The sequence below is a fragment of the Stegostoma tigrinum genome, chromosome 37, assembly GCF_030684315.1.
Source record: "Stegostoma tigrinum isolate sSteTig4 chromosome 37, sSteTig4.hap1, whole genome shotgun sequence".
Taxonomy (NCBI): domain Eukaryota; kingdom Metazoa; phylum Chordata; class Chondrichthyes; order Orectolobiformes; family Stegostomatidae; genus Stegostoma; species Stegostoma tigrinum.
In genome coordinates, this window is record NC_081390.1 from 25,022,649 (window position 1) to 25,166,827 (window position 144,179).

The window sequence follows — 144,179 nt, forward strand, 5'->3', positions numbered from 1 at the left end:
CCTCTCCTCGGCATCACTTGTCACCCGGTCCTCAATTTCACCCCTCGTTTCATTCACATTTTGACAGAAAAACGCTCTTCCCAACCATTCAGGGAACTGGGACCATCAGTTTTGACAACTTTTAGATGCCAATGTTTGTCCCTTTTCTTCTCCCTCTTCATTTGCTTTAAGTGCCTGCACAGTGTTAACCCTTTGAAGTCAACTTAGTAAATATACTAAGTCTGGTCTCTGGGTTGTGACAACTAGTATTGAACTTTGTTGTATACATTTGAAAACTATGCCCACTGCATGAACCTGTATTGATAGAAATAAGATTCATATGTAAATTCCACTCCTTGTGTGTTTGAAATTTAACTGCTTCGTGCACGAGACAAGGTCCAAAGAAAAAGGTTTAATGCCTCCTGCAGAATACAGAGTTTGGCTCAGTTAGAAGATCTCCTGATTTGCCCGGGGTGTTCAAGCCCACTGTTGGAGCTTTGAATCTAAGCCCAGAGAGAAGAGTTTTAATCAGGTCTTGTAAGGAAATACAACAGCTCATTTCATGATACACAGGGATTAACTCTTAAGCTTAAATGGTATTGAAGACAAGATGACAATCAGAAAATGGGAATGCAGAATGGGGTTCCTACCGAACGTTCCTGGAGAGACTCAGTGAAAAAAGTGGGACCTCTTGCAGAAGGGAGAAGGAGGAGACAGAGAGAAAGAAAGAGTTAGTGTGAGAGAGTGGGGGGTGTGGGGAGAAAAAGCCAAACTTAATATCAGGAACACTTTACTAGTACTGATATCTTTAAACTGTTCCAAAGACAAGGGACGTAGCTCATGTCTTTTTCCTGCAGGATGGTTAATTGAAGAAGAGGGGGCATAGTGCTAATGTCACTGGACTAGTGATCTAAAACCCCAGGCTAATGTTCTGGGGGCCTGGATTTGAATCACTGCATTGCAGATGGTGAAACCAAAATTCAGTTAAAAAATTGGGAATTAAAAGCTCATCCAATGGTAACGATGTAACTGCTGTCAAATGTAAAAACTTATCTGGTTCCTTAATATCATTTAAGGAAGGAGACCTGCTGTTTTTATTTTGTGTTAACCTTTATGTGACCTCTGGGCAATAAATGCTAGCCAAGCCAGCGACTCCCACATTCCATGGATGCATTGTTCCAGGAAGTACTTGAGAATAATCAGAAAGACAACGCCATCATTCTTAAAAATAAATATTCTAAAGAAGCAAAAAAGTCAATTGCATTCTTTTGATTTGTTTTAAACAGCCCCAAAACACAACCTCGGCAGATCACATCTCTACTAGGGGACACCTCCCATTAACACAGCATCTTGTGCAACAGATTTCCAGGCTTTGGAATGTTTCTTTCTGTCAGGGTGTCAAAGTCTCATTTGCAGTTTGCACCCAATCTGACAGTTCAAACCAAGATTTCAATTTCGCTTTAGATTTATTATCACATACATAAAAATACAGCAAAAAGTGTTTTTTCACGAAGTATTGTCATGCGCTAGACCATCTTCAAACATTGAATATAATGCAAGATTTTACTGCAGTAGAGTTCATTTTCCCCTCTTGTTATTCATCTGTTTGCTGCTTGCCATTGGCCAGGGTGTCTGTAATGGGCTCCAGGGGGTCTGTAATGGGCTCCACGATGTCTGTAATGGGCTCCAGGGTCTCGGTAATGGGACTGCCTCTGCTGTCTCCCATAACCGCTGTGTCTGAGCTGGAGCCCATGGTTCTAGTCTCATAACGCGTGCTCCCCCTTTGACGCTACTCCAGACGCTGTTGCTGATCATCAGTTGGCAGAGACCTGGCTCCGGGCTCCTCCATTGCCAACACTGAAGCTTCTGTGACTGGGCCAGAGCTGGCCATGGATCCAGGGCTGTGCGGAGCCCAACAGATGAAACAAATTCTCTGTTAAACTCACAAACACTCACTGGCAGAGATATTCTTGGGTAATTCTAGGCTTGAGGGAAGGAGCTCAGTTCTTTCTCCCACAGGAAAGTCAATTGAAAACTGAATGTTTTTGAATGTTGTCAGGAATCAATGATCCCAAATCTTCCAGCAACCACTGGCCACACTGCCAGGTACAGCATGAGAGAACCTAGAGGATTTTTATGACAATGATTATAATTTCTTGGTCACCATGACCGAGATTAGATTTCAAAGTCCAGATTTTTTAAAAATAATTGATCTAAAATCTACCAGCTGCTGTGATAGGGTTTGAACCCTTTACCCAGAACTTCCACTTGGCCCTCTGGGTTATAGGGGCTGTGACCTCACCATTATGAGAAAAGTGCTTCTAAACTAAGAATATTGTAGAAAAACAGAAAGTAACTGAAACAGGACTTGGGTTAAGATTGGGAATGTGAGTGTTGTACAAGTTCTCTTGATGCAATTTGATTGACAATGCGTACTCAACCCTTACCTATGGAACTGAGTAAAAATATCCCAACTTTGTTCCTGAAATTGGTCACTTGGTTTTTTTTCTGTTTTCTCCAACCCTGGATAGTCGGCAATAAACATAGCTGCCTGGCAGATGCAACAGCGGCGTATTTGAATGCAGAGCAGGCAGTGATTCTTTTGATGTTTGCTGCTCCTCCATTTTTCAAACATTATTTGTTTGAATATGAGATATGAGTTCTCAATTTGCATGACTTTTGCAAGAAGTATGCCCCATTGTGATTGTTGGTGCTAGCGGAAGTGTTGTGAGCCATTAGCAAACATTAGCACCATCCGAGCAAGGAAAAGACAAGAAATAACTACTTTGACCGAATGGTTCCAATGAGTATATCCACTTCTTAGAATGATACAACACAAAAGGAGGCCATTTGGCCCCTTGTGCTGGTGCTAGCGCTTTGAAAGAATTATCCAATCAGTCTCACTCCCCTGTTCTGTTCTATTAGATCTGAAATAACTTTCCCTTTTGAAGTACACGTCTAGTTCTCTTCTGAGAGAGACACGGATTAAAGGTTTTAGGCATTTACTTGAATGGATGAATCAGGCAGTTCACATGGAGAGGCTGGAGGGAAATGTTTGTCCAGGGAGGAATGGTTACCAATCCTCTAGCCTTGTCCAGGAGACTCCAGGAATTATAAACTAATCATCTGGATGCTGTTACGGATAAACTCAGGAGAATTATCAAAAAGAGGAATTAGACAAACTTATGTATTTTTTTAACATTCATTCAGAGGATGTGGGCATTAATGGCCAGCCCAGCATATATTGCACATGCCTAATTAAGAGTCAACCACATTGCTGTGGGTCTGGAGTCACATGTGAGCCCGGCCTGATTAGGATGACAGTTTCCTTCCGTAAAGGACATTAGCGAACCAGATGGGTTTGTCTCAACAATCAACAACCATGATTATCATTAGACTTATAATTCCAGGTGTTTATTGAATTCAAATTCCACCTTCTGCCAAGGTGGGAATCAAACCCAGGTCACCAGAACGTTGCCTGGCTCTATGGATTAAGAGTCCAGCAATAAAGTCACCAGACCATCACCTCCCATCAAGGGAGAGGTGACTCATTTTATTTGACGAATACTGGAGAAAGGAGGACTTTAGATTGGGAGGAGGTGGAGGCATATGATGAAATCTCTCTGATTGCATTCAACTACAGTTTGCAATCTAGTTGGATGAGAAATCCTACAGAGAGGTGATCAATAATAATGGTCTTTTTAGGAGACGTCTGGACAGGCATATGTTGAGAGAATCAATTGAGATGTGCGTATTACGTATTATAAACTCCAGAGCTTGCCAGTCAGATCAAAATAGATTTTTCCGGCTTGTATGTTCTTGTGCAATGACGGGAAACACGGCTTTGTTTAGACAAGAAACTTAATTTGTGAATTGTTGACATTTCAGTGAATATTTTCAGCTGTCAGATGTCAGACAATTAATGACACTATCAGGTGTGTGTGTGTCAGGCGTCTTGAATTGAAAGCTATTCCTACAACGGCTGGTTTGGTCATGTTTGTTAAATGTTTACAAAGGGAATGTTAGAATAAAATTGTTGAAGAGAATTTTTTTTTAATGATTGGCCTACAACTGGAACCTGAGATTACAATCACTGCCCTCTGCCACCATCCATTACGTTAGCTGTGTTGTTTCTCTATGTCCTTGTTTCAGGAGGGAGTTCTGTCATTCCGACTGGCTCTGACCGACACGTGACTCCAACACGTGGAGAGGTTGTTGACTTCTATCTGCCTAAGACACCATTCAGCACAAGGGCTATTGTAGACTGACAATAAATGCTTGCCTCACCCAATGAGGCCCACATCTCAGAACAGAAAAAAACACTCCAGTCAACATAAGATAACAAAGTGTGAAGCTGGATGAACACAGCAGGCCAAGCAGCATCTCAGGAGCACAAAAGCTGACGTTTCGGGCCTAGACCATTCATCAGAGAGGGGGATGGGGAGAGGGAACTGGAATAAATAGGGAGCGAGGGGGAGGTGGACCGAAGATGGAGAGAAAAGAAGATAGGTAGAGAGGAGAGTATAGGTGAGGAGGTAGGGAGGGGATAGGTCAGTCCAGGGAAGACGGACAGGTCAAGGAGGCAGGATGAGGTTAGTAGGTAGGAAATGGAGGTGTAGCTTGAGGTGGGAGCAAAGGATAGGTGAGAGGAAGAACAGGTTAGGGAGGCGGGGACAAGCTGGGCTGGTTTTTGGAATTACTGGATAAGAATGGAGCTCAGTTTGTCCAATCTATTGAAATGCTCACATACGCATAATCCAGAGAAGGTAAATTCAAGTCCCACCATTGGCTCTCTAAGACTTCAGTTAAAGTCAAACCAGAGATCTTATATCAGGAAGACAGGCTCTGAAACTGTCAGAAATATTCTGAGTCTCCTCCTGGGAAAAAAATCCACTATTCATACCTAGTCTGGGTTTATAGGTAGTCCAATCGCACACAAACAAATACAGTTGAATATTCTTGTATGCTCTGAAATTGAGCAATTCGTAGGGGGGGGGGGTGATCTCACTAAAATTTAAGACGCTTGCATTGCCTACCTCTCAGTGTAGAGTTCATGTTGGAGAGGCTGGGACACAACCTTTGTCTCAGGATAAGGTGCCAAACATTTAGGGCCCAGATGAGCAAAGATTAATGACGCAGTGGTATTACTGCTGGGCTATTAATCAAGAGACCAGTTAACATTCCGCGGACCTGGGTTCAAATCCTCCAAGGCAGATAATGGAATTTGAGTTTAATTTTTAAAAACTTTTGCAATGCAGAGTTTAACGATGACTATGAAACTCTTGTCAGCAAAATAGTCTGGTTCACTCATTTCTTTGGGGAAGAAAACTGCAATCTGGTAACACGGGACTGCAGACCCACAGCAATGTGGCTGGCTCTTAACTGCCCTCTGAGCAATTAGGGATGGTCAATAAATGCACATCACTTAGAGCACAGGTTCCACTCTCTTTCATGATCTTAGAGGGAGCTCAGATTGTAGAAATCTATAAACAGCTTGTCCATAGACTGGGGTTGCAATGGCCACTCAGCTCACTGGTGATAATCCTGCAGTTTCTGATGTCATAACCACCCTCCAACCATTGGGGTGAACTCGCCACTCATTCCAAATAGCTATTCATGTGCATTCCAAATATAAGGATGCTTGCTAATGTGCAATTTGGATTATTTTAATATGTACTGACTGCATTATATCCTAGCAATCGGGTTTAATTAATCATAGGAAAAACCTGCACAGATCATGGCAGAATGAGAAGTATTTCGGTGTAGATGTCAACATGCATCACGCACAGTCCACAAGCACAGGAGGGTGGGAGGAGAATGTGCCAACAGGCAGATGCTCACAAAACTATTCTCTTTGCAAAATTCTTTTTCAGGTTTCTGATGCCAGCTGTAGCTCAGAGGGATGGCATTCCAAGCCTTGCGGTCAGGAGGGTGTGTGTTTTCATGTCCTAACATAGGTCTGAGCAGACAGAATCAGCCTGAACTGGTGAATGCAACGGAAGTCATTTTGAAGAGGCATAGTGCAGCTTTCCCTCCTGCCCCGGGCCAATATTTAAATTCATCACAAAAACTGTCAATCTGAACACAATCGTGTTTTGGAATCTTGTTTGTGAGATCTTGCTGTGCATGGATTTGCTGCTCTGTTTCCTCATAAGACGTTCCAGGAATCAGCCTGCTGAACCTCCTCAAGCTGAACTTGAAAGGAAACTGTTTCTAACATTTAAAAAAAAATCAAAACCAGACCCTGACTTTGGATTCACCAATGTCCTGTATAACAGTAACAAGACTTCCCTACACTGATACCTCATCCCTCTTGCAATGTATTGCTTGCGGTTTACTCTAGGTCTTGCAGCTCCTGATCTCTGAGTGTATACCAGTCCATGATGCCAGCTCATCTCCTTGCTACACAACTGCCCAGCAATCAACCCCAACAAAATAGGCAACAAACAGAATGTCAGTCTTGAAGTTATATGTCACAGTGACTCAGATGAAACTGCAAAGGATCCAATGGTTGGCAGATGTTTCCAAATGGCAATGAAATCAAGAGAAGGAAATATCATCAGAGAAGGGAGGACATCAATCACAAGAACTGCAAGAACACAACTTCAGCAAAAGGTCAGAGTCACAGAACAGTACAGCAGGCCATTCAGCCCATCAGTCCCTCTTAGTACAACCCAGTCAGTCCTATTCCTGTCTCTGCCATTGTTTCTTCTTCAATCTTTATCCAGTTCCTGTTTGGAGATTTATCTTTGGTATTCAACACACTCTCAGGCACAGCATGCAAATTCTAGACACTCACTGCACCAAAACACTTGTTCTCTTTTCCCAATCCTTAATTCTGCAACCCCTACCCACCAAAATCTACCCGTTACCCATTGGAAGGATGGTTTCTTTCATTACCCTTCCTAAACTTTAATTATGCTAAACACCTTCGCAGTTCAAAGGAGATACTGAGCAGTCTGTGTCCATATACAGCAAGACCTGGTAATCTCCAGGCTTGGACTGACAAGTGGCAAGAAATATTTGTAGCACACAGGCACTAGGTAATAACCAACTCCAACAAGAGAGAATCTAACCATTGTCCCTTGACATTCAATGGCATTACCATCACTGAATCCAAGATAACAAAGTGTGGAGCTGGATGAACACAGCAGGCCAAGCAGCATCTCAGGAGCACAAAAGCTGACGTTTCAGGCCTAGACCCTTAATTTTTCTGATGAAGGGTCTAGGCCCAAAACGTCAGCTTTTGTGCTCCTGAGATGCTGCTTGGCCTGCTGTGTTCATCCAGCTCCACACCTTGTTATCTTGGATTCTCCAGCATCTGCAGTTCCCATTATCTCCTACCATCACCGAATCCCCCACTTTCAACATCCTCAGGCTTACCATTGACTAGAGATTGAACTGGATTAGCTTTACAAATACAGAGCAGGTTCAGAGGCTAAGACTTCTACCCACTATCGACAGTGCACAAGTCAGGAGTGTAATGGAATACTCCTCACTTTAATGGATGAGTGTGGCTCCAAAAGTATTCAAGACGATTGATACAGTCCAGGAAAAAGCATTCTCAAAAGTCCGAAAACATCCACTCTCCCTACCACCAATGCTCAGTGGCAGCAGTTCATACTGTCTACAGTTCACACTGCAGAAATTCAACAAGGGTCCTTACTTAGTGCACCTTAGAACACCAACACCTGCAAGTTTCCCTCCAAGCCACACACCAATCCAACTTGGAAATATATTGTCGTTCCTTCACTGTTGCTGGGTCAGTTCCTAGAATTCCTTCCCTAATTGCATTGGGGTCAACCCACAGCACATGGTCTGCAGGTTCAAGAAGGCAACTCACCCCCACCTTCTCAAGGGGAACAAATACTGGCCTAGCCAGCGATGCCTACTTCCCCATGAATGAATAAAATAATTTCTCGCTTCTGTTACTTTTGCAAATTGTTAAATCTGTGCTCTCTGGATATTGAGCTTTCCTCTATTTAAGGCAGCTACTTCTGTTACCCTATCAAGATCCCTATCGATTTTACACCTTTCAAACCTCCACTTCACCTTCCTGTCTCTCAGTAGAACAGCCCCATTTCTCCAGCTGCTTCAAGTTATCATAATCCCTGAAGGTATTTCCAATAAACTTTCCAGAGTACCCTCCTCTAAAGCATTCCTTATTGTGAAGCCGGAATCAGACTCTAATAGCATGGCCGCTGGTGCTGAACTAATGTTTTGATATTAGAGTTGGAATAACTTCCTGGTTTGTGTTCTCAACACTTCCATTTGGCTCAGAACTTCATTAACTTGTCAACACCTTCGCCACAGGTTTGTGCACAAGCTCTTGTCTCTTTATCATTGGGTCAAATTCTCCCGCATCTTTCATTTCACGAAATGCATCACTCCATAATTCTCTGCATTATATGTAATTTTGCCAGTTCGCTGACTATTCCAACAGCCTAGCCCCTCCTGGAGCCCATTACACTCCCAAGGTTTCATGACATGGTAGGTTTTCTTATTATGCCCTGTACGTCAAAATCCAAGCCATTGATGTAAATCTAAAACAGCAATTATGATTCATTCAAAAGCAAAATGCCGCAGTTGCTAGAGATCTGAAATAAAACCAGAAAGTGCTGGAGAAACTCAGCAGGTTCAAAGAGGCTTCTAATTGGACTCAAAACTCGTTTTGCTTCTCACTCCAAAGATGCTGTGAGACCTGCTGAGCTCATGCTAGTTTGCAGCCACATAGTGTAAATTAAGGACAGATTTGTGTTTACACTGACACTTTCACAAACTTAGAATGAATCCCAACATGCTTTCCAGCAGTTTTTGAATGTATTCACTGTGGTAAGGCCAGGAAAGAATGTTAATTCACTGACACAACTTGTCCTTTAAGCAGAAAAGGAATGCATTTAATTCTTGTTCAGTCAATCGATTGTCAGACTATCCTTTCACCTCTAAGTTAAAATTTGTCTCCAACAAACTGTATGCCTCCAACACACAGCTCATTTCCCACTCAGTAGGTTGACAATGACAGAACCGCTAGGGGCAATCTTGCTAAGAAAAGCCAAGCCAATAGTTGGCTTGGGAAATAGAATACATTTCCTCAATGCTATGGTTTCAAGGTTAACATATTGTTGGACAGATTGGAGAGAATAGAAGTCATGTTAATGACAATCTCCACATTGCTCTGGGAACAATGCTGGGGTTGCTATTAAATCACAGACCGTTATTGCTTTCAGCTATGGCTCTAGTACTGCATTGTGAATAATTCCTTGCCTTGTCTGGCATTCACTTGTATAATATTTAGCATTTGTTTTAATGTCAAGGCACCATGTCAAGGAATTGTCTGTTTTCCAGTGGTAATATTAAAGATCTTATAGTGCAACTTGCAGGGCAGTTCAGTCTCCTTGCTGTGAAAGTAAATATTAAACAGTGCCAGGAGTCATCTGTCTTTTTACTGTTTGTGAAGTCTTGCCCATGGAGCATTATCCTCTTCTACAGATCAGTTTGGGCTCTGTCAGTACCACTCAGGTCCTGACCTCATCGCAATATTGGTACAAACATGGACAATGAGGTGAGGTAAGAATCACAGCCCATGACGTTGAGGCATCCTCTTACTCAGTGCACCATTAAGGAGCCCAAGTAAGACTGGAGTCAATGGGAAAATTCTCCAATGGTTGGTGTCACCTCCAGCACATGGAAAAATGGCTGTGATTATTAGCTGTCAGTCATCTCAGCTCCAGGACATCCCTGTAAGAGTTCTTCAGGCTAATGTCCTCAGCCCAACTAGAAACAATGATTAGATTTTCTGTTGTTAAAGATGATCATTGCCCCTGCTGCAGTTTCATCTTTCAACTATGAAATGAATCACAACTTTCAGCTGCCTCATCAATTGCCTTCTCTATATCATCAGGTCAGAAGTGGGGATGTTCACTGATGATTGCACAATGTTCAGCACCATTCACCACTCCTCAGATACTGAATGCAAATGTGTCCAAACGCAGCATTATCAGGACAATATGCAGGTTTAGGCTGACAAGTGGTAAGAAACATGCACCACACAAGTGCAGCACAGCCAATGATCATCTCTAACAAGACAGATTCACAACATCATTCCTTGTCATTTACCATCACTGAATCCACCATTGTCAACATCCCGGAGTTACCACTGACCAGAAACTGACTCCCCACATATAATTACTGCAGAGTTACTCCTGACTCCCTAAAGCAGGTCCACCATCAACAAGGCATATGTCAGAAGTGTGATGGAATATCCCCTACATTTGTCTGGCTCCAACGACACTAAAAATGTTTGACACGATCCAAGACAAAGCATTCTCAAAAGTCCTAAAACAGCCACTTCTTCCACCGCTGACGCTCAGTAGCAGCAGTGTGTACCGTCTACAAGAATTCACCAAATATCCTCAGACAGCACCCTCCAAACCCACAACCACTTCCATCTAGAAGGACAAGGGCAGCAGATATATGGGAGCACCATCACCTTCAAGTTCCCCTCCAAGCCACTCACCATTCTGACTTAGGAATGTATTGCCATTCCTTCATCGTCACTGAGTCAAAGTCCTAGAGTTCTCTCCCTAATGGCTTTGCGAGGGTCAATCCACGGCAGGTGAACTGATGTGGTTCAAGAAGGCAACTCATCACCACCTTCTTCAGAGGCAATTAGGGATGGGTAGTAAATGTTGACCCAGCCAGCAATGCCCACAACCCCAGCATGAATGAAAGGTAATATACATCAGTGAAAGCCTTCAATAATTTTTGTATTTGAGAGAGTTGTTTGTTCAGAATGTCATCTCAAATAAATATCAGCAAGAACAATAGCAAAGCTTAAAAGTGCATTTCAAAATACTAGAAGTCACCTTCATGATTACAGTTGTGTTGCTAAGATACAGGCTCTGTCTTCTATTTTGCATAGTCTAGAGAAAACAGTGAGATAGCAGCTGATATCATTGCTCAGTTACCAATGTTCTCAGTAGAGATGTCATCTCTGACAGCAATAGTTTTTAATGTAATTTCATCTTTAAACTATGAAATGACTCAGAAGCAGCTGAATTTGGACAGGGACTGGATTGAAGAGACACGATTGTACAACACCAGCCCCCATCACTTTTCATTGAAAATTCTCCACTTCCTCTCTCCTTACCGCTCCACGCCTCCTGATGTCTGTAACTCCCTCCAGCACACAGACTGCCCCAAAACCCTTATTTCTTTAATGAAACTAAGAATTGCGGATGCTGGAAATCCAAAGCAAAAACAGAACTTGCTGCAGAAACTCAGCAGGTCTGGCAGCATCTGTGGAGAGAGAGAAAAACAGGATAAGCGTTTCATTTTTGAAGAAGGGTCACTGGCTCCGAAATGTTAAGGCAGTTCCTTTCTGTTTCTGCCTCTCATCTCTTTGTTTATTTGTTGTGTTTGATGTGCAACCATTGGGAGCTGTGTTTTTAGCCACCTGGAGCCTGAAGTCAAGAACTGTCTCCCTAAATCTTGACACTTTTAAGGCCCAACTTCAAACCCATCCATTTGACAAAATCTTTATTCACTCTTTGTGATAAATGATCATCGGCCACTACTTTTTTCCCATGGACCAGGTGTCATTGTTTGTTTTATGATGTCCCTGTAGCCCCTTCTGATGTTTCATTACTTCAAGCAACGCTACAGAAATACAGAGATAAGAAGGTGTAGAGCTGGATGACCACAGCAGGCCAAGCAGCATCAGAGGAGCAGGAAGGCTGGCGTTTCAGGCCTGGACCCAAACGTCAGCCTACCTGCTCCTCTGATGCTGCTTGGCCTGCTGTGTTCATCCAGCTCTACACCTTGTTATCTCAGATTCTCCAGCATCGACAGTTCCTACTATCTCTGCTACAGAAATACAAGTTATTGTTGTTGTTTAGAGTGATATCCATTACAAGTTGACCATGTCTCCCTGCATATGCTCCAAAGTTGTCACTTTGACTGTCACATGTGCCAACTTATACTTCAAAACTACATTGTTGGTTTGTAGATCATTTTTGGGGCTAACATGTTGAGACAGGGTCGGTACAGGAATGACCAGGGAGTGCAGAACCAGAGGTTACAACCTAATGATACAGGTTTGCTCGTCTAGGATTGAGATGAGGAGAAATTCCTACATCCACACAGCCATGAGCCTGTGGAATTCTCTGCCATATAAAGCAGTCGAGGCTAAAGCATTGAAGGTTTTCAAAGAATTACACATAGTTCCCAGGGCTAAAGAGATCAGAGGTTATGGGGAGAAAATGGGAACCGGGAACGGATTTGGATAATGAAGCAGGCTTGAAGAGCTGAATAGCCTACTTCTGCTCCTGTTTTCCATCTATCTATGGGATTGCAAAGGCAGCTAAAGAAATGCAGCCCCTTTGGTTTATGACCCGAAGCTTTGTGAAATGAATCCATGTCCACAGTCCGACTGGATTTAAACAGGGTCCACCACAGCTCACTCAGCCAACTTCAGCAGCACCAAGCCAGTTGTCACCAGAGCAACAGGGTAGTCCTGCAGGGGCCCTGCCCGCTCCCTCAGGCACCTCAGGGTTCCTGTCAAGGGCAATAGCTCAGAGTGGGGGCTGCTACAGCTTGGCACTCAGACACAGGAAGAAGGCCTGCTTTTGAGAAAGGTGAAAATAAAAGGAAACAGTTTGCACAGAGAAATAAAGAGGGATATAGGGATCACTTCTGAATTGCTGCATCAAGTGTTTCTTGCAGAGAGAGGGGGTGAACACTTCAGAGCTGTGATTGTCAATGCTTTCTGAGGACAGCTTTGAGAGCACATTGTTAAATATTTGTTCATTATTACTTCAATAAGACATTTTCAGATTACTTTTTGAATGTTGTGTCTATTTCATGTTGTAGATAAGTATTTCTAAAGAGAAAGATGTGGCTTGGAATTGACTGCATTGTGACAGGACAGTTTCTGATCACAGTCATAGTCAGTGGCCACACCATTTGAAAGGAAGCCACTGTTCAAATCCTCAATCCTTCCCCACCTCAACCTCCAGTCAGCTTTCCTACATCCCCCGAATTCCCAGCACTCCACCCTCGGCCCGAGACCCCACTCCCTCCTTTTAAATACTTCTACAAAACTTACCTTCGAGTCCACGTTTTGGAATCACTTGCCCCGTTTCTCTTTTAGGCAAGGTGACGGTCGAGTAGTATTATTGCTGTGCTGTTAATCCAGAGATTCAGGTAATGTTCTGAGGACCTAGGTTCGAATCCTGCCAAGGCAGATGGTGGAAACTGAATTCAATAAAAAGTCTGGAATTAAGAATTTAATGAGGTCCATGAAACAATCACCAATTGTTAGGAAAAACCCCATTTGCTTCACTAATGTCCTCTGGGGAAGGAAATCAGTCATCCTTACCTTACCTTGCCTGACCTCCAAACCCACAGCACCATGGTTAACGATTAACTGCCCTCTGGGCAATTAGGGATGGGGAGTAAATGCTGCTCCAGCCAGTGACATCCTGATCCCACAAATGAATTTGATAAGGAAAGGTCAAATATTTGGCTGGGAGCACCCTACAAAGCTTCATAGGAAATAGGAACAGCAGTAGGCCATTTGGCCTCTCAAGCCTGCTATGCTGTTCAATAGGAATGTAGCTGATCCAACACTCATCGTGTTCACATTCCTGCCCTTTCCCTGATTCCCCTAATGATCAAGAATCTATTAATCTCAGCCTTAAATTTACACAAGGACTCTGTCCCCCACAGCGGTCTGTAGTATGGGGTTCCAAAGACTCACAACCCTCTGAGAGAAGAAATTCCTCCTCATTTCAGTCTTAAATTGGTGCCTCTTTATTCTGAGACTATGCCTCCGGACGCAGAGTCTCCCACGTGGGGAAATATCCTCTCAGCATTTACCTTGTCAAGTCCCTACATGTCAATGAGAGCATCTTAGGGGATATTTTACAACATGGAAATAATTGGTATCCCATCATTGTTTTACTGATGCTTAGCATACCTGTGTGAAATTCTCTTGCCTAACCTGTTAATGTCTTTATTAATGTGTGGCTTTGTCTTTCATAGATTCATAATGAGACAGAAAGTGCTCCACTAGTTCACGCCTGCTCTCAAAAGCATTTAGCTGATCCCCATTCCCCTGCTGGGCTTCGGCCATTTGACTGCTTCATAAATATTGCGGTGCAGAAAACAGAGAAAATTACAACTTTCCCCCTCTAGTCCCTTTTGAACCACATTTTCTACCTTCTCTTTTTGACTTCCTACCTCCTTCTCTTGTCTGCAGACAGCGGACAGTGGGAAATGCAGTCAATAGCCATTGCATTATCACCAGGCTGAGGTACAGTTAGGAAAAGCAACTGATCATTCATCTACATTTGCTCTGCAAAAGCTAAAAGATCAGTTAACTTAAAATAACACAGGACTTCCATTCAGCAAGAGTTAGTTATTAAATAAAGCTAAACGATGCAATGGAAAATTATTTCAAGCAAGTTATTGTGTGTACGTTTCACCACCTTTTCATTAGACTGCAGTTTTTCTTCTAATAAATGGAAAAACGCAAAGGTTGATAACAAATGCACATTAAATCATAAAAATATTAGTGCTATTAAAATGGTTTAAGTCTCCATGGTTCAGTGCTTTGCATCAATGTGGGCTTCTCCTGCCACCTGCAGGTCAGAGGTAAGAACAACAGAGTTGGGCAAAGTCAAACTGATGCCCTTTTCAATTCACCATGGACACCAACACAGTTTGAAAGTGATGATCTAAGGCTACATGAAACAGTCAACTTTACAAGTCATTGACCCAACACAGAGAAGGCTTACATCCTCATTTTCATTCAGCCAAAGCAAAAAGGTACCACAAAAAGCATCTAAGTCGATTTTCAAAAGAGTAAGATCTCAAAGTAGACAAATAGAAGTAAAAAAGAAAGATGGCTTGCTTTTGGAGGTAAGAAATAAGTGTCAAAAAATTAAAAAAACAACACTAGTAAAGCTGTGAGATGAATGTGTTCTGTATTTCTTTGTTGGAATAACTCCAGTCTGTGTTACAACTCAGTATATCATGTGAGACTGGTTCACAGTAACACTGTATTACACAATCATACACTGAGTTATTTCTGACAGCACAATCCCTGACTAAATACTCACATTAATTACAGCACTCACTGCTCCTCTTTTTTGTTGTTCCTACTCCATACTTATTCCCTTTGTTATTAATCAGAATTTGTCTCACTTATTGTAAAAGGAATGGTTACCCTGAAGGAATCTCTGTCTTTGCCTTTCCTCTCATTTGAGGTTTGGGGACCCTCAGGTTAAACCACCCCCAGTCATCTCTCTCTAATAAGAGAGCCGTGCTAATGGTCTGGTAGGACTGTAGCCACTTTATGTTATAAGGAAATTATTCTAGAATTATTATTCCATTCTGAGGGTCACCGGACCCGAAACTTTAACTCTGTTTTCTCCTCCACAGATGCTGCCAGGTCTGCTGAGCTTTTCCAAGCAACTTTGTTTTTATTCTGGAAGGGTTAGTATTGGAGACTGCACTCAGCTTCGCCCAGTCGGATGAAGTGATGTAGTTTTGGGTGGGGCAAAGGGTCATCAAACTCAAGATCCCAATGGAGATAGAGGTGTCAACCCTGGTTCGACATCTTCTTTGTAAGACTCACTGGTAGTTACTTCTCTGCTGTTATTAACCACACACCCTTAAACCCGAAATGGAAAAGAAGATCAGTGGCAGCACTCAGCCCGAACTATTAGCTGGTTGTGGTTAGCTTCACAAAACACCTACCATCACTGACTCCTATCACACCTAAAGGTTGTAGCCAGAAACAACGGCCTCAGGAAACTGACCAGCTGGAAATGGGGAGCCTACAGAGAACATTACCAAGGGCTATCCTTGCCCAATGCCATTGAGTGAGTAGCTGAGCCTGCCCAGTCTGGGAATGTTTTCCTGTAGCAAGAGAGGTTCTCAATATAGCTACCAGAGCCATCTCAATGAAATTTACTAAAGTCGATGAAATGGACCTGCTAGCTGCAAAATCACTCCATCTACCATAAGGATGTACAGAGATATTAGTACCAATCTTTGACATGGATGGGACTTGAAGACGGGCCTCCTGGCTTAAAGATAGAGACACTACCAATGCAAAACAAAAGCCCGGGCACTATCCTTTAAATTTCCTACTTGCTTATTTAACTTTTTTTTTCCAATCAACCTGTTTAGAAGTGTCCTTACATAACTCAGGAGCAGATGGGGACTTGAGCCCAGGTGTCCCAGACCAGGGGTAGGACACTTGCAACACACACAAGAGCCCTGGCACTGTCCTTTATCGCATGTTCTCAAATGAGGTCCAAGTGTGATTATTCTAACATTCTTGTCTATTTAGTTAACATGTTGCAAAACTGGGTGGAAAAGTGGTTTCTGTATGATAGTGAATTTAAATTCCTTGGTTACCATAAGTGGGGCCAGCTACATCAACAGTAAGGCAGATCATTGAACCTCATTTACAAACGGCTGGAAGGTTCAGGTTGAGGGACAACTTCTGTAGCAGCTGGTCAAACTGGATGGGTTACATCTGAACAGAGCTGGGACTGAGTTCCCTGCAAGCTGTTCTGTTCGTGCTGTTGGTGAGGATTTAGATGAAGTCAGCAGTGGTATAGAAACCAGGAGTGAAAATCAGAATAAATGGCTGTGAGAGGCAGATAGCACCACACAGGGAGAACACTAAGTTATTTGGTGGTTTCATAGTAAGGGAAAAAGGAATGGAGCCTTAATCAGGGGTACAATACAATATGTGAATAAATGAATAGAGTGTAGAAATTGAAATGAATGAACACTATCTCTTAGATATTTTACAATCAACTTGTTCAGGGATCGTAGTATTCACAGCCAAACTGACTCAGGTCAGTCTCCGTCACCTCAAGACTAGTATCAGTCTCCTAAAAGCTTTTACGAAGCAACAGGCAATTCTGCCCTCTGGCCTGGACGGTGTGGAGCTTTGAGTGTTTGTGGATGTCTCACAGTGGGCTATGAGGCCGTACGGCCCATTGTGCCTGCACCATGAGTGCCATGGCTTAGCACAAACTGTTTCTTTTGCCGGGGGTAGCAGGAGCTGCGGATGCTGGAGAATCTGAGATAACAAGGTGCAGAGCTGGATGAACACAGCAGAAGGGTTTTCTGAAGAAGGGTCTAGGCCCAAAACATCAGCTTTCCTGCTCCTCTGATGCTGCTTGGTCTGCTGTGTTCATCCAGCTCTACACCCTGTTAGGCTTCACAGTGGGGGTAAAATTGTATCAGAGATAGTAGGAACTGCAGATGCTGGAAAATATGAGATAACAAGATGTAGAGCTGGATGGACACAGCACATTGATACCTTTGGGCTGCAGGGTTCCCAGGCGGAATATGAGTTGCTGTTCCTGCAACCTTCGGGTGGCATCATGGTGGCACTGCAGGAGGCCCAGGATGGACATGTCGTCTAAGGAATGGGAGGGGGAGTTGAAATGATTTGTGGGACCCGGGCCTCCTCCTCCTCTCCTCTCCACCTATCTTCACCTCTATCCATCTTCTATCTGCCTCCCCCTCTCTCCCTATTTATTTCAGAACCTCCTTCCCCTCCCCCATTTCTGAAGAAGGGTCTCGGCCCGAAACGTCAGCCTTCCTGCTCCTCTGATGCTGCTTGGCCTGCTGTGTTCATCCAGCTCGACACCTTGTTATCTCCACACCTTGTTAGCTCAGATTCTTTTGCTCTAGTGTTGTTGGGAGTTTTGCTTATCCAGACAAGTGAGGAACATTCCATCAGACTCCTGACTTGTATTTTATAAATGGTGTTTGTAACAATACTGAATAAAGTCCACCACATGGATATCAGATGAACGGTTAAAGAGCCATCTCTAACGCCTACATTAAAAATGTGATTTCCGACAGCCCCCACCAATATCACAGGCAACACTGCCCTCGTGTGGCCACAATCAGCACATTACAGTGGGCTGAGCCACGATCTCACTGCAGCGTTGTCTCGGACTGCACTCAGTCCAACAGTCCCCAGTATGCAAACAAACCACCTCTCAGATGCAAGGTCACTGACCCAAACTTCTACAACCAGTGCAGAGATTCTACCTACATCAACTCCAAATTGCAGAACACTGTCCCTCAAATCAAAGCGTCAACCAATAAATTGAAACGAATGAGCACCTTCCTTTAGATATTTTACAATCAACTTTTTCAGGGATTGTATTATTCACCACAGGTACAGATGAGACTTAAATTCAGATCTCCTGGCTCAAAGGTAGGGACACTAACAATGTGCCAAAATAGTCCAGATACTGTTCTTTATCATGTATTCTCAATTGAGGTGCGTATGTGATTATCTGAACTTTCTTATCCATTTAGCCAAACAACTGAGAAACAGGAGGCAAATGGTTCATAACAAAAACAGCAATTACTGTGCAGCACCTGTGGAGAGAAAACACAGTTTACATTTCAAGTCCAGTGACCATTCTTCAGAAATATTTTGTCTTGTTTCGCAAATGCTTTGAATGTGCATTTAAATTCCTCAATATTGAAGAATTGTCAGGTTCAGTCCTTTAAGTATAGAGGTTTGGAAGTCATGTTGAGATTGTACAGGACATTGGTGAAGCCTCTTCTGGCGTAGTATCCAGTTCTGGTTGCCAGGTTATAGGAAGGACATTATTAAGGTGGAGAGGGTTCAGAACAGATTTACCGGGATGTTGCCAGGTGTGGAAGGTTTGAGTTATAAAGAAAGGCTGGATAGGCTGGGACTTTTCTTTAACTGGAGGTTGAGAGGTGACATTATAGAGGTTGATAAAATAGTGAGGAGTATAGATAGGGTTAATGGTAGGTGACTTTCCCCCAGGATGAGGGGTTTCGAGTCTAGGGGGCACAGTTTTAAGGTGAAAGAAGAGAGATTTAAAAAAGACGAGGCAATTTTTTTTTACACAGAAGATGGTTTGCGTGTGGAATGAACTTCCTGGGGAAGTGGTGGATTCGGGCATGATTACAATGTTTAAAAGGCATCCAGATGGATAAATGAATAGGAAAGGTTCAGAGGGATATGGGCCAAATGTTGGCAAATTGGGATAAATTAATTTAGGATATTTGGATGGCATGAACAAGTTGGGCTGAAGGGTCTGTTTCCATGCTGCACATTTCTATGCCTCTAAAGTTTTCATTCATTAAGTGTGGTAACTTTAACAGTTCCACTTTCATCATTCTTTGCATCTGCATGGCATACGTAGTTAAATTGTGCATTCCCCTCCTGGTATTTATCTGTGTTGGCACTGGCTGTTCCTCGGGTATCCGCTGATTCCAAGGGTAGTGTGCCTTCTCCAGTAGGTGTTATTGCCGTAGTAACTGCTGTTGCTGATCTATTTCTGCTGCAAGGGACATCTGAAACCGGGAGACCCTACAAATGGTGAGACCATTTCTTCCTGATCTGCTCCCTACACTGAAGCCACAGTTTCTCTCATTGTACACGTACCTATTGTTGCAATGGGGGATCTGGTCAGTAATGTTCACCACACATAGTCAAGCTGATGGCTTGTTCTAGCCATGTTGGCCAACTTTTTTTGAGCACATTCAACATTTGCACTCTGACGGGTTTCCAATGCTCAGCTGTAGCAATGACACAGCAGTTTTACTAAAATGAAATCTAGTTTTCTGTTATTTAACCATGGCTGCCTTGAGAACATCAGTTTCCTTGTTGACACACCTGGAATATGCCACAGTCTCACCAGTTCTCCTAATGGTACAGTCTTGCTAATGATTAACAAAGAGAGGTCATGGCATACTGATAAGGTCGCTAGCCGAGTGATTCAGAGATCCAACGAATACTTGGAGGACCCAGGTACAAATTCCATCATGGTGCAGTTTAAAGATAATAAAGTGTGCAGCTGGATGAACACAGCAGGCCAAGCAGCATCTCAGGAGCACAAAAGCTGACGTTTCGGGCCTAGCTTCAAAATCTCCCCTCCCCCCACTGCATTCCAAAACCAGCCCAGCTCGTCCCAGCCTCCCTAACCTGTACTTCCTCTCACCTATCCCCTCCTCCCACCTCAAGCTGCACCTCCATTTCATACCTACTAACCCCATCCCGCCCCCTTGGCCTGACCGTCCTCCCCGGACTGACCTATCCCCTCCCTACCTCCCCACCCATACTGACCTCTACAGGCTCCATCCCCGCCCCTTTAACTTGTCTGTCTCTTCTCCACCTATCTTCTCCTCCATCCATTTTCGATCCGCCTCTCCCTCTCTCCCTATTTGTTTCAGAACCCTCTCCCCCTCCCCCTTTTCTGATGAAGGGTCTAGGCCCGAAATGTCAGCTTTTGTGCTCCTAAGGTGCTGCTTGGCCTGCTGTGTTCATCCAGCTCTACACTTTGTTATCTCCTATTATCTATGGTGTAGTTTAAACTTCTGTAAAAAAAATCTGTTGATGACCATGAAACCACTCTCTCAAAAACCGATCTGGTTTGCAGATGTCCTTTAGGGGAGGAAATCCAACATCCTTACCTGGTCTGGCCTACATGTAACTCCTGCCCACAGAAGTGTGGTTGACTCTGAACTGTCCTCTGAAATGGCAAGTGAAACATTCAGTTGCATCAAATGGCTAAAAAGGCTCAACAAGTAATGAAACCTGATGGATACTCTTGGCATCTGAAATGCCGATGGCAAAGTCATCCCCGTCAACACTGCAAAATGTCCTCCTCACTGACATCTGGGGTCCTGTGCAACCAAGGGGAGAGCTGTCTCACATGACAGACTGACACAGTCTGTAATATATGATTCCATGACTATGCTACTGTTCCACCGGCAGGACAGACCCAGGACAGTGGTATTCATTCAGGAGGGAGCAAGTCTTCAACACTGACTCCAGACCTCATGAAGCCTCATGGCATCAAGTCAAACCTGAGCATGGCAACCTCCTGCTGATTACCACCTACCATATCCCCTATGAATCAGTACCTACCATGTTGAACATCACTTGAAGGAAGCACTGCGGGTGACAAGGGTATAAAATGTACTCTGAGTGGGGAATTTCAAGGTCCATCACCAAGACTGGCTCAGCAGCTGTTATACCGATCGAGCTGCTAGTCTACGGCAGGTGGTGAGGGAGCCAACAAGTGGGAAAAACTTATTTGACCTCATCCTCACCAATCTGCCAGCTGCAGCTGCATCAGTCCATGACAGGAGTGGTAAGCGTGACCAAGGTGCAGCCCTTGTGGAGACAATGTCTACCTTCAAATTGAAGATATTCATAGAATCCCCAAAGGGTGGGAACAGGCCCATCATGAAGAACATCCCACCCAGACCCACACCTCTAACCCTGCATTTCCCATGGCTAGCCCACCCAGCCGGCACATCCCTGGACACTATGGGCAATTTCCCAGGGCCAATCCATCTAACCTGCACATCTTTGGATTGTGGGAGAAAACAGACACAGGGAGAATGTGCAAACTCCACACTCACTGTTGCCCAAGGTTGGAATCAAACCCTGGTGCTCTGAGGCAGCAGTTACAATCACAGAGCCACTATGCTGCCCTATTGCAGGTTGTGGGCGGCTTGGTTAGTTCAGTTGGTGGGAGAGTGATGCCAGTAACATAGATTCAATTCCTGCGCTGGCTGAAGTTACATGAAGGAGTCTGCTTCTCTCCTCCCCTGAGTCTCAGGTTAAACCGTCACTGGTTCTCTCTATCTCTCTAGTGGGACAATAGTGACTTTACTGTTATGTTTCTGTTGTGGGTTTGCCACTGTGGTGAAGGGACTAGACTTCAAGAAGATTGACTAACTGACAACTGGATACTCACTCTCCATAGACACTGCCAAATCAGTTGAGTTTCTTCTGCATTCCCTGTTGGTGTCATAAACTCTTTCATATTAGCCTGCCTATCCTTCCCTAAAACCCAGGACTCAAACACAGACACAACTTTGGACACCTCCCCCTGGACGTCGCTGTGCAAATTGTGAGGATTGACTCGAAGCAATTCACAGCGTTACTGGCCAAATCGTTTGCAGAAGTTTTTGGCAAAATGATAGTTGCAACGAGCAGGATGTGAACAGAGCAAAGCATCGCAGATACTGTGAACTGCGAAAACAAACGACAGCAAACAAAATGCTGGCAAAACACACCCAGCTTAGCAGCCTGTTACATCTTATTGACAGAAGGTTCATTGCACTGAGACCTGCCTCCTCTACAGCAAGGACCCGACTTTAGGTAGCCTTAAATAGTGCTTAAAAACAAAAGCAAAACAGCCAAAATGCAGCCCGGCAGGTAAATCTCACGGGTGTAGTTCAGCGCCTGTAATTAAATGTTGTAATGGGTCGTTTCCCCCTGCCTCTTGTTATTTTTTAAATTATCACTGTGCTGTCTTACCTATTGCTGCTTTAACACTGGCTTTCATTCCTGCCACCTTGCACAGGTCTTGGGTTTTAGAGAGCGTGTTTACAGAGACTAGCACTGCGTGGTTTGCTGTCATAGTCTACAGACTCTGTAATCAGGGTGGTGTGTTCAGTACCCGGTCTAGCGTCATCATTGTCAAATGGTACGTTATTTCAGTGCAATTAATTCTCTGCCTTATTTAGATCTTTGAAAATTGTTTGGGGTTGGATTTACGTCTCCGAACAAAAGCAATTTTTTTCAAGAAATGTGACGATTAAATGTAAAATTGGTCATTTATTTTTAAAACCCTTTTTTTGCTAGTTGGCTCCGTGATTAATTCAGTGTTTTGGAAAGGAATTAATGTGTGGCGTTAGTGTTCGTTGCAGAGCTGAGCTGTAATTTGAGATTGGGCTTGGAATGAACATTGTTCAGTGTTTTGTATGTGTGTGTGTGGAGCTGCACTGTATTTATTGATTTGTTTGTGCTGGATGTTCATTGAACATGGGAGTAGCATTGAGGGTGTTGGGTTGCTTGTCAGTGTCTCTGTGATTTTCCAGGAGCCATTCTCTCTGGTCATTACAGACATTGCTGGTTTCTTCCTGCAGCAGAAGAGGGCAATGACCAGGGAAACGGGACCTGCCTCTTGTTTGCTTTAGTCAACGGTTAATGAGACTCAAATGTTCGCCTTCCTTGGTTGCCCCAAAGTTTCAGACCCCACAGAATAAGGGCAATGTATTTGGGGCATATTTGCAAACTAACTAATTCAATAAAACTACTTCGACAGCTGGAGGCTGGGGTGCTTGATTGCGGCGGGGTCCACACTGTTTGAGAGGTGTGTACTCAAATGATAGAATATTGCTTGGGCCAGACTGTGGTGCAGTGGTAGTGACACTATCTCGGAGCTAGGAGGTCTAGCTTGAAGACCCACCTGCTCAAGTTGTGTCACAACATACCTGAACGAGTTGATTAGGAAAAATATAGAATGATACTTGGACTTCAGGAATTGTTATAATAACTGATTAAACAAGTTTATGCCTGTTTTTCTCCAAAATTTAGAAAGTTATGGTTGATCTGATCAAGGTCTTCAAGATATTAAAAGGAAAAGACTAGATAGATAAAGCTAAGCTATTTTAATGAGTTGGAGATTTCGAACTAGGGCATGGTCTGAGAATTAGGGCCAGAGCGTTCAGGAGAAATGTCAGGAAGCACTTCTACACACATAGAGTGGTAAATGTTTTGAACTGTTCTAAAACTAATCTAAGGTTTGGAGGGATATGGGCTAATGGCAGCTATGTGGAGTTAGACCACAAATCAATGGCAGAACAGGCTCGAGAGGCTGAATGGTCTGCTCTTGTTCACTGTTTAATCCCAGCTGGATCAATCCCCTTCCACATGTTGGCCAGAGACACAATGAAGCCTTTACTTTCAAGAATTCTCAAAAACTCGGCACATAACAGACATAGGATGGCCTATTTACAGACAGAAAGCTACTAAGGCAATAATGCGATAACAAAGTCACGTTATTTGGTCAGTCCCATTTGAACAGCACTCACAAACCCCACAAATAAATTTCGTATAGTTTTATACTCAGCACTGATGGTTTGTAATCTATTTCTCATTAACACACTGGTCCTCAGCCTTTAGCTCACCATTCTCTCTCTCTCTCATCACCTCCTCTCCCTGTTCGGTTTCAGTCTGACCTCAGCACAGGACGAGCAGAAATTTAGATCTTTGTCAAAGTTTTCAAGATTGTGAAAAGTCTCGAGAGAATAGATAGGGAGAACCCACTCCCATTCTCAAAAGCATCAGGAACAAGAGGACAAAGATTTAAAGTAATTTGCACATGTGGCACATGTTGTGAGAACAAAAATTTCAAAGGAGGCACTGCCTAATGGTATTATCGCTGGGGCTTAATCCAGAGGCTCCATGTGATGTTTGGGGGACCCAGGTTCAAATCCTGCCATGGCAGATGGTGAAGAATCCAAGAAAGCAAAGTGTGGAGCTGGCTGAACACAGCAGGCCAAGCAGCATCTCAGGAGCACAAAAGCTGACATTTCAGGCCTAGACTTCTGATGAAGGGTGTAGGCCTGAAATGTCAGCTTTTCTGCTCCCAAGATGCTGCTTGCCCTGCTGTGTTCATCTTGCTCTACACTATTATCTATAGCAGATGGTGGAATTTGAATTCAGTAAAAATATGGAATTAAGAGTCTAATGATGACCATGAATCTGTTGCCAAAACCCAGCTGTTTCACTCATGTCCTTCTGGGAAGGGAATCTGCTATCCTTACCTGGTCTGGCCTACATGTGACTCCAAACCCATATGTAACTGTTAACTGCCCTCTGGGCAATTACTTAGGCAGCAGATGTTAGTACTGCCAGCAACATTTCTGAAGAAGGATCCTGACACGAAACATCAGCTTTCCTGCTCCTCTGGTGCTGCCTGGCCTGCTGTGTTCCTCGACCTCCACACTGTGTTATCTCAGACTCCAGCATCGGCAGTTCTTACTATCTCTTAAAATAATAAGTTTGTTGTATTTGCACCTCAAAAAACAGATCATTCAGCCAATATGTGCTCGTACCCGTGTTGTTCCTTCACATCACTGTGTATAAACGTTTTTGAAAGTGTAGAATATTTCAAAGTTAAGAAATTGACATTCTGCAAGCATACAGTTAATCTTCTAAGGGTTTGTAAAGGTGTTTACAGTGTGAATGATTTTATTGTCACGTTTTTAGCAAAATACAGTGAAATGTGTTTTGTCCCTGCAGTCCATCACCATTTCTGATTACGAAATGAAAAATTATTTAACTCGAGCTTCATCTGTTCAATTCACAGAAAAATGTAAGGGCAGAAAAATAAGAATTAATGTTCAAATTACGGTCGTTTTTTTGTCAAGTACAGCTCTGGGTTTTTGTTTTAAAGGTTTCCAGGGTTTCAATAATGTGTCCATTATTCCCTGGGCCGTAATGAGACCCTGCTCGGGGTCCAGCCGATAACCCAGAGGACAAGTCCCGCTGCCGCTGACTCAAGTCCCGGTCCGGGTCTACCGTAGTAACCTCGAGCCACCTCTATAGCTGCCGCTTCGCCACTTTCACCATGAATCCCACTCCATTAATTATTGTTCAAAAAATACCCTGGTTATACCTAATGCAGCAAGGTGTCACTGTTTAAAGGTTTTCCTTTATAGTTAAAGTTCTTGTCAATTCAACTGATTCTGAGCCTCAGCAGAACATCGTCTGAAGAAGCGCGGCAGATTTCGCTGGAGATGCCTGCCTTATTCTGCAGATTCCTCAAGTTGTTGTCGGCTTTAGTGGAGAAATTACAATGCATTTGGACACTGTTTCTGTCATTTCAGGCTGGCATGTTCAGCCACACCGCAGACTCCAATGGCAACAGTCTGAGGCTGATTTTTGCTGTCGGCTTTAGTGGAGAAATTACAATGCACTTGGACACTGTTTCTGTCATTTCAGGCTGGCATGTTCAGCCACACCGCAGACTCCAATGGCAACAGTCTGAGGCTGATTTTGTAACCCACCTGAACCCCAGGTGACCTGGCAGTAGAAGTGCGGATCAAATCAAGGACCTTCCTGTTCATCTAACGATCTTCCTCATTCACTGCCTCTCTAAAACCGAATTCCACCTACAATACAATTTCCTCTGAGGAAGGGTCTAGGCCCGAAACGTCAGCTTTTGTGCTCCTGAGATGCTGCTGGGCCTGCTGTGTTCATCCAGCCCCACATTTTGTTTCCACCCACAATAGGTAGCCAGTAGTTTGCACAATGCAAATGCAGCAGTTGTGAGGATCCCAGTAAAGTAGCATTCACCTTCCTATTGTGATGTTAACAGTTTACAGTATAGCAGTTTGATCAAGCAATCATCCAGGAGTTGTGGCCCTGTTATTACCCATCTGCAACCTCTTGGAATTGGTAAAGGAACTGTCAAATGGCTACTTTTTCTGTAGCGTGTTAACACAGAAACATGGAAGATAGGTGCAGGAGGAGGCCATTCAGCCCTTCAAGCCTGCTCTGCCATTCTTCACAATCATGGCTGACCGTCCAACGCAACAGCCTAACCCTGCTTTCTCCCCATAACCTTTGATCCTTGTTACCCCAAGTGCTATATGTGGTTGCCTCTTGAATACATTCAATGTTTTGGTATCAACTACTTCCACAGGCTCACCACTCTTTGGGTGAAGAAATGTCTTTTCATCTCTGCCCTAAATGGTCTACCCCAAATCCTCAGAATGTGATCCCTAGTTCTGGACAAACATACCATTGGGAATGATCCCTAGTTCTGGACAAACATACCATCAGGAATGTCCTCCCTGCATCTACCCTGTTTGGTCCTGTTAGAATTTTATAAATCTCTACGAGATCCCCTCCCCCCCCCCCCTCATTCATCCAAACCCCAGCAAAAACAATCCTAACCTTGTCAATTTCTCCCCTTATGTCAGTCCCACCTTTCTCAGGTTCAGCCTGGCAAACCTTCGCTGCACTCCTTCGAGAGCATGAGCATCCTTCCCTGGAAAAAGAGACTAAAACTGCACACAATATTCTAGGTACAGACTCACCAAGTCCCTGTATAACTGCAACAACACATTCCTGCTCCTGTACTCGAAACCTCTCACACTGAATGCCAACATACCATAATGATCAGTGATTTAAGGTGTACTTTGAACATAGAACAGGCCCTTTGGCCCTCGATGTTGTGCCGGCCTGTGAACTAATCTAAGCCCCTCCCCCTACACTATCCCATCATCATCCATATGCTTATCCAAGGTCTGTTTAAATGCGCCTATAATGTGGCTGAATTCACTACATTGGCAGGCAGGGCGTTCCACGCCCCTACCACTTTCTGAGGAAAGAACCTGCCTCTGACATCTGTCTTAAATCTGTCGCCCCTCAATTTGTAGCTATGCCCCCTTGTACAAGCTGACATCATCATCCTAGGAAAAGACTCTCACTGTCCACCCTAGCTAATCCTCTGATCATCTTGTATGTCTCTATTAAATCCCCTCTTAGCCTTCTTCTCTCCAATGAGAACAGACTCAAGTCTCTCAGTCTTTTTACATAAGGCCTTCGCTCCAGACCAGGCAACATCCTGGTAAATCTCCTCTGCACCTTTTCCAATGCTTCCACATCCTTCCTGTAATGGGGCAACCAGAACTACACACAATATTCCAGGTGAGGCCACACTAGTGTTTTGTACGGTTGCATTGACATCACGGCTCCGGAACTCAATCCCTCTACCAATAAAACCTAACACACTGTAAGCCTTCTTAACAGCGCTATCAACCTGGGTGGTTACTTTCAGGGATCCATGTACATTGACACCAAGATCCCTCTGCACATCCACACTACCAAGAATCTTTCCATTGACCCAGTATTCTGCCTTCCTATTATTCTTCCCAAAGTGAATCACCTCACATTTATCCGCATTGAACTCCATTTGCCACCTTTCAGCCCAATTCTGCGGTTCTGCAGAATTTGATTAATGAACTGCTCAGGACAGTGGCTGGTTGTGCATTGATCTTGACATTCTAAATGAAAATTAGACCCAGACACCAGTGTAAATATGAATAAAGAGTGAATTTACCATAACTTCAATGGTCTCAGAACATTGCAAAATATCTCTTTGTCAGCATGGCAGCTAATTTTCACTCAGCAAGCTGCCACAATCAACAGTGATTTACCTTAAATTAGTTCATGGGATGTGTACATTGTTGGCTAGATCAGTTTTTCCTCTTTCCTTATTGGCCAAAGGGCCAACAGGAGTTAACTACATGGCATCACAGAATCATACAGCAGGGAAACGGACGCTTTGGTCCAACTTATCCATGCAAATCAAGTTTCCCAAACTGGACTAGTTCCGTTTGCATGTGTTTGCCCAATATCCACCTCTACCTTTCCTATTCGTGTACCTCCCCAAATGTCTTTTAAGTGTTATAACAGTATCTCTGGCAGTTCATTCCGTACATGCAGTGCCCTCTGTGTGGAAAAAGTTGCTCCTCATGTTCCGATTAAATCTTTCCCCTCTCACTTTAAACCTGTGCCCTCTAGTTTTGAACTTCCCCAATCTAGGATAAGACTTTTACTATTCACCTCATATATGCCCCTCTGGACTTTATCAACCACTAGAAGCCTATCCAGCCTCTCCTTATAACCCAAACCCTCTAGTCCTGGTAACATTCTTGTAAATCTTTTCTGTACCCTTTCCAATTTAATTATATCCTTCCAATGGCAGGGTGACAAAAACTGTACACAATACTCCAAAAGTGGCCCCACTAATGTCCTGTACAACTGTGACATGAAATCCCAACTCTATACTCAGTGCTCTGGACCGTTAACCCAAAGACCAGAAAACATTCTGGGGACTCTATTTGAATCCCACCCTGGCAGATGATGGAATTTGAATTCAATAAATAGCTGGAATTAAGAATTTAATGATGACCGTGATTGTCAGGAAAAACCCATCTGGTTCACTAATGCCCTTTAGGGAAGGAAACTGCCCTCCTTACCTGGTCAGGCCTACATGTGACTCCAGACACACAGCAATGTGGTTGACTTTTAACTGCCCTCTGGGCAATTAGGGATGAGCAATAAATGCTGCTTAGCCAGCAACACCCTCATCCCATGAATGCATAAATGCACATGCCAGACATCTCCTTCACTGCCTGGTCATTCTGTGAGACCACTTTCAAGGAACTATATACTTGAACCCCCAGATCGCTCCGTTCAACAAAACTCCCCTGGGCCTGACCATTAATTATGTTAGTCCTGCCCTGGTTTGTCTTACCAAAATGCAACACCTTGCATTTATCTAACTTAAACTTCATCTGCCGCTCCTTAGCCCATTGGCCCAGCTGATCCAGATCCCATTGTACTCTTAGATATCCTTCTCCACTGTCCACTATACCACAAATTTTGGTGTTACCCCCAAACTTACTAACCATGCTTCCTGTATTCTCATACAAAAACACTTAGATAAGTGACAAACAACGGTGGACCCAGTACTAAGACCTGCACATCACTGCTGGTCACAGGCTTCCCAGCCGAATAAATACCTCTATCGTACCTTGCAATTTTCCTAGCAACACAACAGGTCCACAGCAGACACCGTCTCCCTGGCCCTGCATTCATCCCTGAAAGAGCTGGACAAGAGGGATACCTACATCGGCTCCTACTTGTTGACTACAGTTCCACCTTCAACACCATAATTCCAAACAAACTCATATCCAAACTCTGGGATGTAGGTCTCCTCTCCCCACTCTGTAACTGGATTTTTGACTTCCTGACTAACAGATCACAGTCAAGTAAGAATCGGCAACAAAGCCTCCTCCACGATAATCCTTGACACCAGTGCCCCGCGCGGTTGCATACTCAGTCCCCTACTATACTCCTTATACACTCTCAACTGTGTGGCACTGTTCATTTACAAGTTTGCTGACAATACCACTGTTGTAGGTGAGGTCACAAACAATGATGAGACAGAATACAGGAATGAGATTGAGTGCTTAGCAGCATGCTGTAAAGACGACAATCTGTCCATCAATATTAGCAAAGTGAAGGAGCTGGTCATTGACTTCAGGAAGTGGAGTGGAGGGCACACCCCTGACTGGTCAGTGGTGCTGAGGTGGAGATGGTTAAGAATGTCAGGTTCCTGGGAGTTACGATCACCAGCAATCTGTCCTGGTCCACCCATGCTGACACTATGGGCAAAAAGTACTACAATGCCTCTGCTTCCTCGGGAGGCTTATGAAATTCGGCATGTCCATAAAGACAAATTTTTATCAATGCACCATAGAAAGCATCCTATCTGGATGCATCGCAGTGTGGTATGGCAACTGCTCTTCCCAGGACCGCAAGAAACTACAGAACTGTGAACACAGCCCAGTCCGTCATACAAACCAGCCTTCCATCCATTGACTCTAGCTGTACTTCCCGCTGCATCGGGAAAGTGACCAATGATCAAAGACTCCTCCCACCCTAGGTATACTCTCTTCCACCCTCTTACATCAGAGAGAAGATATAAAAATTTGAATTCATGTATGAACAAATTAAAGAATAGCTTCTTCCCTACTGTTATCAAATTTCTGCTCAGACCTTTTAAAATGTCGATTTCTCTCTCTGCACCTGTAACACTGTATTCTGCACTCTGTTCTGTTACCCTGATGTCTTTTCATATTTCTTCATTTTTGTGCCTTTATATTCTATGTTTTGGTTTCCATTTCTGTGTTTTAAGATGGTGCCGGGGAGTGACAACACTTCTGTATTATGTAATAAGATATATGTGGCAATAAATAAATCAATTACTTGTAAATTATGATCTGCCTGTAAAGTACAGAAGACAAAGCTTTTCATTGCATCTCAGCACACATGATAATAATAAATCAAATCAAATCACCCTTTGTTTCCTACCATCAAGCCAATTTTGTACCCAACTGGCTCACTCTCCCTGGATCCCAGGTGATCTAACTTTACGAATCAGTTTACCATGTGGAACCTTGTCAAGGACCTTGCTTAAGCCCATGCAGACAACACTTACCACTCTGCCCACATCTATCTTCTTGGTCAACATCCTCAAAAAACTCGATCAAGTTTGTGAGACATGATTCACATGAAGACCAGAGCAAGAAAGGACATTAGATTTCCTTCCGTAAAGGACATCAGTTAATCAGATGAGCTTTTACAACAATCATCAGTGGATATGTGTTCATCATTAAACTCACCTTTTATGACAAGACTTTTTTTTATTAATAACTAAGTGGACACTGAGGTAAACATTACTGGTGGATGAAATGTTTGGTCAATGTTCTGCAAGTAAACAAGGCAGACAGGAGTTGTTTTAATGCAGGGGTCCCTGATTTATTAACACACGTACTAACAAACACAATGCCACACGGGGAGTAGTTTTAAAAATCTGACTCGCAAACATTTCTGTGTCCAATTTTGGGTCCCACACCTCAGGAAGGACATACTAGCCCTGGAGCATGTCCAGCAGAGATTCACACGGATGATCCCTGGAATGGGAGGTTTAACGTACGATGAACGGCTAAGGATCCCGGGATTGTACGCATTAGAGTTTAGAAGGTTGAGGGGAGATCTCATAGAAACTTAAAAGATAATGTATGGCTTAGAAGGGGTGGACGCTGGGAAGTTGTTTCCATTAGGCAGGGAGACTAGGACCCGTGGGCACAGCCTTAAAATTAGAGGGGGTAAATTTAAAACTGAAATGAGGAGACATTGCTTCAGCCAGAGAATGGTGGGCTTGTGGAATTCATTGCCACGGAGTGCAGTGGAGGCCGGGACGTTAGATGCCTTCGAGGTAGAGATCGACAAATTCTTGATTTCTCAAGGAATCAAGGTCTACCTGGAGAGTGCAGGGAAGTGGAGTTGAAATGCCCATCAGCCATGATTTAAAGGGCGGAATGGACTTGATGGGCTGAATGGCCTTACTTCCACTCCTATGTCTTATGGTCTTATTTCCTTGTCCTTCGAAATGGTTATTTTATATTGTCATGCATTGTGTACCAAGTTGCGTGCAAACCAACCTGGTGGAATGACTCAAACAAAGACCATTTGCAATCCGGGTACAGCCTGTACTGATGATACTGGAATCTAAAAACTTATATTTCGCTTGATAGGCAGGAAAAGCACACAGACTGAGTGCTGAACAACGAGAGCAACTTCTTCCCAACCTCCAAACAGTCGGTTGGTCTGACGTCGAAGGAAGAGATGCCATTTATAAAGAGTTTATCTTTAAAAACTTTAACCAGGTCAGAATCTCCAGTGTCTCTATTGTACAAAATTTTAAAAAAGAAAATAGACAAAATGCATGGCTATTCTGCAGCAATCTTTATTTTCTATATTTTGTTTTACCAACAGGCTTTTGGATTCATGACACGAGTGGCACTACAAGCAGAAAAAATGGATCATCACCCAGAGTGGTTCAACGTTTATAACAAGGTAAGAACCTGCATTTATATAGCACCTTTCAAAATCGTGGAGCACACCAAATGCTTTGGAGCCAAGACCTTTGGCAAGTGTTATCACTGTGATGTAGCAATCACAGAAAGCTCCCACAAACAGAAGGTAATAATACTGGATTTGTATATAATTTGTAATAATTTGTTCCCATGAAATTGGAGAGTGAGGAACGTGGGATAATGCCCCCTTTTTTATATTGCAAAAATATGCTTTATTCATAAATAGGAAATTTTTATGTACAGTAATAAAACTATTCAGATGTATACCATCTTTACTTACAGAGAAGAAAACAAACATTAGATTATGGCTTTTTCTATACTTAAAACTAATCCATAGACAGTTATCTGAGGCACTGAGAGCATCCAGTAGCTAAACGGACCACGATTGAACTTTGGCAGAAAGACGCTAGGTGGTCTTTCCCCACTACACCTAGGCACATAATACTCCTCTTCATCTTCAAAATAGTATCTCAAGATCTTTTGCTTTCAACTAAGTATGCTTTTGGAGCCTCTGATAATGTATCATTTGAAAGACACCACTTCTGACTGTGTAGTATTGCACCCGGAGCACAAGCCTAGATTTTATGCTCGGGTTTCTGCAGTGGGATATGAATCTACAACCTTTGTACTCCAAGGTGGAAGTCCCACCCACTGAACTATGGATGATTCCCTAAGAATCCTAAGAATTTCACTGTTTAAATAAGATGTACATGCGGTTACTATTGGCATTGTTTTTGTGCACTTTATGCACATTATTCAGTGAAGTAAATTTCCCGCCGTGTCAGGAACAGTCCCAATTCTAACTTAACCCACCAAGCTAGAATGGGCATGTTTAGACCAGTTACCCAATATCATAGCATCTATTATCGTTGACTTGGGTGGCACAATGGCTCAGTAGTCAGCCGTAATCCCTTCCAGTGTCAGGGACCTGGGTTCGATTCCAGCCTGGGGTGACTGTGTGGAGTTTGCACATTCTCCCCACGTCTGCACGAGTTTCCTCTGGATGCTCCAGTTTCGTCTGAGTCCAAAGCTGTGCAGGTTAGCTGGAGAGGTCATGCAAAGCTGTCCGTAGTGGCTGGGTGGGTTAGACATGGGAAATGTAGGGTAATAGGAGGTAGTGTGTTTGGGTGAAATGCTGTTCAGAGGATCAGTGTGCATTTGGTGGGGTGAATGGCCTGCTTCCACACAGTAGGGATTCTTTGACTTCACACTTTTGAAGGCAATTCACCCCAAGTCTTTGATTAGTGCACAGACTTGGTCGGAGCCTCTGAACTCTCTAAACTGGGAAAAACAAAGGGACAGCCGCCTTCTCACCAGAAACATTTTACTTTCCACAGGTCCACATAACACTGAGCACACACGACTGTGGAGGGTTGTCTGAGCGAGATATTAAGCTGGCTACCTTTATTGAAGAAGCTAAGGTTTCACATTGAAATCCGGAGGCATGTCTGTGGTTGCTGGTACCAAATGGCCTGGAGTCTTCAGTGAGATTTATTTCAAAACAGAACTCATATGCTCTGAAGACATTTTGAAGGCTGGAAAATGTCTGAAATTTACCACAGATTAAACTAGAATCATTATTTTAAATTGGAATGATCAGAGCCAGTTTATGTGTTGCTGTATGAACGTACATACTGGTACTGAGAGGAAACATTTTGTGCTATGTGAATAAAATGCAAATCAATGTAGACATGACTTCAGACAATTCAAGGTTAAATTGTTCCCAAATTGTAAATACTTGGAAGACTAGACAGCAAATGTGGTGTTATACTACTGTCAGCGACACACTCAAATACAGAAAGTTAGGCAAACCTGTTGTTTGGATTCTCTGTGTAAAATCCTCAGTGATAATCCCCAGCTTTGCATCCACCCTCACTATACAAGTGTGAATGTGTAAATGATGCTGCTTTGACCAATTCAGCAATTGCTGGTATTGGTATCACAGCTTTCGTGTCTAATTACTCATTATCAAGTTACCCAAGGAGCTGTTGGGACAGATAATAAAAAGCTTGGGCAGAGTTAGATACATCCTAAGTGGGGACAACAGTAAAGGTTAGGGAGAGTGTTTCAGAGTTTAGGGCCCCAGTGCCTAGTTAAACATCTCAATGTGGAAGTGAATAATTACCAGTCTTATGTTGCATTTTGAAGTCACAAGGTCAACAGTCCATTACATGTAAGCATATCAAAGCAAAATAGCATAGATGCGGCAAATATGAAACAAAGTCCAAATTGTTACTCTGAAAGAGGCCATTTGGCCACCGTGTCTGTGCTGATCCTCTGTAGGAACAGATTACCCAAGGTCACTTCCCCAAGTAACGCTTAGATTTATATTTTTTAGGTAATAGTCCAATTCTCTAGTGAATGTCTTGATTGAACCGGTCTTCAACACACTACAGCGGCGCTATCTGTATACTAACCATTCAGTGAATGAAGTGTTTTCCCCTCTGTGTCACCATTGTTTCTCAATTCTGTGTCCTTTTCTCAATCCATCTCTCACAGCGAACTGTTCCTCACTGTATCTTGTTATGAACACCTCTGTCAAGTCTCCTTGATGAAGAGCAGTAATTTCTCCAAACTATCCCTGTAGGTAAGGTTCCTCATCCCTTGGACCATTTAAGGGGAGGCAGTGGCCTAGTGGGATAAGAACAAAGAACAAAGAAAATTACAGCACAGGAACAAGCCCTTCGGCCCTCCAAGGCTGCGCCGATCGAGATCCTCTGTGAAACCTGTCATCTATTTTCTTAGGGTGTGTGTCCATTTGCTCCCCACCCATCCATGTACCTGTCCAGATATATCTTAAAAGACGCTAACGTGTCTGCGTCTACCACTTCCGCCAGCAACACATTCCAGACACCCACCACCCTCTGCGTAAAGAACTTTCCACGCATATCTCCCTTAAACTTTCCTCCTCTCACTTTGAACTCATGACCCCTCGTAATTGAGTCCCCCACTCTGGGAAAAAGCTTCTTGCTATCCACCCTGTCTATACCCCTCATGATTTTGTAGACCTCAATCTCCGACTTTCTAATGAAAATAATCCTAATCTATTCAACCTCTCTTCATAGCTAGCACCCTCCATACCAGGCAACATCCTGGTGAACCTCCTCTGCACCCTCTCCAAAGCATCCACATCCCTTTGGTAATGTGGCGACCAGAACTGTACACAGTAGTCTAAATGTGGCCGAACTAAAGTTTTATACAACTGTAACATGACCTGCCAACTCTTGTACTCAGTACCCCGCCCAATGAAGGAAAGCATGCCATATGCCTTCTTGACCACCCTATTGACCTGCGTTGTCACCTTCAGGAAACAATGGACCTGAACACCCAGATCTCTCTGTTCATCAATTTTCCCTAGGACTTTTCCATTTACTGTATAGCTTGCCCTTGAATTTGATCTTCCAAAATGCATCACCTCGCATTTGCCCGGGTTGAACTCCATCTGCCATTTATCTGTCCAACTCTCCAGTCTATCTATATTCTGCTGTAATCTCTGACAGTCCCCTTCACTATCTGCTACTCTACCAATCTTAGTGTTATCTGCAAACTTGCTGATCACCTTCCTCCAAATCATTTACGTATATCACAAACAACAGTGGTCCCAGCACAGATCCCTGTGGAATACCACTAGTCACTGGTCTCTAATTTGAGAAACTCCCTTCTACTACTCTGTCTGTCTCCTGTTGCCTAGCCAGTTTTTTTTCCATCTAGCTAGCACACCCTGGACACCATGTGACTTCACTTTCTCCATCAGCCTGCCATGGGGAACCTTATCAAACGCCTTACTGAAGTCAGAGATAATGGGAACTGCAGATGCTGGAGAATCCAAGATAACAAAGTGTGAAGCTGGATGAACACAGCAGGCCAAGCAGCATCTCAGGAGCACAAAAGCTGACGTTTTGGGCCTAGATCCTTCATCAGAGAGAGCTTGGGTCTAGGCCCGAAACGTCGGCTTTTGTGCTCTTGAGATGCTGCTTGACCTGCTGTGTTCATCCAGCTTCACACTTTGCTGCCTTACTGAAGTCCATGTATATGACATCTACAGCCTTTCCCTCATCAATCAACTTTGTCACGTCCTCAAAGAATTCTATTAAGTTGGTAAGACATGACCTTCCCTGCACAAAACCATGTTGCCTATCACTGATAAGCCCATTTTCTTCCAAATGGGAATAGATCCTATCCCTCAGTATCTTCTCCAGTAGCTTCCCAACCACTGACGTCAGGCTCACCGGTCGATAATTACCTGGATTATCCTTGCTATCCTTCTTAAACAAGGGGACAACATTAGCAAGTTTCCAGTCCTCCGGGACCTCACCCGTGTCTAAGGATGCTGCAAAGATATCTGTTAAGGCCCTTTCTATTTCCTCTCTCGATTCCCTCAATAACCTGGGATAGATCCCATCCGAACCAGGGGACTTGTCCACCTTAATGTCTTTTAGGATACCTAACACTTCCTCCTTCCTTATGTCAGGAGTAAGCAAACATCTATCCCTAACCTCAACGTCCGTCATGTCCCTCTCCTTGGTGAATACTGATGCAAAGTATTCTTGAACAATGTCACCCATTGTCTCTGATTCAGCGCATAAATTTCCTTCTTTGTCCTTAAGTGGGCCAATCCTTTCTCTAGTTACCCTCTTGCTCTTTACATATGAATAAAAGGCTTTGGGATTTTTCTTAACCATATTTGCCAGCAATATCTCATGTCCTCTGTTAGCTCTCTTAATGCCTCGTTTCAGATTCGCTCTACATTCCCCGTATTCTTTCAAAGCTTCGTCTGTCTTCAGTCACCTGGACCTCATGTATGCTTCCTTTTTCCTCTTGGTTAGTCTCACAATTTCACCTGTCATCCATGGTTCTCTAATCTTGTCTTTTCTATTCTTCATTTTCACAGGAACATGTCTCTCCTGCACACTAATCAACCTCTCTTTAAAAGCCTCCCACATGTCAAATGTGGATTTACCTTCAACGTTTCTCCCAATCTACATTCCCCAGACCCTGCTGAATCTTGGTATAGTTGGCCTTCCCCCAGTTTCGAACCCTTCCTTTAGGACCACTCCCATCCTTGTCCATGAGTATTGTAAAACTTACGGAATTGTGGTCGCTATTTCCAAAGTAGTCCCCTACTGTAATTTCAACCACCTGGCCGGGTTCATTCCCCAACACCAGGTCCAGGATGGCCTCTTCCCAAGTTGGACTACATACATACCTCCTGGACACACCTTACAAATTCTGCTCCATCTTGACCCCCACACACTGAGTGAATCCCAGTCAATGTTGGGAAAATTAAAATCTCCCATCACCACCACCCTGTTTCTCCTACACCTTTCCATTATCTGTTTACATATTTGTACCTCTATCTCACGCTCGCTGTTGGGAGGTCCATAGTACAGCCCAGCATTGTTACTGCATCCTTCCTATTTCTGAGTTCTACCCATATTGCCCCACTGCTTGAGTCCTCCATGTGGCCCTCCTTCAGTGCGGCGATGATATCGTCTTTGACCATTACTGCAACTCCTCCACCCCTTTTATCTCCCTCTCTATCCCGCCTGAAGCATTGATATCCTGGGACAACTAGTTGCCAGCCATGCCCTTCCCTCAACCAAGTCTCAGTAATAGCAATAACATCATACTTCCAGGTACCGATCCAAGTCCTCAGCTCATCTGCCTTATCTACTACACTTCCCGGATACTATTAATCCAGCAACTTGGGTAATGTTCTCGGGAAATAGGTTTGAATCCTACCAAGATAGTTTGGGGCATTTGAATTTGATAAAAATCTGGAATTAGGATTCTGTCAAATGATGATCAGGAAGCCAGTGGCAGGGGAGCTGGGGACATCTGGTCACTACTGCCCTTCAGGGAAGGAAACTGCCGTCCTTTCCAGGTCAGCCCTACGTTCACTCCAGACCCAAAGCAATGTGGTGTAGCAAGCCACTCAGTTACAATAACCACTAGAAAGGAGGGGAAAAAAAGGATTGTAAGCAGATGTGCTGACTAACATTGATTCAGGCATTGGGAATGATACCAGCAAAAATAGCCCAGTACGTGGGATTCCCACCACTGCAAGTTCCCATCCAAATCACTCACCATCCTGACTTGGAAATGTGTGGCCATTCCTTAAGCGGTGCTGGGTCAAAATCCTGGAATTACTTCCACTGTGGGTCTACCTTCAGCACATGAACTGCAGCTGTTCACAAAAGCAGCTCACCGCCACTTTCTGAAGGGCAATTAAGGACAGGCAATGAATGCTGGCCTGCCTTGCCATGATAGCCACACCCCATAAAAGAATAGAGAAATACAAGGTCTGTGACCATTCATCACACTGAGTGATATTAGGGATGAACAGGTCTGGAACAAGAGCAAAGATCAGGAACAAGAATGAAATATGAAGAGAAGAGTCAAATAATACAGACAGTTTCAACAAATTGGATTTATTACCAAATCTCAATTACAAAGTGTTAATACACAATACGATGAATTAATCCAGATCATTTTACACACTAGCCATGTGATGATGCCCTTGTTTTCCAGATGCAAATGACCCAGATGTGGGAGCTTCACCCCCATCTCAGCCCTGAAACCCCACCTGAGGGCTAACTATAAACTTCACAACACACACAAGCTTTATCTGGAACAGTTCCAACAAGTAAACTAACAATGAAAATAGTGCCCTTGCCCTGGCTAACCATGCAGCCCAGTAAAGGTCTGTGATTTTCAAGTTACATCTGAGAAAAACCCAGAGCCGCATACAACTCTGAGAATGAAGAAATATGGGAATGGGCAGAAGCTCTTGGCCTATTGGAGCCTATTCACCTGTGTAAACAAATCAAAGATCATCACTGGGTCTATTTTATCCTCCCCTGTTTGAAATGTGTGACGCAGAGGGCAATAAAAACACTTGTTTTCATGAATGGTATTGCGAACTCACCAAAAGCTCTTGTACCTTCTCATTGTGAGGAGAATATACAATGGGAGTAAGACCCAGTTATTCCTTCAGAGACAACTGAAAGGTGATCATAGAACATCCTGACTCACGCAAACAGAAATGGAGTAAATAGGATGGGTATGTACACTTGCAAAGACTGAAAAATGAATGTTACCCACGGCTAAGAGGGAACCTTGGGAAAAGGCTAAATTTATGCTTTTTTTGAAAAGGTAGAGGACCTATCAAAAGTCAGAAAATTGTGCACAAATCTTTCTGCAAATGTTGCAAGTTATTAAGACAATTTGAAACACAGCCCTTTCACATTGTGACAGAATTCTGTCTGCCTCTGATTTAAAACTATGTTGAGCAGTGAGAGCACAGTCCTGAGCACATTGCATTAGTTTACCCAGCCTCAGTATAATATCTTTGCATTATTTGCAGAGGAACACATTCATTCTTTGAATGCTGTGCAAGAGGGTGCAAAGAACAGTATTAGGGTATCTTGTTGAATTTCCTTTCCCTTTACCCTGAAAGAAACTAGCAGCAAAGGGAAAATCACGTGCAATCATTGGCGTTGTCAGCAATAGTGCACAGTCATCTGCTTCTCCCAAGTGGATGCCAATTTACAGACTGGGACATTGCCAGCATGTCACAGTTCAAACTGAGAGGCCAATTCACAAAGATTCAAGCAGTGACAAGTTCATGTGTTCAGATTCCCTGCATAAAGGGACTAATATTGTGACCACTAGTTTAATGGAACAGAAGAATAAAGGAAATATCAGCAACAAAAGCGTTCTATAGGCAACAGATTAATTTGGGGTTGAGAGGTTTGCAATGTGTTTTACTGATGCAGGACAACATTTACCATTGTGTGTACTGAGAACCAGGCTAACAAAGTGATTGTAGGCAGGATTAGTAGAAATCAGTATAGTTTTAAAGATAGTATTGAAGTACCGTTAAAATTTCAACATAATTATTCACAAGCGCTTCCTTGTAAAGCGTACACTGGTGTGAAACTTCTACACAAGAAAGGTTACTAAATAAACACATTACAAACATACAGCATTTCAGAGCATTACCAACTGCCACACATTCAGCTTCACTACAGTGATGGAGCAAGAAAATATCTGAAACACTGTCATTTATATAACTGAAACACAAAGACAACAACACACGATTTGAAATTATTCAACCGTCTATTCCAATTATGCAGTGAGCACTTCAGCCCAAGAATTTCAACTTGAGTTTAATTAGCAGGCTCTCAAAGAAGCAACTGTTTTAAGACCATGCCTGTATCATAGTATCTGATTAATTTGATCATATCAGAATAGAACTACCTTATGAATAATTTTATTAATGCCTGCAAGTACTTTCCACAGCAGTTACAAAAATTGGTCTCCTGTCTGTAAATGATTGTAATTGTGCCTAGTTTAGGTTCAAAACTGTCTTACTTTAACTGGGAGCAATTATATGTGGCATTATTCTTTTGGAAATTACCTGAACTATATTTGAGGTAGTGAATCTTCTCAGCATTCATCCTGAAATGGGACCAAAATATTGAGAATTTTGGGCAGAGGCTCAAAGATTGAGGCTTATGATTGTTCAAGTTCAGGGGTCCAAAATCCCCTTCCCTTACCTCCTTGATCCACAAGATAACAGTCATTTTAAGTCTCAATTTTCCATTGCTGAATCACCGACAATTCAGGTATGCGTGGAATAGGGCAGGAAAGTGATCAGCTGCCAGGACTAAATTGAACTTCACTGCTATATTTTATTGGGCAGTGGATTTGTCAACTGTATGATACAGGTGGGCTGCAAATAATGACCACCCTCTCCCTGGCGACAGTGATAAATAGTCCAGTAAATCCATGAACCGTTTTGTTTCCTTTGGAAAAACTCTGCCAAAAAAACCCTTTTCTTCAAAGTAAAAGAATAAAGTGGGAAGGCATCGAGGTGAATTGCCACTTGCTGCTAAATCTCCAGTTAATCAATGCCTAGGAAAACTCTACATACAATTTACTGGAAACCTTGCTGAGAAATCATTTGATTTTTTTCTTTAGAAAAAGGTTTCAACCTAATGTTTGTGAAGTATAAAGGATTCCAGGTGAAAGATACAATTTTAGGGATAAAAATTGAGAAGAGGAAAGGTTTTGGGGCTTTGAAAGTGGTGTAAAAATCATAGACATCAGTTTCCAGAGCATCTGATTGCATTTTCCCACATTCCCATTGAAGTTGCAACACAATAAAAAAAAATGTCAAAGGAGAAAACTGGATTCTCAACAGCTCAGACCTGTCAAATTCCTTTCCAAAGTAACTTCCTACAATCCAGTCCATGATTTCTTTTTTAAAAGCCTATTTCCATGTGTTTCAGTGCTGTGCTGAGGCTCCATTCATGTAGTTTTTCTCAACTTTGGGGAGCTCAGTGCTGTAGAGACAGTCTAGGAAACCGTGCGATATTTCTGTCACTAGGGTACGATCGGGAATTGACTGTGCCATGCCATATATAGCACCCTAGAAAGAAAGGAGAGTTCAGATCAGGACACATCTTACACACGACATAGTCAAGATAACTTATCCACTGAGGTGGGTCTACATGAGTTTGATTGAAAGTTCAACCTAGTAAGCCTAACAAATTTCAATGAAATACCACATATTGATATAACTTGCAATGTGTAAAGCACTTTCAAAGCAGTAAAAAGCTCAGGTGCAATTACCGAACAAAAAGTGATACTGAGTCATATAGGAGGTATTGGGTCAAAAGCGTGCCCAAGGAATAAGGCTTTAAGGAGGGTCATGAAAAAAGACCAAAACCGAGAGAGGGTCACACAGGAAATTCCAGATCTTAATCCTCAGACAAACTGAAGGCAGACCACCAATGATGCTGCAATGAAAAGCAACGGCACACAAGGGGTTAAAATTGGAGGGACATTGGCCTGAAGGAGGGCTAGGCCTTCGACTGATTCAAAATTAAGGGTGAGAATTTTAAAACTGAGGCTTTGCCAGGCCGGGATCTAATTTGGGTCTGTGAGTGCAGGAAGATGTGTGAACAGGACTTGGTGCAACTAAAGATATGGGCAGAACATTTTGACATTTGTAAGGAAGCAACACTGCATTTGCAATGCCCCATGCAGCTATCATCATAGAATGATAGAATCTCTACAGTGTGGAAGCAGGCCATTTGGCCCAAGGGGTCTACACTGCCTCTCCACAGAGCATCCCACCGAGACCTAGACCCACAGCCCCTACCCTATCCCTGTAACGCTGCATTTCCCATGGCCAATCCACCTAACCTGCACATATTTGGACTGTGGGATGAAACTGAAGCACCCAGAGGAAACTCACAGGGAGAACATGCAGATTCCACATTGACAGTCACCTGAGGCTGGAATTGGACCCAGGTCCCTGGCGCCATAAGGCAACAGTGCTAACCACTGAGCCACCATGCTGCCCACTAATTCATTGTCTTGTTCACTTTGAAATTTGGGATCTGCCCTGAACAGTGCAGGGTGAAAAGCTCTGACTGCCTGTTTCTTTTTCAGCAATACTTATGTTAAAAGTATAATGAAATTGTATATCATTGTTTGTGAACCGAGAATCTTCTGCAAAAAAAAAGCACACCCCTCCCTTTATGAGTCACAACTATCCACTCACCCTGCCAGTGGTTTTCTCATCAGGATTCTTCATTATTTCAGCCACACTTTCACGGAGATCCTCAACAAATTGGTCAGCCACTCCATCCTTGGTGTGCAGCAGTGTCACACATATGTGGATGCTGAAAGAGAAGAGGTAATCCTGAGTAATGGCACCATGGATACTCCTGGGTGGTTCTGGCCATCAATTTTCCATGCCCATTCCTATCAGTATTTCTACTGCTTAACAAGTAAGAAGACTGTAAGTCAAGATATTCTTATTTGTGCCAATATTACGGGTCTAATCATGAAGGGACTGCCAAGTACGCTGAGTGAAAGTAACATCTCATTGCTGAAAATGGCAACTGAAACTTTGAGGGGACTAATACAGTTCTCGAAAAAGTGTTGGACTTATATTGCGGCCTTCAAAAATATTTTAAAAGTAGCACATCTGCAATACCAGAAAAACAAAGAGAAGTTAAAGCTCAGATGGACTATACACAGGACGAGTATCCACAGGATGAAGTATACCTGGGGGAAGAGATTGCAGGGTTGGAGTTTACAGGGAGGGGGAGTTACAGTGTGAAATGAATTGTACCTGTGAAAGAGTTTACAGTGTGCACAAGAGTATACATGGGGAGCGTGAAGTCTGAAATACACTTAGAAAAAATTACAGTATGAAATGGCGTTAATACAGGAGAGTGATGATGTGAAATGAAATATACATAGGGAGCGTGACTGCAGAGATGGAATATATACGAAAAGAGAGTCAGTGTGAAGTAGAGGAGATTCAGGGAAAGAAATGTGAAATGACAGTGTGAAACAAAGTACATATGGGGAGAGTGACAGTGTGAAATGGAGTAAATGGAGAGCATCACCCACCTCGAAGGGAACTGTAAAGTATTGAGATTCCATCCTTTGGATGTCATTGCATTTGATAGACGGAAAATGTCAAAAATTTGAGAGCCAATGGCTACTACAGACACTTCAGGCTTTCCAAAGATGAAAATTTCTTTTATTTTCCTCAACCTTTAAAACAAAATAAAGTATAGGAAATAATTTAGTACAGACATAAAAGCCCGAGTCAACAACTTACATTGCCACAAATCACACTAAAACATATTTAAACACACTAAAATAATCAGTAGCCTCTCTCAACAATGGGTGAGGAAATCAGGAGATGATGGGGGCCACGGCACAGCGAGAATGCAGAAATGTCAGTCAGAACGATGCTCACATGTTGGACATGTTGGGAAACTACAAAATATTTCTCTTTTTATCTCCCCTCTCTTGCAAGCGATGCTTGAATCAAACACAACTGGCATTATCCAGTAGCTTAAACTGTGGTCTCTAAACTTGCCCAGAAACAATTTTAAATCCACCACTTTTGTAAGAGGCTTCTTCAGGCCAGGAGTCAGTTTATTTGTTATGTAAAATTTAACATGTGTCAGTGACAGAACTTCACCATGAGATGGAGCAAGAGGACAGGAACTATCACTGTAGCAAGTTTGCAAATGTCTGACTTTAGAGGTTTAAAGCTAGAGCATTCCATGATTTCACGCAGAATCTTCTAACTGCCAAGACCTTACATCATCCAATGGATCCTTGCTGAAAGCGTTACAGAATAACATTTTCTTCAATTGAAGGGTCGTGCAACCATCTTGCCTTAGAGTCAGAAGGTCCTAGTTCAAAGTCTGCTCCAGGTGAGTTTGAGTTCCCAGCAGTGCCTGCGTTCAGTGCAGATTCACGGAATTGACAGCAGAGATAAGTTTGGGCCCATTACAAGACCCAGCTGTATTGGTGAGGTGGGCCCAAAGTGGCCCCATGGTGGTGGCAGACTCAAGTTTGGGTCAGTGTGGTATCAAGCAGCAGTGGCATCTGCATTGGTGAAGTCCAGTGAGGACTCAAAGCAGCGGGTGCATCGGTGGAGGCCAATGAGTGGCAACTCGTGTTTCAATAGTGGCGGCACAGCAAAGGAGAATTGTGGCTGGCCACCAGGCCCATAGAGGATCACTTAACTAGAAGGACTGTAAAGCTGAACACTATTTCTTTATGTCCTCATTTTTCTGACTTTATATTCGATGTTTTGTTTATTTTTCAGTGTTTTAAGATGGCTCTGGAGAATGTTGACATTGTTACAAAATACAGTGAAAAGTGTTGTATAATGTACACACAACAATAAATAAATTAAATAAATCAAATGTGATCCTGTATCCAGGCTGACATTCCCAGAGCAATATGAGGAGACTGCAGAATTGACGGGGCTGCTGTCTTTCAGATGGGGTGGTAGCTTGAGGCCCCACATTTGCCCTGAGGTGGGCATTATGAGATCCCACAAGTGGACAGGGTTGTTAAGAAAGCATATGGTGTTTTGGCTTTCATTAACAGGGGGATTGAGTTTAAGAGTCGTGAGATCTTGTTGCAGCTCTATAAAACTTTGGTTAGACCGCACTTGGAATACTGCATCCAGTTCTGGGCGCCCTATTATAGGAAAGATGTGGATGCTTTGGAGAGGGTTCAGAGGAGGTTTACCAGGATGCTGCCTGGACTGGAGGGCTTATCTTATGAAGAGAGGTTGACTGAGCTCGGTCTCTTTTCATTGGAGAAAAGGAGGAGGAGAGGGGACCTAATTGAGGTATACAAGATAATGAGAGGCATAGATAGAGTTGATAGCCAGAGACTATTTCCCAGGGCAGAAATAGTTAGCACGAGGGGTCATAGTTTTAAGCTGGTTGGAGGAAAGTATAGAGGGGATGTCAGAGGCGGGTTCTTTACACAGAGAGTTGTGACAGCATGGAATGCGTTGCCAGCAGCAGTTGTGGAAGCGAGGTCATTGGGGTCATTTAAGAGACTGCTGGACATGCATATGGTCACAGAAATTTGAGGGTGCACACATGAGGATCAATGGTCGGCACAACATCGTGGGCTGAAGGGCCTGTTCTGTGCTGTACTGTTCTATGTTCTATGTTCTATTATTTGGGTGAAATGCAGGGGAGTTCTCATTGGTGTCCCAGCCAATATTCCCTCTTAACTTTCCTACTGTTGTGAGGATCTCTGAACTCTGAGGTCCATGTGTGGCTGCAGCCTCTGGAAGAGGGAACTATGTGACAGTATGCCAGTCAACTTCACACAGTGTCGGTGGCTCAGTGGCTGGCACTGCTGCCTCACAGTATCAGGGATCAGAGTTCAATTCCAGCCTTGGGCAACTATCTGTGTGGAGTTTCTCCTCGTCTCTGCTTGGGTTTCCTCCAGGTGTTCCAGTTTCCTCCCACAGTCCAAAGATGTGCACTTTAGTAGGACTGACCTTGCTAAATTGCCCGTGGTGTCCAGGGATGTGCAGACTAGGTAAATTAGACAGGGGAAATGCAAGGTTAGAGGGACAGGGTAGGTGTGTGTGGGATCGGTGTGGGATGCTCTTCGGAGGGTTGGTGTGGACTTGATGGGCCGGATTGCCTGCTTCCACACTGTAGGATTCTACTTATCCTTCAATAAGTACCACTGAAGGACAAAGCAGCCCACTTGATTAGACTCCCTTTCCTCAATTTCAAATATTCACCTCCTCCACCACTAGGGTCTGCAAGATGCACAGCAGCACCTCAGGAGCATTTTCCAAACCAGTCACCGCTTTGCCCCCATCCTGCTCCATACAGAATGACAAGGGCAGCAGACAGATGGGAATACTGCAAGCTGCAAGTTTCTCTCCAAGTCACCCACAATTTTGGGATTGCATCATCATTCCTTCACTATCATTGTATCAAAATCTTTGAATGCATATGGAATTTATTGCCCATCCCCAGCTGCCCTTGAGAAGCTGGTGGCGAGCAGCTTTCTTGACCATCTGCAGTCCTTGGGGTGTAAGGTAGCACTGTGGATGTACTTACACTAAATGGACTGCAATAATTCAAGCAGACAGTTGATGAACACTTTATCAAGGGCAATTAAGGGTAGACGATAAATGCTGGATCAACCAGAGAAGTCCACATTCCCTAAATTAATTTAAAAAATAACAAACATCTACAGTGCCATTAGGGACGGAGTTCCAGGATTTTGACCCAGTGACACTGCAAGAACAGCGATATGTTGGCAAGTCAGGATGGTTAGTGGCTTGGAGGGCAACCTAATATAAACAAGTAACTGCTGTTACAAATAGCTTCACCTTGGTCAAAAAAAAGTTCTTCCTTTCTCCTAGGTCCAACTAAAATGCTCGGCAATTTGAATCTGCTTTTCTACTCCACTCTGTGAAAATTTCAATAAAAGTCAAGCACAAAAGAAAAGCTCCAGAACAACCAAAGTTACACTTTGCCTAAAAAACATCATTGATCATACGGAACCTTGAAACTTCCAAGTAACTGGTTGAATCAGTAGGTGCAGAAGTACTGTAATTAACCAACAGCTGAAAGTGAGGCTTTAAGAACAAAATGAATTGAGCAAAACTTAAAGTGCTCTGGACATTGTCAGCACTTGGGAGAATGCATTCTTTGCTAAACTTGGTCACTGAAAGCTGTGCCTGAATTTTAAAATATCAGTGATGCTCACACTGTGATCTCATGAGAGGCAGGTCAATCTATCTCACTTGAGATTTCTATTTTAGCTTTCTAAGTTTTGCACAGTTCCATTCAAGCCACTTAGCCCAAAGGCTTGTATTTACAGGGATTGGAGAATGTGTGGAACAGGGAGACAAGTGCAGAACTATCATGTCAACAAGCTCAAGAGGTTGCTGGCCATCTTTCTGGTATTTAGAACAGCTTCAGAGATACAAAGGATTATCTTCAGTGCAGTATTTATTTTTCAAATTTCCAACCAACCAGGCAGATAGCAGTGATCCTGTACATTGCTATATTCATTAATATGTGTCACTTATGGCTTAGCGTGCACTCCCAACTCACAATCAAAAGGTTGTGTGTTCAAGTCCAACTCCAAGATCCCAATAAAAAATCCAGGCTGACAATCCAATGCTGTACTGACAGCAAGTCATACTGTCAAAGCTGTCGTATCCCCCAAATGAAGCCCCACCTTCTCTCTCAGGCAGACTTAAAAAGGCCAATGGCTGATCTTGAAGCAGAGCAAGTTTATCCCTTGTTTCCTGGCCAACATCAATCCCTCAATGAATAGATGAAATAGATTAGCTGATCACTGACATATTACTATTGTTGTAGCAGATTGTGTGCAAAATAATCACTGCATTCTCCCATTATAAATTATAACAACATGTTCGGAGGTTATGAAATTTTCCAAGTGCAAGCCTTTCTCTCCTTAGTTACAGAAAAACTTTTCACTTGAAACAGAGCTGGGCTCTAAAACTATTCAAACCAACATGAATCAACACAACGGATACAAGTACTGCCCAAGAGAATCCTTTCAAAACAAAAGCAACTGTCTGAGGAAAGAACAATTAACGTCTGTTGTTAGGAAATTTGAAGCAGCTGTAGAAAACTAGTTGAAGCAAAGCAACATCCTGCCCAAGCTAATCAACACAACAGATTGTGTTCACACCCAGAACAGGGCTAACCAGCGCACCACCCACTCTTGCTGTGTAAAACAAAAATATGCCCCGTCTCTCATTCACAGACAATATTTTCCATCAAATCTCTACTGAATTTTTTTGGAGTCAACACATTTGGACTACTGAGCACACATTCTTCGTTTTGACAGTCCAGGTTGAAATTATGGAAGCATTTCCTTCTAAAGTCCCATTAACCTAAGCCCTGTTTGTATGTTATTCCATTTGCACACAGATCTCTAAATGGCTTTCTTTCAATCATCCTTCTCCAGTGAAAGTAGGGCTTTTTGTTTTTTTTCACTTAACAAGATCTTAGCAGTACATCATTCTTCACATTGTTTGTCAAAACACACAGGCTGAAACGCTCATTATACAATGGAACTAGTGCACTAATGAGTGAATATATCATTTCAATTCCTGTAAAGTGCAGGGCTTTTTTTTAAAATAGAACGCTGTTTATTTAGGATTATTCAGATTTCTTTGTGACTCTACACAGTCACCACAATACAGACCACAAAAAAATTCCTGATGAAACGTGCAGGACATGAGGGAAAGGCCGAAGCCTTGAAGGCAACACACAAGGTTGCACAGTACCTTGAATTTCTGCATTTCGGTGGTATGACAAGTTGATTCAAGGAGTACTGTGATTTTTCTGCACCTATAGTCACGTGGTCATAGATTCAAGCCTTACAGTACATACTCTAACTAACACTCCCATTGCAAGGCTGAAGGAGTACTACACTGTCAGAGGCGCCGTGATCATAACGGAAGACTCAAAAGAACTCAAAAATGATCAGAAACAACTCTACATTTCTAGTTTACAGAGGAAATGCAATAATATGCATCAATATAACAAAACGTCCAGAGGATAATCAGACAAAAAAAAATCTGCTCCTGAACCACACGAAAAGATACAAAGGCCAGTGTCCAAAATTTCTGACCATTAAATAGGCAGAGACAGGCAGAGAGGTTTCAGGGCCTCAGCTACGGAGATCAGGGGCTAGGCAGTGGAAACTAAAATGGTGCAACGCCAGAAGTGGAAGTACAATTAGAGCTGACAGAGCATGGAAAGCTTGGACCGTGGTGCAGCCAGAAAAGGCTACAGCAATAGGGACAGGCAAAAATATATTGAGCAAGGTTCTCTATGCCATCATTTCTCAGTGTGGTACTTGTTAAGTACGGGATCAAGCACCGTTACCTGGAAACAGGAGAAGACCATTCAGCCCTGCCATGTCTGTTCCAGTCTTCATTTAGAACATAACTGATCCATAGTTTAACATTTAAACCACCTTGGGTCCATAATCCTTTCATTTCACAAGTTCATAAAAATCAGCTGCACTTCGAAAGCTTTAATTGTCTTCAGCATCTGCAGATTTTTGGGGGAAAGAGGTTCTCCATGACTCCTTGTTCCCTTAGATCACCCCTAAATGGTTATGCTGTCATTTTAAGATATGTCCCTTAGTTGTCAATTCCACCAGAGGTCGTAAATTTTTGAGTTTATCCCAACAAATCCTTTTAACATTTTCACCAGCTCGATTTTGATCTGTTAAACTCAAGGGAAAAAAATCCAAGCTGAAGCAAACCAGAACCAATAATTTAACCCTCTCAATTTTGGTATCATTACGGTGGGTCTGTGCTGCACTCTTTCCAAAGCCAAAATCAGATGCTACGCCCAGAAGTGAATGTAATTATTCCTGATAACAGGCTGACCAACAAAAAGACAACATCAAGAAGTCAGCAATTAAGGAGAACATTGGCTGTAACACAGACAGAGAAACCTCACAGGAAGAAGCCAATGTGGTAAGTGGTTGCACTGAACGGGAACTCTACCCAATAGGGGATGATGATAATCAAAACTGCTTCATTCGTAACTTGCTCAGCAGCTTCTCTTAGTCACGAGTGATGAAAATGCGGGTTGCACAATTTCATAGGAGCCAGAAAGTCAACGTTTCGTATCCCCAACCCGAAAAATCAACTTTCTTGCTCCTCTGATGCTGCCGGACCTGCTGTGTTTCTCCTTCTCAACACTGTATCGACTCTGACTTCCAGCATCTGCAGTTCTTGCTATCTCCTCTCCATTTCATGCTAACTTTCATTTGTCAATGCAAGTCTGAGAAATCTGAACAAACATTGCGATGGCAGAGTTTAATTCATTAATACTCTGTAAAGAATCCATTTTAAACGTGATGTATTCAACAGCTAGAATTGCATAATTTGTTCAGCCTGGTGATTGGCAATCGGAGAACTTTGGGGATGTACGATGTAAGCTATTTTCTTGGCAGATGCGAAACACAATCAAACCATTTCAGCTCTTTTTCATGAAGTTTGCCATAGCACATAAAGGAAATGCAACATCAACAATTAAAATATCATTTTTAGCAATTATGCATCTTTAATTTAGCTGACCCTGTCTGCCCTCTCGAGTGGCTGTAAAAGATCCCACGGCGGTATTTTGTGGAAGATTAGAAAGGTTCTATCCAGTGTACTTGCTAATGTTTATCCCTCACACAACACGTGATCACCAAAACAGATGTTCTGGACAGTATATATCGCTGTTTGTGGGAGCTTGCTGCACACAAACTGGCTGCCATATTTCCTATACTTCAACACTGACCATGCTTCAGAAAGTATTTAATTGAGCTGGAAGGGACTTCAAGATGGCCTGGGGCGATGACATATACAGAAATGCAGATCCTTCTTACTCTTAACCTCTCGTTACAATCAGATTTTGAGGGGCTCCATGTACAGTATACTCACTGTGCTTCAATGTGTCGTGCAGTATCAATGATCTTCTTCGTGGCCTTAATGTAACCGTCCTCGCCCATGTACATCATGGTCGCCCAGCAAGCAGCAATGATCCCCCCTGGTCTTGATCCAGCAATTGTGGGAGACGCATAGATCCCTCCCTGCCAGTCCGGAGCCACAAAGAACTGGTAGTGACGGTATTTCTTGTTGCTGTACAGGACAACCGAAGAACCTTTGGGAGCATAGCCGTACTGGGAGGAGGAAAACAGAGGGGAAGGGATGGAAATTTGTAGTTACAAAGCTTAGAGTGAAGAAGTAACTGGAAGGATTGAGAATTGCTTGATCAATTCCATGAACAGTTCAGCAGGTGGAGTTTCATTTCGATCTGGCCAGGTAATAAGGAGCTTGTGTGCAGATATACAAGGATTAACACTTAGCACACACCTCTCACACATGCAACATGCAATAAACTAATCTGATGAGATTTGATATTGCATCTTCCACGTTGCACAATGTCCTTCAATTAAACTACTGGAAAGATCAAAACTTTCCTCTCCATCCCCCACATCTCCATATCCTGCCACATTCCCATGTGGTTCATTTTATTTTTTTCCCTTGCCTTTGATTTAGGTCAGAGCAGACTATTCAATCTATTCAACCCCAAGATGGTACATCCCAGCCAATAGATCACAAAGGCTGCCTTTCACTAAGCTCGGGTCAGCCACCCATGAAAGCCCTCCATGATGCTCCACTTAATGAAAATCGCCACTGGCTGTACCCTACTCCTGTACCAAGCCTCACTCACATTTAGGCTGTACGTAATTCACTCTTCACTAGCGACCTACCTTGTGCGTGTCGGCAGAGATGCTCGTCACACCCTTAACACGAAAGTCAAAGGGTGGCAGCGAGTAACCAGCTTTCTCCATGAAGACAATAAGAAAGCCCCCCAGACAAGCATCCACGTGTAAGGGAATATCATAATCCAGAGCCAGCTGAGGGGAGAGGGAGAAGAAATCATTCATTCATTGTAAATGATTAGGTAAATTCCAAAACATTTTAAACAAAATAAGCACTACTCTACATGAATGTAGAAACAGCCTGTGCTGGTTCTTTGAAAGTCCTATTCCTCATAAACCTGCAAATTTCTTCTTTTGACATACATCTCCATTTTCCTTTCAAATACTATTATCAAGTTTCCTGCCACTGCTCTTTCAATAATGCATTCCAGACTCTTAAGAATTTAATTGGTTAAAAAAATTTAAACGGCACCACTTCTTTCACCAACAATTTTAAATCTTTGGCGAGTGACCCTCCTGCCAGTGGAAACAGTTCCTTATTCATCCTATCAAAAGCCTTCATTGATCTATATAATGGCATGACTTGGTTTGCAGCACACCACTCCAGTGAGATGTGACAAGCTTCCAATGTGCAGATCCTGTGCAATAATGAGGTCAGGAAAATGCCTGGAGGAAATTCTTTTAATTACATAAACTCAAGACCTCCCAGTCTCGGTAATGCCACAATGGCTGTGACACCGATTCCCCAAACATGGGAGAAATTAATAACTCCTCAAATTTAATTTCTCCTCATGATTACACTTGAAACATGAAAATTACATACAAACAAAAATATTTAGCAAATTGTAATAAGTGCTGAAAAGGCTTCCTGACTGGCACGCCTTTTAAACAATTACAAAATAGGAGTGTGCTGCCTCTACTGCTTTTTTAATTTCAAGTGGACAGGAAAAAACAAGACTCGAGAGAGGTTCCCATCTTCTGTCTTCACCAAAATATTTTAAACTTTGTCAAATAAATCTTCTAATACTCATTGTAATGACTCCACTGCAGCATTGTTTACAAAATGGATTTGGAAAGTACCTTGGCAACTTGCTCCACTGGGTCCATAATACCATGGGGAAACTGTGGCACTGAACAGACCAACATGACTGTGTTCCTCGAAATGGCTTTCTTCATGGCCTGCAGACAGAGTTAAAGTCAAGATAGCTTCAGGAACCTTAATGTCTAATTTCCAACAACATAGGTGGAGATACGATGATGTGCTGGTAATGTAACTGGAATAATGTTCTGGGGACATGGATTCAAATATCATCATAACAGCTGGTGGAATTTAAATTCAATTCACAAATCTGAATGAAAAGTTAGTCTCAGTAACAACGATCATGAAGCTATCATTGATTGTCATTTTTAAAAACTCATCTGATTTACTACTGCCCTTTATGGAGGGAAATCTGCCATCCTTTTCTGGTTTGGCCTACATGTGACTCCAGACCCACGGCAATATGATTCACTGTGTCATGTCCTCCAATTGCAAAGCACGCCACTCCGTTCAGGGGCAGTTTGGAATAGACAATATATACTCGCTTTGTCAGCGACAACGACAACTAATGAAATAATAAAAGACAAAACCTTCTAATATGGAATACCGGCATTACTAACCACAGGTGTCATTTGTTAAATAACAACTTGCATTTATATAGCAGCTAGGACATCGTGAAAGCATCCCTCGTCCTATGACAGACTCAACGTAATACAATCAGAGGTCAGTTAATCAAAAAACATCTGGTCAAAGAGGAAGGCTTTCTTAAAAAGACAGTGAGGCTTGAAATTGATATCAGTCCCTAACACATCCCTCACCTTCCTGGACCATCTCCAACACATCCCTCACCTTCCTGGACCTCTCTGTCTCCATCTCAGGTAACCAGCTAGAAACTGATGTCCATTTCAAGCCCACCGATTCCCACAGCTACCTAGAATACAGCTCCACCCACCCACCTTCCTGCAAAAATTCCATCCCCTATTCCCAATTCCTTCGCCTCCGCTGCATCTGCTCCCACGATGAGGCATTCCACTCCCGTACATCCCAGACGTCCTCGTTCTTCAAGGACCGCAACATCCCCCCGGCTCAGTGGTCGAGAACGCCCTCAACTGTGTCTCCCACATTTCCCGCAACTCATCCCTCACACCCCATCCCCGCAATAACCGTCAAAAGAGAACCCCCCCTCGTTCTCACATACCACCCCACCAACCTCCGGATCCATTATCCTCCGACATTTCCACTATCTACAATCCGACCCCACCACCAAAGACATATTTCCATCCCCACCCTTGTCTGCTTTCCGGAGGGACTACTCTCTCCGAGACACCCTTGTCCGCTCCACACTCCCCTCCAACCCCACCACACCCGGCACTTTCCCCTGCAACCGCAGTAAGTGCTACACTTGCCCCCATACCTCCTCCCTCAGCCCCATCCCAGGCCCCAAGATGACTTTCCACATCAAGCAGATGTTCACCTGCGCATCTGCTAACGTGGTATACTGCATCTGCTGTACCCATTGTGGCTTCCTCTACATCGAGGAAACCAAGCGGAGGCTTGGGGACCGCTTTGCAGAACAACTATTCTCGGTTCGCCATAAATAACTGCACCTCCCAGTCGCGAACCTTTTCAACTCCCCCTCCCATTCCTTAGACAACATGTCCATTTCTGGGCCTCCTGCAGTGCCACAATGATGCCACCCAAAGGTTGCAGGAACAGCAACTCATATTCCACTTGGGAACCCTGTGGCCCAATGGTATCAATGTGGATTTCACAAGCTTCAAAATCCCCCCTCCCCCCACCGCATTCCAAAACCAGCTTGTCCCAGCCTCCCTAACCTGTTCTTCCTCTCACCTATCCCCTCCTCCCACCTCAAGCCACATGTCCATTTCCTACCTACTAACCTCATCCCACCCTCTTGACCTGTCCGTCCTCCCCGGACTGACGTATCCCCTCCCTACCTCCCCAACTATACTCACCTCTACAGGCTCCATCCCCACCCCTTTAACTTGTCTGACTCCTCTACACCTATCTTCTCCTCTATCCATCTTCAATCTGCCTCCCCCTCTCTCCCTATTTATTTCAGAACCCTCTCCCCATCCCCATTTTCTGATGAAGGGTCTAGGCGCGAAACGTCAGCTTTTGTGCTCCTAAGATGCTACTTGGCCTGCTGTGTTCATCCAGCTCCACATTTTGTTATCTCAGATTCTCCAGCATCTGCAGTTCCCATTATCTCTGATACACAACCCCCAGTTAGGTTGACTGTGGATTCAAGAAGTGAAAACAGATTTATGGACTTTTCAAAGAAAAAAAGGATTGTGAAAATAGGTTGATAGTTCGCAAGAACAGAATGGTGAACAGTGGGACTTTCTTTTGGGGTGGTGGTCAACAGGAACATTCCTTGAAGAGAGAAACCAATTAACAATATTGGCTAGAATGGGGACCAGCAGGTGAAGCTGCATGTTCAACAGTTTAGCAAGTATTTGGGGTGAGGAGTCTAAGTGGGATAAGGGGTGCAACTTATGGGCACGTACAATTCACAGACCGGATAGATTTAACTAGAAAAAGGAATCAAGTTCAAGGGTAGGGGCACAGGAAGACTCAAATAAATAAGAAAACGCTGGAGAAAGTCAGCAGGGCTGACAGCACACATACATAAGCAGAGTAAATGCCCTGAGTTCAATGTGCTCTTCTTCAGAAATGAAAGCACTAGAAAATAATGCTTTTGTTTGCTGTTGACAAGCAGCGAAGAGCAATAAGTGGAGCAGATGGTAAGAGTACCCAAAGCTAAAGGTAAAGGGGCACATGGTTGTACAGGATAATGGCAGAATAGATGGTAATGGTAGGTGAAGAACAGAAAATAGGTCATCTGAGCTGAGAGCAAACAAGACACTGGTGGAGGGATCAGTACGCAAGGAAAATACGGTAAATAGATGGTGTCAATCAAAATGAATAAGGACCCCTTACTGCTTGTTTCACATGTTATTGTAGATTAACATAGGTGAGAGGTTTCTAAAGAAATATTTGACAATGGACAGTATCACTATTGCTTTGAATAAAGCAATCAGCTGTTTCAGTCGAGGGCGGTGAAGACCAAGAACATGGCTATATGGTTCAGCCAGACACAGTGGAGAATGGCAGAACCAGACTGACAAAAAACACTGACCACACAAAACTCTGATTTGTAGCCTCAGTCTATATCTATGGTGTGCCCTGCTTATAAAAGGCACATCAATAGATGAAACTACAATTCAGTATGCAAATATGACCTAATGTGTAATTAGCCAGGCAATTTGCATTCAAGAGAAGCTCTCAGCCAGACTGCACTACAGGGTGTGGCATATTTGCCCTTATTTATATTTCAGAAAATACTTTTCTTTATTCTTTCATGGAATGTGGGCATCATCGGTAATATCAGCATTTGTTTCCTTTCTCTAATTGATCTTGAGAAAGTGGTGGTAAGTTATTTTCATGCTTCATCTTCCTGAGGAGAATGATTCATTCGCATCCAAAGTGGCAAGTCAACAACAGTATTAGATTGCAATAGATTTAAAGTCAATTGCCTGGATACTGCCTAAACAGATATTGAAGCAAATGTCATTTCAAATTATAACCCACTAATATTAACCCTGTGTCAGTGATAATAAGTGTTAAGTATTTTTACAGCTTTTTTTTTAAGGTTTTGATCTGACAGAACAGGACACACAATGAATCCATATTGAATAGTTGAGGCTACTTATCTTTGACTCAGTGGCCTGACAGGAATCTGGACCAGTGTTAGGAAACTCAGATATTTAAATAAAGAGTTTATGAGTTTAGAGTTGTTGGGAGATACTTTCTAAAGAGCAAATACAGATTTTCATTTTCTAAATAACAGAATAAGTTGTTACCCAACTGTACAAGGACAAGAAAGATAGACCAAATAGCCTCTTTGTCCCCTTTTGATGCTTCTGTGATATAACAGTCACCAGATTTTCCCAGATTTTGTCTGCATGGAGAATGCCTGTAAAAAGTGACTACCTCTTCCCGAGGTATTCCTGTTCATTTCTGAAAGGTCAGACTGCTTCAGCTTAGCACACTTGTTATACATTAGTGCTGATGATATCTTTTCTCCATCATTTTAAGAAATGCCTAAACTAGGGCCCCAGATCCTGCCAATACAGAAAACAAAGCTCCAGGCAATCCAGCTCTATTTACACTTGTATTTCCAACTCACTCACTTTTCCAGTTTCAGAGTTTTAGCATTGACTGTTCTCTCCACTTCCCTCCTCCAAGGGGTCAACTCCTCTTTGTGATACTATGCTACAGGCCAGCCTAAGGCACCGGGTTCAAACAGCACATAGGTCTCTTTGGCCATTTGACTGAAAAATGCAACACACAATCCTTTACTCAACACACACATGCAGCCACTTCTGTCATGGGTTGCTTATTACCAATGGGAAGTGAAAACAGCAAATAGGACTATGGACATTCACCCACTGAATCACAAGATTAAAACTGTTTCGCTATTTCAATTGAGCCACAACAATGAAACACAAAGCCGCAAGGCAAATAGTGCAGTCGTCTCATTTTTGAAAAAAAAGAAACCATGAACAAAGCCAGAAAGTAATTATCTCCATCATTCCAGTGTTTTAAAATAGGACCATTATAATTGATCTTTCCATACTGAAGGAAGGGCACTGAAGATCAGGACACCAGGTGATAGACATTGTATTCCATGCAAATATTCCATTTTGTCTATCCAGATCAATCATTTGCATAAGCAATACAGTCATAAATCTAAATTTCAAGAACAATGCGTCCATAAAACACAGAGTGTTTGTCATTGCAATTTCATAGGCAGGTAAACTTCTCAGGCACCTACCTTCACGTCTACTTGCATTGATCTTTTGTCCAATTCTACATGTACTATTTTCATCCCAAAATACTGAGCAGCCTTGTCAAAAGCAGCATGAGCACTTATGGGAGCAACACTGGCAAAAGAAAGAGACACAGGATTCAATGCTGGTGTTGACTGTTTTGGGCAACGAGCTGAATGATGTAGTCCACACATTATGACTAATACCAACATTAATGGCAAATTGCCTGTAGTGTCCAGAGATGTGCAGGTTAGGTGGGTTAGCCAGAGTAAATAATGGGGGTAACTGGGGCAGGATGCTTGTCGGCGGGTTGGTGCAAACTCAGTGGGCCGAATGGCTTCTTTCTTCACTGTGGGGATTCTATGATTATATGATTCTATTTGCAGTGATCTGTAATTACCATAGGCCAGGAGATACATAATTCATTTTGAGAACTACAGCAACACGTATCTTCACTACAACCATGTCCTTCAAATGGAGGACATAATGTCCTCAACCACAGGATGTGACAACCCAAAATTTTACTCAAAACCCCTCTGTACATCAAAGCTAACAATTTGGTTAAGGTAGAAACTGAATATTATTGAGGTGAGTTGTGAGACTAATGAGGCATTTAACAAGCTCTAACCTCTGTCAGTTGGCCACCCTCTGCTGCCTAGTGAGAATCTTGCTGCACTGCTCAGCAAATGCATAAATGTTGCACTGAGATTCAGAGATGTCGTCGAAATAGTCTCATTGACTCCTCTCATAATTCAGTCAGCAATCTCATCATGTTACTCATACTATTATAGGATTCTGCCCTTAGTTTGTTACAAGTTAGCAAGTTACAGGTTACCTTGATATGGTACAAAAATTGGCAGGTGATAGGAAAATTGGTGGGAGAGTAAAGAGTGAGGAGGATAGCCTTAGACTGCAGAAGGATATTGATGGATTGGTCAGACAGGCTGATGAGTGACAAATAGAATTTGTAAAAGGAGATGCAAGACAGCCAAGGCAATGGAGAATACATGATAAATGGTAGGATCCTGAGAAGATCTGAGGATCAGAGGGACCTTGGTGTGCATGTCTACTAGTCACTTAAGGTAGCGAGATAGTTAGCTAAAGTGGTTAAGTAGGCATATGTGATACTTGCCTTTATTGGCTGAGGCACAGAGTTTAAGAGCAGGAAGGTTACGCTGGAACTAGAAAAAGTTGGTTAGGCCACAGCTGGAGCATTGAGATCTAGAATCCACATTATCGGAGGGATATGATTATCGTGTTGAGGGTATAAAAGGAGATTTACCACAATGCTGCCTGGTCTGGAGAGTTTTAGTTAAGAAAAGAGATCGGACAGCCTGGGGTTTGTCTACTTAGAATAGACAAGACTGAGGGGAAGACATGAATGAGATGGAAAAATTATGAGGGGCAGAGATAAGATAGACAGGAAGGAACTTTTTCCTTTGATGGTGGGATCAATGACTAGGGGCCATAGATTTAAGATAAAGTACTGAAGGATTAGAGGGGATGTAAGGAAAACATTTTTCACCCAGAAGGTGGTGGGAATCTGGAACTCACTTGCTCTAAGGGTGATAGAGGCAGAAACTCTCATAACATTTAATAAGCATTTAGAAGTACACTTGTAATGTCAAGACATACAAGACTGTGGATCAAGTCTGGAAATGGGATTAGAATAGTCAGGTGGTTGTTTTAGATCAGCACAGATTTGATGGGCTGAAGGGCCTTTTTCAGTGCTGTAGATCTCTATGATTGTAAGGAGACCAACAGCAAATGCTGATATTTTATTGCGGATGTAGAAACATTCAATATTCATAAGTACTTTCACTATGGCCTAGTTCCAGAACAACTGCACTATTCAACATTATTCTTCTTAAAACGGAGGTGCTGATAGCATGAGGAAGACTTGAGGTGACCTCGTGCCCACAGGCTGTAATGACATTGTGACAGTTAGCATAAAAATAATGAATGGTCAATGCTGCCATTGAACATTATGATGGGGAATGCAGCCACAAACCGTTTAAACATGAAGCATCTTTTAATGAGATGTGGATACACTGCAAACCCAGGAAGGAACCACGGTGCCAAATGCAACGGCTCTATAACCAGCACCTTCAGGTATAACTCACTGTTTCAACATGGTATTGTAATATCAGGACACTGATCAGCTTCATTTGTCAGCTCTCTTACTGGATCAGTTTTCAAACACATGCCAGCCAGAAGCAAGGTTGATAAATCTAGACTAAAGACCTTGATTAAGGGTCCATTTGCAGCTTCAGCCCAGAGCAATCTCAGTCACGTTTGTAAAAAGCAGATTGACACGAGTCAGTACAAAAACTCTGTTATAAGGACAACTGACATTTAGTTAAAACTAGTCACAGCTGGAGGATATTTCATAATCAAACTAAAATGACTGTCAGTTTGCACTCAACAAGATCCACAAAACAGTGATGAGATTATGACCGAATGATTGCTTTTGTTAAGTAACATTGGCTGACAGAAGAATCTGGCCTCAAGACATCAGGGAGTACCGTCCTGCTCTTCTCAAAAGACTGCTTTGTGGTCTTTTGACAACCCATGAAAGGGCAGATAGGATTGGGTTTAACAGAAGAAAACACCTTCCAAAATGGGGCTTTTCAGTTCCAGCACAGATTTTACGTGCATAGTTTTTGAACTGACTTTGAACCTGCAACCCTTATGCCAATGCCATTTAGTCAACGTTTTCCACAGGTCACAGGGTGTCTAACGCATCTCCACCGACAGCTATTCTTTTCAACTACAACAATGTCCTTACACAAACAAATACAGTAGCTGATTTATGCACAACATTATCCCACAAACAGCACTGATTTAGAAGACCAGTCAATAAACACTGCTGTTCTTTGACAAGGGGTTTTCTGCATCCACCTCAAGAGCACCTCAGTCTGGTTTGGAAGTCAGCAAAGTAAACGGATCAGCACTCCCTGATAACAAAATGTGGGGCTGGACGAACACAGCAGGCCAAGCAGCATCTCAGGAGCACAAAAGCTGACGTTTCGGGCCTAGAGCCTTCATCAGAGGGCATTTGTGCTCCTGCGATGCTGCTTGGCCTGCTGTGTTCATCCAGCCTCACACTTCGTTATCTTGGAATTCTCCAGCGTCTGCAGTTCCCATTATCTCAGATCAGCACTCCCTCACCAGTGCATTGAAGGTCAGCCCGAAATCCACTCAAGTTGTTGTCGTTCTCAATTAGCAGAAAGGTTTCCTCCGTTACCAGAGCATTTCAAAGCAAGTCATCAAATGAGAAGCATTTAATGCCTTTCTGAGACACGATCAAAGGCTGCACACATTTTACAAGTTTGTTTATAACCCCTCCTTTCCAAATTTCCAAACTTCTTACAGACGATGAAATGAAGTTTCCTTTTAAGCTCTGAGGTAATGTGGGCTTGAAAGCAATCCACTTGTCAGCCTTTGGGTTACTACATTATAATATGTCAGGAAAAGTGCTGCAGGAAATCACAGTATCACAGTCATGTCCACCAAGTCCTTATGAGGGCGTAAGGGCTTTAATCCTTCTTAGCAAAAGCCAAATCACAATTTTACAATAAGGCAGTGACCTTTGAAACATAAACACACTTCAAACATTCCTATTAATTTTACACACTTATGGGGCACTGGATGATGAAAGAACCTGTTAACAACAGAGAGACCAGCAACCCAAAGGAAAGGTTTGCTGAACACTTTCACATTAAGCCAGTGCTTCCTCTAACAGCCACAGCCTCTGCCCCTAGACGAGAGTCAGTGGAAAACATGAGACACAAGACGTCCCTAGGTCAACTACACATTGTGCTGTTAACACCCCAAGAACAGCGAACACAGCGATCCCACACAAAACCAAGTCTGTGAATGTGCTGGAGTTTAGGGGCACAGGTTCCACAAGGATCAAGTTTTCAAATGCAGCCCTATCTGAATATAAAGTCAAATGGGTTACAGTGTTTGTCATTCCCACACACTTAGAAACCATCATCTCTGCCTCCATTTACAATTGGCAAAGATGATTCAGACGGCGTGCACACTTAAATATATGGAAATATATTTAGTTTTTCACAAAGTGCATCTAACGAGAAATTCGGGAGGGGGAGAGTTACCTGGACACACTGTTTCAGTAGGCAGTCACACCCAGTAGATTAAATAACTCAAATTCAGAAAGTGTTCAGGGACAAGGTGTGACTGTAAGTGAGGCAGGTAGGGGGATTCAGAGTTCAGGAGTGCAGGAGCCTCAACCCTTGACCGTGACCAACAGGTATGAGATTCTTGCTCCCTGTATGGATGAGGAAAAGGACTGTGGACAGGATGAGCCAGCTGACCATGGCACCATGGTGCAGACGGCAATTGAAGAGGGGGGAGCAAAAAGACAGGTAGTTGTTATAGGGGATTCTATTAATAGGGGGACAGATAGTATCCTATGCAAGCCGGATCGGGAGTTCCGCATGGTGTGTTGCCTGCCCAGTGCCAGGGTGCGGGACATCTCTGACCGGGTTGAAAGGATATTGAAGCGGGAGGGGGAGGATCCAGTTGTTCTGGTCCATGTTGGGACTAACAACATAGGCAAAGCTAGGGTAGAGGACCTGTTCAGGGATTATGAAGCACTAGGAAAGAAATTGAAGTACAGGTCCTCAAGGGTCATAATCTCCAGATTACTGCCTGAGCCACATGCTAATTGGCACAGGGAAAAGAAAATTAGGGAAGTAAACACGTGGCTAAGGGATTGGTGTGGGAAAGAGGGATTCCATTTCATGGGGCATTGGCATCAGTTTTGGAACCGGGGAGATCTGTACCATTGGGACGGTCTCCACCTGAACCGATCTGGAACCAGTGTTCTAGCGAAAAGGATAAATAGGGTGGTCAGTAGGACTTTAAACTTCTGAGTCAGGGGGAAGGAAAAGTGAAAGAGACAGGGAGCATGGAGTTAAATGGAAAGATAAGCAACAGGATAGTATGTGTACAGGTGGATTTAAGCTCAAGGCAGACTAGGAATACAGCAAGAAGGAAGGATAGCTTAAGACATCTTGGGATTTCCAACCTCTCTAATAATGATAAGAAAGTTAGCATCAAGGCACTTTATCTAAATGCTCGCAGTATTCGCAACAAAGTAGATGAATTAGCAGCACAAATCCTCTTGAATGATTAAGATGTGGTAGGCATCACAGAGACATGGTTGCAGGGAGTTCAGGATTGGCAGTTAAACATCCAAGGATTCACAACATATCAAAAAGACAGGGAATGTGGGCAGAGGGGATGGGGTTGCCTTGTTAGTTAAGACTGAAATTAAATCTACGGCACTGAATGACATAGGGTCAGAAGATGTGGAGTCTGTGTGGCTGGAATTGAGGAACCACAAAGGCAAAAACACTATAATGGGAGCTATGTATTGACCTCCTAACAGTGATCAGGATCAGGGTCACAAGATGCACCGAGAAATAGACAGGGCATGTCAGAAAGGCAAGGTCACGGTGATCATGGGGGACTTCAATCTGCAGGTGGACTGGGTGAATAATGTTGCCGGTGGATCCAAAGAAAAGGAATTCATGGAATGTTTGCAGGATGGCTTTTTGGAACAGCTTGTGATGGAGCCCACAAGGGAGCAGGCTATTCTGGACTTAGTGCTATGTAATGAGCCAGACTTTATAAAAGACCTTAAAAGTAAGGGAACACTTAGGAGGCAGTGATCATAATATGGTAGAGTTCAGTCTGCAGTTTGAAAGAGAGAAGGCAAAATCGGATGTAATAGTATTACAGTTAAATATAGGTAATTACAGGGGCATGAGAGAGGAATTGACGAAAATCGACTGAAAGCAGAGCCTAGCGGGGAAGACATTAGACCAACAATAGCAGGAGTTTCTGGGTGTAATTGAGGACACAGTACAGAGGTTCATCCCAAAGAAAAGAAAGATTATCCGGGGTGGGATTAGATGGCCATGGCTGACAAAGGAAGTCAGGAAATATATCAAAAGAAAAAAAGAGACAGCCTATAAAGTGGCCAAGAGCACTGGGAAATCAGAAGATTGGGAAGGCTACAAAAACAAACAGAGGATAACCAAGAGAGCAATAAGGAAGGAGAGGATCAAACATGAAGGTAGGCTAGCTAGTAATATTAGAAATCACAGTAAAAGCTTCTTTCAATACATAAGAAACAAACGAGAGGCAAAAGTAGATATTGGGCCACTCCAAACTGATGCTGGAAGGCTAGTGATGGGAGAAAAGGAAATAGCTGAAGAACTTAATAAGTACTTTGTGTCAGTCTTCACAGTGGAAGACATGGGTAGTAGGCCAACAATTAGGGAGAGCCAGGGGGCAGAGTTGAGTATGGTAGGCATTACAAAAGAGAAAGTGCTAGAAAAGCTAAAAGGTCTAAAAATTTGATAAATCTCCTGGCCCTGATGGGCTACACCCTAGAGGTCTGAGGGAGGTGGCTGAGGAAATAGCAGAGGCTTTGGTTGCGATCTTTCAAAAGTCACTGGAGTCAGGGAAAGTCCCAGATGATTGGAAAATTGCTGTTGTAACTCCCTTGTTTAAGAAAGGATCAAGGCAAAAGATGGAAAATTATAGGCCGATTAGCCTAACCTCTGTAGTTGGTAAAATTCTAGAATCCATTGTCAAGGATGAAATTTCTAAATTCCTGGAAGTGCAGGGTCAGATTAGAACAAGTCAGCATGGACTTAGTAAGGCGAGGTCGTGCCTGACAAACCTGTTTAGAATTCTTTGAAGAGGTATAAAGTATGTTAGACCAGGGAAACCCAGTAGATATTATCTATCTACACTTCCAAAAAGGCCTTTGATACGGTGCCTCACGGGAGGCTGCTGAGCAAGGTGAGGGCCCATGGTGTTCAAGGTGAGCTACCGGCTTGGATTGAGGATTGGCTGTCTGACAGAAGGCAGAGAGTTTGGATAAAAGGCTCTTTTTCGGAATGGCAACCGGTGACGAGTGGTGTCCCGCAGGGTTTAGTGTTGGGGCCGCAGCTGTTCACCTTATACATTAATGATTTGGATTAAGGGACTGGGGGCATTCTGGCGAAGTTTGCCTATGATACAAAGATAGGTGGACAGGCAGGTAGTACTGAAGAGGTGGGGAAGCTGCAGAAAGATTTAGACAGTTTAGTAGTGTGGTCTAGGAAATGGCTGATGAAATTCAATGTGAGTAAATGTGAGGTTTTGCACTTTGGAAAAAGAATACGGGCATGGACTATTTTCGAAATGGTGAGAAAATTCGCAAAGCAGAAGTACAAAGAGATCTGGGAGTGTTGGTCCAGGATTCTCTAAAGGTTAACTTGCAGGTAGAGTCCGTAATTAAGAAAGTGAATATAATGTTGTCGTTTATCTCAAAAGGGTTGGAATATAAAAGCAGCGATGTGCTTCTGAGGCTTTATAAAGCTCTAGTTAGGCCCCATTTAGAATACTGTGTCCAACTTTGGGTCCCACACCTCAGGAAGGACATACTAGCCCTGGAGTGTGTCCAGCGGAGATTCACACGGATGATCCCTGGAATGGTAGGTTTAACGTACGATGAACAGCTAAGGATCCTGGGATTGTACTCATTAGAGTTTAGAAGGTTGAAGGGAGATCTAATAGAAACTTACAAGATAATGTATGGCTTAGAAGGGGTGGACGCTAGGAAGTTGTTTCCGTTAGGCGGGGAGACTAGGACCCGTGGGCATAGCCTTAAAATTAGAGGGGTAAATTTAAAACTGAAATGAGGTGACATTTCTTCAGCCAGAGAGTGGTGGACTTGTGGAATTCATTGCCGCAGAGTGCAGTGGAGACCGGGACGTTGGATGCCTTCAAGGCAGAGATTGACAAATTCTTGATCTCAGAAGGAATCAAGGGCTACGGGGAGAGTGCAGGGAAGTGGAGTTGAAATGCCCAGCAGCCATGATTTAAATGGCGGAGTGGACTTGATGGGCCGAATGGCCTTACTTCCACTCCTATGTCTTATGGTCTTAAATTTTTAATCCGAATGCAACGTATGGCCGGGCTGTGCACATTACACACATTTTCACAGGCCACCATTCCGTAACTGTCATATGGTGACAATATATTCTGAATTGTTGTATAGATGTCAACTTTCAGCAACATTCAATGCATCGACTGAAATTATTCTTCCCCGATCAATAAACTAACTCCATATGGTGAGCAGAACCCAGCTCATCCATGTCATGCAGTTCATGTTAAAAAGCTCTACATACAAACCTTTTGTATTGTCACTTAATCTACAGCAAGCATAAAAGTGATCATTTATTCAGATCCCACAGGTGTCAACTAAATTGGAGCCATTTACAGAGACACAAAGGCAATGGGTTCTCATTGAAAGATGTTTATTTCAAAACTGAATGGGATGAGGTCCCCCAGGAGCTATTAACTGTTACTAAAACAGTAAATGTAACTAATCCACCCAACATCTCTGAGATACTTCACAGAACTATTCAAGCAAGGGTTCCTGTGATGCGGTGATATTGTCCCACTGGCTCCAGAGGTGTGTAATGGCATCTCTGAAGAGGGTGATTCGTAAACATCTACAAAGCAGATGGCCATTCAGTCCGTCATCACAGTACTAGTTTTTGAAGGGTGTTCTATTAGTCTTATTCACCTGCACTTTCCCTCTTTGACCAGCAAATGTTTTCTTTTTAGTATTTACCTAATTTCTTTTTACAAGTTACTCATGCGACTGTTTCCACCATCATTTCAATCTGTGTAATCAGATTGCAGCTTGCTTTTTTATGCAACATGCTGCTTGGATATTATGTTGTTTCTAATTTGCAAAATTTTGTTTTTAATTTATTTCATTTCAATTTAGTCCTCATTTTTCATGTGTGCCATGTTCATACAGTCTATCTATATTTATGTTTTGTACGACATTAATTTTTGGATGACAGGAATCTCTAATGCTCACTTATGCAAAGTAAAGAATAATTGTAATGGCTGATTTTCAGTCATTAAAACAACCTGCATTGCGATAGCACCTTCAACACATCAAAACTTCCAAAAGGTGCTATTAACTGTTACTAAAACACTGTCACTGTCAACAAACATAATTTAACACAAACCACATAAGGAGGTATTAGGGCAAATATCAAAATACCAGTCAAAGAGGCACTTTTTGTTTCAAATTATCATTCATGGGATGTGGGCATTGCTGGCAAGGCCAGTATTTATTGCCCTGCATTAAACGTTCTTTAGAAAGCAAGTGATGGAACAGCCTTCTTAAACCACTGCAGTCATAGGGGTATAGGTACACTTACAGCAACTGCCGGGAGAGTTTCAGGATGCTAGTCCAGTGTGAAAAAAGTGATATGGCTCCAAGTCAGAATGGTGTGGAGCTTGAAGGGGAACTTGCAGGTGGGGTTTTCCCATATACCTGTTACCCTTGTCCTTCTAGATGTTAGAGATCGCAGGTGTGCAATGTGCCTTTGTGGCTGTAGTGCGTCTTGCATCTGGTCTAGACTGTGCATCAGGGTGGAAGCTACATGTTGTGCAAGTAATAAATGGGGGTGTCAACCAAGTGGGCCACTTTGTCCTGGATGGTGTCAAGCTTCTTGAGTGTTGTTAGAAATGCACTCATCCACGCACAAAGTCAACAGTACCTCATCACATGCCTGACTTGTGCCTCGTACATGGTGGACAAACTTTGCAGACAGGAGGTGAGTTACTCACTGGAAGGGAGGAAAGAATCCAGGCAGACAAAAGCATAGCTGCCAATGATGCAACAAACAAAATCTTAAGAAATTCAGTGGTATCGTCACATGGACAGCATTGGTAGTCTGGAAATTTAAACATTGAGCTTTCAATAAATCAGAAGTGTTTAACAAATTGGAGAAGCTTTGAAATCGTTAACTAATTAAAACTGACGCAACAGCACAGTGTCAAATATTCAGAAATCCATTTGTATTGAATGGAAAATAGCCCCACGCCCTTTTCAATGAATACAGATATTTTATAGTTACTTACATTTCAGGATATTTCACTCCTCGCTCAGCCCCAAGGTCTCTGTAAGCTTTGCAAGCCATAAGGATGCTTTCAGTCCCACCAGATGTCACCTGCAAAAGCAAGAATAGTTTAGATTTCTGACCTTTACATTTTTCTATCCTGAGACATCTCTCATTACCTAGGAACCTTTCACCATGCTACACAAGCCAGCATTTATTCCCCTATGATGTAAGTTCTTTGGCAAACTGAGCTGCATTGATACATGATGAATAACAAGACCTTGGAATCATGCAGCTTAAAAGGAGGCCAGTCAATCCAATCAGCCTGAGCTGGCACAAAGAGCTAGCCGATTCACTCCACTCTGTTGCTATTTACAATGCATTCTAAAATATGAGCAAAACCTCACTGTGGGTAGCACATCACTTTAGTCAGGAGATTGTGGATTCAAATCTCACTACAGCCCATAATCCAGGAAAACACTTCAGTGCAGTACTGAGGGAGTGCTGCATCAACTGATGATTTTCTGAGCAAAATGCTAGACTGTGGTTCTGTCTACCTTGTCAGATGGGAGTAAAGATCTCGAGCACAATATTTTAAAGAAAGATGCAGCAGTTTAGAGTAGTGAATGTTAATTCATTCAATGAACCAATTTATTACACTCCCCTTTCCAGTTATGAACTCAATCCTGTTCAAAGTTCCTTCAGTTTCCACTAATTCTCTTCTCCTCTCAGTTTCTTCAGGCTGCCCTGGTGTGTCCTCCATTCCAGTCTCCTTCCTTGCAATTGCCAAACCAACCTTTCCTGAGTTACATGCCTCCTTCACCAGTTCGCCCACGACTCTGATCTGCCTTTATGTCAAACTGTAATGGTGCAGGTAGCCTCTGAGCATGAGTTCTGATTAATGAAGTCATTAGGCTGAAGAACAAAGTACAGGGGCCCCAAGAAATTATCGATAGAGAAAGTATCAGAGAGTAGATCGGAACTTTTTTTTAAAATGAGACTGTACAGGGTGGAACGATCTTGTGGTTTGCTTATTGCAAATGACACTCTACACTATTGGTATGAGTGTGATTTGCCTGTTGTACAAAATGGACTGTGAAGCAAAATATAAATAAAGTTGCCAAGGTTCCAGAGGACTGTAGGGTTGCTCCCTCATTACACAGAGATGACTAGTGGGGAGTTTAACCTGAAGCCAAGTAAATGAAACAAGCAACATCTCGTTTAAAAAACAGGAACACTCACTGAACATCAAGTGTCAACGGATAAACCCAGAATTTCCGTGTGAACTGCTGATAGAAACTGAAGATTTGGCCTAAAATCAGGAAAGCATTTTAAGCTGGTAAACAGAATAAGTAGTTTCTGAAGTGCCCAAAATAATTGCAGCATGTAAGCCATCCTTAGCTGTGCCTTTGAAAATTTTACAACAGTTCACTTCAGTACTTCACTGGCTAGAAAGTCCCAGAAGGTCCCAGAAATGCTTCTGGCAAATTAAAGTTCTTTCTTTCTACGTCTAGATACAGGGAATAGTCTCAAAATAAAGGAGCAGGTCATTTAGGACTATCTTGAGAACGAATTTCTTCACACAGTGATGAATGTACAACTTTAATAAATCTAGGGAAGCTCAGTTAGTGAGCCTGTTCAAGACAGAGGGCAACAGATTTTGAAACTTAAAGATATCAAGTCAAAAATGCTGTTGAGATAGAAGATCAGGCATGATCTAGTTGTTTGGCAGAGCAGGCTCATGGGGCCAAATGGCCTACTCCTGCTCCATTTCCTTTGTTCCTTTTAGTAAATCAAGCCAAAGCACAATTTGATTATAGAAATGTCCCACAGATATAAAGTCAGAATCTGCCAGCAAGGGTTATGGGGGAGAGTGAAAGGTCATCAAGGGTAGATGTGTAACATGGAATAATCTGATCTGCCATGAGTTTTCTCAAAGGTGGAACAGGCTCAAAGGGTCAACTGGCTTAGTCCTGCTCCTAGTTCATATAGTCATATGTTTTAATCATGATAAGTGCTGTCTCATATTTTATAAAATCAATACACCAGAACTCAGAGCTTAACAATCATCACTGGCTGAATAGCATAAGATTCCTTTGACACTTTCCACACATTGTACACAATGCAATTTCCCATGAAAACTGTTGGGAATGCTAAAATTTAAGTATCACACTCTCCTGCTCCATTAATCAGCACAGAAACCCTAAGACTCACCCCAAACAGACTAACACAACAGTAATCTGCACCATGAACAATTCAGATGCTTTTAAAAAAAGTTTGAAAATAACAGCTGATTAATTCTCAGGATATGGGCATCACAGGCAAAGGGGGTGGCCATGGGTACCCGCATGGGCCCAAGCTATGCCTGCCTCTTTGTAGGTTACGTGGAACAGTCCCTCTTCCGTACCTACACTGGCCCTAAAACCCACCTCTTCCTCCGTTACATTAATGACTGTATCGGCGCCGCCTCGTGCTCCCAAGAGGAGCTCAAACAGTTCATCCACTTCACCGACACCTTCCACACCAACCTCAAGTTCACCTGGACCATCTCCAACACATACCTCACCTTCCTGGACCTCTCTGTCTCCATCACAGGCAACCACCTAGAAACCGATATCCATTTCAAGCCCACCGACTTTCACAGCTACTTAGAATACACCTCCTACCACCCACCTTCCTGTAAAAATTCCATCCCCTATTCCCAATTCCTTTGCCTCCACTGCATCTTCAAGGACCGCAACTGCCCCCCGCAGTGGTTGAGAACGCCCTCGACCGTGTCTCCCACATTTCCCACATCACCCCGTCCCTGCAATAACTGCCAAAAGAGAATCCCCCTCGTCCTCACATACCACCCCATCATCCTGCGGATACAACGCATCATCCTCCGACACTACCGCCGTCTACAATCCGACCCCACCACCAGACATTTTTCCATCCCCACCCTTGTCTGCCTTCCTGAGAGACCACTCTCTCCAAGACTCCCTTGTCCGCTTCACACCCCCCTCCAACCCCACCATCCCCGGCACTTTCCTCTGCAACCGCAGAAAGTGCTATACTTGCCCCACACACTTCCTCCCTCACCCCCATCCCAGGCCCCAAGATGATGTTCCACATCAAGCAGATACTCACCTGCACATCTGCCAATGTGGTATACTGCATCTGCTGTACACGTTGTGGCTTCCTCTACATTGGGGAAACCATGTAGAGGCTTGAGGACCGCTTTGCAGAACACCTACTCTCGGTTCGCAATAAACAACTACACCTCCCAGTCGCGAACCATTTCAACTCCCCCTCAAATTCCTTAGACGACATGTCCATTCTGGGCCTCCTGCAGAGCCATGACGCTGCCACCTGAAGGTTGCAGGAACAGCAACTCATATTCCGCTTGGGAACCCTGTGGCCCAATGGTATCAATGTGGATTTCACAAGCTTAAAAATCTCCCCTCCCCACACTGCATCCCAAAACCAGCCCAGCTCGTCCCACCCTCCCTAACCTGTTCTTCCTCTCACCTATCCCCTCCTCCCACCTCAAGCTGCACCTCCATTTCCTACCTACTAACCTCATCTCGCCTCCTTAACCGGTCCATCTTCCCCGGACTGACCTATCCCCTCCCTACCTCCCCACCCATACTCACCTCTACAGGCTCCATCCCCACCCCTTTAACTTGTCTGTCACCCTCTCTACCTATCTTCTCCTCTACCCATCTTCGATCCGCCTCCCCCTCTCTCCCTATTTATTTCAGAACCCTCTCCCCATCCCCCTTTTCTGATGAAGGATCTAGGCCCGAAACGTCAGTTTTTGTGCTCCGAAGATGCTGCTTGGCCTGCTGTGTTCATCCAGCTATACACTTTGTTATCACTGGCCTGACCATCCTTTTTCTGCAAATTGGTGTGTTTTGGACCTTTATCGTAAAGCCCTTCTATGTTTCTCAGTGGTTGAACAGGCCATTCTAGAAGGTAGCTTAGCACTAACAAGCATAGGGCTGGAGTCACATATATGATCTGACTGGATTAGGACAGCAGATTTCCTTGCATAGAGAACACCAGTGAACCAATTGGGTTTTAATAATAATCATTGTAGTGACTAGATTTTGTTTAAAGATTTACGTACTTTCTTAAATAAACTGCGCTTAGGCTATCGCATTATTAATTATTGTCATTCCTGCAGACTGATCTAGCCATAAAACCTCAGGAAGGAGAATTGTGAAACTGAGCTCAGTAAATGTGGTTAATTGTGATGCAGATGGAAAACGTGACCACTGCCAGCTTTTTGGAAAATCTCAAGGGGTTCACCAATGCTCTTCCAAAGTTTGGAACCAGTGACTCGCATTTTGAGCCAGTGACTCTCATTTGGTCGAGACTACAAGAACACAAGTGTACATTTATATAGCAGCTTAACAGACTAAAACATCCCAAGGTTGGAATCACCAAACAAAATTTCACACCAAGCCAAAGAGATTTTAGGAGGGTGAATCAGAAGTTTGATAATGAAGGTAGGCTTCAAAGAACGGCACAAGAGGGAGGTGGAAAGCTCCAGAAGGTATTGCAGAGTGTAGCATGTACAGGGCATACCCAGTGGCGGAGCAATGAAAATGGAGATGTGAAAGAGGCCAAATTACAGAACCAAAAATGATTCCTAACACATCATGACCTCATTCATCAAGTCATTCAATTTTATAGGGAACAGAGTGCTTTAGATGGTATTTCACTATCACCTTCACTTATTGAGGCAAGATAATAAACACACACATTCTGAGGACAAGTTGTGATGTGCAACGCCCTAAAAGGATGTTAGAAGCCAACTCAGTCGTAACTTTCAAAGGGGAACTATATGCTCAAAAACAGAAAAACTACAATCCACAGGACAACGGGAAAAGAACGATTTGGAGTGAGTAAAAGGGTAGCTCTTCAAAAAACCAGAAAAAGGTACAGTGGGATGAATGCTGCATCACATACTGTTGAAAAATTCTACAAAGCTCAGTGAGCTACTGTTCAGTTCTGGCATTTATCTTTTTACTCATTCAAAGGATGTAAACATTGCAGCCAAAGGAACTTGACATCTTAGAAAGCCAGAATCTGTTAGTTTGTTATTCAAAAGAATGATATAGCACCAATACTAGTATTATTATATCCAATAATCTTTTAGCCTTCACCTCGTGATCCCTGGGTCACTATCTCTTAGTTCAACTGAATGGGGATCAAAGGCAATAGCAAACGGTTCAAAGTATGAATTTCTAACGTAACAGCTGCACAATGACCAATTCTACATTCATTGCACAACAACCCAGACCTTAGTCACCACAGTGAATTGAACACAGCCTTTCCCACACAAGCAGCAATGATAGGCTTTGTCTTACTCTTTAGTTTAGAGATTACACAATGTATGCAATACAGAAGACGGATGTGTAGGCAAATTTGAATAGATTCAAAACAGATATTGCTGAGACAAATACAGCTGGTCTGACAGCACTTATGCGGAAAAAACAGAGTTAACATTTAGAATCCGGTGATCCTTCTTAGAGTCAAAGTCATACAGAATGGAAACAGACCCTTCGGTCCAACTTGTCTGCACTGTCCAGACGTCCCAATCTGACCGAGTCACATTTGGTTCAAATCCCTCTAAAGCCTTTCTAATCTTACAACATTTAAAAGGCATCTGAATGGGTGTAACATACATTTAGAAAGCAAGGACTGATTAAGGATAGTTAATAGGGGAAATCATGCCTCAGTAACTTGACTGAGCTTTTGAAAAAGGTGACAAAGAGGATTGATGGATTGATGAAGGCAAAACAGTAGATGCTGTCTACATGGACTTCAGCTCAGCCTTTGACAAGGTTCCACATAGTAGACCATTTAGTAAGTTTAAATCAGATGGGATCCATAGGGAGCTGGCCAACTGCATACAATATTGGTTTGAAAGTAGACCACCACTTCCTCTGGCAACTCATTCCAAGAAACACCACCCTCTTGCTTGAAAAAGTTATTCCTCAGTTTCTTTCTAAATCTTTCCCCTCTCACCTTGAACCCATGCTCTCTGGTTTTGGGGGTCTCCCATCTTGGAAAAAAGACCTCGGCTTTTCACCTTATCCATGCCTGTTATGATTTTATAAATCACTATAAAGATCACCCCTCAGCCTCCGATGCTCAAGGGAAGACAGCCCTGGCCTATTCAGTCTCTCCCTGTAGCTCAAACCCTCTAGCCCCCAAAATATCCTTGTAAATCTTTTCTGCACACTCTCAAGTTCAACAACATCCTTTCTATAGAAGGCTAACCTTCTACATTGTATTCTAAAAGTGGCCTTATCAATGTCCTATACAGACGCAGCATGATGTCCCAACTCCTATACTCAATGTTCTGTCCAATGAGGGCAAGTGTGCCAAATGTCTCCTTCAGCATCCTGTCTACCTGCAACTCTACTTTCAAGGAACTATGCACCTGCACCCCTAGGTTTCTTTATTTAGGCAACACTTCTGAGGGCCCTACCATCACTGTATTTTGGTATGGCAGGACGTGTTCAATGTCTAAATTAACTCCATCTGCCACTCCTTAGCCAATTGGCCTATTCAATCAAGATTCCTTTGTACTCTGAGATAACCTGTTCCACTATCCACTACACCATCTGGTTTGGTGTCATTTGCAAATTTATTAACCCTCCCTCCTATATTCACATCCAAATCATTTATATAAATGACGAAAAATCAGTAGACCCAGCACCAATCCTTGTGGCACACTGCTAATCACAGGCCTCCAGTGTGAAAAGCAACCTGCCACCACCATCCTCTGTCTCCTACTTTCAAGCCAATTTTGTATCCAATAGACCAGCTCCCCCCAGACCCATGTGATCTGACCTTACTAACCAGCTTACCATGCAGGACCTTGTCGAACACTTTGCTGAAGTTCACACAGATAACTTCCACTGCTCTGCCTTCACATTAGGAGCATTTAAACAGTCCTTGGATAAGCATATGGATGATGATGGGATAGTGTAGGGGGATGGGCTTAGATTAATTCACAGGTCAGCGCAAGATCAAGGGCCTGTTCTGCACCGTATTGTTCTATGTTCTATCTATCTTCTTTGTCATCTCTTCAAAAAATTAATCAAGTTAGTGAGACACAATTTCCCTTGCACAAAGCCATGTTAACTATTCCAAATCCTGTCCTTCAGAATCCGCAATGAATCACCCATCACCTACATAAGGATCACCAGTCTATAGTCCCATGACTTTTTCTATAGTCCCTCAAGTCTTCCAAAACCTCACCTGTGGCTGTCAATGATACCAACATTTCTGCAAAGGGCCCAGCAATCTCTTCCCTAGTTTCCCACAAAGTTCTGGGATAAACCTGATCAGGCCCCTTTGTGCATTTTGACATCTCCAGCACCTCCTCTCTTGTAATATGAACACTTTTCAAGACATCACTACTTATTTCCCCAAGTTCCCTAGCTTCCATGTCCTTCCCTACAGTAAATATTGATGCGAAATACTAGTTTAGTATCTTAAGCATCTCTTGTGGTTTCTTAGAAGAGTTGAAATGTTAACTCTGTTTTCTGTTCACAGACGTTGCCAGACCCGCTACGTTTCTCCAGCAATTTCAGCTTTTGTTTCAGGTCTCTAGCATCCATAGTTCTTTGTTTTATTTTATTTGAATATTGACTGCAGTCCAAAGTAAATGTCCGTTTGTTCATCTACTGAAAGACTAGTATGTATACACAGGCAACATGGTGTAAGCAGGAATGTTACAAGTAACTTCACAAGTACCTTTTCACTTATTATTCGACTAACAGCACAGTCAATAAGAGAAAACAACTTTGTAAGCTGTTCACATATATATCCACTAAACAAAGACACTCATCCTGGATGTAATTCAACTTGTAGACCTTGTCAACATAAGAGGAATGCTAAAAATTCACTCCCAAGGTTTTCTGGAGTATAGGAGTACACTTTCCTTCATTTACAGACTTGTATCTCCCCTCTATCTACAGCCCATGTTCAACTGGCAAATCCCTGAAGGCAGTTTTGGTACAGTCCTGAACAATTATGCAGCCTCCTACAGTGGGAAAATGGAACTAAACATTATAAGCAATTTAGCAATTACCAAGACACTGCTTGGAATATGTTATGTGCAGCAACCGTCTCTGAAAGTTTGGTAAATAATTATGATAGCAACTTATAGATATGGTAGTGCCTTATGAGACATCCCAATACCTTTCACAAGAGCACTAACAAACAAAATCTGACCAACAGATAGCCAAAAGCTTAGTCAAAAAGGTAGGCTCAGAGGAACATTTTATTGGAGGTAAGAGAGGTAAAGAAATGTAGGGTTGGACTGGCACATCTTAGGGCCCAGGCAGTTGAAGGCATTGCCAGCAATAATGGTGCAATTGAAATCAAGGATGCATGACAGGCCAGAATTAGAAGGGTGCACAGATCTTATATGGTCGTCGAGGTACAGAAGATTTTAGAGATGGCCAGAGGCAAGGTCATGAAGGATTAGAAAACAAGGGTGAGAGTTTTAAAACACAGGCATTGCCAGATCTGGTACCCATGCAGGTCTGCTTGAAGAGGACACAGTAAGGCTAACAGAATGAGTAGCAGAATACTGAACAAACTCAATTTTTAGCTGTCAGATCCAATTTTTTTGTACATTTCAGACAACTTTGCTTCTATGAGCAGTTTCAACTAGCTGTTTGCAACACATTAAAGTGTAATTAACTTAATGATGAGATTCTAAGTGTAACTACTAAAAATCTGGAAAGAGCGCTGCTTGGTGAAATTTCCTGTTTTGCAAAAAAAAATTGGTTACTTTACTTGTTCTCTGTGCCTCATACAGCAGGCATATCACACTCTCATAAATATGCTCACTTCACAAGGTGGAAGGCTACTTTTTCCCAAGCCAGACATTGGGCATTTTTAAAATGCCCAATTAAAATAACAGCAATGGAACTAAATTTTCTCATAAGGAAAATATAGTCACAATGGTCATTTAAAGTACAGACGCAATTTGGTAATGAATTTACATAGGATGATGTACCACAGCAGTAAATTCAACAGCACAACACATCCACCCATTGCTCCTGTGTTAGTTCTCTGACTGAACTCTCCCATTAGACTCATTCCCAAGCAACTGCTTCAACAGTTATAAAAAAATTCTTCAGATGTTTATATTTTACTTCTGAACATTCAGTGGATTTTGCCTCCACTGCTGTTTCAGTATCTTGATCAGAAGACATTTAATAATTTCCATAATCTCTTAATCTGCTCCTTCAATTTTGCACCATCCTCCCTCAATGTTTAAGCGAGAAGGTTAATGAATGACAGGTGCACTCAATATTTGCTATTAGCTTGTCAAAGTGATTTAAATCCACCTGATAACAAGCAGTGGAACTGGACACGTTTACAGAATCACAGGAGGTAGTTATTCTACCCATTGTACCTGTACTGACTCTTTGAAAAGTATCTATCCAATCAGTCCAACTCCACACCTAGTTTTGTCTGGAACTCAGCAAATGTTTCCCTTTCCAGTTCCTTTCATGTCAGACTTCCTGGAGCTATACTATGAGCTGTGACTTCTTTTCCATTACTGGCTTTCAGTCCAAGTTCGGGAAACCCTAATCCCACAAGACATACAGTCTAGACTGAGGCATAAACAGAGCTGGATGCCATGAAGCCCATTAGAAACGATTCTTGAGAGAAAGCAGAGCACTGTGAGTGGATGCTGCTTGCCAGCACTATATTAGAGGATTAATTTATTTGCTTGGTGTATTTATGTGTCAGTCATGAGGTGTCACTTCAAGCCAAATATCCTGTAAGCCTGACATTTTGCCAGGAATTGCTGTTGAAGATGTCTGTCTTCTGTGAAAGGTCAATTAACCGATAATGAAACTAACAGAACAGCACAAATTGGAGGACTTTTTAAAATATTTATACATATAACCACACCAGGAATTGATGGCAAAAACAATCATCGTCACAGTGAACTCTCCCACACCCACCAAACATGAATGCACCTCCTCTCCCTTACTGATTAAAAATCCTCCTCTCTCTTCAGTAGTCTGAGTGAATATTGTATTATCTGCCATGATAAGAACTACAAAAAGAATCAATGCCAAAATATCTTGCATTACAAGTTCAGATAGGTACAGATGAAGGAGTTCACTCACCTCATCAAGCTCATCTAGGCCAGGCCTTCACAGCATCAAACTCAATGACTCCATTGTCTTTGCCAACAGTATCCTAACTAGATTCCAAGAATTAATCAAATTAGATGAAGTAATGCTTCTAGGCATTTTGTGACACAGCGGTAGTGTCCCTCCCTCTGCACAAGGAAACCCTTTTCGGTTCCTCTGCCATTTTTTTTGTTCCCCATTACTAGTTCTCCAACCTCATTTTCCAACAATCCAAAGTCCAATCTTGTCTCTCTTTTTTATACGGTAGAAATCAACACACCATATATGTGTTTAAGCTTCCTAAGCTGAAATGCAAAGGACAGCTCTCATTAGAAAAATCAATGCTTTCAACATAAACAGATTTTCATAGCCAGTCACAGCACTATTGATTCCACAGTGACTTAATGTAGCAAGGCAGCTTGAACAACTTCTGTCAGCTTCTGACAGCAGCGGTTTACAGCAAAGCTTCACTATTTAAGTCATCACACTGGAATCCCAGACAGCACCAGGGTGGCTGAGATCTTCTATCATCAAAGTATCATCGTCTATCTGTGCACTGAAATAACAGGTTATCTTACAATATAAGTGTAAACAAGCAAAGCTAATGGGAAACAGCCACAAGATGGAAACTAATTAAGCAATGCTTGACTTTGGTGTTCTACATTTCTATTCTACATCCCTGGCAAATAAATACCTCAAACATACAATGGAAATGCAATGCATAAAACTGAAGTATTTTATTTAAATACAGTTTCAACGAAGTCAGCTGCCTTTCTGCATTGGAAGGCAGTAACTGAGACTCCAAGACTCAGCTATAGAATTTTGGAATTGTAGTGGTTCAAAGTAAATACTTCTCTTCCTCCAATCTACTGAGATCTCTGCACTCTTCCAATTCTGGGCTCATGTACATTCTGAGATCATGTACCCTACTAATGGTGGGCATGCCTGGCAGCTGCCAAGGTCCTAACCTCTGGAATTTTCTCACTAAAATGCTTTCCCTTCCTTTCTTACACTTCCTGAAACCTCACTTCCTCTTTTACCATCTCTTAAGTCATTTTTCCTAATGCATCTCAAATTGCATCTGATTTCAAGCCTGTGAGTCACGAGAGCTTAAAAACAAAATCTAAATGAAGTTTTTTGAAGATAATACCTTCATCATGTTGTTTACAGAATAAATAGGCTTTATCTTTACACTCTAGCAGAACGTGGCTTCACTGGCTAGGCTAACATTTATTAATCAACCCTAGTTTCCTTTTAGAATGTAGTGGTGAGCCACCTTTTCGAGCAGCTGCATTCCATTTGGCACAGGTGAACCCACAATGCTGTATTTTTTTGTGGCAGTGGCAGGGGTGGGTGTGGAATTCCACAACTTTAAACCAGCATCACTAAAGAAACAGATGAAAGGACAAACACAGTTCCAAGCCAAGATGGTGTGCAACTTGGAAAGGAATCCCAGGTGATGTATTACATCTGCTACTTTTGACAGTCTATGTGGTAGAGCTCATGGATTTAGAAAGTAGAATCTAAGAAACCATGTCATGTTGCATCATACAACTTATCTATTGTATACATCGCTGCCACTGGTGAAGAGAATGAATGATCAAAGTGGTGGATGAGATGCCAATCAAATCTTTTGCTTTATCCTGGATGGCATCAAGCTTCTTGAGGATTGTTGAAGCCGCACTCATTCAGACAAGTGGGCAATATTCATTCCTGGTTTGTGCCTTGCAGATAGTGTAGAGGGGAGATAACAAGGTGTACAGCTGGTTGAACACAGCAGACCAACCAGCATCAGAGGAGCAGGAAAGCTGATGTTTCGGGCCTAAACCCTTCTTCTAGGCCCGAAACCTCAGCTTTCCTGCTCCTTTGATGCTGCTTGGCCTGCTGTGTTCATCCAGCTCTACACCTTGTTATCTCGGATAGTGTAGAGGCTTTAGGGAGACAAGAAGTGAGTAATTCGCTGCAGAGTGGTCTGTTCCAGTATGCACATATATCCACATGTTGCTAATATTTACATATAGTTCCTGAGTAACTTTCTGTTTAAAAGGTGGGAAGTTCACCCCGTCTGGTAAATTCATTCATGTTGAAGATGGACTTTGCCAAGCATATGTGCCAGCAATATTAATATTAGCAATCCAAAGCTATATAAGGACATGGATAGCTTCATAATCTGAGGAGTCATGAATGGTGCTGAACAATGTGCAATCATCAGTGAACAAATCCCTTCTGGCCTTAAGATGGAGGAAAGGTCATTGATGAGGCAGCTGAAGATGATTGAGCCCAGGACACTAGCCTGAGGAACTCCTACATGCATGTCCCATGACTGAAATGGCTGGTCTGCAACTGAAGACTAATTACATTCCTTTCTACTAGGAATGACTCCGACCAACTCCATTCCCGCCCCATTTTTACAGATGCCAATCATTGCTAGGATACCTCTTGGGTGATATTCAGCAAAATGCTGCCCTGATGTTAAGTACAGGAAACTTTACCTCACATTCGGATTTCATATTTGGTGCAAGCACAATACAAGTTCTGGAGCTAAGTGGCCCAGCAAACCTGGCTGAGCATCGGTGAACAGGTTTATCCTGTGTAACAATGTCACAATGTCAACAATACCTTCCATCATTTTGTTGATCATTGAGAGCAAATACATGGGGTGGTAAATCAGCAGACTGGATTTGTCCTGCTTTCTGCAAACAGGACATACTTGGACAATTTTCCACATTATCAGGTAGATGCCAGTGTTGCAGCTGCACTGGAACAGCTTGGCTAATGGTGTTGCTATTTCTGGAGCACAAATCTTTTGCAATAAAGCCAGAATATCAGCAGCTTGACAAACTGAATACAGAGAAGAGCAGCCTTTGGACTATCCTATCATTTATGAGATATCTAGTTCCTGAAAGTTAGAGATTAGCAAACAAGTAATGCTGTTAAAATGTAGCTGCTTCAAGGCCCATTACCTTTGACCACTGAGTAATGTCCTAATTGACAAAAACAGCGAATGCTGAAAAGATTTACCAGATCCAGCTTGACTCTTCCTCGGGACTTTGTTCCTCTCTCCAACAAATGCTACAAGACCTGCTGAGTTTCTTCAGCACTTTGTGTTTGCTTCAGCTTTCCAGCACCTGCACTATTATGCTGTAATTTCTGATCAACAAAGATGCCTATGACCAAATGCATAAGGTGGGGAACATGTCAATCTTGGCTTAAAAATAAGACTAGTTAAGAGATCTATTTCACTTCAAGGCTGCCAATATAATCTTAAACTTATCGAACAGTATGTGAATCGTTGTGATTATCCTTACTCTCATTTCCAACCTTCTGAATTTAGCAGAATTTCAACTCATGATAGAGGATGTGCATTGTTCTCAAAACTGTGTTGCTGTGAGAAATGGCATTTCGAATGGCAGAACAGTTCTAAGAGGCTTAAATGGTCTCCTACATTCCCAAGGAAAGGCAAACATTTTCACTCCTGTGGGGTCTACCTACCGTCCCGCAGGATTCTGGACCCCCACGAAAGAGAGTACAAGCCATTCGAACAACCTCTGCCTCCATCTTCCTCACACCAGGGAAGATGTCCGGATGTAGTGGGTTACTCCAAGCAAAGTCTCCATAAACCTTAAGACAGAATGTTACTGGGTTAGCAGATCTCATAATTCTTGATTAAGTTAAGTTATCAAAATATTTACAGCATAGAAGCAGGCTGTTTCACTAAATATGCCCATGCTGTATATTTTGGACATGTTTCCACCTACCCTATGCTGCTTCATCTCAACCCAAGTTCATATTTCTTTCTCCAATAGAGTCATAGAGATATACAGCACAGAAAACAGACCCCGCTGGACAACTCATCAACGCTGACCAGCTATCTTACATAAATCTAGTCCCATTTGCCAAAATGTGGCCCATACCCCTCTAAATCCTTCCTATTCATATACCCATCCAGATGCCTTTTCAATGTTGTAATCATACCAGCCTCCACCACTTCCTCTGGCAGCTCATTCTATGTATGCATCACCCTCTGAAAATTTGCTCTTTATATCTTTCCCCTCTCACCTTAAATCTATGCCCCCCAGTTTTGGGTTGCCCCATGCTGAGGAAAACACCTTATCTATTTAACATATCTATGTCCCTCATGATGTTATAAGTCTCTATAAGGTCATCCTTCGACACTCCAGGGAAAATAGTCCCAGCCTATTCGGCCTCTCCCTACAGTTCAAACCCTCCAGCCCTGGCAACATCTTTGTAACCCTTTTCTGAACCCTTTCTAGTTTCACAACATCCTTCTATAGGAAGGAGACCAGAATTGCAATACTCCAAAAGTGGCTTTGACAGCTGCAATATGACCTCCCAACACCTATACTCAACACACTGACTAATTAAGGCAAACATAGCAAATGCCTTCTTCACCACCCTCTCTACCTGCAACTCCACTTTCAAGAAACTGTGAACCTGCATTCCAAGGTCTCTTTGTTCAGCAACATGCCCCTGGACATTACCATTAAATGTATAAGTCCTGCGCTGATTTGCTTTTCCAAAATGCAGCATCTCACATTTACTAAATTAAACTCCATCTGCCACTCCTTGGCCCACTGGCCCATCTGACCAAGACCCTATTGTACTCTGAGGTAACCTTCTTGGCTGTCCATTGCATCTCCAATTTTAGTGTTAACCATATCTCCTATGTTCACATCTAAATCATTTATATAAATGACAAAAAGCACCAATCCTTGGAGCACACTCCAGTCTGAAAAACAACCCTCTACCACCACCCTCTGACTTCTGCCTTTGAGCCAGTTTTGTATTCAAATAGCTAGTTCTCCCTGTATTACACGGTCTACCATGCGGAACCTTGTCGAAAGCCTTATTTTCATAATTCCACATAACACTGATGAGGACACAAGGGAGAACACCTTTTTTTAAACCACCAAATAGCGTCATGGAAGCTTTTACAACCTCCTGTGAGCAAAAACTCAGAATCAAAGATTATCTAGTCATTTATCTCATTGCTTTTTGAGGAAACTTGCTGCACACTAATTGGTTACAACATATCTCAATATTGACGAGCAGTAACTACGCATTCAAAGTATTTCATCAGCTCTGAAACACTTCAGGACATCCTTCCCAACTCTTGAGGTTCTGTTTCACTGTCGCAATATGGCGGCACTCCTTCACCACTTCATTATCAGTCCTGTGCAAGTTTTTCATTTCCTCTTTCTATCGCTGTCCTTTGTGTTGTCTCACAGCATAAAATCAATAGAAAGGGATTTGATCAAGGAATCCATCAAATTTCTACTTGTTTTGTTTAATATATTTGAGTGTGTTAGTATGCTAATTCATTGACAATTAAGAGTTAATCACATTTTCATTGTCTGGAGGCAGGTTTGGGCCAAGAAATCTATCATAGCGAAAACAAAGAATCAATTATTAAGGACATTACCTCAGGGAACTTAGAAAAACTTTGTGCAATTAGGCAGATTCAACAAAGGGAAATCATGTTTGACTAATTAATTGGAGTTCTTTGAGGAGCAAACAAGCAATGTAGTTGAAGGCAAACTTTTACATTTGGTGCACATGGATTTCCAAAGGCATTTAACAGGGTTCCACAACAAAGGTTACCAAGCAAAGTAAGTGCTCTTGATGTCTAATGTAACCTATGATCATGGATAGAAAACTGTTTGGCTAACATAGAATCCCTACACTGCAGAAAGAGACTATTCGGGCCATCAAGTCTGCACTGATCTTCCAAACAGCATCCCATCTAAACCCAGAAACACATCCCTCTTTCCCATATCCCCACATTTCCTACAGCCAATCCACCTAACCTACACATCTTTGGACTGTGAAAGGAAACCCATGCAGACATGGAGAGAATGTGCAAATCCCACATACAGTCACCCTAGGCTGGAATCGAATCCAGGTTCCCGGCATAACGTGGCAGCAGTGACAACCACTGAACCACCGTGCTGCCAAAGGAAGCAGTTAGGAGGCAAGATAGATCATTCTTAGGTTGGCAAGCTGTAACCACTGGACAAAAACAAGGATCAATACTGGAGTGTTAACGATTTACAATCTGTACACATCAAAGGGACCAAATGCATGGCTGCTAAATTTGATGATAATACAAAAATAACTAGGAAAGTAAATGTGAAGAGGACACAAAGAGTTCACGAGGTGATTTAGGTAGGTTAGGTCAGATGGCTAAAATTGGTGAATTACAAACTTGTCCACTTCGCAAGAAGAGTAGGAAGGCAGTATACAATTTAAATGGAGAGACTCTGCAGTATGCAGCAATCGGAGTGCAATGGTACATGCATGCTAAATTTAATAATTCAAATACAGCAAACGATGAGGAAGGTAAATGGAATGTTATCATTTATTGCAAAGGGAATGAAATACAAATGTAAGGCAGTCTTGCCAGAATTGTACAGAGCATTTGTGACACCAAGTTTAGAATATGGTGTACACATCTGGTCTCCTTATTCAACAATGGATACAATTACATTCCAGGCAGTTTAGAGAGATTTACTCAACTGATTCCTGGGATGAAGGCATTATCTTTTGAAAAAGGGTTGAACAGATTGGAGTTTAAAAGAACATGAGGTGGTCTTACTGAAATATACAAGTTCCAGAGGGTGGAGGCTGAGAGGATGTTTCTCCTTTTGGGGAGGCTAGAATTAAGGGGAGCAATTTGAAAGTAAGGGGCTTCCCATTTAAGACGCAGATGGTAAGAAATAATTTCTCTCAGCCTGTGGAATTCTCTTTACCCAGACTCTTAACTGACAAGTAAGTCAAAGGCTACAGGGTTTGGACAGCAAAGTGGAATTGAGACAACATTCAGATCTGCCATTATCTTATCAAATGGCGAAGCAGGCTGAAGAGCCAAATGGTCTATTCCCGATCCTAATTCATATGTTTGTAAGTGAGAGGTCAGCATAGAACTTCTTCTTTCTGAAAGCACAGCGTATCAGTTGGGTTTTTACAATTAACCAACACTTGGATAAGTACATGAACAGCTTTAGAGGAATACGGGCAAAATGCACGCAGGTGGGACTAGTTTCGTTTGGGAACATGATCAGCATGGACTAGTTGGACAACAGGGTCTGTTTCCACACGGTATGACTCTATGACCTTCAAGGTCACTTTTAGTGGTAGCAGCCTTTCAACTTCCAGATTTATTTTCTTATTAACAAACTCAAATTAAAATTCCATGGAGGAATTTAAAATCATACCCTTTGGATTACAAGCCTAATTGTATGTAACCACTTCACCACAATGCTCACTTATAATGAGTAAGGAGTCTTTGCTTGATTAGAACTCTATAAACTTAAATTGAAACTTTGCAATCAAAAATAAAAATCTCCTGGACTGTTCTGTTAAAAATTCTTTTGTACCCTTTGGTACTAATAAGTAATAGCTGAAAAGAGAAACTATATTTATGTTTTTCTCTGACCTGCCCTTTAATTATTGATTCTGTTTGTCAACTTTTAATCGAGAAGGAGACTGACCAATCAATTTGTATCCATTAGGCAATTTAAGGTAAATGTTCTTTCTCCAGACAGGAGTAGATTGTCAACGGGGATTTAGTGAGTCATAATAAACTCAGCATAATAAAGAGGAAAGAAATGAGCCTTCCTTACTCTTGGGACCATCAAATAATATGAACACCTTTGGATCTGGTGATCTGCCACAGCCAATTCTCGAAGAAGTTTCAAATTCCTTTTTCTTCTCAGAAGCAGCAGCTCTAGGGTGAGGTAACCTAAGGTAACACAAGGTGTTCTGGAAATGAACGTAGGTAGTCTCAGGTGACGGAGCATGGTCGATGCTTCAACACTGAGGGGCTGCAACATTCTGAAAGATTCTAATGCTTCAAGAAATAAATTTGAATTGAGGCCCCACACAACGTTTCATTTCCTCGATCTCACTGCTGCTGATGGGAGCTTGCTGTGTACATATCAGCAGGTATGTTACATAACAATGACTAGACGGTGACTGATTCACAAGATGTCCTTATTTTCAAAATGTCCTGAGGATTTGAAATGTGGCATAGAATCACAATGTTACTCTCAGTTCAGACGTTACTAAAACTAAATATTGGGAGGCCATTATTAAAATGATTCCAAGTTCCTCTGTACAATGAGCTACACGTTAGTGGTCTTGAACACATACCAGGATTGAGAGATATTGTACACAAAATGGTTGTAAGATTATAAGAAATCAACACAGAGCAGACCACTCAGCCCATCAAGCCTGCTTCATCAATCACTAAGGTCATGGCTAAGTTCCTTAAATCCATTTTACCATCAGTGCCACAAAAGGCTTGACTCCTTCACTGATCAAGAGTCTGACTAACTCAGCATTGAATAAATCCAATGAACTGGTCTCTACTGCTCCCTCGGGAGGAGAATTCCAATCACTAACAAACCTTGGAGAAAATAAATTTATCTTCATCTCAATTTTAAATGGGATTAATTTTAAACTGTGTCCTCTAATCAGATACAGATTTATTCCATATGCATTGGAACAAAGCAAGGCGATCTTACTAAGACATACAGGACTCTGAGAAGACTTGTCAGGCTAGTGCTGAAAGGAGGTGTCCCTTGAGGGAGAGACTAGAACTATGGGGCACAGTTCAAAAATAAGGTCTCCCATTTAAGATGGTAACGAGGAGGAATTTTTCTGAAAGTGATGAATCTGTGGACTGCCTTCCTGATAGAACAAAGAAGGTAAGGTTATTAAATTTTCTTAAGGCACAAGTAGATCAACTCTTGATTAACTAGGGAGATGTCAGACCACCTCTAATCTTACTGACTATCACAGCAAGCTTAAGGGCCTGAGTGGACTACTCCTGGTTCATATATCCCTAGTTCTAGAAAACATACAGCATCCATACTGTCAAGCCCTGTCAGTCACATATGTTTCAATGTCTCATTTCATAGAATCCCTGCAATGTGGAAACAGGCCATTCGGCCCGACAAGACCACACTGATTGTCCGAAAAGCATCTCACCCACAGCCATTCCCCTACCCCTGCATTTCCCACGTCTAACCCACCTAACCTAAATATCCCTCGGCACTATGAGCAATTCAGCATGGCCAATCCATCTACCCTGCAAATTTTTGGAGTGTGAGAGGAAACCCACGCAGATACAGGGAGAATGTGCAAACTCCACAAAGATAGTTGCCTGAGGATGGATTCAAAGCTGGGTCCCTGGTGCTGTGAGGCAGCAGTGCTAACCACCCATGCCACTCAATTCTCTCATTTTCTAAACTCCAATGAGACAACCCCAACTTTGCCTCATAAGCTAAAGCTTTCTTCCCAGGAATCAGCTGACTGAATTTTCCCTGAACTGCTTCTGTGAGCATCTCATCAATATCTGCTGCTAATTGCAACATTATTGGAGCTGCTACAAAAGCCTTCTATACAGTATAGACGCTCCTGTTTATTGCAGATACCTGATGTTACACTGGCATTGACCACATGAAGGAATAGTGGTGTGGTCAACAAAAAAGAAAACGTAGGGAGTGCTTTAAAAAAATTTGACAGTTTTGAGCCAGTAAAGTGAGAATTTCTAAATGGTTGTTCTGTTGTCATAATGTCACATTAAGCCACTTCTTACCTTCACCATCAGCTTTGTAAGCTGTTCCTCGCCACTATACACCGTCCCAGAGACTTGCCCTTTTTCCCAATGTACCTCTCCTGCAAAATACAGTTTCACCGAGAGCATCAGACACAAACATCTCAGTACCGTGAACACTAATGTTTACTGCAGCTTTCTCACCCCAGATAGCATAACACTCAATTGCAGAACAAGCTACTCACTGCATGAGCTACCTGGGGTGAAGCAGCAAAACGCTTGTGACAATTCTGACTGACCAGTGGATTTCACAATGAAAAATGGTGGAACAGCACCATTGTACTTGTTGGGCTGAAGGGCCTGTTTCAAAACGGCACAGTAAATGTTTAACTTCAAGAATGCAAAATTTCTACCACAGACAAGCCTAAACACAAAACGGGGTAAATTTTGTTTCAATCCATTCACAACATTAGAGTGTTGTGAGAATTGTAAGAATACCAGCATTTACTGTCCTATCCCTCATTGCTGTTGGAAGTGGTGGGAAGCCACATTCTTGAGTACAATTAAGTATCATGTTAGAGGAATTAAGAGGCAAGCTGCTGTAGGTCTGGAGTTGTCTATAAACCAGACCAGGTAAGAACAGCAGATTTCCTTCCCAAAAGGGTGTTAGTCAATCAGGTGGTTTATATCACAATCCAGTCATTTCAAGGCTATGATTACGGAGACTAGCATTATTTTTTATCCCAGATTTATTTAATTAACTGAAAGAAAGTTCCTTGACACCCCAGAAGTCATGTCTCTGGATCATTACTCCAAGCCTTTGTGCCACTTATCCAGCAGAATAACTGCAATGCTGCTGCTATTCCCAGGTACTGTAGCCTGAATCATGCATACCCACCATCAGAAAATAAATATTACAATCTGTTTTGTTTGTGACGATGAAATTCAGAGCAATAAACAGGCTGTTGGAAAACAACGCAGAAATGAGGGTAGTTACTGTACAACAACAAAATGCATCTGTATAGTGCCTTTAACATAATTAAAACACCCAAAGTTGCTTTCCAGGAGAAGACTCGATTAGACAAGATTGAACAGAAACACAAAGGGATATTAAAGCTTCAAAGGAGTAAAGGAACAGAAAGAAACGGAGGGATTTGGGGATCCATAGTGTAGGAGGGAGGCAGCTGAAAACACTGTTAACAATAGTGAGGGATGTACATCAGAGGCATCAAGAGACTAGAACTGAAATCCACGGCATACATGTCAGCAATTTTTATGTTTACAAGGCATACAAGACAATTTTACTCATTGGTAGGGAGATTAAAAAATAAAAACAATGAAAAGCTTTTAAAATACAATACTGTTAATTTACCCATTGTGCTGTAGTCTTTAAGCTTTAACAGCAGTTCAGGCTCTGCCAAGCCCTGTGCAGGCAGGGATGTGATGTACGTTGTTCCATCCTTAAGGGTTAAAACACTTGTGGAAAGGTCATCCAGTGCCTTGTTAAGTTTTTTCTGTACCTGTTGATGGGAGCGTGTCAAAAGTATTAAACCTGCTCCAATATTCAGGTAACTACACCATGAACATAATACATTTCACCAGATGTGCCATTAACCCAGAGCCCTGCACTCATCTGATATTGAGCCAGAGCTGACCAGCTTATTAGAAATGAAGTGCTTTTGGTGGATTAGTTTATGATTTGATTAGATTCCCTACAGTATGGAAACAGGCCCTTCAGCCCAACAAGTCCACACCACCCCTTGCAGCATCCCACCCAGACCCATCCCCCCTATAACCCACACACCCCTGAAGACAATGGGCAATTTAGCATGGCCGATCCACCTAGCCAACACATCTTTGGACTGTGGGAGGAAACCCACGCAGGTACAGGGAGAATGTGCAAACTCCGCACAGACAGTTGCCCGAGGCCAGCATTGAACCTGGGTCCCTGGTGCTGTGAGGCTGCAGTGCTAACCACTGAGCCACCGTACCGGGCCAATATTTGCTTTATTAAAAAACATATGATTGGAAACCATTCTCTTTTGCCACTCATTTTTTCAGAATCAATCGAGTCCAAAAATCTGAGGTTAGTTGCAAGTTTTTGTTGAAAAGCAGCAGAGTATTTTTGGGAGCTTGTAGCACAGAATGTGTTTTTCCTTCCTTCGAAATCACTCTGCAACGATGAAGCATTTGTGAATTTAAAAACATTAATCTGTATGAAGTATTTCCTGGCCTAATTCAGGATTCAGCCAGAGATCAGATCCTAACTCTGTGCCCAAAACAGACTTGGACATACTCCAAGGGTGAAACTAGAGAGCTGCAGCACAGAGTGAAGTCCAGAGGCGTAGAAATGCGGAAATGAAAGCCTGCCAAAGCCACATTGCACTCTGCCCCATTTCAGAATCAGCCACACTGGCGAGTAGGATAATCATCTTTTGTTTCCCTTTTTTAAAAATACAATCATGATGCTGTCACAGCTTTTGACCAGAGGCTGCTAAGAGTAAAATCCTTTTTATGGTCCAACAACAAAACTTTTTTAAAAATGGATTTGTCTCTTAATTTACAGCACACAATCAAATCAATTTGAAGCATCTAAACACAGGACAAACATACAAACATTACTTTATGTAGAGAATTGGAGTGTAGAGTTTTTAAACCACAGGAAGTTTTTGGAGTAGAAAAATTGCATCTGCTAAGTAAAGAAAGTGGATAAACACTTGCAGTGACTGAAAATGGAGGCCTGAGGTTAGGGGTTAGAATCATGGAGCTGGTTTAGAAGTTCAGATTTGCCAACAAGGCTTCCATTGTGCTGGGAGATGAAATTATTCAAATCATTGCAAGCATGCAACATGTAAAAACCACAGTAGTGACAATTGAAAGATAAGGGTTCAGGTAAAGGAAACTTCGTTGCCTGTTGAGCGAACGCCCAGTAGCCCACACGTGGGCACTGGGCCTGCTATTGGTTGGGTAGAGATCAGCCTAGTTCCAAGCTGTATATTAATCCACGTCAGAAGAGCATCTAAGGGAGTGGGAGGGGAATTTACTGGTGCATTCCTCCCCGAATCCCCCGAGGCTTTTGTTAATCTGCATTCTCTCCTCTGCCAAGAAATCACATTGTGGCTGGGAGCCTCTAAATAATGACGTACAAAGACACAAACAGGGAAGGCTGATAGGCCTCTGGGTCTTTTCCAGTTCATCATTACATGCATGTCAGTTGTTGATACTCCACCTCTGCATCTCATGCTGATAAAAATACCTAATAAAAAAACGTAATAAATCAGTTTGGAGAGCAGTTCTTCATGAACTCTTCCTGATCAGCTTTATATTTCCATGACCTAAATTTGGTCGAGGGAGAACAAGTTTGTTGACAACTTAGTAATGTAGTGGGTAGAATAGTAACAGTGTTCAAGAGGGCAATTTCAAAGGAATAAACTTTGAGAGAATAACGTGGAGAGGCAGTATAACCTAAATTATACTGTTTTGACAGGGTTACCTGAATAGACAGACCTGGATGAATCCATGAAGGTGGTAGGACAAGCTGAAGAAGTAAATAGAGCATACAGGATAGACGACTTTGTAAAGAGGAACACTGAGAAGCCATCGCAAACTACTAGCCATCCCTGAATTCATGTGTCAAGTTCTGGACATCACATTTTAGGAGAAACGTCAAGATCATGGACAGGATTAGGGACAATTGAATGGAGAAATTCAGAAGTACATGGGTTCTGACAGAGTAAATAGGGAGAAACTATTTCCCATAGCAAGTGAATCAATAATCTAACATTACAGATTTAAAATAATTGATCAAAGAACTAGAGAAGAAATGAAGAGATATTTCCTCATACTCTCCTTGAAAGTGTGGTCGCAATTCCAATGGAACTTGAAGACAACAAATCAATGTTTGAAGAAGCAGACTTGTTTGTAGGATTATAGGGAAAAAGTTGGGGCATAAACTAAATTGGATAGTTCATTAAAAGAACGAATATATTAATGAGTCAGATGGCCTCCTCTGCATGACAAGTCAATGATCAAATGCACAATATGAAGTGTAATGATAGCCTCCAATAAACTTGACAATTAGAATCTGCAAACCAGGATGTCCAAAAGGTTTTCTTAGTACATTGATTCATGGGATGTGGGCATTGGGACTGAGTCAGCACTGTATTTATTGCCTAACTACCCACAGGGTAGTTTAGAGTCAACAGCGTTGCTGTGTGGTATGGAGTCACATACAGGCCAGATACAGACAACAGATTTCCTCCGCAAAAGGCATTAGGGTCTTAGAGCAGAGGAGATCTATCAGTCTGACATTACTAAACCCATCTGCTTTAAGTAGAGATTATTTTATTATTGTTATTATTATTATTGAATTCAAATTTTACCATCTGTCATGAAGTATAAAGTCATATCTCTATTAGCCCGGGCTTCTGGATTACTAGTCTCGTGACATTATCATTATAACACCACTGTGGCAGGTGAGAACCAGTAATCTTTTAACCTCCACCTGTTGCTATGATCTTGTTATTAACATGTTCCAACCTCAAACAAAGCCCCCAAATTCTACACGCATAACTATCATCCAGAAATGCACTTGATAGATTAATGCCATCACCTCCTCTTTATGTTTAAACAATTCACAAAGGTTCAAGGTATTGGAAATTGATGTGTTCAAAGATGAATAAGATATTTCTGAAATGCTATTGTTCACTGACAAATAAAGCATCCAAAGCTCTCAGATTTGCCCCTCAAGAACATCGAACACAAAGACTCTGAGGCAAATTTTATCTTTCAACAAAGAGTATGTCAGGTCTCTCTAGACTTTTTCCAACTCCCAAAAAAAAGGCCAGCAGTTTGTTATGACATGATGCAGCTGCGAATTAGATATCAGGCAAGTGGCACATCTCAAACTCAGCCAGGATAAATGAAACATTCCTGCCAAAGGGAAGGAGGATTGAGTTTAAACAGAAAACGTCATCCATGGCTCAGTCAGTGGCATTGTCATCTCCCGAGTTACAAAGCTTCAGATTCAGGTCTCTCCAGAGACTGGCACAGACAAATGAAGGCTGAAACTCCTCATACAGTGCTGAGAATACTGCATTGTCAGTGATCCGGCCTTTCTTATGATACAAGAACCCAAAGCCCCTTCTGTCCTCTTAAGTGAACCTAGAAAATCCTATGGCCCTACTTTAAAGTAGGGTTCGCCCTGGTGACCTAGTTAATATTTATCCCTCAATAAACACCACCAGAACAGATTTAATGATCATTGCCTCTTTGATGTTTTGTAGGGCCTTGCTTAGACTAAATTAGTGGCTTTTGTCTTACTATGTTCAAAGTACTTAATTACTATAAAATGCGGTGGGCTGGCCCAAGGTTGAAAACAGCAACAGCGCGATACAAAAGCTAGTCTGTCTTTCTTTCTTATTAATCTCAGATCACAACATCTTGCAATGGTCTCCTATAGATTTAAATGGAACAGAGGAAATGGGCAGGGATCCAGCAAATGATGCTGATAATGAAAGGGAAATTGTAAAATTCATTCTCCTGGGTTGAATTGTAAGAATCTATCCCAAAATCTTGTTTATTGCAGATAAACAGCAACTTGTTGAACAAAGACAGCATACTTACTGCAGCAGCCAGAAAAGGCAGTTTTCTTACAATTTTGAAAAAGAACTTTTTAAGTCTTGAGGGAATACCTGTGGAGAGATGTGTAAAATTTCAAATGTCAGAAGTTACAAAAGAAACAGAGAACTTGTTCAGAGATAGTGGACACATTTTTTTCTGAAGAGCCTGCGTATCTCCTGTGGGACTTTTCTTTTACAGAATCCCTACAGTGTGGAAACAGGCCATTCGGCCCAACAAGTCCACAATGACCCTCCAAAGAGCACCCCACCTGGATCCCCCGCCCTCCTCCACCCTACGCCAGCAACCCTGCACGGCTAATTTACCTAACCTACACATCCCTGGCCACTAGAAATAATTTAACATGGCCAATCCACCTAAGCTGCACATCTTTAGGGTGAGGGAGGGAACCGGAGCACCCAGAGGAAACCCACGCAGATGTGGGAAGAATGTACAAACTCCACACAGACAGCTGGCCGAAGCTGGAGTTGAACCTGGGTCACTGGCGCTGTGAGGCAGCAGTGCTAACCTCTGAGCCACCATGCCACCCCTGATTTGCAGTCCAAAACACAACAAAAATGTTTGATCAATCCAATCTCAAATATAAACAGATCAACCTGTCGACCTGCACTGCTTCCAAGGCAAACCAAAAATATAAATCTTGCATATTGGTGTGTTCTTTCCATAAATTCCACAAGACCAAATTGCATAACGACTCTGTAGTAAGCTTTCAACTATTGATCAGTAACATTTATGCCTCCAAGTCTGAATGATGGCAGCTTCTGAAGGAGTCACATTGGACTTGAAATGTTAACTCTCCTTCTCTCTCCTGTTGCCAGGCCTGCTAAGCCTCCCCCAGAATTTACTGCATTTGTTTCAAATTACCAATGTCTACAGTATTTTGCTTTTATCCTCATTAACTTACTTTGCTGTTGGAACAGAAACCCATACAGCCACACACCCGCAAGAGTGGTCACAGCAGTGATGGCAATGATTTGCCAGGGCTCCAGGCTTTGGCAATGTGCATTCACATACGTCTTTCCCTTTCTCAGATACAGCCATATTGTCTCTTTGTACACATCCAGCGTTTCCTGCAAGAAGAAAAACAAACATTAGCAACTACATTCTGAAATCAAGAACAAGGCAGAAATGTCCCTCAACTCCACTTACCTATGGTTGTTCTGCATAGCTTGCTGCTTCCACTGAACAAAAACTCCCTTCTCTCAGTCTTGAAAGCACCAAGTAGTTCCCAGTCCCTAGTCGCAAAATGTGAAATTTCTGATCTTTTCCCACACTGTCAGACATCTTCCAACAAAGGAAGCAAGATCTTCTGCCTCTGCCCTGAAGAATTGTTTTACATGTACAGTGTTCCAAACTCAAACGTCGGTAAGCCAAAACTGCCCAAAAACCAGACATTTGAATTTTTTAAAAGCGTAAAGTGTCTTGCAGCTAGTTCTCAGCTATAAATTATGTATGTTTTTAACTGCTGCAACAAAAAAATCAAAGGATAGCCATCAATCAGAGACAAAACTTGGACAGCCGGATGATGCCTTACTTGGATATCACAAACATAACATTGTCGTGATGCATTTCTGAACTACAGGAAGATGCCAGCTGTGGATTTAGAGCACTTTCTTAATTCAGAGCATGGAGTTCCAGAAAACATTTCACAAGTATTAACTCCAAACACCGAACTGCTGAGAAATATTTGGAGCACTTTGGATGTGGCATATAGCAATGCAGAAGAGTACATTCCTAATTCAGAGAAAGCAAATCGAAGTGTTACAATGAAGCAGCTAAAACAACACCAACCCAACATCCAGGAAAATCTGAAATTGAGCAAGACTCTCAGTCCTGAGGTGTGGCACATGTAATGCCTCTGAAACAGTTAATGTTAAGATTGCCTTAGTTCCATCCAATCAGTCGTTGGGTAAAGACAGGAGCTCTACACTGGCTATTTCAGGGAGCAGATATACTCTGTACAAATCCTGAGAGTTCTAGTAAACATGCCTGACTAGTAATCGGAGTCTTACTTATTTGTATCCTGCAATAAGCTATCATGTTAGCTAATGTACATGCCTCGATATTGTTTAAAGTCACCAATGGTCTATCTCTGCCAATGACAATCAGACAGGCCCTCGACACAATACAGACAAAAGGAGGATTAGTAGCACCCTCAAGCACCCTGCCCAGTAGCACAGTCTGGCAATGAGGACAAAAACTATGTAAGGGTGCTGGATTATGTTAAACAGGATAAAGAGATCTCCTCAGTATTTTATGTACTTCCAAACAAGCTATCAAACATCCTTTGCCTGGTTCTTCAACCAAGCCCTTGTTCTGAACAAACTCAACTGCTCCAATGCTCCTGTCAGCCTTGTGCACTGCATCTAAGAAAATCCCTGCCACCTGCATCCCAGCTCCAATTAAGTCTTGTTCATCCATTACTTATGTACCCAGTGACCTACACTTTTATTTGGTCTGCAGTCATCACCACTTAGTAGCAAGTTTTGAGAAGATTTGTAGCTCAGGTTGAGATTCTGGATGTGAGTTTGCTCACTGAGCTGGAAGGTTAGTTTTCAGACGTTTCGTCACCATTCTAGGTAACATCATCAGTGAGCCTCCGACGAAGCACTGATGATGTTACCTAGAATGGTGACGAAACGTCTGAAAACTAACCTTCCAGCTCAGCAGCAAACTCACATCCATCACCACTTAGTAAATAAATTTCATGCTTGCTGTCAAATTGCTCTAAGGTCTCACGTTTTCATATTTGTAATCTCAACATATAACCCTCCAAGACATTAATGCTTCTTGAATTCTGGCCATTTGTGTGTCCCTGATTTTAATAGTTTCAACAAAGATGGCCACTTTTTACAAAAATTCATTCATGGGACGTGAGGGATGTGGGCATGCTGGCAAGATCAGCATTTATCGGTATGTTTGCAGATGACGCAAAATGAAGTGTGAAGGCATGCGGTGAGGATGACGCAAAGACTGTGTAAAGGCAAATAGACAGGTTAAGTGAATGTGCAAAAATGAGCAGGTGGAACATACTGTGGGAAAACATGAGGTTATGCACTATGGCAAAATGAACTGAGGAGCTGAATATTATTTAAGCAGTGAAAGCTGCAGCACACAGGGATTTGGAGGGCCTCATGCATAAATCACAAAAAGCTAGCATACATTCAGTGAAAGAAAATGTCTTTTATTTCAAAGGGAATGGAGTATAAAAATAAGGAAATTGTGTTAAAAATAAACAAGGCAACCTGTCAGACCATACCTGAAATACGGTGAAGACTTTTGGTCCTAATTAAGGAAAGATATCCTGGCAGTGAAGGCAGTCCAGAAAAGTTTTACTGGATCGATCCTTAGCATAAAAGGATTTTGTGAAGAGGAAGGGTTGACTAAGTCGGGCCTGTACTTTAAAAGATTAAGAGGTGACCTAGTTGGAACACTCAAGATTTTTAAGAGGATTTGATAGAGTAAATGCCAACAAGTCATTTCTGCTTGTAGGACAGTCTAAGCCCAGAGGCCATAATCTCAGAGTAAGGAATGATCCATTTAAGACAGACATGAGGAAGAATTTCTTCTCTCAGAGGATAGTGAATCTCCAGAATTCTTTACTGCAGAGGGCTGCCGATGCTGGGTCATTAAGTATATTCAGGGCTGACTAACAGATTTTTAATAAGAAAAAGAATCAGGGGTTATGGGGAAAGAACAGGAAAGTGGAGTTGAGAGTTAACAGATTAGCCATGAACTTAGTGAATGACAGAGCAGACATGGCCGACATCTGCTCCCAGAGATAATAAAGGACTCTGAAGCACCCAAGTTTGTACAGACCAGGAGTCAATCCCAGGGCATACTGCTTTAGGCTTCTCATACAGTCATACAGCATGGAAACAGGCCCTTTGGTCCAACCAGCTCATGCTGACCGTATTCTAGTCCTATGTGCCTTTGATTGGTCCATATTCCTCCAAATCGTTCCTATTCATGAACTTATCCAAATGTCTTTCAAAAGTTATAACCGCACCCGTATCCAGCACTTTCTCCAGAAGATCATTCCACACATGAGCCAAGCTCTGTGAAAAACCAGTTGCCCCTCATGCCCTTTTAAAATCTTTCTCCTCTCACCTTAAAAGTATGTCCTCTAGTTTTGAATGCCCCCATCCAGATAAAAACCCCTTATCATTCACCTTATCTAATCCCCTCATGATTTTATAAACCTCAATAAGGTCACCCCTCAACTTCCTATGCTCCAGTGAAAAATGTCCCAGCCTTTCTTGTATCTTAAATCATCCATTCCCAGCAACATCCTGCTGAATCTTTTCTGAACCCTCTCCAGTTTAATTATATCCTTCCTCTAAAATGCAACCAGAACTGAACACAGTATTCCAGATGAGGCCTCACCAACATCCTGCACAACCCTCAACATGACGTTCCAAATCCTATACTCAAAAGTCTGAATAATGAGGGAATGTGTGCTAAATGCCTTCTTAACCTACCTGTCTACCTGCGACACATATTTCAAAGAATTATGTACCTGAGCCCCTAGGTCTCTCCGTCCTACAATATACCCAGGGCCCTACCATTAATTATATAAGTCCAGTCCTTGTTTGTATTCCAAAATGCAATACCTGACATTTATTCAGATTAAGCTCTGCCACTCCTCAACTCATTGACCCAGTTGATCAAGATCTCTTTGTAATCTTAGATAACCTTCTCCACTGTCAACTATTCCACCAATTGTGGCCTCATCTGCAAACTTACTCACCATGCCTCCTATGTTCTCATCCAAATAATTTACATAAATAACAAACAAAAGTTAGATCACATGGGATCCCACATGGGAACTCAATCAAGTTTGCAAGACACTATTTCCCTCATACAAAACCAAGGTGACTATCCCTAACTACTCCTTGCCATTCCAAATATATGTAAATCTTATCTTTCAGAATCACCTCCAACAGCTTACCGACCTCTGATGTTAGGCTCACAGGTCTAGAGTTTCCAGTCTTCTCCTGACAACCCTTTTTAAACAACGGCACAACATTAGCCACCCTCCAGTCCTCCAAACATCACCCATGTCTATAGATGATACAAATATTTCTGCTAGGGGCCCTGCAATTTCCTCCCAAACTTTCCACAATGTCCTAGGATACACTTGATCAAGTCCTGGAAATTTATCTACCTTTATGTTTTCTAAGACCTCCAGCTTCTTCTGTAATGTGAACTGTTTTCAAAACATCATTTTCCAAATTTCCTAAGTTCTCTAGCCTCCATTTCCTTCCCAACAGTAAAAACTGATGAGAAATGTTCGTTTAATAACTCTCCCATCTCCTGAGTTTCAACACCAAAGATGACCTTGTTGATCTTTAAGGGGTCCTACTCTCTCTCTTATTGCTCTCTTGCTCTCAATGTATTTGTACATTCTGTTAAGGGTAAGCTTTAACCTTATCTGCTAAGACTCTCTCATATCCCCCTTTTTGTCTTCCTGATTTCCTTAAGAATGCCCCTCCACTCTTTATATGCTTCAACTTCTCAGAAAAAGAATTTATGCAAAAGGACAAAAGGAGCATGCTGGATATTGAAGTCAGAGGAGGTGCGAGGCAAGACATCCAGTAGAAATGTCAAAACTAGAGCAAGAATGTACAAGGTCATTTCAAATCTTTCTTAAACATCAACATATGATCTGATTAAAAAGAAGTTTGGAGTACTTTCTTGCCATGAGACAGTGAGAGCTTGTGGCTACTTGGAGTTGGACATTGATCAAGACCATGGAAAGTTTGAAAACATTTACAAAACAACACACGCAGTCACTGTAAACCAGCAACATTTCTCCATTACAGCACTCGCTCTATTTATAATGGCCAACATGGACACATAGCCTTTTTAGTCATTGCTCCACAAACAGCAACACACAAAATTATATACACGTTGCACATTGATCGTGATGATTACATCAGTGCAGTTCTACAATCTTTGAAGCTTTATGAAGATGAGAATAATTGCTATGATATGATATCATATTCACTCCACTTAATTAACTTACAGTTGCTTTTGACGTTTCACAAGCCAGATCACGTTCTGCATTGTTAAGGGAGCGACAATAAATTACAGAAAAGACAGTCATAATTTCTCTAATATGCAAGATATCAAGTTCGCCCTCACTGCTTGCTGTACTCAAATTGGCTGATGTGTTTCCTACATGCCAACAATTTCTAGACTTCAAAGTAGTTGGACAGTTATAAGGTGCTTTGGGCTAACCTGAAATTCGAAAAGGCAGCTGCTGTTCAGAGACCATGATCTAAATATGTCATTCAAAAAGGATTAAACTCCAGACTTGCAATAACAGTCTACATTTCTATAGGAACTGCAAATGCAGAGATATGTGCATCTTCAGAGAATGATCAAGAGTAAACGCGCATGGGAAGGTAGCAGGAGTGTGCAGGGAGAAAACAATCATAATCTCAACATTTCTGAAGAAGGGTCTAGGCCCAAAACGTCAGCCTTCCTGCTCCTCTGATGCTACCTGGCCTACTGTGTTCATGCAGCTCTACACCTTGTTATCTCAGATTCTCCAGCATCTGCAGTTCCTACTATCTCAGAAACAATCTTAATTTTATCTATTTGGTAATCTCACTGTAAAGCTAATGTTCTACCTCATGTCAGATGATAGCAATTGCTATTTCTCAAAGAAAAAGCACTTTTACTCAGTAAGTGTGACACATACAGTGAAAATAAGATTTTAAAAGTGTGGCAAACAGCAATGGTGAAGTGGCAGAATAACAAATACAAACAATGTAGTATCAGTTCTGATTATTAATTAATACACATTATAGTTTTAGGCAGGGGAGCTCTTGTCTCACAAATTTGCTTGAGTTTTTTGAGGAAGTGACAAAGATGATTGATAAGGTAGGGCAGTGGAGGTTTTCTACATGGACTTTACTAAAGGAGGAACAAAATTACTGCAGATGCTGGAATCTGTGCTGAAAACAAAAAAATGCTGGAAATCAGAGCAGGTCAAGCAGTATTCATGGAGACAGCAAGCAAACATTTTGAGTCTAGATGACTCTTCATCAGAGCTGATGTGAGGTGTTGAAGGAGCAGTACTTATGCAATACCGGAATATGAGAACAGCAGAACAGGTGTGTACAACCTCCAAATGGAAAGAACAAACAGTCAGTCCCACTTGAGTCGGGGAAGAGAGAGAGGACATAGTGACAGAGAATGCAACAAGTAAAGCTAAATGAAAGGGGAAAAAAATTGGAGTGAGTTCACAATCTGAATGTGTTGAACTCAATATTAAATCCAGAAGATTGTAAAGTGCCTGGTCTAAAGGTGAGATGTTATCTTTCCTCCAGCTTGTGCTGGAGTTGCCAGAAATGGTGGAGGATAATCCTTTGAATGCAGAGGCTGGTGGGATAAAATGTGAGGACAAGAGGGAACCCAATCATGCTACTGATGAGAAAGAGCAAGGGCACAGCTCAGGTGGTATGTCCCATTTCTTCCCTTTCTTTTAGCTTTATTGTTACATTCTCTGTCACTGCATCCTCTCTCCCCTCCTCACCCCACTCTAGTGGGACCATCTGTTCTATCCAGTTTGGCAGTTGGACACACCTGTTCTAACATTCTCACATTCCGATATTGACTTTATTAAAGCATTTGTCAAGGTTCCTCACAGTAGGTTGGTACTGAAGATTAAGTCACATGGGATCTATGGTAGTTGGTAAGTTAGATACAATTTTGGTTTGGTCATGGAATTCTGAGGGTAGTTGTCAGCGGGTTTCTGGCTGAAGGCCTGTGACCAATGGCATTTCACAAGGATCAGTGCTGTAACCTGTTGTTTATAATATTTACAAATGATTTGGATGAAAATATAGGCAGTCTGATTAGTAGGTTTGCAGAATACATGAAAATTGGTGGAGATGTGGATATTGAGGAAAGTTGTCAAAGGATACAGGACAATACAAATCAGTTGGAAAGTTGGGTGAAGAAATGGCAGATGGAGTTTAATCTGGACAAGTGTAAGGTGATGCATTTTGGGAGGTCAAATACAGGAGGCAAGTATACAGTTCATGGCAGGACCCTTATCTGCATTGACATATGGAGTGATCTTGGGATGCAAGTCCACAGCTCCCTGAAAAAGAAAACACAAGTGGATAAGGAGGTAAAGGCAGCATGAGACACGCTTGCTTTCATCATAGAATCAGAGAATCCCTACAGTGTGGAAACAGGCCCTTCACTCTAACAAGTCCACACCAACCCTCAGAGCATCCCACAAGACCCATCACCCTGCAACCCAACTGATCCACACATCCCCCGAACACTACAGGCAATTTAGCTCGGCCAATCCACCTAGCCTGCACATCTGTGGACTGTGGGAGGAAACCCGCACAGACACAGGGAGAACGTGCAAACTCCACACAGGCAGTTGGCCGAGGCTGGAATCGAACTCAGGTCCCTGGCACTGTAAGACAGAAGTGCTAATCACTGTGTCACCATCTGTGCCACCCGATGTGGCATTGAAGGTAAAAGTTGGCAAGACACATAAAATTTGAATTAGGCCACAGTTGGGAATACAGTGTGCAGTTCTGGTCACCACTTTTTTTTCTTATTTACTGTCACATGCATATAAAAATACAGTGAAGTGTTTTTTTCACATGCAAACTGTTTCCATTCAATGGCGGCATGGAATATAATGCAAGATTTTACTGCAAGAGAGTTCATCCTTCCCTCTTCTTATTAATCTTCACTACACCTCCGTTTACAGCATGACATCGGCCGGGGTCTCTATAACGGGTTCCTGCATCCCTGTCACTCCTGCAATCACTGTGTCCGAGCTGGAGCATGGGCTTGGTCTCGTACATCCTGCTCCTCCTGCAACACTACTCCAGATGCTGTCACCGGTCATTAGTCACTGAGGTCCTGGCTCCGGGTTCCTCCACTGGCAACGCTGAAGCCTCTGCAACCTCAGCACCAAAGCAGCACAAGGCCCATCACCAACCACATCTCCCATGAAAAGACATCAAAGACGCCATGGCACTGAACAATGAAAGAAATGCAAGATAGTGCGGATGCAGCCAGCTCTGCTGCATGGATCAGCAGCCAAACCCTGTCAAGGTCAGGGAGGCCTTGGACAGGCTATAAAAGAGGTCTACCCTGACATTGCCTGCATTGGAATGCCTTAGCTACAAGGAGAAGTAGGACAAACTTGAATTGTTTTCACTAGAGCAGAGGCTGAGAGGCAACGTGATCAAAGTGCACAAAATTCTGGGAGGCATGCATTGCGTAGATAGTCTTTTTACCAGGGTGGAAATATCTACTGGGGGAATAGGTTTAAGGCGAGAGGAGAAAAGTTTAAAGAAGATATGTAAGGAAATTTTTTTTACGTAGAGCTTGCCATTGGAATGCACCGCTGGGGAGGCGGTAGGGTCAGATACAATAGCAACATTTAAGATGCATTTAGACAGATACATGAACAGGCAGTGATTACAGGGATAAGGACAATGTGCAGGCTTATGGGATTAATTTAGAATGGCGTCATGGTTAAAACAGACATGGTGAGCCTAAGGGCCTGTTCCTTTGTCACACTGTTCTATGTTCAGTGTGAACAGGGAGGTAGAGGGTAGCAAGAGTCAAAAGGTTCAGGACTGTAGCATATGAAACACAATGGGCACAATCATGACCGCAGTTGATATATCACAAGCATGGGAAAAGGATTCCAATGTCAGAGTTTGTGTGCTTTGTTTCCAAGCAGGTTAATTTGGAGAAGTGCAGCCTCATCATAAAATATAACAGGGCGACCTGACAGTGGGCTGCTTTTGTTGTTAAAACATAAGTGGGCAATTGGCGGCAGGTTTGGGACTTTCACCATTGACATCCCACAAGGTTCCAACCATACATTTCGACAGGGGCCATTTAAAAGTCACCTTCAACATTTTAATGTTCTGCTCAAATATGTCTCAAAGATTACAACATCTGATCAAGAATCAAAGTGGACCTTGATGAATTTACACAATGACCATCATGATTCAGGTGTTTTTGCTCGACATTCCTAATATGACTAATAGTTCATAACTGAAACATGACAATGGGAGTGTCAGGAGCTCTTCACGTGAGACAGACAAGTCAGCCCCTACAAAAGGAGAGTAATTAAAGCAGTTACTATGCTCAGTCCTTCTGCCCTGAAACCTCCAAGTTTTTTTTCCCAATCTGCTGCAGATTGTTCAGCACAGAACACTCTAACTTTGTATGATAAAATGTCCATCAAGACCACATGCCAACTTAGACTGATATACAGCCTTAACATATCAGGACACTGCTAGACATTTCACCGGTGCCTTATCAAACACAAGTTCATGCTGAGTCAAAGAGAAGATATTAGAACAAGTGACAAGATAATTGATTGAAGTGTTTTAAGCAGCCTCTTGATGAGGTAGAGGTGGGGGAGGCAGCATTTCATAGGGTTTAGCATCTGTTTTTTTTTCCCTCCTGGTCTAGTGACTTGCATGTGCCCTTAAAAAAGCCAAAGCCAGCACAACAGACTGTTACACAAGCTGGCGCAAGTCCAACACTTCTGTGACATTACATCATTCGTACTGAAGTCAGCACAGGAAGGGGCTTTTTATAAAACCAAAGCCATCAACTGAAAACAGTGACATGATAACACAAACAAAAAAATTCAGAAAATTTCCTAATCCATCATTAACTTCCACAATTCTCTCCCACAAACAACTCTACTAAAGATCAATCCTGAAAGATAGAGAGAAGATTCATTTTATACAAAATGATTACTTATCAAAGCATTCCATAATACAGGAGGTGACTGAACTCATGGTAATTGTGGTAGATGTGAAAGAATTTTAAATTGATTGCACTCCTCTGTTCTTTTTCCATTCCCTACAATTTTTTTCCTGGTCAAGTATGTTGCCAGATTTCTTTTGAAAGCTATTGTTGATTCTGCTTCCAGCACCCTCTCAGGCAGCACATTCCAAAGAGGACAACTCGCTGTACACAAGAATTACTCCCCACTGGCTCTTTTGCCAAATACCTTAATTTGTTACCTCTACTTATCAGTTCTTCTGGACCTAGAAATAATTTATCCTTAATTATTTGAATGAAACACCCATAGATTTTATTTTTTAGACTATTATTATAGTTTACAAACACTAAAATCACAAGAATGCAAATGGGATTGAGGAGTGTCTGTCAACAAGTCACACGCCTATGAAACGATATTGAACAGCCTGCTCTTGGCCTGGTCATGCAATGCTTACATTCAGATTCCTACGCAATGAAGTCTTAGTTCCCTTTTTATGATTTACGACAGACTTCACAAGGCTAGGGGCAGTCTAGGAAGGACTGGGATTGGGAAACTGATAAATCATAATGAAATGCAGCTGACAATGGAACATAGCACTGAGAAGTGCTTGCACATGGTGTAAAAACATAGTCACAGATTACAGGCTGGGGAAAGGAGGTAGCTGGAAGTGACCGAGTTCAGAAATAATAACAAAAAGTGCTGGAGATCACAGCGGGTCAGGCAGCATCCACGGAGAAAAAGCAAACCAACATTTCGAGCCTAGATGGCTCTTTATCAGAGTCCGATAAAGAGTCATCTGGAGTCAAAACGTTTGCTTGCTTTCCCTGCATGGATGGTGCCTGACCCACTGTGATCTCCACACTTTTAGTTTTCAGTACAGATTCCACCATCTGTTCCTCCAGTGACTGAGTTCAGCTTGTTACCATAGCCCTTTCTTCACACATCAGTTCAAGGCAGCAGCTCACTACCAGCTTCTTCATGGCAACAGGGGAGACCGTGCAGTGCTCATATTATTGGACTAGTATCAAGAACCCTAGAGTAATGGCTGGGGACATGAGTCCAAATCTCACCATGGCAGATGTTGAAATTTTAATTCAATTTTAAAAATCTAGAATTAAAAGCAAAAAGCCATCTGCTTCACCAACCCTCCTTGGGGGTGGAAGGAAATCTGCCATCCTTAATCATCTGCCTTGTGTGACTCCAGACTCTCAGTATTGTAGGTGACTCTTAAATGTTTTGTGATGAATTAGAAATGGGAAATAAATGCTGGCCCAGCCATTGACGCCTGCATCCCATGAACAAATACAAAAAAATATTCACAACTTCAGGTGTTTACCATCATTGTGTATGTTAAATTATTTTGCCATATTGTAATTAAAATTACACAGATAGTCATCTGCATCAAGATCATCCTTTAAATTTTCTACTCCCTTAAACACTGAGGAGAATGCAACCCAGGTCAGAGCCTGGGAATCCAGCAGCCGTATAACTCATCTCCTGATTCCCTGAAGACAGTCCAGCATCTTATAAGGAATGAGCCAGGAGTTTAATAGAATATTCTCCACTTGCCAGGAAGAGTGCAGTTTCAACAACACCCAAGAAGCCCAACACCATCCAAAAGAGCCAGCTTGCACAACAAGCTCACGCAATATCTGTTCCCTAAACGAGCTCCACATTTCGATTGTCCCCATCCCCTGCATTTTGCTACCCCATTCTATGCCTCCTAAGTCTTGCCTAATCGCATTATAATTGCCCTTCCCCCATCTATAACTCTTGCCCTGTGGCATATTCCTGTCCCTTTCCATCGCTAAACTAAATGTAATCAAATTATGGTCACTCTCTCCAAATTCCCACCTACCACTAAATCAAACACCTGGCCTGGTTCATACCAGACGCAGTATGACTGCAGCCTCAATGTATTTCCAAAACCGCACAGACTTGAAACTGAATGCTTACAAATTGAGCAGGTCAAAAATCACATGATGCCAGGTTGTAGTCCAACAGATATATTTGAAGACTCAAGCTTTCAGAGTCTTGTTCCTTCACACATGAAAAAGCAGCAAGACTCCAAAAGCTTGTGTCTTCAAATAAATCTGATGGATTATAACCTGGTGTCGTGTGATTTTTGACCTTGTCCACCCCAGTCCAACACCAGTACCTCAACATCATACAAATCAATAAGGAGACGCTGCTGGATCAACCTCCTCTCACTGCATTAAAAATGTAAGACAAGCGCATACGCCTAACTGTCTTGCCACTGATGGAATCAATCCAAGGTCAGTATAAGCCAATCTGTGCAGAAGATCATCCACAACAGCAATGTGATGATGACTGCATTTTCCCATTTTCTTTTATGATGCTGCCTCAGGACAAACTTTGGCAAAGGACACCAGTGTGTACTCCCCTGCGCTTTTGTGAAGTAGTGCCCTGTGATCTGTAACATCTACCTGAGATTGATAGACAGAGCCTCAACTTAATAGCTGATCCATTCTATCATGTTAGCCTGCCTTTTGTACTAATCCCCTGGGGTGGGGTTTGAACCCACAACCCTTCTGATTCAAGTGCGGGTGTTACTAACTGAACGACAGCCAAGACCTGAACTGAAGGAAGAATAAGGACATCACAAAGGCTGTGATGGAATGAATAAGAAGCAGCTATTTCTGTTGGCACAAATGTTAGCAGAGGGCAAAAAATTAAGTTAATTAGCAGCCAACCTCAAGGGAGAGGAGAATGTTTTGTTTTATGCAGAGAATTGTTATGATCTGGAATTTGCTGTCTGAAAGGGCAATAGAAACAGATAGAAAGGTAACTTTGAAAAGAGAACTGGATAATAGCTATACACATAGCCACACAGCAGATATCACACAGCCACACTTTCCAAGTCACACTGAATCCAGAGTCTGGAAATGATTCCATAAATGTCACAACATGTTTATCAGAACTGTGTCTCTGCTTCCTACCATAATTATAAAATACTCCTCCCTTTAACCCTGACTTATTATTCAATTATTTAATTTTGGAATGTAAACATCTCAGAATTTGTTGTCCACCCCTAATTGCCTGGAGAAAACTATGTTGATCTGCCTTCTTGAACCACTGTAGTCCATTTGGTGTAGGGATACTCCCAGTGCTATCAGGAAGAAAGTTCATGGATTTTGACCCAGTGACACTGAAGAAATGGCAATACATTTCCAAATCAGATGGTGAGTGGCTTGTAGGGGAACCTGCAGTTGGTGGCATTCTCATGTTACAGCCGCCCTTGTCCTTCTAGATGGTTGAGTTTCAGATATGTTGCCTGAGGAGTCTTGGTGAGTTGTTGCATTGCTTCTTGTAGAAAGCACACTGTGCGTCAGTGGGGAAATAAATGCTTTGTGACTGGCCACAAAACTTACATATTATACAAAGATAAAAAAAACCAACATAAATTCTTGCTTTTAACAGTATGATCCAACAACGCCCAAACTCAACTTCCAGTAACGAATTGCATTTCAAGAAAATCAATGGACTGGTTTCATTGAAATCTACAGCTCAGAAGGAAGCCATTCAGCCCATTATGCTCCTGCCAGCTACGTAAAAGGAATATTCAATCAAATCCAATCCTCTGTTCCCAAAGACTTGTTCATATGAAGTACTGACATGCCAATTAACAGAAGTAGAAACAAACAAAAACAGAAATAGCCAGAGAAACTCAGCAGATCTGCAAGCAGCTGTGGACAGAAAGCAGAGTTAACATTTCAAATCCTGTAACATTTCTTCAGCAGGAGTGGGAGTAAGAACAAAAGCAGGAGTAAGCCATTCTGCGCTTCTAGCCTGCTTTGCTATTTAACATGATCATGGCTAATGTGAACGAGTTCTTAACTCCATGTTCCTGCCTTTTCCCAATGACACCCAATTCACTTATCCGTCCAAAATCTATCTAGTTCAGCCTCAAAATTTAGTCAATGACTGAGCCCCCACTGGTCTCCACAGAAGAAAATTCCAAAGATTAATGATCCTCAAGAAGAAATTTCCGTTAAATTGGAATCACATCATTTTCAAACTGTGCTCTTGTCCTGATCCTTTTTGGAAGGTGAACATTCTCAGGACCTACCATGTCCAACCTTCCTCAGAATCATTCCAATCATATCTCTAGTTCCCTTTCTCCCTGCAACAGTCACAGGAAATGAATAGGAAACAAGAAAGTAAAGACTTTTGCTCAATTAACTGAACAAATTAGTGAAGCCAAGTCCAGTTATTTGGCACATAACCAGATCAGACTTTAGTTTCAGACAATGAAGTGTTAAACCTAATCTTGTAAAACTAGCAAAGCATCTTTCAGCAACATCACGTCCCTTTCAGATCCTTGATAAAGCAAGGTTACAACTGCAGCAACTTGGATTTATACAGCCCTTTCAAATGCATTAAAAACACCAAAATGCATCAACACCACCAATACATGCAGAAACAGTTTTCGAGGATGCTCAGGAGGCCAGAATTGGAAGTACGTGTAGATTTCCAAGGCTGCAAAACTGGATGGATGACAGAAATAGGGAAACATCGTGAAAGAATTTGAAGACAAAGATGAAAGTTTGAAATTCCAGAAGTTGTTGGACTGGGAGTCAAAACACGTCCATGAAACCGGGGATAATGTGTGAATGGGACTTGCTGCAAGTTAAGACAACAGCTTACAGGAGGTAGCTCTTTTGGATGGTGTTGGGCTTCTTGGGTGTTGTTGAAACTGCACTCTTCATGGCAAATGGAGAATATTCTATTAGGCTTAAGGTGACACAGAGTGGAAGGCCAGCAGAACAGCACTGAAGGTAACAAAGACTTTTAAACTTGGAACCACACACTTCTCTACACAATTAAAACTACAACTGGTAGTAAGAAACAGAATGAAAGACAGCTGTGTAGTGGTATGCTGAATTCCCTCCTTAAATCTGAATTCTCAACATCGCATAAAGACAAGAACAATATTTAATTGTGCCAAGTTCCCCAGACGTCAGAAGCAGAGATTTAAATCTAAAAACAGTTGCTAACATGCAAGATGGGTTTCCTCATAGCAAGACATCACTACGGATGAATGACACCTCCAGCTCAGATTTCCAGAAATGATGAATAACCAGAAAAGACCTAAAATGGAGAGACAGTCACCGCGAGCAAGGAGTAGGGAGAGAAAGGAATAAGACTGACAAGTAACCATTTGTTAAATTTAAAGATACTAAATAGCTACAAATACTCCTTTTCAAATACACTTTGTTAAAACTAAATTTAAGTGCCAAGTTCGAAAGTAGCAAAGCAGAAATCCTAGAAATACATTGAAAAGACTTAGTACCGCACAGGAAAAGCAATTTCAAGAGCTGAAAATCACTTTAGTCCCACAGTTGTAATCAGGGTTTGCCCAGAGCACCTAATGACATACAAAGCAGGAAATGTTATTTTGGGGTTAAAATCAGGACTTTTTGGACTTGGGTATACCAAATAGTAATTAGTGGATCACTGATGACTGGCATTTTCCTGGAAAGTAATTAGAAACAGACAGAATCTGGTAATGCTATGTAGGAGATGTTTCCTGCTTTCCACTCAGTATTTTCTATCTTTGCATGTTGTGACATTAATGCAATCAAAATTCAGCACAGAAAAGAAGTATCTTTTCCAAGCAACTCAAACCCTTGGGATATTCAGCTAAGGCAATGTGACACAGCCATAAATGACAGTGTCTCAGCTCCCAAACACAATTTTCCTGTTTTGTTGGAGGTGCTTTCTGTGAGGAAACTCTGTAGGCTGGGTTTGCCTCCTGCTTCTTAGCAGTTCCTCATGATAGAGGATGACTTGCTTCCACACCTGAAATGAGTTCTCAAGTGATTGAACAGTCTAATGCACGACTTATAGTCTCAGTCACAGACAATGGGTTGGGGTGGAAGAGAGGGGCCATCGGTTGCCATGCACTGCTTTCTCTGACAACACCAGAGTTCAACTTATTGACTGCAATGAGGCTCAATGTATAGAGATCATTCCTAGATGCTTGCGCTCCACTTTAGCCAATCTCAAGCAGGATATCCCAGGAATCAACTGGAATACTGCACTTTCTGAAAGAGGTTGCAAGGGGGCCCTTGCAGCATTCCCATGTCCTCCTGGAGCTCTCTCGCCATGTCAAACTTCCGTGAACAAAGCATGATCCAGGAGTCTCATGTCAGGAATGCGGACAAAGTAGCCCATCTGGTGGAGCTGATCAAGCACGGTCAATGTGTCAATACTGGTGATGCTGGCCTGAGTGAGAACGCTGACGTTGGTGCATCTCTCCAGGCAATGGATTTTCAGGATTTTGCAGAGACTGCGCTGCTGGCACCTCTCCAGGATTTTGAGGTGCCTGCTGTAAACAGTCCATGTCTCTGAGTTATAAAAAAAGGGCGGGTCTCACTACCGCTCTACAGATCACAAGCTTGGTGCCAGGTCTGAGGTGCTGAACCTGGTCAGCAGCGATCATTTACAGTAGGCTCCAAAAATCTGGAAAGTGGTGCATCTTATCCCAGATAACAAAGTGTGGAGCTGGATGAACACAGCAGGCCAAGCAGCACCTTAGGGGCACAAAAGCTGACGTTTCCAGCCTTGACCCTTCTCTACCTTATCCCAGGCCTCGTTGTGGATTTTGATAACTGAAAGGGGAAGACAGTGGTTGATAGAGGACATTTTTATTATTTACATTTAGTATAAGGCCCCATGCTCTCAGCTGTCTTGGTGAAGGCATTGGTGAAGGCTTGGTCCTAGCATAAGAATGCAAGCAAACACAAACATCAACTGTATCTTGTGGTTCAAAAGCAGTGGATGAAATGAACGTGTAGCTGACCTGCAGTCGGTGGAGGGTGAACAGGGGCCCATTAATTCTGTGGACTAGCTCCTCTGCACCAGGGAATTTGCTGAGGGTGAGGTGGAGTATTGCATCAAGGAAGATCAAGAAGATGATTGTGCATTCAGGTGGCTTTGCTTGACCCAGTCTGAACATGATAACAAAGTGTGGAGCTGGATGAACACAGCAGGCCAAGTAGCATCTCAGGAGCACAAAAGCTGACGCTTCGGGCCTAGACCCTTCATCAGAGGGGGAGGAGGGTAACTTCTTCAGGTTAGGCATCCCTGGAAGAGGGATAAAGGGTCTGATGAAGGGTCTAGGCCCGAAACATCAGCTTTTGTGCTCCTGAGATGCTGCTTGGCCTGCTGTGTTCATCTGGCTCCACACTTTGTTATCTTGGATTCTCCAGCATCTGCAGTTCCCATTATCACCAGTCTGAACATGAATTGGGTCTGTGGTGAATCCATTGCTTGTCATTGTGGAGCATGCTCAGAATGATGACAAACCTTTAGGGTGGTTAAAACAGCAGAGGACACTCCGTAATCCCTCAAGGCTGACATAGTCACAGACCTTAATGAGGTCAGCAAAGTTGGTGCTACTCCCTGCGTTGCCACATAGTGAAGATCATGTTTGTTGTGCCTCTTAGAGGATGGAATCCACAATGTTACTCTGGAACTGGCTCTTCAGTAACAGGCAGAAAGTGATTGAGGAGGATTCTCGGATTTCCTTTCTCTGTGGCTGACAGCAAGGAAATTCCTTTGTAGCAACTAGAGTTGGAAATGTCACCTTTCTTGAAGATGGTCATTAGTACAGCAAATCTGAGACCTCCTGACATGCTGTCCTTCCAGCTAAAAGGAAATGAGGTTGCATAAACATGCTAACAGTGCTTCTCCACCAAACTTGCACACTTCAGTGGGGATTCCATTGGCTCCTGGTGCGTTGTTGTTCCTTCGCTACCAGAAAGCCTTTTCCACCACAGGCTGGGCTGGGCTGAGATGGCGATGGGGAGCATGCTGCAGGTTTCAGCCAAGGACATTTGCAGTGAAGACAGAGGCTTTGTTAAGGAGATTTCGAAGTAGTCCTTCCACTGGCCGCAAACTGTCTCTCTGTCCTTGCTGAGCAGGAACTAATGTGAGGACAGGGTCCTCACTGGCTTCCAATGATTGGAACAGCACTCTTGCAGGTGCACAAAACCCAGGCTGGGCTGTACTCTCTCAAGCACAGTAGATTAAAGCGGCAGTTCAAATGAGGTATCGTAAGACAATCAAAGGAGTTTGGTGGTTTCTTTCTGTTGACCCTATTTCCTCCGGTGGGAGAAAGTCAAAGCTGAGATTGATAGGTTTTGAGTCTGTAAAGGTATTGAGGGATAATGAAACCATACAGGGCCCCTAACACACTAATCTGCTTTGCTAAGTTCCTTCGACCCCAAAGCCCTTGGCTATCTATCTTAATATTATAATCTTCTGTGGATTAGTATCAAATATCTTTTGGCAACACTCTTGTTGGTGATATTTTACAACATTGTATAAAGACAAGATACAGAACTATAACCAAACAGCCAGTACAGGGTCCAGGTACTGAAAGATTTCCCTCAATATCTATGCAGATTGCCCTATATCTATGTTTCAAAAGCCAACTATACCATCACAAGATAACCAATATAAGTGAGACAGAGTCACGTACTGAGCATTCTTGTACATCTGACAAGATAGAACCAAAATAGCTACGGGCCAATCAGCAGATTTATATCTTTCAGAAAGATTTGAGAAGCAGAAAAAAAACGTAATATCTGACTCATTATCTTGAACAGAAGCCAAATGCTGCAAACAATTTGTTTCCACCTGTCCTATCTCTCTGGGTACTGTATTCAGTGTTGTAATCATATGACACATCCCACAAGACACCAACTCAGTCACATGGAATGAAGTCACCAATGAGAGACTTTTTTTGTGCACTGAGACGAAGTGCTGCTCACAAGCCGGGGGCAAATCTTCCCCAAAGTACTTTACAACCAATAAACCACTTTTGAAGTCGGGCAACAAAGCAATTTACCCATAACCAGGCTGCATAAGAGTTAAATAATCTATTAAATTCATTTTAGTTACCACCTGCTGGCTGACCTCCTCCTCTTCAAATAAAACCACAGGTCACACATCTGGTCTGAATAAAAGTTCCTGCAAACATTCCTCCAGGGCTACACTGAAGTCTCAGTCTAGATTACATGCTGAAATGGGGCTTGAACCCACTTTCCAACCTCATCAGAAGAACAAAGAAGGCAAACACACGGGAACAGCACACACGGGAACCTCAATCTGCAAGCGCCACTTTAACCACACATCATTCTGTCTCATAACTATATTGCTGCTCCTTCACCATCACTGAGTCAAAATTCTGGGACTCTCATCCAAATTGCATGGTGGGTGTCCCTGCACCAAACAGAATGCAGTGGTTCAAGATGATGGCTCATCATCACCTTCTCCAGGAAACATTATGGATTGGTAACAATGGCTGGATGCAAAAGAACAAAAGGCGGCAGCAGGAAGGCTGTGAATGAAGGAAAGCCTTCTTTCCCAGATGCACTCCACAAATTAGCCAATTGCCTTGAGCAACCTTATCCTGAATTGTCTTCACTGGGTGAACATAGAAACAACGTGTCTTCTTGTGGGTCAGTTCAGAACTAAGAGTGCTGTTTTAGGACACAGACGAAGGGAATGCTTTTCATGTCAGAAGATTCGGCGACTTTGGAATTCTCTCTTTAGACCCTCAGAAAGCAGTAGAGATCGGGCCATCGAATGCTTTTAAGGCAGAGATAACCCATAATTCCCTTGGCAAACAAGAATCAATCTATCAGGTTGGGGAGTTAAAGGGGAACTCAGAGTTCAAAATATAAATAGTCAGACATGATTGTATTGCATGGCAGAGCAGTTGAGGGGCTGACCGGTCAACATAAGCATGATAATAAATCAAATTCCTGCCTCCAATTCATACAGCTGCTCATAACTGCAGCGCCAGTGGTGGGTGTTGGGGGGGAATCCAGAAGCTGGCCATGTGAAGTAGGTGGTACAAAAGACAGCAGGTGATAAATGGGAGAGGTGCAAACATGATGAGAGTGTAATTGCAGTTAAGTTAGGGTCCAGAATGTATCAGAGATAATGGGAACTGCAGATGCTGGAGAATCCGAGATAACAGAGTGTGGAGCTGGATGAACACAGCAGGCCAAGCAGCATCTTAGGAGCACAAAAGCTAACATTTCAGGTCTCAACCCTTCATCGGAGAAGCCTTTCTCTAATTGTTTCTGATGAAGGGTCCAGGCCTGAAACATCAGCTTTTGTGCTCCTAAGATGCTGCTTGGCCTGCTGTGTTCATCCACTGCCACACTTTATTATCTAGGGTCCAGAATGTGCTGTCTTGATGTTACAAGGAGGCAAGTTCAACTGAGACAATCAAGAGCACAATGAATGAATATTTGGATAGACATAACATGCGAGGTCATGGGGGGTAAAAACAGGAAATTGGCAGCAGGTGATGGTGTTCATTTGAAGAGACAGTGCAGACACTCCTTCTCCACCTGCAGCATATCTGTGGGTGTCAAGGGCAGAAGGAAAGGGGCACAGGGATGAGTCAATCCAGGATCTTAGAGGAAGGATCACTGGACCCAAAACGTTAACAAAGATGCCTTCAGACCTGCTGATTTTTTCCAGCAACTTGTGTTTGTGTTTCTGATTTAAAAGCATCCACAGTTCTTTGAGTTTTAATTCGGGGATTTAGGATGGTTGGGGGGGGAGGATTGTTGTTTTGTTTGTTGGAATCAGCAGCACACAACAAACCTACAGAGTGTGAGGGAAAGGTGCTTTGTTGAGATCGTGCTGTATTCAACAAACCTGTAGAGTTGATCTGGATACGGGCGGGGGAAGGGAGGTGTAGTGTCGTGAAGGACAGTGAGAGGGTTCCCCCGCCCCCACCCCGGGGCGTTCAAGGGGGGGGGGGGGGCAAGGTCCTCCCTATGAAAAGGGGGGTGGTGGGAGTAAGGCCAGTGATGTCACGTCAATGACGTTATTCGCAGCGACATCAACCCATCCGTCGGCACGTCACCGAGCGAGACGTTGGCCGTTGCCGGGGCGACCGAGACCCCTGCCGCCGGCCACTACCCTCCTTCCGATCCTCCCATACTCACTCACCCGCGTCTCCATGTTCCGCTTCCTCCGGAATCCACTCGTCTCGCCCCGTAACTCCGGTGATGATGGTGCCACCGCCGCCGCTCCGAAACTCACACGCTTTCCTGACTGAGTTCTGATTCGCAGTTAACGCACCGGCCGATCTTCCCTCCCTCTCTCTCTCACCCGGCAAGGAGCTTGCCGCTGTGTCTCCGCCCCCGCCCGGCCCCGCCTTCTCCGGCGCCTCTGCCACCCTCCCAGCGCAACGACACCTAGCGCAGCGGAGGGGGAGACGTCGGCCGCTCAAACAGGGTGCGGCAGCGCCACCCGAAGACTCGGCGGCAGTACTGCGCGACAGTGTCAGCTTCCCCGCGACCTCTTCCTTGCACGACAGTACAGAGGAGGCCGTTCAGGCCATTCAGATCCAAGGAAGTCATATCACACTCAAAAAGTTAACTCTGCTCCCTTCTCTCTCTCCACACGCATGCTAAGAAGAGAGACTGAAAAAATGGAGAAACTCAACAGGTTTGGCAGTATCTGATGAAGTATCACCGCACATGAAACATTAACTCTGCTTTCTTCCCATATATTTTTATAATTTCATATTATATGTTGCATGTGTTTGGCCACTATACACCCTCATTGAATGGGATTTGTTTAGTAATCAATAATTTGGGGTTTATTTAAGAAAAATGATAGATGGATCTTTTTGTTTTTAAATAAAAAATCATATAATTAATGATAGTGGAATTTAGATAAAATATTTTTATATTATGATGCACCATGACATAGTGGATCTGGACTGGCAGTGCACTCTTACCATCTTGGTTGCAACAAGTAACAAAATTCCTCTGCTCTATATTAGAATGCAGGACACACCTTTTGAGTCCAAATGTGCACAAAAAAGCCCTGCAAAAACACAACTTCAACCAACTTTATTTTTTTTAATCCTTTGTGGGATGTAGGCGTCTCTGGCTGGCCAGCATTTCTTGCCTATCCCTCGTTGCCCTTAAGAAGGCGGTGAGCTGCCTTTTTGACCCGCTGCAGCCCTCCTGCTGTGGGATGACCCACAATACTATGAGGGAAGGAATTCCAGAATTTTGACCCAGCGACAGTGAAGGAATGGCGATATGTTTCCAAGTTAGGATGGTGAATGATTTGGAGAGGAGCTTGGAGGTGATGGTAATCCCATATGTCTGCTGCCCTTGTTCTTCCAGCTGAAAGTGGTCATGGGTTTGGAAGGTGCTGTCTGGTACAGAAATATATCGAAATCAGCTCTCTTGCGAGCTGTATGGCTGGAGGTTCACTCGAGCAACGGGCCTCGGCTGTGAACTGGAACTGCACTGTTTAAGTTTGCAACAGAAATAACTGTTTAATATTATGGACTGTGCACTGTCAAGGCTTCTATTGTCTGTTTATCACTCCCATAGCAGAGGCCTTCCTAGTATCATGTAGTATGTGAGCATTGCTGGAAGGACCCATCTGTCAGTGAAACTATCTTTTCAATTCAGGAATTGGGTAGTGTTGACAACAGCAACATCATAGAATCCAAATTCATGGGCACTTTCTCTGACATGAAGCTTTAATTCTATCAGTTTGAACAAATCTGCCAATATACCAAAACTATCTATGAATTATAATAACTTTAAAATTGATTCTCATTAGAAAGCACCTATAGATGACTATATCCCAACCCTGCTGATTTTCTCCAGCGTTGACAGTTTCTTTGTTTTATTCTAGATTGGCTGGCATTGTCTTCCTAAGAGCAGTGAAGGATGAAGATCGGGTGGAACCTGACTAAGGTATACAAAGCTATAAGGGACATAGATAGGGAGTAACTTTCCCCCTTAGCAGAGGAGTCAGGCAGCACCTGAAATAAGAGATAGCAGGAACTGCAAATGCTGGAGAATCTGAGATAACAAGGTGTAGAGCTGGATGAGCACAGGAGGCCAAGCAGCATCAGAGGAGCAGGACAGCTGACATTTCAGGCCAAGACCCTTCTTCAGATAAGACGGAAGGGAAAGGAGGTTCTGAAATAAATAGCGAGAGAGGGGAGGGGGATAGAAGATGGATAGAGGAGAAGATGGGTGGGGAGGAGTCAGACAGGTCAAAGAGGCGGGGATGGAGCCAGTAGAGGTGAGTGTAGTTGAGATAGGTCAGTCCAGGCAGGACAGACAGGTCAAGGGTGTGGAATGAGGTTAGTAGGTAGGAAATAGGGGTGGGGCTTGAAGTGGGAGGAGGGGATAGGTGGAAGGAAGGACAGGTTAGGGAGGTGGGGAGAAGCTGGGCTGGTTTTGGGATACAAAGGGGGAAGGGGAGATTTTGAAGCTTGTGAAATCCCCATTGATACCATTGGGCTGCAGGGTTCCCAGGCGGAATATGTGTTGCTGTTCCTGCAACCTTCGGGTGGCATCATTCTGGCATTGCAGGAGGCCCAGGATGGACATGTTGTGTGAGGAATGGGAGGGGGAGTTGAAATGGTTTGCGACTGGGAGGGGCAGTTGTTTAGTGCGAACTGAGCATAGGTGTTCTGCAAAGCGATCCCCAAGCCTCTGCTTGGTTTCCCCGATGTAGAGGAGGCCACAACGGGAACAGCAGATGCAGTATATCACAGTAGCAGATGTGCAGGTGAACATCTTCTTGATGTGGAAAATCTTCTTGGGGCCTGGGATGGGAGTAAGGGAGGAGGTGTAGGGGCAGGTGTAGCACTTCCTGCGGTTTCAGGGAAATGTGCCGGGTGCAGTGGGACTGGAGGGGAGTGTGGAGCTAACAAGAGAATCCCGGAGAGAGTAGTCCCTCCAGAAAGCAGATAAGGGTGGGGAGGGAAAAATGTCTTTGGTGGTGGGGTTGGATTGCAGATGGCGGAAGTGTCAGAGGATGATGCGTTGGATCTGGAGGTTGGTCGGGTGGTATGTGAGGATGAGGGGGATTCTGTTCGGTTGTTATTGCGGAGAGGGGGTGTGAGGGATGAGATGCAGGAGACACGATCGAGGGCGTTCTCAACCACTGAGTCGGGGAAGTTGCGGCCCCTGAAAAACGAGGACATCTGAGATGTACGGGAGTGGAATACCTCATCGTGGGAGCAGATGCAGCGGAGGCAAAGGAAATGGGAACGGGGATGGCATTTTTGCAGGAAGGTGGTGGGAGGATGTGTATTCTAGGTAGCTGTAGGAGTCAGTGGGCTTGAAATGGATATCGGTTTCTAGGCGGTTGATGGAGACAGAGAGGTCCAGGAAGGAGAGAGAGATATTGGAGATGGCCCAGGTGAACTTAAGGTTGGGGTGGAAGGTGTTGGTGAAGTGGATGAACTGTTCGAGCTCCTCATGGGAGCACAAGGCAGCGCCGATGCAGTCATCAATGTAACGGAGGAAGAGATGGGGTTTAGGGCCAGTGTAGGTACAGAACAGGGGCTGTTCCACATAACCTACAAAGAGAGGCAAGTATCCCATCTTTAAGCCAACTTTTATTGACACTTGAACAGTCCTTGACTTCAGTACTACCTCAGAATCAGGTACAGAATATCAGTGTCTGTGACACTCACCTTTTAATATGTCAGGCAGGGCTCCCTAATTGAACCAGATTAGCAGCCCCAATTAGGGAACTTATTTTCTCTGAGGTCCAGCTGGTTGACCCACATTACAATCACAATAGCACAGTTTGAAATTTACAAGGATGAGGAAAAGCGTTTTCACCCTCCAGAACTTGTTGCCTAATAGAGTTGTAGAGGCAGAAAGCCTCAGAAATTTAACAGGCATGTAGATGAACACTTGAAACACCATAGCGTACAAGGTGGAAAAAGGGATTAGAATAAATCGATGCTTGATGACAGGACAGGTCTAATGGCCCCATTCTGTGCTTTACAACCCCATGACTTTTTGTTGCCAAAACTTGTTCTCCAGCACTTTCTGTTTTTTTTAAGCTTCTAGTACCCACTTTATTCTACTTTTATATTAGTCTAGTCCAACTTTTTCAGAGAAGCCCAGTTAGTCCCACTGTCCTCCCACTCTTTCCTCATGACCCTACATTTTTCTCCTTCAAGCATTTATACAATGGCTTTTGAAAAGCTGAAAACAAATCTACTTCCACCACACATCAGACAACAGATTCCAATTCCTAACCACGCCTGTAAAAATAGATTTTGTGCAATTTATCTCTGGTTCATTTGCCTTAACAGTTTTGCTGTTTTCCTATAAAGCATTCAACCACTAGAAACTTTTTCTCATTGTATACTCTGCAGAAAGCTTTGTGCTTGTCAAAATCTCCATCAAATCTCTTCCAAACTTGAGGACAATACCCAGCATCCCCACTCTATTGAGGTAACTGTAATCCCTTATTCTGCAAACGTTGCTGTGCTTTCTGCAAAGTCTTTAAATCCTTCCTATAGCATGGTGCCCATGATATTCCATTTGGGATTGAACTCATGTTTAAATCAGTTAAACATAAAATGGTTTCTTGCTGTGCTTGGCGACGTTAGAAAACCTCGTTCGTGTATGCCTAATAACTTTGACATAACAGCACTAGTTACATCTGTAAACATCTATCTGCCCAGAGATAACAAAGTGTGGAGCTGGATGAACACAGCAGGCCAAGTATAATCTTAGGAGCACAAAAGCCGACGTTTCGGGCCTAGACCTTTCATCATGGCTTTTCTGATGAAGGGTCTAGGCCCGAAACATCAGCTTTTGTGCTCCTGAGATGCTGCTTGGCCTACTGTGTTCATCCTGCTCCACACTTTGTTATCTCGGATTCTCCAGCATCTGCAGTTCCCATTGCCTGTACCTACCCAGAGAGACAATTGCCACCTGCTGGACGAATCAGGACATTGACACTAACAGCATCAGCAAGGACAGCACCCTGAAACTGCTGGATCTGTGCCTCTCAACCCATTTCACCTCCAACAACCGCATATTCAAACACCAATGGGATCTCTGATATCAGGACTGATAGCAGAAGCGGTAATGCAAAGATTAGAACAGACAGTGCCCCCCACTATCCAACTCAAAATCTGGGTCTGCTATGTAGATGACACCTTCATGATTATCAAATGCACAAGGCTAGAAAAAACTCACTGACATATAAACAACATCCCCACCAGAATAAAATTCACAGAAGAAGAAAGCAATAACCAACTGCCCTTCCTAGATATAATGTTGGAAGATAAGAATAATGGGAAACTCCAGACCAGCATATATAGAAAGACCACCTGTAGAGACCAGATACTTAATTACACCAGCAATCATCCCCAACACCTGTAAATGGAGCTGCATCAGGGCATTATTCAAATGAGCCACAACACCCTGTAACAACCCCGAACTGCACAAAGCAGAACAGCAGCACTTCTATGGAGATTTTAAAAGGAATGGATACCCAAAAAGTACAATCTGCCATTACTTCCAGCCCGCAACAAGATGATACAACAGGGCCAAACACACGAGTCACCCTACCATACATCAGAGACATATCAGAGATGACCACAAAACTACTCAGACCCCTAGGCATCAGGATAGCCCACAAACCAACAACCAACCTACAACAGCTATTGATGAAAGTAAAGGATCTCATTCCCACAACCAATAAAGCCTACATAATATACAAAATAATATGCAAGGACTGTGAGAAACGCTACAGAGGCAAAACCGGAAGAAAACTGACAATACAGATACATGAACACCAACTAGCCACCAAAAGACACGGCCAGTTCTCATTGATCTCAGTACGCACAGATAAAGAAGGATCAAATTCAACTGGGACAACACATCTATAATTGCGCAAGCCAAGCAGTGACATGCCAGGGAATTCCTGGAGGCCTGACATTCCAACCGGAACTCCATCAACAAACACACTGAATTAGACCTGATATACAAACCACTGAAGAACAGAACCGGAAGTGATGCCAACCACTCCAGCAAACTTAGACATATAAATAACAAGCAAGACAGAATACCAATGCTTCACCTGAGGTGCACTGACAATGTAACCTAGCATGGTGACAAAACATCTGCAATCAAACACACTGGCTCAGCAAGCAAGTCTACAGCCTTGTTAACCTTCAAAGATTTGTGCACAAACATCCTCAGGTCTTTGTTCAAACACCCCCTTGAAAGTTTTATCATGTAAGCTTGCATTGTCTCCCAATCATTGTTTCTTATTCTTCAGACTGTATCATCTCATGGTTTACTGTGTTGACGTATTTCTTCCTTAAGTACATTGTCCAACATTGGGGCAGATAGATCAAACAAGATGGACATTCTTTAAGTGAGGTATTAAACTGGATCCCTCTTTGCTCATGAATCAGATAAAATATGTGCCATTGGAAGAAACAAAGGGTAGTATTATGATCCCAGCTGATGATGCTACTGGACAACACAGATCCCAGAATGATCATACTTTTTTTAACTAGTGTGGTGTCGATCACTTAAGTATAGATACGTGAGGTTTCATTGTTTCTTTCACAACAAAACAAGTTTATCATACAAAAGACAAAACTGAAAAACACAAACCAAGTTATCTAGATATGGTACACACTTAAGAAAAATGTCTTAAAGAATTCTGCAAGGCAAAGTTTCAATTTTTCCTCAACATCATCACTTTTTAGAAATTCATATCCATATAAATTATACCTCTATATCAAACCTTGATGTGTGATTCTCTCCAGTTCTTTCCTGTGAAGTGTGAATATTTCTTCTATAGAACTGACAGCTTAGACTTTCTCAGCTTTTTAATAACCTGCAAATATCTAACCAAACATTCCTGGTCTGGAAGTTGCACAAAATAAGCTTTATTTTTTCCCTGAAGAATCTGTAATTTCCCTGACTGTTCTATAGTTGTTTTTATAAGAAAAAAAAACTGTATTTGCTTCTGAGATAAGTCAGATCTCTGCTGAAGTGATTAAAAAAATTTGGATTTCCTAAGCAAAAGTCAACTTTTGATACCCTGAACATAAAATAGGCTAATGATCTTCAGCTTTTACCCCAACTATCATAAACCAGCGCACTGCAAACATTCTTCCATTAATAATCCAAGGGTTCTCTGCTGTCTAGCTCATTCTGGATTAGGTCACTGTTTAGGAAGCACTGCCTGATAATATTTTTAAATACTTCTCAAAAGTAAACCATATCCCACTATTTTAAAATCCAAACTACTATATTTAGATATAAATCAGACACCTTTAATCACACCTCCACATTGAGAATAACAATATGTCCTTCAGTGGCATTTTCATTTCCCCCACTACAAAAATTCTATTTAACACTATTTCTATGTTATATTAACAGTAATGATATATTGACATTAAATATGCAATAAGTTTTTTTATTGTAAATGCAAGATAATTAATTATTTATTTTTCCTTTAATAATTCAGTGTGTTCAGGTCTCAGGAAACAACTTCAATACCTTGGTCAGTGATGATGGGAACTGCAGATGCTGGAGAATCCAAGATAACAAAGTGTGAAGCTGGATGAACACAGCAGGCCAAGCAGCATCTCAGGAGCACAAAAGCTGACGTTTTGGGCCTAGACTCTTCATCAGAGAGGGTCTAGGCCTGAAACATCAGCTTTTGTGCTCCTGAGATGCTGCTTGGCCTGCTGTCTTCATCCAGCCTCACACTTTGTTGTCTCGGATTCTCCAGCATCTGCAGTTCCTATTTCCTCTTTTCCCACTGTAACCCATTTCAAACCTTGAAAATTGTTGCAACCTCTAAGTGTGAATTGTGAGAGAGAGATGGGAGGCCTGGGAGAGCAATGTGAGTCTGTGTAAATTCAAAGCCTTCCTGTTAGGGCTCGGCACAGTTGTCACATCTCAGTCAGAATTTCTCATTCCAAAATTTCAGTTAGACACCCCCACTTCAAGGTCCTGACCCTCACTTTGAGAAGCCCTGAGTTATGGTGAGATGAGATGCATTTGATATATGGACTGGCTGCACTAAAAAGCCTACTACTGTACAGTAAACTGTCCATTGAGAAAAAGCTGGCATACAATCAAATTCAGTTTAAATATTTAATTTTAAATTTGACAGAGAAATTGTCACAAAATCTTGGAATATGTCTGTCTCAGACTGGCTATGCGCCACCTCATAATTTATCTCATAGCTGCCATTGACCACTCCAATTCAGTATCATGTGATAAGTTAGAGGCTCTCCGGTTCAGTCTGACACATGACCTCCAACGTGCAGTTGTGTTAACAGCACACTGAACAGAAAACAGCAGTGATGGAAGTGTTCAGTAAACAGGGCTTCAAAACTCATGACTTTCAAGATAAATATTTCAGCAGCAGTTTGGTGATGTGGATGCAGAAGTGGGCAACATTCCAAAAGGGTGATAATGATGACAATGATGCTCCGCTGCATGTCAAGTAGATTACCTAAGGCATGGCTTTGCAAAATTGAAAAGAAGAACAAAAGAATATAACAAAGAGGAGCTGGAGTAGGCCATTCAGCTCCTCAGCTTTGCTTTGCCATTCAAGGAGATTCTGGTAGATCATTTGCTTCAACACAAATTTCCTGCATTATCCCTGTATCCTTTGGAGTTTTTAATATGCAGAACCTCAGTCTCGAACAAACTCAAGATTGAACGTCTAGAGCTGGGGATTCCCCTCATATCCCAGTCTGAAATGCCACGCCCCTTATTCTGAAACTGTTACTCCCGGTTCAAGACTTACCTTACAGCCAGGGGGAGATATCATCTCTGAACGACTCCATTCAGTCTTGTAAGAATTTTATTTTGAATGAGGTCAGCTCTCATTCTTCTAAAATCCAGTGAACATATGCCTAGTTTATTTTGTCTTTCTTCATAAACAATTCCTCCATTCAGGAATTAGTTTGATGAAAATTCAGTGCACTCCTTCTGTAAGTTTCCAAAGATAAGGACACCCACACTGCACACAATACTCTAGGTGCGGTTTCACCGAGGCTGTATACAATTGCAGAAAGACTAATTTACCCCTGTACACAGATCCCCTTGTAATAATGGCCAATAAAACATTTGACTTCTTAATTGTAAGCTGTACCTGCCTGTTAACAAAAAAACCCAGTCTCTCTGAAATTTGACACTTCCCAGCCTCTCACCGTTTAAGAAACACTCTGTATTTCAGTTTTTCCTGGCCAAGGTGGACAAGTTCACATTTCACCACATCTGCCATTTTGTTTTGCCAGTTGACTTACCCTCTCCAAATCCACTTCAAGTGATTTTGCGACCTCCTTCCAAGTCACACACCCACCTAATTTTGTGTCATCTATAGAGTTGTAAATATTACATTCAATCCCCACATCCAAATCAGTGATATCAGTTGTGGATATCTAGTGCTCAAGCATTCTTCCTTGTGGACTTCACTGGTTTCAGCCTGCAAACTTGAAAATGACCCATCTATTCTTATTCTCTGTTTTTTGTATGTTAACCAGGTTTCACACCTTACCAGGGTATTGCCCTCTTTCCAGTCTGCCTTAATTTTGTTTACTAATCTCTCACATGGGACATTATTAAAGATTTCCTGAAAATCTCAATATACTACATTGACCAGCTCCCTCTCTTCTGATGGAGTGAATAGATTCAGAAACAGAAGCACAGCCAGATCCAACTGATGGTTTGTGTCTTACTGATTGGAAACTGCAACAAAAAATTTGACTCATCTAAAGCCAGATATGGAAATACACATTGGTCAAGATTGCCAGCAAGTCATAAACAAACCCAATATTAATCACTGACAGCACACTAACAGAAAGAAACTTATAACATGTTTTCCAATCTTAAGACATCTCAAAGCACTTTGCAGCCAATGCACTATCTTTGAACTTTACTCACTGTTGTAAGGTGGGAAAAGCAGCATTCAATTTTCACACCACTGTCCCACAGACAGCAATGAGACAATGACAAGCCAATCATTTTCAATGTTGTTGGTTCAGGGACAAATATAAAACACACATAGAGCTCCAGATTCTCCTCAAATGGTGTCATGAGATCTTTAATGTTCAAGTCAGAGGCTACACAGGGCCCTAGATTAAGTCCTGACAATGCAGCACTCCCACAGGACCACATGTGGAGTATGGTCTCCATATTCTGATTAAATTCCTTGGGTGTTTCCTGCAACCTTCTGACTTTGAGATGTTCATGAACATCCAACAGGTGTGTTCTTTTGGAAATTGGACCAATAGTTATCCTTTGAGTCAAATCCTAAACACAGGTTATTCACCACGTCATTCGCCATGTTGCCGTTTGTGGGATCTTGCTTTGCATCAATTCCTCTTCTGACACAAGTGAACTTCAGAAGTTTTTAATTAGCTGTGAAATACTTCAGGACCCTCTGAAGTTGTGAGATATGCAAAAAAAGTCACGTTCTCTTGCTTAGTTTGAACTGAATAATTGGACATCCTCTGTCCCTAGAGATGTGGATGAGTTGTCTAAATACCAGCCTTCACCCCAGAACATGAAATAACAAGGGGCCTGAACACTAAACAATTGCAGTTCTGATGATGGGTCACTGGACCCAAACTGTTGATTCTGTTTTATCTCACTAGATGCTGCCAGACCTGTTGAGTTTCTCCAGCACTTACTGTTCTTGTTTCAGATTTCCAACACCCAAAGTTCTTTGTTTTCTTGCAGCTCTGAGCTGAGTGTTGACTGCAGGTTCTGTTTTCTACTTGCAAAATGTTGTTCTGTCAACTCTGAGAACACCTCCAAATTGCAAACAGTGAAACAGAAGACTTGAACATATGAAATATTTATTATTTTTTAGTTTGGAACCTCTTTGTATTGTTGCAATCATGAAAGTTAAAAAAAATTAATATAAATATTTAAAATTACGAAAGGTATGGATAAGGTCAATGTAAAGAAGACCTTTGAATTTATTGCTGTGGGTGGGAACGTTAAAGTCAGGAAGGATAATGTAGCCACTAATACCTCAAGTTTATTCAGGGGAGGCAACAGTCTAATGATATTATCATTTGACTGTTAATCCTGAGACCCAGATAATGGTTTGGGAACCCAGGCTCGAATTCAGTAAATATCTGAAATTAAGAATCTAATGATGACCATGAATCCATTGTCGATTGCCAGAAAAACCCATTTGGTTCACGAATGCTCTTGAGGGAAGGAAACTACCATCCTCACCCAGTCTGGCCTATATGTGACTCCAGACCACAGCAATGTGGTTGACTCTTTACTGCCCTCTGGGCAATTAGGGATGGGCAACAAATGCTGCCTCACCAACGATGCCCTCACTCCATGAATGAATAAAGGGGAAAAGAGAAGTTAGAATTCAGGGAAGCTTCTATACTTGGTAGGTAGCCAGAATGTAGGGCTGGATTGGGGTCAGGAGGCAAAATCTCAAGGCGCAGTGGGTGGCATTCCTGTCTATGAGTCAGAAGCTCTGGTTTGAGTTGCACTCCAATATTTGACAGCAAAGGAAGCTGCATTCATAATGCAGCCAAATAGCTTATGAATCTGCATATCCTTCCAATATTCGAGTATGGCAGGCAGTAAGAATGGCAGAGCTTTCCAGTCAGCCAGAATCATGCAGTAGCTGCAGTGCAATGGCATTCCTGCATTTACAGACACTTTTACATGCTGTTGCCATGAGCTGCAGTCTGAGGGAAGCATCCTTCTCATTTTGAGGGACAGTGGCTCAGTGGTTAGCACTGCTACCCCACAGAATCAGGGACCTAGGCTTGGCAACTGCCTGTGTGGAGTCTGCACATGCTCCCTGTGTCTATGTGGGTTTCTGCCAGGTGCTCCACTTTTCTCCCACAGTCCGAAAAAGAGCACATTAGGAGGATTGGCCACATTAAACTGCCCTGTTGTATACAAGGATGTGCAGGCTAAGTGGATTAGTCATGGGAAATGTGCTGTTACAAGGATAGGGTGGGTGTGATGCTCTTCGCCAGGTCACTGAAGACTTGATGGGCCATTTGGCCTCTATCTGCACTGTAGGAATTCTATGATTCTACGACTGCTGATGATAATAATGTGTGGGACTCACCACCTCTACAGAAGTTGAGATGAATATTATAAATTCATTTGAGGAGAATTTTGACAAGTACATGAGAGAGAAAGGATACGGCTAAATGAAGAAAGTTGCGTAGAAGCTTGTGAGGAACATAAACACTGGTGTGAACCAGTTGGGCTGAATGGCCTTTTTCAATTATGTCAATTCTGTCATTCTGATGCAAAATAAACTGCAATATTTGTCCAATGCAACGTTCTGAGGAAAGGGTCACCGGATCCAAAACATTAACTCCGTTTTTTTCCTTCTCAGATGCTGCCAGACCTGCTGAGCTTTGCCAGCAACTTCTGTTTTTTGTTCCTGATTTACAGCATCAGCAGTTTGTTCGGTTTTTAATTATGCAATATTCGTCCAGCAGGTGGCAGAAGGGCTTTACTTAGAAAAACAGAAGTTCAATCTCGTGGAAATATTCTGCAAATTCTTGAGCAATAGTGTTTACAAATTTGAAACAATCCCAGGTTCACCTTTCTTGATGATCAGATCCTCCATTTATATTTCCACACAGGAAAATGTCTGTGGATCCAGTGAATCAGCGATGGCTGGAAAACCTCACTCAATTCAGCCCTTTTTTTCTGAAAGGAAATAGCTAGGGCACTTTTGTTCATTTGGAACAGCACCGAAATGACAAGAACTGGGTATCCTTTTGAAATCGGTCAAAATAATGAGAAGGGTTTCTCATGGACATTGAGCATTGGTACTCATATATATTAAAATTCTGAGGGAAACCCATCAGCCCATTGTACCTTTGAAAGCTTGTTCAATCCCCTACTCTGTCCTACACATTTTGTTTTCTCCATTTCCTTCAAACTCACCCTATTCCATAAAATGGAGGTACTTGTTCTCGAATGGTCTGATCACAGAATATCACAAGTCTGCCCGGCGCCCTCACCACTGAACCCAGCGTTGCACCCTCTTCTCTGATGATCTGCAGCAGATACTGGTTGAACAGGAGAATTCCTGAATTCTTTGTCAATGAGAAAGATTATTTTCTGCTTTGTCCTTGAATAAACTTGCTGCATGTCCTGTGAGGCTTTATGTCAACATGTGGATAGAATAGTCAAATTTGAATTACCAAAATGCTCAATATGCACGAAGTAGGAACTTTCATTCAGACATTATCACTTAGATTAATGAAGAAACCTGAAGAATCTATATCAGGACCAAAAACAGAAGTTGCTGGAAAAGCTCAGCAGGTGTGACAGCATCTGTGAAGAAAAATCAGAGTTAATACTTCGGGACTGGCGTCCTGAAGAATGGTCACCGAACACAAAACATCAACTCTGATTTTTTTCTTCACGGATGCTACCAGATTTGCTGAGCTTTTCAGCTAGTGTGTGTGTGTGTGTGTGTCTTCAATGGGATGCTTTATCTAATGTGGCAATGCTTAGGTTATTTCCCATAAAGTAAGGAATTAGGTGTGGATATTGTGGTATTGAAGAATCCAACAGATATGTAATAACTATTGTGTACAATCATTACATTTATCTGGCGCAGGAGTATCTGAGCTAATGTTAAACTATTAGGTTACTTCAGAGGAACTTGCTTCATGTACAGTGACATACTCCAAGTGATCCAAGTTAGGATGGATTATTAAACTTTTATTGATTAACAGGTGAATTCTTATATATTGAATTAGTCAGTAAAAACTTGCAGAGATTCATTTATTGTATTTATTTATTGCATAAATACCAGTTTCCTATTTTCCCTTGTGACACTTGCCCTGTCCATCATATAGCAACATAACAGGAGCCAACCTTTTTCCAAACCCTAGAATTTGAACTGAAAAAGACAAGAAGTAGGGATCTTATGTACAAATGTCAGTACAAAATTTAGTTGTCACCTTTTCAGAAAAAGAGTAACTCAATCTAGTGTTAGTCCACTAAAGGGTGAGACTGCAAAAGTGATTGTGAAAGGCAAAGACATGGCAGAGCTTCAGGCAGGTATTTTATATCTAGTGTCATGGTCCATCAATTATCGAAAATCAAGAGGTGCTAGGAGGGTGTTGGGGATGAGCTTAAAACAAAGACCATCATCATGGAAAAGATATTGGGGAAACTGTTAGACCCAAAGGCTGACAAATACAATGGCCCGTGCCCTAGGATCTTAAATAAAGCAGCTACAGAGACAGTAGATGCATTGATTAATTTTTTTCCATAGAGTTTTATAATATCGTGTAGGGTAAAGATAAGGTGAATGGCGGGTGTTAGCAGGATACATAGAAAGTCACGATTTGATCAGTTGAGCCAACATGGCTTTGTGAAAAGCAATTCATGAGAACATGAGAAACAAGAGTAGGAGTAGGGGTAGTAATCGTAACAAAGTCTGCCAGCCGAACCTCATAGAATATGAGAGATAATGGGAACTGCAGATGCTGGAGATTCCAAGATAATAAAATGTGAGGCTGGATGAACACAGCAGGCCAAGCAGCATCTCAGGAGCACATATTATGAGTTTTCTCATGGGGGCTGATAATCTGGTCAAGTAGGGAATCCTGGCTGACATAAAAAGATTGAATGTTAGAGATACTGACAGTCTGGTTCCTTACTCTGTAGGAGGCAGCAGTATAGTCAAGGACTGTTCATGACTAAGTGAAGGATGACTTGGTGACAGTGGAGTTATTTCAGAAGACCATTCTGCCCCACCATTCAATAAGAACAGGGCTGATCTGCCCCAGACCCCAAATTCTTACAGAATTTGTAAGGTGTGTCCAGGAGGGTTTTCGAGAGCAGTATGTATGTAGTCCAACTCGGGAAGGGGCCATACTAGACCTGGTGCTGGGGAATGAACCCGGCCAGGTGGTTGAAATTACAGTAGGGGACTACTTTGGAAATAGCGACCACAATTCCGTAAGTTTTACAATACTCTTGGACAATGATAGGAGTGGTCCTAAAGGAAGAGTACTAAACTGGGGGAAGACTGACTATACCAAGATTCAGCAGGATCTGAGGAATGTAGATTGGGAGAAACTGTTTGAAGGTAAATCCACATTTGGTGTGTGGGAGGCTTTAAGGAGAGGTTGATTAGTGTGCAGGAGAGACATGTTCCTGTGAAAATGAGGAGTAGAAATGGCAAGATTAGGGAGCCATGGATGACAGGTGAAATTGTGAGACTAGCCAAGAGAAAAAAGAAGCATACATGAGGTCTAGGCGACTGAAGACAGACAAAGCTTTGCAAGAATATGGGGAATGTAGAGCGAATCTGAAACGAGGGATTAAGAGGGCTAAGAGAGGAGATGAGATATTGCTGGCAAAGATGGTTAAGGAAAATCCCAAAGCCTTTTATTCATATATAAAGAGCAAGAGGGTAACTAGAGAAAGGATTGGCCCACTTAAGGACAAAGAAGGAAAGTTATGCGCTGATTCAGAGAAAATGGGTGACATTCTTAACAAGTACTTTGCATCGGTATTCACCAAGGAGGGGGACATGACGGATGTGGAGGTTAGGGATAGATATTTGCTTAGTCTAGGTCAAGTTGACATAAGGAAGGAGGAAGTGTTAGGTATCCTAAAAGACATTAAGGTGGGCAAGTCCCCTGGTTGGGATGGGATCTATCCCAGGTTATTGAGGGAAGCGAGAGAGGAAATAGCCGGGGCCTTAACAGATATCTTTGCAGCGTCCTTAGACACAAGTGAGGTCCCAGAGGACTAGAGACTTGCTAATGTTGTCCCCTTGATTAAAAAGGCAGCAAGGATAATCCAGGTAATTATCGACCAGTGAGCCTGACGTCAGTGGTAGGGAAGCTACTGCAGAAGATACTGAGGGATAGGATCTATTCCCATTTGGAAGAAAAAGGGCTTATCAGTGATAGGTAACATAGTTTTGTGCAGGAAGGTCATGTCTTACCAACTTAATAGAATTCTTTGAGGACGTGACAAAGTTGATTGATGAGGGAAAGGCTGTAGATGTTTTATACATGGACTTCAGTAAGGTGTTTGATAAGGTTCCCCATGGCAGGCTGATGGAGAAAGTGAAGTCACATGGGGTCCAGGGTGTGCTAGCTAGATGGATAAAAAAAACTGGCTGGGCAACAGGAGACAGAGGGTAGCAGTAGAAGGGAGTTTCTCAAATTGGAGACCTGTGACTAGTGGTGTTCCACAGGGATCTGTGCTGGGACCACTGTTATTTGTGATATACGTAAATGATCTGGAGGAAGGTGTAGGTGGTCTGATCAACAAGTTTGCTGATGACACTAAGATTGGTGGAGTAGCAGATAGTTAAGGGGACTGTCAGAGATTACAGCAGAATATAGATAGACTGGAGAGTTGGGCAGATAAATGGCAGATGGAGTTCAATCCGGGCAAATGCGAGGTGATGCATTTTGGAAGATCAAATTCAAGGACGAACTATACAGTAAATGGAAAAGTCCTAGGGAAAATTGATGAACAGAGAGATCTGGGTGTTCAGGTCCATTGTTCCCTGAAGGTGGCAACGCAGGTCAATAGGGTGGTCAAGAAGGCATATTGCATGCTTTCCTTCATTAGGCGGGGTATTGAGTACAAGAGTTGGCAGGTCATGTTGCAGTTGTATAGGACTTTGGTTCAGCCTCATTTGGAGTACTGTGTGCAGTTCTGGTCACCACATTTCCAAAAGGATGTAGATGCTTTGGAGAGGGTGCAGAGGAGGTTCACCAGGATGTTGCCTGGTATGGAGGGTGCTAGCTGTGAAGAGAGGTTGAATAGATTAGGATTATTTTCATTAGAAAGACGGAGATTGAGGGGAGACCTGATTGAGGTCTACAAAATCATGAGGGGTATAGACAGGGTGGATAGAAAAAAGCTTTTTCCCAGAGTGGGGGACTCAATTACTAGGGGTCATGAGTTCAAAGTGAGAGGAGGAAAGTTTAAGGGAGATATGCGTGGAAAGTTCTTTACACAGAGGGTGGTGGGTGCCTGGAACGCGTTGCCAGCAGAGGTGGTAGACGCAGACACGTTAGCGTCTTTTAAGATATATTTGGACAGGTACATGGATGGGCAGGGAGCAAATGGTCACAGACCGTTAGAAAATAGATGACAGGTTAGACAGGGGATCTTGATCGGCACAGGCTTGGAGGGCCGAAGGGCCTGTTCCTGTGCTGTCGGTTTCTTTGTTCTTTGTTCTTTGTTCTTCTACTTTTATACCAGTTTATCATAGCCCTTAACTCCCTGATATTAAAAATATATATCTACTTCCTCTTTAAATAAACATGATAAGAGCACAAGGTGTAGGGGGTGATGTATTGGCATCGAGAGAGAATTAGCTAGCTATGAGGAAGAAGAGTATAAGGCTGAATGGGGTCATTTCTGGATTGGCAAATTGCAAGTAGTGGAGTGCCACAGGGATCAGTGTTGATTTGAGAACTCAGTGGTACTGAGAGATTGGGTGTCCTGAACCCTAAATTACATAGCATTAGGACGCAAGCACAGCAAGAGATCAGACAGGCAAATCGCGTGTAATTGTGGAGGGAATGGAATATAAAAGTAAGGATGTTTTTCCTGCTTTAGAAGCAGTTCAGAGAAGGTTCACATGACTCATTCTTGGGATTATCAAGGTTACCTTTGGAAGAAAGTTTAAATATGTTGGGCCCATACCCATCCGAGTGTCGATGAATGAAAGGTGATTTTATTGAAGCATATAAGATCTTGAAGGGACTGGATAGAATTAGAATCTGGAGAATACACCACATTTGAGTGGACTCAATGAAAAAATTAGTTTACGAATAAGAGATCTCACTTTTAAGATAGAGGTAAGAAGCTTCTTTTGACTTCCAAAGGATCATTAGTCTGTGGAATTCTCTTCCTCAAAAATAAATGGAGGCTCGGTCTTTAAATAAATTCAAGGCTGAGTTAGATAGGTTTTTGTCAGCTACAAACTTGAAGGTTATAGGGAGGAAGACAGGAAAATATAGCTGAGACCACAACCAGATCAGCCATGATGGGACAGGCTCGAAAGGCCAAATGGCCTCCTCCTGCTCCTAAGTTTTATGTTCTGATGTTTCACACATTGCCATGCCAGGTCCTCTTCCCCTCCTTGCAGGACAAAAGATGGCTAAATGGTATTATCGCTCAGTTATTAATCCAGAATCCCAGGGACCCGAGTTCAAATCCTGCCACACAGATGGTGGAACTTGAATTCAGTATCAAATCTGGAACTGTTGCAGATTGTTGGAAAAAGCCATCCGGTTCACTAATGGAAACTGCCATCCTTCCTGGTCTGGCCTACAATGTGGATGAATCTCAACTGCCCTGTGGGCAGTTAGGGATGTAGCAGGCACGTAGATGAATTAAATACTAATATGGCACATGGTTCAGAAACATTGAAGAATGGGGAGGAGGCCATTCAGCCCTTGAGATTTCTCCAAATTTCAATAAAATCATGGCTGTCATTCTGCATCAATGTCACTCTCCTCAAATTCCTCAATGCCTCTTATGTTTTAAAACAGGTCTATCAACCTCTGTTACAGAGTCATACAGCCATACAGCATGGAAACAGACCCTTTGGTCCAATCAGCCCATGCCAACCACGATCCCACACTCAATTAATCCCACCTCCTGCGCTTGGCTGATATCCTTCCAAGCCTTTCCCATCCATGAACTTATCCAAATGCCTTGTAAACATTGTAACTGTACCTGGATCTACCAGTTTCTCCAGCAGCTCATTCCTCACATGAACCGCACTCTCTGTTAAAGAAAAATGCTTCTCATGCCCTTTTTAAATTTTTCTCCTCTCACCTTAAAGATTGCCCTCTAGTCTTGAACTCCTCCACCCTAGGGCACATTATCTATGTCCTTCTTGACTGAACACCAACTGCCCTTTGAGGGGGGACAAAATTCCAAAGAAGCACAAGTATTTAATTAACCAATATCTCCTAATCTTAGTCATAAATGTTGTACCTCTTGGAGAAGTAGATTCTCAGAATCTCTCAGAATCAAGTCTGTCTGCATCAAATTCCTGGAACTTCCTCCTTTCCCAACAGCACTATGGGTGTCTCTGCACCAAACGGACTGTAATGGTTCAAGGAGGCAGTTCACCACCACCTTCTCGTGGGCAAATAGGGATAGTCAACAAGTGCTGGCCCAAATCCAGTGACACCCAAATCCCCTCAGCAAGTAATGGTTTGACAACTTCAGACTTTAGGGCATGTTTGCATGGAGCAAGGGTTTGTGTTTTCTGTTTGACAGTTTTCAGAATTTCACCTCTACAAAATCACAGGCATAAATGTTTAACCAGGAAGAGATAAAAATAAGATGTGACTCTGAACTTCAAGCTATCCTGTGCTTCCAGATTTAAGTAATGGATTGATGTTTTGATTTATTTCCTGGGATTTTTCTTTAAACCAGTGTTGCCCCAGAAAAGTCGCTGGCTATCTCCAGGTGTAGCTATGGTGACAATGTTTCAAGCATAAGCACCAGTTTGGGCAGGAAACACCTTACCCACAATACAGGTAAATGTACTTCACATGTTTATTTACCAAACAAATATCTGTCATCATTCAGTAACTAAGGAAGCAAAGAGCTCATCGGATAAACTCTTGTACTCTTTGGATTGCAAATCACCAAGTGCAAATGAAAAAGGTTAAAGTTCACACACAGATCGGTTCAAATATGATTTCCAAGATCATGGACCTAGTAATGGGTCTATATATTCTTCCAAAAGCCAATTATACACATTAAACACATGAAAAGCCAAAGAACAAAACAATCTTCAATGAAGGCATGTTCACAATAAATTTCATTATAGATAGTCATATTCATAACAGATACTTGCCTTTTTCAGCAAAACCTCTGAAAGGAATTGAACAAGGATGGCACAAAGAGCCCTAAAGAACAACATTTTACAGAAAGTCTGAATACCTGGCACTGTGCCATAATCGACTATGCCCGATCAGAACTCTTAAAAAGGACACTTTCTTTCATTAAGCAATGATGAGTAATTTGCTTTTGTTCAATCTGTCAATGAGGCTGTAATCTCTACCTATTTTAATCCACTATTGAACCACTTAAAGCCATTGAAGACTAGGTATTAGTGAGAATTCACTCCTACAATAATATGCTTCTGTTTTATTTCAGTTTATTTTGTGTCCATTGTTCAAGTCAAATCTATCTCTGGTGCCCGCAACGTTCCTGACTGCGACAAGTGGATTAATTTATACAAAAGTTCATAAAGAGAAATGTTATTTTCTTGCCTTTGAAGTTCCTTCTCAGGTATTTTGCTAAGACCTTGAGTAAAATTTATGTTGACTTCAGTAATTCCAAAATCCCACCTTCCTACAAAGCTGACAAAAAGAAAAGAACGAAGTTCTTTCAGAAATGCCGACAGTGTCTGTAACATTAGAACATAGGTATGGGTTTAAAGGAACAAAAATGGTCTAGGTTTACAGATCTACTGGAGGAAAACAACAAATAGAAAGTGTTCTCACTTCTGACTCAGAAGGTCATTTGTTCTCAAGCCCAAATCTAGAGATTTGGGTACAAACTCTGGGCAGACCTCGCATCACTGAGAGAGTGCAGCATAGTCAGAGCTTCTGTCCTTCACAAGGAGCATAAAAACCCATCTTTCCCTTGCAGGCCATCTTATTCCATCACATGATAGGGGGGTTTATCCCCATTTACTTGTAGAGTAGTGAAATGCAAAAGGAGGCCACTCAGCCCCAATCTGTCTATGCCAATTCTTTGAACAAAGTTTCCAATTGGTCCCATTTGCTCATGCTGTTGTTTCCACAAACAGACAAAGAAGGAAAGATTTTCATTTACGTATCATCTTTTATGAACTCAGGATATCCTATAGATCTTTATAGTCAATTATCTTGCAAATCTCACCTTTTTGAACATATTTAATTTTGAATGTTACTATTGAATTTGCTATAATGACCTTTTAAGATAGATAGGGCAGAATCTTATGAGAGACAGGAGAAATGGTGAGATTTATGGCTGAATTGTGTGAGAAGTCTGGGGAGGCCTATCTAAATGTTGGAAACATCTCCTTACACCTTTTACACTTTTCTCAAATAGTGAGTGAGTGGTGAGTTGCCAAATGAGGGAGATTGTAGCTTGCCAAACACTTTATTAAAGATAGTAGGAGCTGCCGATGCTGGAGAATCTGAGATAACAAGGTGTGGAGCTGGATGAACACAGCTGCTCCGCCTGCTGTGTTCATCCAGCTCTACGCCTTGTTACCACACTTTATTAAAGGTACATTTTGCCTCATTAATATTCAGCACCCTTTCTTACCAGATGCATTGAACAAGCCAGACATTGAGAATTCTTGGCATGGAAGTCCAAGCAGGTACCTGGTGATGCCTGCTCATTGCAGGCTGCAAGGAGCCTCCATGCTGCTCAGCACTATACAGCCGAGAAATGCTGGTTTTTTGACAGATATTCACTGAGTAACAAGTTATTCCAGGAATGGCACAGGTTAAAAAGAGGACAGTATAGGGGCTGTGTAGGTAGTTAATGCGGTGAGTTTGGTTAAGATACAGTGAGAAATCTCACTCAATCTTGCGGCAAGAATCCCTCCTAAAGATTCAGCAAAACTAACAGCCTAGAAAACATAAGTCTAAATCCAGAGAGTTTTTCGACGTGAAAAAAACTACTGAATCTCAAAACCAAAATCTTCAATCTTGTGCTGGAATTTTACCAGTTATCATATGATACAAGTGTCACTGCCTAGGCCAGAGTTTAATGCCCATCCTCAATTGCTCTTCACTGAGTGGAGATAGCTGCCTTTTCAAATACAACTGAGTGGTTTTACTAAGCCTTTCAGAACACAGTCCTGAAACAACCATATTAATGTGGACCTGATTTCACGTGTGAGCCAGATGATTTATCTCCCAGGTGATTTATCTCCCAAAAGGACGCAAGTGAAGCACATTCAGACATTTATATGTGCACTATTGCTGATATTCACTTTATTATTCCAGATTTTTATTTAATTACTTCATAAGGATGGATAGGAACTTGGGAAGGGAGGGGCTGAATCCAATTGTCATGGTCCATGAATTTAACAGCTGCATAGACAGGAAAATGAAGGTTCTGTTTGGTCACTGTGAAGATCTAGGTGCCAACTTGAGAAGCAGAATTTCAAAGAGCATAATTTCTGCATATGTACTTGAGCCACGAGCAAACTGGCTTTGGACAAAGAGATGAATGCTTGGCTGAAAGTCTGGTATGGGAGAAGTGGGTTCTGGTTCATGGTGGAAGACGGGTGGAAAATGGAGTCTGTACCAATAATGTAGTCTCCAGCTGAACCATCCTGGGCCCAGAGATCTTTAAAAAAACACATAAGTGGAAAGGTAGAGAGTAAAACTGAATAGTGGGGGCAAAAGATCAAATTTGAGAAGATGCAATAAGTCAAAGAGTAGAGTCAACATCAAAGAGAAAGGCACGAATTGCGGAAATGACAAACAGAAAATGACAGGAATAGATAGAAAGTATTAAAGTAAATCAACAGATAGGATGAGCAGTTACAAAAAGTGTGGTGGGTGAAACGAAAGGCTCTGTATCTGAATGTGTTTAGTATTCAAAACATCCTAAAAATGCAAACAGACCTGAGAAAATACAAGCTGGTAACTATTACAGACATAGGGCTTCAGGATCACATGGATTGGAACTGATTTTTGAAGGCTACAGGACATTTATGAAGGACAGGAAATTAGGAAAAGGTGGAGGGTAGCTCTATTAATTAAAGATGACATTAGCACAATGGAGTGGGACGATTTAGATTGAGGAAACAAGGATGTGGAAACAATTTGGGGAGAAATGAGAAGTGACGAAAGAAAGAAATCACTTGTGTGAATGGTGTACAAGCCCCCTGGCGTATGGGAGGGTGGAGCATAAAAGAAGAAATAATGACAGCCTGTCAGAAAGGTAGGGTGATAATCATGCGAGATTTTAATCTACATATTGATTGGAAAAGATGGGAAAAGTTAGCCTGGATGACCAGTTCACAGCATGTTTTGAGACTGGCTTCTTAGAACAGCATGTTCTGGAGCTGGCCAAGACGCAGGTTGTAGCAGACCTGATATTGTGTCATAAGATAGAATTAATTCATGATCTCACAGTTAAGGCACCCTCGATTCGCAGTGACCATATGGTTTAATTTTACATTCACTTTGAGGGAAAGAGGAACTTTTAAAACAAAATTTAAATAAGGGGAATTACATGGACATGAAAGCAGAGCTGGTTAAATTGAATTTCCAAATTACATGAAAGCATGGTTCAATACAAATGCTGCGGCAGATTTTCAAGCGAACATTTCAGAACGCGCAGATTAGAAACTTTCCCGCAAGTAAGAAAAATTCCAAGGGACAGATCCACTGTCCGTGGTTAAATTAAAATGTAAAAGATACTTTCAAGCTAAAAGCAAAAGCATTAAAAATACAGCAGTCCCCAGGTTGCGAATGGGTTCTGTTTGCAAGTTGGAACACAATACAGGAGAGTACAGGCAACATTTTAATGTCAGGTCTTTAAAATTACACGCCAGTACGGGATCGCATCGAAAGTCGAACGTTCATATATTGCGAACTTCATGTCAAGTTGCAAGCCAGAACATTGAACGGAACATAACTGAAGGCAAAAAATGAACTAAGAAAACTAGAGGAGAAAATTAAAATCCAAGAGAAAGCTGGTCAAACAAAAAAAAACAGATTTTCTCTATGCATACTTAAAGAGAAGTTAGCAAACTGAACGTTGGTTCTATAGAAAGTGAGATTGCAGAATTAATAATGGAAAAGAATGAAATTGCAAATTAATTTAACAGGACGGTACGGTGGCTCAGTGGTTAGCACTGCTGCCTCACAGCGCCAGGGACCCAGGTTCAATTCCAGCCTTTGGTGGCTGGCTGTGGTGGAGTTTGCACATTACCACCTCCTCTCTACACCCCTCTGTCCGCCCTCGTTCCCTTCAGGCGCTCCGGTTCCCTCCCAGAGATGCCCAGGGTCGGTAGATTAGCCATGGGAAATGCAGGGTTACAGGAAGGATAGGGTAGGAGATTGGGTTTGGGTGAGATGCTCTTCAGAGCGTGGGTATGGACTAGATGTCCTTCTTCCGCTGGGAGGGGATCCTATGAGTGGGTGAACTGTCTATGTGGAGTTTGCACTGTAAATTGACCTGTAGCTTCCAGGGATGTGCACGCTCGGTGGGTTAGCCATGGAAGATGCAGGGTGACAGGGGAAGGGTGGGGTTGGGCAAAACTGACTCGAATGGAGTATAATGTAAAAAAATGTGGAATTGTCCGATTTGGCAGCATGAATGAAAAATAAGTACTTTATTTCAATGTGGAGAGAGCTGGGTGTCCTCAATCATGAATCACAGAAGGTTAGCATGCAGGTACAGCAAATACTTCCGAAAACTAATAAGACATTATTATTTTTCATGAGGGGGAATTGAATACAAAAGTGGAGAGTTATATAGGGAACCGATGAGACCAGTGTTGGTCACTTATTTAGGGAAGGATGCTAATGCACTGGATGCAGTTCAAAGAAAATTTACCAGACTAATACCTGAAATAAGGCCTGAGTTAAGAGGAAAGGTTGAACAGTCTGGACTCGTATCTGTTGGGAGTCTAGCAGAGTAAGAAGTGACTTGATTGAAAAAATTGATAAAATCCTGAGAGGTCTTAACAGGGTAAATGTGGAGAGAAACTGTCCTCTCATGGGATAGTCTAGAACAAGAAGTCACTATTTAACGACGGGAGTGGCCCAATTAAACAGGAAGAGTAAAATGTATTCTCTCAGATGCTCATCAGTCTTTGGAGCCGTCTTCTTGAAAAATGTGATGGAAGAAGGAAATTGGAATATTTTTGAGGCCAAGGTAAGTAGATTCGTGTTAAGTAACATGCTGGAAAGCTAATGCAGTAAGCAGAGTTGAGGTAACAATCAGATCAACCACAATCATATTGAATAGCAGAGCAAGCTTGAGGGGCTGAATGGCCTACTCTTGCTCCTACATTGTTTTGTTTGTCTATTAATCTAAAAATTCCAAATCTGCCATGGTGGGATTTCAATGCACATCTCCTGAATTGATCATTCAGGTCTCATCCAGTAACATATTCTTAATGCTACAGTACACATTTTGCTGTCATGATATAAAATGCCTGTGCTCTTCAGTGGCAATGGGATGTCATCACCACTTGGCATTCATATTTTTTAAAGCACTTGTGTTTGCATGTTATGAAAATTGCAAAGTGAGACAAACCTGAAGCTGATGTGTTAATCTGGTTCAGAAAGCTGTAATTCCTAAATCCTATTGAAAATATTAACAGACAGGGACAGGACCACCTTATATCCTTCAAAGGAATAATTTTGACGTCACTCTTAGCCAACTACAGCCTTGCCTGAAGGCTTTTAGCTTTTCATGTCAAAAGTTCACCAAGTTGCCTGATCAGCATTACCATTAATGAAAACTGCAAGCAAAGCATTTATTCATATAATTTCCAGGTAGAATTCCTCTGAAGTATCGTGAAGCAAAGTGGGAGGATGATAATGTGGAGTACAGAGCAGTTGCATCAAATAGTTTATTTCTACTATTTTAAACTAAGCAAATTAAACAAAGTCAGTGTTGACAGCCTGTAAGGCACATTAGCTAAAAGCTAAATTCCAAAAGAAACCTACTCAAGTAACAATGGATCTTGGAAATTTGAAATTGCTGAAGAAACTGAGCAAGTCTGGCAGCATTTGCAGTGAGACAAACAGAGTTAATGCTTCAAGTCCTGTGCGAATCATCTTTAGATCTTCACTCGAGCAATTTCTGATTTTGTTACTCAATTTGAATATCATTTGGGGGTAAGAGCCCAGAAGTTAGGCTGTTTGTACCTAATTTTCTCATCAACCTGGCCAGAAATATAATTAGAGACTGTTGGAACAAGTGGAGCTTGAACCCAGGTCTCTCAAGTCAGGAAGGAGGGACATTACCACTACACCACAAGAACCCCAATGGACTGTTTGTATTCCATATCTTTCTTAATTCTTGCATGCAGCTGTTGCCCCATCCCTAATTGCCATTGGACTATTTAGCTCTCAAAGCCATTTCAAATGGTTGACAAGAGTTAACTACATTGTTTTGGAGTCACGTGTAGGCCAGACTAGGTAAGGAGGGCAGGTTATCTCCCCTGAAGGACATTAGTGAACTAGATGAGATTTTAGCAACAATCATTACATGGTTTCCATTCTACTAGCTTTTAATTCCAGATTTATTGGATTCAGATTTCACAATCTCCATGGTGGGAGTTGAACACATGTCCATTCAGCATCAGCCTTGGATCTGGATGACTAATCAAATGGGATTACTGCCTTGCTACCATCTCCCCTTACTTGCTTATGCAAATATCAACAGCTGGGTTAAGACTGCATTGTAAGACTGGAAAACTGCTGAAATTGAATCCACCTTCAAATCTCATTGTATATGAGTAAGGTTTCCCTGTTAGAATGTTAATGTTCTTCTCAGCTGCTATTTTCATTGTCAGATCTATTGCTATCATTAATGTCAAAGAGTGTATTTCACCAACCAAATCTGTGCTGATGTGATCAACCTGTTGTCAAATGAAGAGGAACTGGGCAAACATGAATGGTAATTTGACCTGTTGCTAGTTCATTCATTGTTGTTTCATTGGCTGTTTGTGTTTTTAATGCACTTTGAGACAAATGCCACAATTATGCTGATCTTCTCACTGAGTACCATTTTTAGGTCAGATGCAATAAGGGTCAAAGACAGTGTTAGGAAACTGACATTTCCTTGAATGTGGGACAGTTTTGCTTCTGGATTCAATTTGCTTGTAATCGTTTACAGCTCTCTGTGCCAGCAGATTCCCATTTCCTCTTCCCAAGAGAGTACCCTGACTTGCATTTATAATGAATGAGCAGATCCTTGTCTTCTGGCTTTACAATGTAAAGATGTAGATTGTAATGTTTGTACCATTGAATTGTGGAACTCACCAGTCAATAGCCAACACATATTCCTGCAGCAAAGAAAATTTCTGGCCACAGTTAAACAGCAAGGGAAGATAAGAACTTAAAGAGGCCATAAAGATTTAGCTATTCAATGACATCGTAGCTGATTGACCTAGATCTGCAGAGCCCTTTTCTAGCTCTAGCTCCTCTGCCCACCTGACAACCAACTGAAATAAAATAAAGAACTATGGATGCTGGAGATCTGAAACAAAAGAATAGAAATTGCTGGAGAAACTCAGCTGATCTGGCAGCATCTGTGGAGGGAGAAACAGAGTTGACATTTTGGTTTCTGCAACCCTTCTTCAGGACCAACTGAATGTCCTCAAATCTTCACCACTTCCCCTCCACCCACACTCACTCTTCAGGATCCCTCTTGGGTCTCTCTGTCGCTGTCTATATATACAACTTTCTTCCTTCTTACTCAACAGAGTGCCAATACTTCTTTTTCTATCCACCCTTCGCTTCATGTTTTCTTCAGTCTCCATTTCCGGGATTGTGATCCAATGGATTTGAATAAGTAAAGCTCAATCCAGAATTTGGATTGCTATCATTGTAGCTTCGGTTGTAGGTGGCAGATTCTTTGGAACGTCCCATGGAATACTGTAGATAGCCATCTTATTTTGTTCTTTACCCTACATTAAAGTGAGAGTCTCCAAACACACCAGAATAAATTTTGTTATTTTTGAATGGATGGAAATCAGGAATATGCTCACTGAGAGCCAATAGGGGAAGAGAGGTGACCACAGTTAATTGAAATTTTCAGGACAAGGATCAATAGACTCTTTTTATATTAATGCTATCAAGCAAATCATTCAGAGAGCATTAAATAGAATGGAAGCACAGATCAACCATGACCTAATTGAATACCACAACAGGCTCAACGAGCCTCCTCTGTTCTTATGTTCCCTCTCCGAATTAGGAGAAAAGTTTCATGCAAATGTACAAATTAGGAGCAGAGTAGACCAATGATGCCCATGACCCTGCTCCACAATTTAATAGCCTCAAGGACGATCTGGCTATTCTGCATTCTCACCGATCCATGTTAACCTTTCACCCTAACACAAATCTATCTATGATAAAAATTTTAAAAAATACAAAGAACCGTGAATGGTGGAAATCTGAAACAAAAACAGAAATTGCTGGGGAAACACAGGACTGGCAGCATCTGTGAAGAATTTCTCCAAGAATTTACATCTTTTGCCTTAAAAAAATATTCAAGGACTCTCTTTCCACCACCATTTCAGGAAGCAATTTCTAAAGACTCACAATCCTGCAAAAGAAAAAAATTCTCCATAGCTCTATCTTAAATGGTCCAGCTTTAATTTTTTAAACAGGGACCTGTAGTTCCAGATTTTCTCACAAAAGGAAATATCCATTCTTCATCCACCCTGTCAAATTCTGTCCAGGTCTTTCATGTTTCAATCAAGCCAACTCTTATTCCAGTGGATATAAGCCTAGCCTGTCCAAGCTTTCCTCTGAAGACAACCTGACCATTCCAAGTAAAATAAAGCAAAGAACTGTGAATGCTGGCGATCCGAAACAAAAATGGAAAATGCTAGTGAAATGCAACAGGCCTGTTTGCATCTATGAAGAGAAAACAGATTTTACAATTCGTGCCTGGTGATACTTCACCAGAGTTCTAATGAAGAGTTGCCAGTCTCGAAACATTAACTCTGCTTTCTCCCCACAGATATCATCAGTCCTGCTGAGTTACGCTAAATACTCCAAATATTCATCTGGTAACCATTCTCCAGACTACTGACAACATATTTACTCTCTTCCTTAACAAATGAGACCAATATTGTATGTCGTAGCCCAGATGTGGTGTCGCCAATGCCCCCAACCGAAGTATAACCTCCCTACTTTTGTATTCAATTCCCTCACGACAAATAAAATTCTATTTGTTTTCCGAACTACTTGGTAAATATACACTAACTTTTCTTTCATTGATGCATTGAGACACCCAGACCTCTTTGCATCTCAGAGTTCTGTAAATTCTCAATATTTGGATAACTTTTACGATATGGTTTTAAAATTCTTGCCAGATTTCTTTTATACTCTAATTTTCCACCTTATTAATTTTCTAGTAGTGCTTCCTTTTTTTTATATTCTGTCCAATCTCATGACCAGCCACTCATCTTTAAGTTTGGTTCTAACTTTAACCTTTGTTAGTTCACCAAACATGATGGATCCTCCCCTTGGATTATTCTTTCTTGAGAATGAATCTAGTCTGTGTATTTTGTAAAATTACTCTAAGTGTCCGCCTCTGCACCTCTAATGACATATCCTTTGACCTAAGGTGTCAGATCACTTTAGACAGCTCTGC

At 42.4% G+C, this 144,179-nt stretch overlaps 2 protein-coding genes across 2 annotated transcripts; one reads left to right on the top strand and one right to left on the bottom strand.

Annotated features, from left to right (window-relative positions):
• The first annotated feature begins 22,382 nt into the window (after positions 1-22,382).
• pcbd1 (pterin-4 alpha-carbinolamine dehydratase/dimerization cofactor of hepatocyte nuclear factor 1 alpha) lies at positions 22,383-34,139 on the top strand. Its single transcript, XM_048563579.1, has 4 exons — positions 22,383-22,508; positions 31,987-32,118; positions 32,228-32,308; positions 33,666-34,139. Exons 1-4 carry the CDS (start codon positions 22,506-22,508, stop codon positions 33,759-33,761), a joined length of 312 nt encoding a protein of 103 aa, XP_048419536.1. The 5' UTR covers positions 22,383-22,505; the 3' UTR covers positions 33,762-34,139.
• Positions 34,140-38,743: 4,604 nt separating this feature from the next.
• On the bottom strand, positions 38,744-115,162 carry sgpl1 (sphingosine-1-phosphate lyase 1). The gene is made up of 14 exons (XM_048563470.2): positions 114,964-115,162; positions 94,063-94,228; positions 93,144-93,211; positions 88,891-89,038; positions 87,561-87,640; positions 81,431-81,559; positions 67,795-67,883; positions 57,825-57,933; positions 53,005-53,103; positions 51,973-52,119; positions 51,140-51,378; positions 43,765-43,911; positions 42,905-43,025; positions 38,744-41,764 (listed from the first exon to the last, which is right to left on the bottom strand). The coding sequence occupies exons 1-14, from the start codon at positions 114,973-114,975 to the stop codon at positions 41,621-41,623; spliced, it is 1,698 nt and encodes a 565-aa protein (XP_048419427.1). The 5' UTR covers positions 114,976-115,162; the 3' UTR covers positions 38,744-41,620.
• Positions 115,163-144,179: the final 29,017 nt, after the last annotated feature.

Coding starts and splice junctions, on each gene's coding strand:
- pcbd1 (XM_048563579.1), top strand. Junction 32,119..32,227: donor TCTTTAAAAACTTTAACCAG/GTCAGAATCTCC, acceptor TTTTACCAACAG/GCTTTTGGATTCATGACACG. Junction 32,309..33,665: donor GGTTCAACGTTTATAACAAG/GTAAGAACCTGC, acceptor TACTTTCCACAG/GTCCACATAACACTGAGCAC.
- sgpl1 (XM_048563470.2), bottom strand. Junction 81,560..87,560: donor TTACAAAGCTGATGGTGAAG/GTAAGAAGTGGC, acceptor TTCTGTCTTAAG/GTTTATGGAGACTTTGCTTG. Junction 43,026..43,764: donor ACTTTACAGTTCCCTTCGAG/GTGGGTGATGCT, acceptor CTTCTCTTTCAG/CATCCACATATGTGTGACAC.